Source organism: Eumetopias jubatus, unplaced genomic scaffold (assembly GCF_037043125.1).
Source record: "Eumetopias jubatus isolate StellerSeaLion01/CBP00866 unplaced genomic scaffold, mEumJub1_p1.0 scaffold_1, whole genome shotgun sequence".
NCBI lineage: Eukaryota > Metazoa > Chordata > Mammalia > Carnivora > Otariidae > Eumetopias > Eumetopias jubatus.
Window position 1 is genome coordinate 91,644,408 of NW_028274807.1, and position 144,179 is coordinate 91,788,586.

General features: G+C 37.8%; 2 protein-coding genes and 2 pseudogenes across 4 annotated transcripts; 2 read left to right on the top strand and 2 right to left on the bottom strand.

Moving 5' to 3' along the window:
- Positions 1 to 4,670: 4,670 nt before the first annotated feature.
- On the bottom strand, positions 4,671 to 60,747 carry ECT2 (epithelial cell transforming 2). Of its 2 annotated transcripts, XM_028100804.2 has the most exons (25): positions 60,654 to 60,747; positions 57,355 to 57,506; positions 55,953 to 56,032; positions 55,754 to 55,846; positions 53,801 to 53,983; positions 52,342 to 52,431; positions 51,505 to 51,612; positions 50,255 to 50,328; positions 49,370 to 49,500; positions 49,113 to 49,228; positions 48,801 to 48,863; positions 47,246 to 47,468; positions 42,889 to 43,025; positions 36,480 to 36,599; positions 32,556 to 32,624; positions 30,633 to 30,743; positions 29,897 to 29,993; positions 28,036 to 28,117; positions 25,636 to 25,714; positions 25,138 to 25,257; positions 22,029 to 22,167; positions 20,349 to 20,503; positions 10,037 to 10,144; positions 8,762 to 8,908; positions 4,671 to 5,838 (listed from the first exon to the last, which is right to left on the bottom strand). In XM_028100804.2, the coding sequence occupies exons 2-25, from the start codon at positions 57,482 to 57,484 to the stop codon at positions 5,749 to 5,751; spliced, it is 2,745 nt and encodes a 914-aa protein (XP_027956605.1). In that variant the 5' UTR covers positions 57,485 to 57,506; positions 60,654 to 60,747; the 3' UTR covers positions 4,671 to 5,748. The 2 variants fall into 2 exon arrangements, with proteins under 2 accessions (XP_027956605.1, XP_027956604.1); XM_028100803.2 differs by lacking the exon at positions 55,754 to 55,846.
- Positions 10,825 to 16,537, top strand: LOC114207069 (phosphatidylinositol N-acetylglucosaminyltransferase subunit P pseudogene; annotated as a pseudogene).
- A 21,383-nt stretch (positions 60,748 to 82,130) lies between the features above and the next one.
- Positions 82,131 to 127,807, top strand: NCEH1 (neutral cholesterol ester hydrolase 1). 2 transcript variants are annotated; one of them, XM_028101142.2, is made up of 5 exons: positions 82,131 to 82,415; positions 109,009 to 109,237; positions 111,253 to 111,322; positions 122,110 to 122,281; positions 124,412 to 127,807. In XM_028101142.2, exons 1-5 carry the CDS (start codon positions 82,278 to 82,280, stop codon positions 125,027 to 125,029), a joined length of 1,227 nt encoding a protein of 408 aa, XP_027956943.1. In that variant the 5' UTR covers positions 82,131 to 82,277; the 3' UTR covers positions 125,030 to 127,807. The 2 variants fall into 2 exon arrangements, with proteins under 2 accessions (XP_027956943.1, XP_087881540.1); XM_088025414.1 differs by lacking the exon at positions 109,009 to 109,237 and having other exon boundaries at positions 82,264 to 82,415.
- Positions 127,808 to 137,659: 9,852 nt separating this feature from the next.
- Positions 137,660 to 138,877, bottom strand: LOC114207113 (heterogeneous nuclear ribonucleoprotein A3-like; annotated as a pseudogene).
- Between the last annotated feature and the right edge of the window lie 5,302 nt (positions 138,878 to 144,179).

A 144,179-nucleotide genomic window follows, 5' to 3' on the forward strand; every position in this document is an offset into this window, starting at 1 on the left:
CTCATGGATTGGAAGAATTAATATTATGAAGATGTCCACACTAGGGGCGCCTAGGTGGCTCAGTCGTTAAGCGTCTGCCTTCAGCTCAGGTCATGATCCCAGGGTCCTGGGATCGAGCCCTGCATCGGGCTCCCTGCTCAGCGAGAAGCCTGCTTCTCCCTCTCCCCCTGCTTTTGTTCCCTCTCTCGCTGTGTCTCTCTCTGTCAAATCAATCAATCAATCAATCTTTAAAAAAAAAAAAAGATGTCCATACTATCCAAAGCAATCTTGATTCAATGCAGTTCCTATCAAAATTCCAATGGCATTTTTCACAAAAACAGAACAAACAATCCTAAAATTTGTATGAAACCACAGAAGACCCAAATAGCCAAAGCAATCCTGAAAAAGGGCAGAGCTGGAGGCATCACATTCCCTGATTCCACACTATATTACAAAGCTAGAGTAATCAAAACAGTATGGTATTGGCATAAAAACACATATTGATCAATGGAACAAATGAGGAGCCCACAAATAAACTCATGAATATATGGTCAATTAATTTACAACAAAGGAGCCAAGAATATAGTGTGGAAAAGACGTCTCTTTGATAAACAGTGTTGGGAAAACTAGTTAGCCATGAGCAAAAGAATCAAACTAGACCGTTATCTCCAACATGGACAAAAAATTAACTCAAAATGGATTAAAGACTTGAGTAAGACGTGAAACTGTAAAACTCTTAGAAGAAAAATAGGTGGTAAGTTCCCAGACATTGGTCTTGGCAATTATTTTTTGAATTTGACACCAAAAGCCAAGGCAACCCATAAAAGCAAAACTACACAAGCTTTGACAACATCAAACAAAAGGTTCTGCACAGCAAAGGAAACCATCAACAAAATGAAAAGGCAACCTACCGAATATAAGAAAATATCTGCAAATCATGTATTACAACTCAATAGCGAAAAAACAATCCAATTTAAAAATGAGTAGAAGACCTGAAGAGGCATTTTCCAAAGACATACAGATGACTATCAGGTACATGGGAATGTGCTCAACATCACTAATTATCAAGAAAATGCAAATTCGAATGCAATGAGTTATCCATTCATACCGGTTAGAATGGCTATTAGCAGAAAGGCAAAAGATAACAAGAGTTGGTAGAAATGTGGGGAAAAGCAAACCTTTGTGAATTATTGGTGGAAATAAATGTAAATTGGTACAGTCACTATGGAAAGGAGTATAGAAGTACCTCAAAAAATTAAAAATAGAACTACCATATGATCCAGCAATATTAACCATTTGGATTTTCTCAGTTGTGAAATGCTTGTTTTTCTACATGGAAGTCTAATTTTTTTGGCTTTTTAGTTCTTTATAATACAATTCTGGATGAGTCCATCAGTTATACATATTGTGAACATATACTCTGTGACTTTTGCTCTTAATGATATCTTTTCATGACCAGCGTTTTCTTTATTGTTATGTTAATCACCATATATTACATCATTAGTTTTTGATGTAGTGTTCCCATGACTAGAAGTTCTTAATTTTAATGCAGATTTATCAGTCTTTCTCACTACAATTATCTTAAACATAGTGACACATTTAAGCAGTATTTTCCAACCCTGGACAGATTAAGATACTTTCCTGTATTATCTAGTAAAATCTTTAGTTTTACCTTTCATATTTACATCTCTAATTCCCCTGGAATTCATTTTGTGTAGAGTGTGAAAAAGAGATTAGATTTTTCTTTTTAAAGAAAAAGATAACCTATTTTTCTCAGTATCATTTATTGAATAGACTGTCTTCACTGTTTTAAAGTGCTGCTTTTGTCTGTTTATCGGTTTTCAATTAAGATCCACTAATTTATTTGTGTTCAGTGCACCAAGACTTCCAATATCTCGCTGTCCTGATACTATATTTTTATAATAAACATTGTTTCTGATAAAGCAAGTTCTCTCACCTCTTCAACTGATTGGTCATATAACCCTTTGTATATCCATATACATTCTGGAAACAATTTGTCATGTTACACCCACACACACCCACACACACCCACACACACAAAACCTGTATTTTGATTGGCTTGGATTTCTATCAATTTCCCACACCTGGCAATTTCCATATTTTTAACCTCAGTTATACACTAAAATTATTTTTAAGTTGTATTTCACATACGTTTGATATTTGTTAGGAAACCCACTCTGGCTGTATTTAGTCATGTTGCCCAAAAGTCCTTAGTTGGAATTTTATGAAGAACAGTGCCTGAGTTTTATTAAATGACCTTATAGAATCTATTGATAAATCATGTTTTTTTCTCCTATAAATTGTCAATAAGTCATATTCGTAAAGTTCCAAATATTGAACCACACTTGTAATCTTGAAAGAACCGTATTTGATGCAGTAAAATCCCTAAAACAATTCAAAAGGCTCTTTAGCATTAATATTGGATCCATCTGGGAACCTGATTCCCATTTTGGCTCCCTAATGGTGCAGAGTTGAGAAATAAACTTGAATCAAACTATTTGAGTCTAAGAAGGCTGAAGTAATAGATGAGAATATATTCAGACTTCAGATTAATGTAATGCACCATTATCCTGTAATCATGCAGTATGTCACAGGACTGATTTTTCTTTCAGTCAAGGGAAGTGTGTTTCATTCACCATGATCATTTTGTCAGTTTAGATCTACTATGTTTATTAGTCATTCCAATGGTCATATATCGATTAGACTGTATTTTAATTGTACTTCTAGACTTAATTGTTCATTTAGAATGATTGCTTCTATATTCATAATTGAAATTAATCAGTACTTTTCTTTCTTAAATTCTTTTAAAATGTTGATATAAAGCTTATATTAACTTCATGAAATGAATTGGATAGCTGCTAATCTTTTTTAATTCTGCAAAGTAGGACTATTACTATACATTAAATAGCCTTTTAGTGCTGGAACTCAGCTTTGAAATTATTTGGAATTTGCATCTTTTTTTACAGTACATATTTACCTTTCTAACTTGTGCTATTTATTGGGCCATTAGAATTTTCTACTTCCTCTTGAGTCAACTTTGGCTTACTTTGCCTAGGTCCTCCACATTTTCAAATTTGCTATGGAGTTAAACATTTTCTTATGTCTCTTTCATACGTGTGATTCTTTATTGATATGGTTCTATATTCAATACAACATGTATGAATTATATGGTATAACCCACAAATACAAGAATGGGTTAACATTACAAAATATATTAATATAATGCAACAGATTAAAGATCAATGAATAAAACATTTTCTCAACAGAGAAGGTTAATTTTATATAATATCCATACATGATAAAGCATCTTAACAGGTAAAGAATATAAACAAACTGTTTTTAATTTTTTAATGGGGATATACCAAAAATACTAGATCTTAGAGTAGGTATCATTACTGAGAAAAACTAGAGGATTCCCTTTAAAGTTAAAATTAACTACCTGCTAATATTTTGCCAGTGTTCATCCAATACATTTCCAACTTCATGCCTTATCTCAGGTCATTTCCTCTCCCTAGACACACCATACTTTTGGAGGGAATCAAAGCTCCATCTCCAACAAAATGATAAAAGCTGTGTAATTTCTGCCAGAAAAATGCACACATGCACTAAACACAAAATTTTATATAAACTATCATAGGATTCACTATCTCCATCCTGCAAAAGATTCCAGATTAGAAGCTTCGGTCCTGGAGCGCCTGGGTGGCTCACTCCATTAAGCATCTGACTTCAGCTCAGGTCATGATCTCAGGGCCCTGGGATCAAGCCCCACATCAGGCTCCATGCTCAGCGGGGAGTCTGTTTCTCCCTCTCCCTCTGCCCCCTGTCCCCCCCAACCCCTGCTCATGCTCTCCCTTTCTCAAATAAATTTTTTTTAAAAAAATTGCTGTCCTACAGGGCGCCTGGGTGGCTCAGTTTGTTAAGCAACTGCCTTCGGCTCAGGTCATGATCCTGGAGTCCTGGGATCGAGTCCCACATTGGGCTCCCTGCTCAGCGGGGAGTCTGCTTCTCCCTCTGACCCTCTTCCCTCTCGTGCTCTCTATCTCTCATTCTCTCTCTCTCTCAAATAAATAAATAAAATCTTTGAAAAAAAAATTGCTGTCCTACATATAGCTCAGTATACATAATGCTTAAAAATATTAATGGAGAAAGGAACAAGCAGATATATAGGCAAGCAAATATATGAGAGAAGTTGATTCAGACATTCATACTGACCTATGAAAATCTGTGTAAAGGAATTATTTAAAACATGAAACATGGGTGCCCGGGTGGCTCAGGTGGTAGCATGTCCAACTCTTGATTTCAGCTCAGGTCATGATCTCAGGGTCATGGGATTGAGCCCTACATCGGGCTCCATGCTCAGCAGGGAGTCTGCTTGAGATTTTCATTCTCCCTCTCCCTTTGCCCCTCTCCCCACTATCTCTCTCTCTCTCTCTCTCTAAAAAAAAGAAATAAATCTTTAAAAAACAACAAAAAACATGAAACAAAATATACTTGAGTTTTAAGTATTTATTTACAAAGTTCTTACTAATACAACTGCTTTTAAAATATATCAATAAAGAGTGATTTACTATTTAAAAATGGCAAATATGTGGCATAGAAAAAATCTATATAGTCAAAGTATTAAAGCAGATGACTGAAAATTGTTAAATGACAGTTAAATGTTTGCAGTACTCCCTACACAGATAGGAAATAAAAATTCATTTGTTCATAGAAACTTGATTATTTTGAATCACTGACTATAAAAAAAAAATCTATTGTGAAAATTAACATCAGGGTTTGAAAGATATTTTACAATAGCAAATAAATGTATTTTGATTTTACATTTAATTATGGGACCAAAATAAAAGGTAGACCATACACATATCTATGTATTTTACAGATTAGTAAAACTGATGCCAATTTTAGAATTATTTCATAAAGAGTGTAACAGTCTATACCACAATTTCCCCATGGTCTTACCCTTCAAAATAAAATTCCTCAAACTATCAAACTAAATGAAGACTTGCTAGTGGCTAAAATCACCCAAAATATATGGCCCCTGAAAAAGTTACAAGTATACACCAATACCATGTTTGTCAAAATACACATTATTTTTTAATCTTTCTGTTCTTATCTCAATCTGCAAAAATATTTTGGAACCATCTCCTTTAACTATTATTCTTGTTAATAAGGGCAAATCTTTTAAAATCCACACTCTAGATCTTGACATTTGAGAATAAAATAAATTGCAACAGGAGCAGCTAAATAACTACTTCAAACAGCACATGTGAAACAAGTCCCCACTACTAACCAGAAATCTGTGCAGGGGTTTTATCTAGTACATTCTTTGATATCACTCAATTTCTTCACAAATTGAGATAACAAATAGGTATTTCCAAAAATTCATTCATGGACACTATACAGAGAGATTCACAGCAGTATTTGGCATCCACCAATAAAATTTATTTACTATTGTCAAGTTGCAAAGCTACTAATATCATGAATAACTTAAATTATTGGTCTTCGAATGAAGGATCTGAGCAAAGAGAAAAATTACATCAAAACCAATATAATTTTTACATGAATTAACTCAAAATATGTAAGAGGTTAACTTTACTCTTTCAAGAAGAAAATCAAATGACATAGATTTAGTGTTACCTATATTCTTTCCAGCTTTCACCAAGTGCTAATGACAAATACCATTTAAGTCAGTTTCTTATTTGAGTATGAAGTGTTTATAAGTTGCTATAAATTAAGATTTTTTAAGTTTCATATCAAATGAGTTGTAGATCTGCTTAAAGTATGACTTCTTCTTTCAAAGAAGGAAGGCAGGCTGACAAGGGAGGGGGATGGGATACCCTGTAAAGACAAGACAAATACTTTTATATTTAAATTTTTCTTTTAAAAAATTTTAAAATAGTTTAGCATCATGCATATTATTTTACAAATTAACACAATTAATTTTAAAACATCTGAAAATTCTAAACTCTTTAAATAAAAGAATTTAAATTAGGGTAAGGGGGATCGGAAGAAAACAATTAAAACTATTTTAGCATTCTGAAAACAAAAAAACAAATGGACAGACTAGTTAACTACATATTAACTCAATTGGTTTACTGCTACTAGGGTGTATCTGTGTGATATTAAAGACTGTTTCAGGTTCTTTAAAAAAAATTAATAAGTTTTTGAGGTAAAAAGACAAACCCTAGTGGTTTCTTAATCATAAAGCAAATTTAAGAGGAGTGAAATTACTTCATGAAAAATAATTCTCTAAAATTAAAGGTCATACATTCCTAGAGAGTTTCTGTGTTATGTGTGCAATCCATAGCAAAATAGCAGCAATTCTGATAAGAGATTATTAAGTTACTAAGCTATCTAAATTTATTGTTTCAGAGGCCAAAGTTAAATATCATCAGAATTTTCAGTAATAACAAAGGAACATGCACAAGAACACCAAAAACTGAAGAGCAGGTGTAAATCAAAATGAATTATAAAGAAAGTTACTGCTTTATTTTAACATACATGAATGTCTAACTGTAACTAAACTTAGAGCCAACAAGGTAGCTGGCTGTAAGTTCTCATCAACAAGGTAGTAAAATGTAGTATTTAAAGAGCTAGGTTGGTAAAGTATTACCATTCAGGTGATAACAAAGATGATTTAAGTAGATAGTATAAAAGCTTACATTTTCTTCAAGTGAAACGTTTATGATTTACCATATTAAAAAGCATGAATTTTATATAAATGCCATAAATCTAAGATTAAGAATCAGATTTGGAATAAAAATCTGCTTTACATCAAAATTATTACTATTCTTTAAAATGATCATTTTCATAAATAGGAACATTTCTAATGGGATTGAATTTTTCTGGACTTAAGAATAAATTACCTTGCAAAAAATATTTTTATGTATCAATACACAAGGAAACTCTATTAAGCCTAAATTGTTGTGAATTCAAAGCAGTTATAAAGTTGTGAATTTAAAAGTCCCCACCCGCCTAATAACGATTCAGTGAAGAAAGAATGCTTTCTTTTTTCACAAATACAAATTTCAAATAGCTAATAAGCTCACATTAAACTTTCACGAGGCTTGTTTCCATTACTGGTTGGCATATCTCCTAATTCTTCACAAATGTCAAAGATGACTTGGATAGGACTTTTTTTGAAATTTGAAAAATCAATAGTTCCTTCTAGTATCTCTGAAAAACTAGCTCGTGAGGCAGAATGACGGATAGATCGAAACCAGGAGTTTTGAGAGCGCCCACCAGTAGAGTTTGAGCGCTGTACATAAACATGCTTAGTAAATCCAATTATATTGCTTGTGGAAACAGAATGGACAATCTGTTAGAACAGAAATAAGCAATTGAGAAGAGGACATGAACGTCTTAAAGATATTTTAGGTACTTCGTATTTATATTATCTATATAAAAGTGACTAAACCATAAATAATTTTCTAAAAATTTTCTGTAAAATCAAATTACATTCATTTGAAAAGCAATGCTTATAATAGTTACACAGTTATATAGATGCAGGATATAAAGAAGGGACAGTACTTTGGCCTAACTGCATTTTGTCCATCTTAATTCATTTTCATTTTTCAAATTTCTTGGCATATATTTATATTATCAAGCACAACTTCCCTCCCATTGGAAGGTTAACCTTCCTCCAAAATTTGTATAAATATACTCATAGATTCAACTATAAGTCTCTGAGTTAAGACTTAGACTTAACTGGCTTTTTAAAAAAGTAAGAGTTATTGAGTATTAAGTACCTCATCTATAAATTTTATATAATAAAAGGTAACCAGGCCACTCACTATGTGCCAGGAACTGTTCAAAGCACTTTGCATATATTAACTTATTTAATCCTTACAACTACTACTTTAAATTCATCTTACTGATAGTGAAATTGAAACAGAGAGATCTTTAATAACTTCCCAAAAGTCATACAGCCAGCAAATAGCAGAGCCAGGATTTGAACATGTGAGTTCCAGAGTTTATGCTCTTAACCACTATTCAAACTGCCTCTCCTTAGATAATCACATTGTGTGTGTGTGTGTGTGTGTGTGTGTGTGTGTGTTTAGTCCTTATAGTCCTATATGGTTAAGTACTATTAACCTCTTTTTTCCTCAGCTGTAAAAATGAGGATAAGAAGAGAATAAGAAACTTGCTGAAGGACACACAACTAAGAAGTGACAGTCATTTGCTTTTCTTAACCTTAGTAGGTTAGATCAATAATAATTTTACAAAGAACAGACACATCACTCACATACTTAGAGACAGTAATAAATGTTAGAAATGTCCCTAATATTAATTATCTAATAATTCTGATATCACTAGGAATTTGAATTATTCAGGAAATATTTAAAAACATACACATATGAATTCAGAATCCATATCATCCTTCAGCTTCAGAGGTTATATTCTACTCATCACAGAAATAGTTAAAAAAAAAAAAAAAAAAAGCCAAACAAAAAAACCTCTATCTCAGCTATATTATTGGAGCCAATCTCCATAAACAGAACCATCATTATTTACATGTTTCTTTTCTTAGATTTTTGAATGTATCTCAATCCCAATAAAATTTCACATCAAACTATACACTAAGTACGTCTCTAGTTCATTAAGTGAAGTTTTTCTCAGTTACCTTTACCCAGTAAAGAGCCTAAAAGTTTAGAGATTAAAAAAGAGAGTTAAGACTTCCATCTTCAAAAAGTTAACAAATTCCATACCAATTCCATAAATGTGAGTAAGTCATTTAGCCCATTAGATCAAAGTCACTTACTGCTAATGATGATGTGCTAGAAAGACGACTCATTACATGCTTGTCATTGCTGGAAGGACTTCTTCCCTCCACTGAGCTTTGGGATGTCATAAGGGCCCTTCGCAGAGCTCTTTTTGGAGTTTTTGAGAAAGAGAATGCTCTTGTAACCTAGAGTTAAAAAGAGTCACAATTAATTAAGCATACATAAATCTAATACAACTGATAAGAACACAAACAATGCCAAATATACATGAAGTTTTTCTACAAATAGTATATGTCAGAATTAGAATTTCTTTGGACAAAACAATGAGAAGATGAAGTAGTACATTGTAGATAGACTATTCCATCCTGCAATCAGAAAGCACTATAGCCCGAAGGGAGAAAGAAAGCAGGAGGAAAAAACCTGGCCTGAGAGATTAGAAACCTGGGTTTATATTAGATTCTGCTAAAATTTAGTTGTGAAATCTTTAATCCAAGGCCACTTGAATCTCAATTTATTTATTAAAAAAGTGAAAGAGCTCATTTGAATCATTCAACGTGTTTATCCAGTATACATCATACACATTAAATGCTGGAAGATACAAAGATGGTTAAAATAGAAGGCCTCCCCCTCAAAAGCAAAGAAAACAACAAAAAATTGTAGATGATGGTTGCAAATTTTGCTCAAACTATTAAAACTCTAGTTCTACTTTTAAGAAGCCCCATTATACGGGCAAGTGGGTGGCTTAGTCGGTTAAGATCTGAATCTTGATTTTGCCTCAGGTCTTAATCTCAGGGTCGTGAGTTCAAGCCCCACGTTGGGCTCCATGCTGGGCATGGAGCCCACTTTAAATGAATAAATAAATAGCCCCATTACCAACATTTTTACATAGTCCTCAACTCTGATAAAGTAAGAAGGGAAGTGATCTTCATCATTAGGAGACTGAAACATATTTATGGTCAGGAATAGATCCCAGGTCTCCCAATTCTATCAGTGCCCTTTGCTGAAAAATATCTGAGGCAATATTTAAGATGAATGTACATATATCTACATCTAAACCACCACCCGTACATTTCTAGTGAAGCATGGGGCATAGAAGCATCACTATAACAAGAATGGGAGGGATAACAAGTTGTTAATAATTACTGTGTGAAAGGATTTGCTGAACTAAAACTATTATCCCTATGGGCCATTTCCTAGAACCAAGAAAATAGCTGTGTTAAACTATCCTTATACTGGTGTTTATAGCAATGTTATTTTAATATACTCTGAAAAATACATTTTGGAGATATGTTAAATAATAAGCTAAGACTCACCTTTTTTGAAGTCTTTTTTATTGCTCTAGATGCTCTACTCAATGTACTGTCCATATCTTTAGTATTTACTTCAAAGGATTCTGGATCAGCACTGTAAATAAGATTCTCCTGTTGAAAAAATAATACTTTTTTATAATTTTAAAATAAATAAGGGTGCCTGGGTGGTTCAGTTGGTTAAGCGACTGCCTTTGGCTTAGGTCATGATCCCAGGGTCCTGGGATCGAATCCCACATCGGGCTCCCAGCTCAGCGGGGAGCTTGCTTCTCCCTCTCCCCTCTCATGCTGTTTTTCTCTCTCTCAAAAAATAAATAAAATCTTTTTTAAAAATAAAAAAATAAAATAAATAGGTAAAACAAAATAAAAATATACAACTGTTTCTAAAATCAAAGCTCTAAGTACATGGGAGTATATACAAATAAAGCTACTCAGGTTTTTTATATGCTTGACATAATTTCAACTCTGAAATATACTAATTTAAGGACAGTAAAAAAAATCAGCATTCACTAAATGAAAAATTCATTGCAAGGACTATGGACACCAAAGCAACTGAAAAAAGAACTCAATATAAAATCTTTTTAACGACCCTAAAACCAACAAGTTAGAACCTTAGTGGACACAATGCTTACGTATAAAGTCTGCTATAAAACCAAAACCAAGAAACAATTTCCTTGAGATAATCTCAAATTAAACTTAGACTTTTTCCTTTTTTCTTTCTTCCTCAACCAACATCTAAATGGATTCTAAATTGGAGGTTCTGAACCTATGATCAAGAGCTCCTAGGAGTGGCAATGGATAGAAATAGGAGGTATGCAACCTCCCTGAAATCATGTGCAAAACTCTGTGTGTGCATAAATGCAAAGGACAGTTTTCTGAGGAGTAAGCTCATAGTTTGTTACATTCTAAAAGGAGTCAAAGATTTCAGATAGGCCAAGAACCACCGATCAAAATTAACCTTAAATGAGACAACTAATCTCCAAGTAATCCAAAATATCACTTACTCAAATTACATTTGGGCTTTTTGAGGAAAAAAGCACGTGAGACAAAATGTCTTTGCATACTCCTATAACCAATTTGCACTTTAAATTTATAGATCTAGGTCATGAATCAGTAAGTTTCCCCACTAGTCTAGCACTATTAAGACTATCCTCCACCACTGTCATTCTGTGGCTAGAGAGAATTTTATACAACCTTGTGAATACTGGTTTTTCTGAAAATGTTCTCACATGCAAAATGTAGAAAATATCTGTATACTTAACCCACAGGAGTCATGAAACAAGATAATGCACAGTAGTCCTTTGAAATAAAACGTTAAACCCCCTTGCAAACAAATAGTCTTAAATATTATATTCTACAATTATAAATGCTTGCTTTGGCTCTCTGCCATTGACATCCACATAGACAGGCTTGGTTTTGCCAAAGCTTCTTAAAACAAGCAAGTCCGCCCTGCCTGCTCCAGACCCTCTCTTTCCACTTCGTCCACCTGCTGAAAGACTCAGTCACTTACCGAATCTTAATCAGGTAACAGTACTTGTAATCATCAGTAACTTTTTAAAATGTTATAATTTTTTTCCTGAGTCAAAAAAACAAAAACAAAAACAAAAACACACACACACACTTCCATTATAGAAAATTTGAAAGAAAAATTACCCACAAGTGTCCTGGCCATTTGCTATTTACATTTAAACATATTTCTTACATATATTTTTATATGCATAAATGTTTTATTTTAATAAAATTAGAGTGGTTCTATTCAGTTTTATATCTTATATTTTTCAATTAGCTCTGTATTATGACTTTTTTCCATTATCATTAGATACTCAAAGTAATTACTATTAATGAACAGATGATAAAAGTCTCCTCTGATTATATGAGAATTAATTTTATTATTTCATTATTTTTTAACACAAAGAGCCTCTACTTTCTTCTCATTAAGAAACAAATATAACATCAAAAAATAAAATATTTAGGAATAAACTTAAAGAGATGAAAGACATACACTGTAAACTACAAAATGTTGTTGCTGAAAGGAATTAAAAAATACTTGAATAATTGGAAGATTTAATATTAACATGTCAATAGTACCCAAAGCAATCTACAGATTCAATGAAATCCCTATCAAAATCCGAGTGACTTTTTTTGCAAGAAAAAAAAAATTCATTCCAAAATTCATATGGAATCACAAGTGACTCCAAATAGCCAAGACAATCCTGGAAAAAATGTACAAAGTTGGAAGTCTCAAACTTCTTGGTTTAAAAACCTACTATTAAGGGGCGCCTGGGTGGCTCAGTTGGTTGAGCATCTGACTCTTGATTTCAGCTCAGGTCATGATCTTGGGGTCATAGGACTGAGCCCCACATCGGGCTCCTCCCTCAGTGGGGAGTCTGCTGGAGTCTCCCTCCCCCTCTCCCTCTGCCCCTCTTCCCACCCTCTCACACACTCTCTCTCTAAAATAAATGTATCTTTAAAAAAAAAGAAAAAACACCTACTACTATAATCAAAATGGTACTGTACTGGCATAAGATACAGAATAGAAATGGAATGAAACAGAATAGAGAGCGTAGAAATAAACCCTCAGTAATATGGTCAAATGATTTGACAAGGGCATCAAGACTATTCAGTAGGAAAAGGAGGACAGTCTTTTCAACAAATGGTGCTAAGAAAACTAGATATCCACAGGCAAAAGAATAAAGTTGGATCCTTACCTTACAGCACACACAAAAATTAACTCAAAATGGATCAAAGATCTAAATATAAGAGCTAAAAACTATAAAACTCTTTAAGACAAAGAAAACATAGGTCAAAAGCCTCAAGACACTAGATTTAACAGTGCTATCTTAGATATAACACCAGAGACAGAGGCAACAAAAGAAAAACAGAAAAATTAGATTTCATAAAAATTGGTAAATGTTGTGCAAAAGACACTATCAGTAAAATAGGTAGGAATCCACAGAATGGGAGAAAATATAAATCATTTATCTGATATATCTGAGAAGGGATTAATATCCAGAATATATAGAGAATGCCTAAAACTCAACATCAAAAAAAACAAAACAAAACAAAAAAACCAGATTCAACATTCACCACCTACACCTACATTTTCTTAAAGGTTTTTGAAATGGTTTCACTTTTAACTCGCAAATCTACCTATAAACTTATATGGATATAAGGTTAGGATATACATCTAATTTTTCCTATGTATTTAACCAACTATCGTAGCACCATATGTTAACAATCTTATTAAATTGTTAAAGTACTATATTTATCATACAATAAAGTCTTATTTCAAGAACATTTATTCTTTTCGTTGTGCAGTAGTGTTCTGATCATTGTAACTTTAAAAATACAATGTAATATCTCATAAAAGAAGTACTGTTCTTTACTTTTTTATTGTTGCTTTTTGTTTAAAAATTATCTTTGGAATCATTCTGTCAAAATCCAAAATTTCCTGTAGGATTTTATAAGAACTACAATGAATTGACATCTTTATGCTAGTCCGCATTCTCATTTAGGAACATCACAGATTTCTTTGTAAAGTATTATATAGTTTTCTTAAAATAGAAAACTTTCATTTATTTCTTACAAGGCTATTCCTAGATTTATACTAAAATTTCCTAAATTTATACCAAGTTTTATTGGAAAGAGGGGTCTTCCTTTCCTATACTTTCTAGTTAGTTACTGCCAGCATAGAGAAAAACTATTGAGGGGCACCTGGATGGTGCAGTCGGTTAAGTCTCCAACTCTTGGTTTTGGCTCAGGTTGTGATCTCAGGGTCATGAAATCGAGCCCCGTGTTGGGCTCCATGCTCAGCGGGGAATCTGCTTAGGACTCTCTCTCCTTTGCTCATGCCCTCCCCCCCACCACCACACTCTCTCATGCGCTCTCTAAAATAAATAAGTCTTTAAAAAAAAAGAAAAACTATTAATATGTATGTATTTTTTATTTGGCTGAACTAAGCTGTTACAAGTTCTAATACTTTTCAATTGGTTTTTGTTAGACAATCATTGGAAATAACTGAGTAGTTAACATCTCTTAACAATCTATGAAAAACCAAGTAGTCAGGACCGTGATTCAAGCTCTGCCTATCCCTGAGTCTCCCTTATCCCCATTCACATACACCTGGCAAGGTTCTGCATTAACATCTCCTACATCTTATAATAGAGGGATCACATTTCCTACATTGCTATACATATGACACCATAAACCAAGCACAGGTGTAACTTTAGTTTTATGAATTTGATTTTGTTCTCATTTCATTTACAATTTTAGTTTCATTTGATTTCATTTCAAATTTGCTTTCATTCAATCAACAAATACATATATTAAAAACCTATTTGATAGAACTTTTTTATGTTCCTAGATACAGAAGCAAATTCAGAAAAAGGATGTTTTGACACAAATATCTTTTCCTTCATGATGTTTTGTTTTCAAAGTACAAAGTAATTCATCAATGCTCACTCTAAAATGATCAACCCAAGATATTTTTAAAAAATGAAACACTGAAGGGGTGCCTCGTTGGTGCAGTCAATTAAGCATCGGACTCTTGGTTTTGGCTCAGGTTGTGATCTCATGGTTGTGAGATCGAGCCCCACATTGGGCTCTGCCCTCAGCATGGAGTCTGCTTGAGATTGTCTCTCCCTCTCCCTCTGCCCCTCCTGCTCATGCACACACTCTCTCTCTCTCTCAAATAAATAAATAAATCTTAAAATTAAACACTGGGTGCCTGGGTGGCTCAGTTGGTTAAGCGACTGCCTTCGGCTCAGGTCATGATCCTGGAATCCCAGGATCGAGTCCCGCATCGGGCTCCCTGCTCAGCAGGGAGTCTGCTTCTCCCTCTGACCTTCCTCCCTCTCATGCTCTCTCTCTACCATTCTCTCTCTCTCAATAAATAAATATCTTAAAAAAAAAAAAACAAGAAAAAAATTAAACACTGAAAGATCCAATAGAATTAGGTGGGACACAATTAGAAGCTGTAAGAGAATTAACAAAAGTGACTGGTTATAAAACTGACATACATATCAAAGATTAACCTACATACAAAACAATTAGAAAACAACTTAGCTAAAATATCTCATTTATAAATGGAATTATGGAGAGAAAATTACCTAGGAATACATCTAACCAGAAATCCATGTGTCTGCACTCTTTTTTCTGGAAAGATAGATGAAAGTATCAAAAGTTGCACTGCTATAAAAAAAGACTAGTGGGACAGGTGCATATAATTTACTGGAGTATACTTTTCTCTATTTGATTTTTTATGTGCAAATATTATTTTTCTATTTCAATTAGAGAGTAAAACTCATAATATGAATATAAAATTAAATCCCTAAGCAGTTGCTAATAAAAGAGATACTTTTCTATTGCTATCTTAACTGTTATTAAGCATATAACAACCTGAGCTGAAAAGAGAGCAGATGGCTTCCTGTTTTTTCAAGGAACAAATAAATTACTTCTAATTTGGTTACGGTCTTTTACATGAGGTCTTTTACATTTCTAGAAGCTCTGGGTGCAGAATGAATGAAAAAGTAAGCAACTAGGTGGTTCTAGTGGCTGAAAAGACAATATAGCTGTTTGCTAAGATGTAAAGATGAAGTACTTCCTTTAGTTCTCTCTACACAGAGGAAGGTAAATAGGGCAAATCACAGACAAAAATGTAAAGTAGGAGAAACTTCTCTTCATTATTCCAAGGTTTTTTCTACTAGTCTTCTTGTCTTATTAACAGCTCCCATTCTCTCTTCCAAATATTGAAAAACCTTACTCTGGGGTACTGGCGTGACCTGGTCTTTCCCCAAGGTTTTCCTCTCTCGCCCCCCCTGAGGCTTCCTAGACAGGCAGTTCCGCAGGGGACTGGACACTGAGACTGTCTAAAGCCGCAGGGAAATTGTGGGATATTCACCATCACCATTGCCAGAAAGAGTGATTTACGGCTTTGTTCTTTTCTTAAGCTCTCAATTACTGTCTCTCTCTTTTTTTTTAAAGATTTTATTTATTTTATTTGAGAAAGAGAATAAGAGAGAGAGAACACATGAGAGAGGGGAGGGTCAGAGGGAGAAGCAGACCCCCTGCTGAGCAGGGAGCCCAATGCGGGACTCGATCCCGAGACTCCAGGATCATGACCTGAGCCGAAGGCAGTCGCTCAACCAACTGAGCCACCCAGGCACCCTCATACTATCTCTTGTGTGGGCTTTTATTCCTGAATCTTGGCTAAACTCCTTAGGCTTAACCTATTGGCCTCAAAAATACCGGGCAGTTGCACTGCCTGTCTACCTCCTCATTACTATAGTAATCGGTTATGTACTCTTATTTGGGCTAAACCTGATGAGTACCTCTCCACTCAACTCCATTTATACAATCACAGACAACTATGCTAAAAATCAACAGCAGAAGAAATACCAAGAAGATGCCAGCTCAACCTTAAGAGATATTCCTACTAGTGAAGTAAACCAAATGTTCTTTTTTGTGGCCAAAGAACTTTATGTCAAAACTAAATTGTATGAAGACTAACACCAAGCATTTAAAGTTTTTGATGAAATAATTTTGACAATTATTTTTACTATCTTTTATAATACCCAATACTGAAATGTAAAAAAAAGGTGAACTTAGATTAAGTTCCATTAATATTATAAATGTTCTCAAACATTAGTTATTAATAGAATAAAATACTGCATTACCATATACCACTTTTTAAAAAATAAGTACCAGTAAAAGCAAGTCCCTCCAAAAAAACCTTACTCTATTCCTCTAAATTTCCAAAATAAAATAAAAATAAAATTTATAGGGCGCCTGGGTGGCTCAGTTGGTTAAGCGACTGCCTTCGGCTCAGGTCATGACCCTGGAGTCCCGGGATCGAGTCCCATATCAGGCTCCTGCTCAGCAGGGAGTCTGCTTCTCCCTCTGACCCTCCTCCCTCTCATGCTCTCTGTCTCTCATTCTCTCTCTCACAAACAAATAAGATCTTAAAAAAAAAATTTAAAAAATAAAATAAGAAATAAAATTTATACCAGAACTAAAACTCATTTTTAGTAACATACTAATATAATTCTAAAAACATTTCATGATTTAGTCAACATATCTCAAGGATTAAAGACTAGAAAGGGAAGGAGTTCTTCAATAAGCCCCAAATCCACATGTACCTAAGACTAGTTCTAAAGACAGAGCTGCAGAGTTTAAGATTAGAAAGTAGTAATCGATTTCTCCCACTGAGAGATAATAATATTAATTTCAGGAGAAACTGAATCTCAGCTACAGATTTATTCATGGGTGTTAATTCAAAAGAAATCTTCCAGCATTTCTGACATCTTAAGCTAATGAGCCTACCCACATGTGAGTTATCAGACCCTTTTTTCCCTAAGCTCTCCTCTCCCACTAGTCCTCAAATGCACATGCTAAAGTAAAAATAACTAGTATCATGGTGCCCCTCACCTTAGCTTATGCCTCAGTGATTTCCTCAAGCTCTATAATCATATTTATAGCTCAGAGCTTCGGCTTTGGCCAAATTAAAGGAGTACCAATAACAGATATTTATATTAACAACTTATTATGGATGACTAATAACCAGCAGAATTAAGTACAAATCATATTAACTCCATTACAAATATCTTCAGCTCAGAAGCACTAACTCTTCTCATATATGTTCTACTTTCAGTCTATTCTTCATGTAGTTAGTTCTTAAACTTGTAACTAGAATCTCTAAGAATGAATATTGCTACTTTAAGGTAGCCAGTAGTGACTAGACTAAGATGTAAAAACTTGATTTTTAAAAGAAATATGAAGAATTAGTAGTAAAAGACCTGAACTATAGCACTGGGCATTTAATTATCAAGTTACTTCCTCTAAACTATTCAAAGTAGGGGGAGTGAAAGAATAACATTGCTTAAATCCACTTGTTCATAGATTATACTTTTGATATTTGAGATTAGAAATCTGCAATGGCATCAGAAAGTTACTATCTGACCTTAGACAATATATGAACTTTAAGAGTATGGACCATACATTTAAAGGTTACATACTGGAAGAGACCAAAAATATAAACCTAAGTATTCTGAGAGATAAAGCTCTCAACAGATTAAAACTCTAATCTTTAAATTCGAAATTAAAATATGGGACACCATATCCATGGGGAGAAAAGATATTCAAAAGGGTTTAACCAAGAATGAGAATACCTGGATTCTAATGTAAGCTTTATGTTCTTGGCCTTAATTTCACATGTAAAATAATGAGATTAGATTAGGTTTTATTTCAGCTTAAAAATTCTTAAGTCATTTATAAATGGGCATGAAAAATGAAACAGTATAGAATAAAACAGTTGCAAGCTCCAGTTGTTTAGGGAACCCAAAATGTGTAATAGAAGGAAAAAAACTACTGATTGAAAGAATCAAGAAATTTTTATCTGTTACATTGTGTGTGTGTGTGTGTGTGTGTGTATTTAGAAATACTCTTCTTGTTATCAAGGCAAATGTTATCAAATGGTAAGACATCAACTCAGGGCTTTTTAAAATTTACTATGTATTTTATATATTTTTTAAAGATTTTATTTATTCATTTGCGAGAGACAGAGAGAGACAGAGAGAGAGAGAAAGAGAGAGAGCACGAAGGGGGGAGGATCAGAGGGAGAAGCAGACTCCCCGCTGAGCTGGGAGCCCAATGCGGGACTCCATCCAGGGACTCCAGGATCATGACCTGAGCCGAAGGCAGTCACTTAACCAACTGAGCCACCCAGGTGCCCTATGTGTAGTATTTTAAATGTGGGAAAGAGCTCAACTGAAGTCAGTGAGAATATCTCAATTTACAAAATATTTCTTAGTAACAAAATTTCACAACTTCAAAGAATTTTGTGGTTTAAGTATAAATCAGGACACAGTTAAATGTTTGCTGCCATCTTGTGGCTAACATATGAAATTTTTCCATTAGCTGTTTATATTTTAGTTCTAGAATGATTAGCCATCCTGTGGCTAGTAATTCAATAGACTATATTTTAAGGAAAATTTTCCATTAACAGCACTTCAGTATTATGGTTATAAATTTGGAAAGGTCTTCATAAGCCATGTAGTCTGACATAATAAATGTAGGAGTAATTTCTACAACAGGCAGTCACTATACTACAAGGATCCATTTTATATATGCATACTTAGACCTGTGGAAAACAAATTCCTCCTAACAATGAACACTTTTGTAAGCTTTATAACAAAAGCTGTCTTCATCATTTTTCTAGCCAGCACTGTTGTATGCACTAGCCTTCTGCGAACCTTTCTGTGGAACAATCCTTTATTTATAACAACATATTGTTGGCCCATAGAAATTAAGAAAACAAAAACATCATGCTGGATGAAGTGTTCTATAAATGACAATTAGGACAAATTAGTCAATCTCAGGATTTTATTCTTTGGTTTTCCCTGTCATGTCATTTACTGAAAAAGAAATTGAAATCTGCTTTTTAAAAAAAAGGGGGAGGGTCTGTTAATTGTTCTCAACATTTAGGCAGGAGGTTTTAATCAAATATTACCTACTCTATAAACCATTATAATTATACCTTAATAGCCTTCAAAGTCAGACTTAACTACGATAAACATTTTAGTCCAACAGGAATGTCCAAGGCAGTCTTCATTATAGTACTACTGTGCTGAAAAGGGTCGTTTATCAATGCATTCTCCTCTATGTCATTTGTATAAAGATGAAAGGGTCTATATCTGTCTATTACATGTCTCTGCCATTTATAATGAAGAAATCAAATTATTTCTTAAGGGATCTAGATTTCATCCAAGATCTACTACAGGCTATCTGATTTCTGTGAGTCATTTAACTTCAGTAATTTGATTTTCTCATGTATCTGCACTTTAAGCTGTATAAGATAATTATATATTCATAATGGTATTTGATTTTCAGAGGTTGGGCTCAGAAAACTGGACTGGCAACAGGCCTGACAGAACAACTTGCTACAACTCACCTATTGCTTTCAACAAGATAAAAGAACAATAGAAACAAGATTCCCTCTATTTTACAAATAGCCAGGTCAAAGAGCACCAATAAAAATCACAGAGTACTAGAACAAGTCCCAAAAGCCTCACTCAGTCAGAAAGGCACAGGAGCTATTAGGCTTTGAGGACCTATCTGTAAGCTAGGGACTCAAAATGTCTCGTGTGTCTATACTTTTAAAAAATCTTTCCCAAACCAATTTTTTAAACCAGTTTTCCTCAATTCACATAAAACAAACTCTCCTACATTCATAATTACCAAGTCATTAGAAATGTACAGGGTTAGTCTGAATGCATTGCAATGAAGTTAAAACTTTCATTATAATAGTTGTTTAAGAACTTACAGCGTCTGCTTTACAAATGGTATTGGCTACATGTCGACATAGCATCTTTAGCCAGTTTTCTTTTGGAAGTTCCTCTGATGTGATCTGGAAACTGAGCAGCACATTTGCCCGCTCTGTTGGTGGCCTCACAAGCAAGGCAAAAGCATTATGGCAATCTAGGGTTCCAGAATAAGTATAAACATTAAGTGTTACTCCTTGGAAAATGATAGATTTACTCAAGTTTGGTTTCCTCAGAGCAACAAAATTCCAATAAAATTATCTCTTCTCCATCCTTCCCATCCCTCTATTTTTAACTGGACAAAGAACATCACATGTTACATTGAAGCACTGGAAAGAATTCTAATAGTAAGTACCATGTGAGAAACCAACAATGATAATTTACTGACATTTAGTATTTTCTATGAAATCTACTATTTTCTGAGACAATTTTTTTGAATTAGATTATATCATTTCTTAGAATTCCAGAATTTAAGTTTTAAATTAAAATGTGATAAGATTAATTTGATAACTTAAATCAAGTGCAAAGAAATAAAATATCCAAATATCAAAATGTTACAAAATGTTTTTGGACCAAAATGCTAAAACAGAACCTATTTTAAACAATAATTATAATCTATAATTCCGATCCAAAAATATGGAGATGATTTAAATAAATGCACTATTGTAACCCTTAATAAATCCAGAATCTGACAACCAAATAAAGATAGCAATAAAAGCTGCTGTTCGAGTTTTCTTTGTTTCTCATTAACTCAAAGTCTTCCATCATTAGATGATGGGATCAGTAATGGAACCAGCTTACACCGTAAAAACATTATGTATAACATCTAAAATATGGCCATGCACACACATGCCAATTAACCGATGATACTGGTTTTGGTAGGTATAAACTTTTGGTAATTGCAGGCCTTCAGAGAACCCTCCCGAACACTATCAAGGTTGAGTAAACTCTCCTTAATACACATTTGTCCCATGTTAATTCTACCATAGTTACTTTAGGTACATTTATTCATGTACTTCTTTCCTGGTCATATCCTAAACATATTCCTAGCAATGCAGCCATTGCCAACAGGGAAGGAATAAGATGCAGAGCACAGGTAACAGACTGATTTCTTTTGGATTCTGAAGGAATAAAAGTAAGTTTTGTAAGGATAAGAGGCTAAGTTACTGCACTATCTTCACATATAACCATTTAAAAGCTCTTTGTCCCTTAAGGGATGAAGATATCCCACAAGTTGAGATAGTATTTTCATTTGAGAAAAATAAGTTATCAAGTAGGTTCCTAGAGAAGAGTTGGGATAGAAGTATAAGAAAAATTACTTTACCAAACTAACCAACTGTATTTAAAGATAATTTACCAGTTTAGGGGTACCTGGGTGGCTCAGTTGGTTAAGCATCCAACTCTTGATTTCAGCTAAGGTCATGATCTCAGAGTTGTGAGATCACGCCCCGTGTCAGGCTCCATGCTCAGTGGGGAGTCTGCTTGAGATTGTCTCTCTCCCTCTCCCTCTGCCCCTCCCCCTGCTCATGTGTGCACGCGCGCTCTCTCTAATAAATCTTTAAAAATAAATAAAAATAAAAAGGTAATTTACCAGTTTAAAAAAAAAAAACAAAAGGGAGTGAATCAAACTTACAATGAATGTTAACTATTTTCATTTAGCCAAGTTTATCCAGTGAGCATACCTTCTGTTTCTCTTATGTCCAGTACCTTCTTTATCTGAGAAAGAGGCATTAGATGAATATGCTTAAGAGAAGCTGGGGGCCGGGTATGGCCAGGAGGACTCCTAAAAGTGCCAATAACCTTGTGTCGTTTTCTTGCTATCTGATTACAGAAAAATATGAATGAAAACAATTAAAGACCAAATACTTAAAAATGATATTAATCACATAAATCTACAGATGATTCTTTTTGACTATTAGTCATTCCAGAATTACTATGTGATAAGAAGCAGAGTTACCATGTGACAAATTCATACATGAATGTAATTGTGTAGCAGAAATGCTGATGTATATATGAAAAGAGCCTAAAAGTCAGGAAAACAGACAAAGGGACAAGATCTATTGAAAAGGTCCCAAAGGTGTGAAAAAACTCAGAAGCACTTTGAGAAGGAATAGCATTGAAGGACAGAGGAATCTTCAACAAAAAACTTTGATCTTAGGAAGGGGAATAGTTGCTCTGGGATCTCAGTCTTGGGTTCAAAAGATAATTGATTTCAGTTTAAGAGCAGAATTCACAATGATCTCAGATCCTGTACAAGGCATTGAGGACAAAAGAGTAAATAACACAGAAATGGTTCTGGCTCTCGTGATATTTACATACCATTCAGAAAGAGGCAGGGTAAAGAACTAACTAACTAAACAATACATTATGTAAATGACACAAATTATAAACTCAAGCTACAGTGTTAAGATGGAACCCTACTTAAACCCCGAACTCCTGTAAGAGGAAAAGATAGGTAAAGTAACTCTGGGGAAGACAGGAGCAAAATCAGAAAGGACCTTGTGATTCATTATGTACTGAATTCTGTGAATTTTATAAGGTTTTTAAATTTATTATTTTCATTTCCATGAAAGCCTAGTGTACTATTTTGCCTTTTTAAAAGAATGTCTTTTTTGAGGTCATAATAATCAAATGAAAGATATTAACACAAAATGACTTAGGATAAGTTACTTAATGAGTTGAGATTAGTCATCATCATGAATGACACAGTATGGCTAAAAATGCACTACCCTGTGTTGGCTAATCAGAAAAGATCAAAAGGCAGTCAATATCATATTCACACTGAAGCAGAAATATGATACAGATCTATGTTACATATCAAATATTAAAAGTTAATTTACATTAATATAGTTAAAATAAGCAATGAAGAGTTTCTTTAAATAATTTCCACCATAAATATGAATATTCTTTTAAATCAATTTGGATAAGCAAATAATTTTAAAGTTCATTTTTAAAAAGGAAAAACAATAACAAGTACCAATACTGATGACACAAATGCTAGCACATCAAGGTAAAAACTCAAAACACAGATAAAATATAAAAGGGAATATATGTCTGTAAATCCTCAGTTAGTTTAGCTTCAGTAAAACATCAACTGTCAAATTTAAGAGAAGTCAATATAGATTTTATCCACTTTAAATGTTTCTAACTTTTACCATATTCTTCACTCCAAATTTGCTAAGGATTTTTTTTTTTTAACAAGCTAAAGAATAAAAGTTTAGGATTATAAATCTTGAAGTCCAAATTGAATGTTGGCGATAGAGCTGTTTCAGTTAATATGATTCTAAGATAGGGAGCTAAGATAAACTAGAACAAAAAGTCAGTGGATTTAAGAAAGTAAAGGAAATGCGGAATCGGAGTATCACATAATGGGACTCAGAAGCTACAGGAAATAACCAATGACAGGAATTAAAGAGGCAGGTAAGTCAATGAGGCAGTTATAGAAAACTTCATGGAATTTGAAGATGTATGATCAAAAATTTAAAGTAAGCCACAACTCTCTCAAGAGTATGAGGATAAAACCCAGAATAGATTAGCAAAGAGGTACAGACAATGAAGCCAGTTGACCTGGGCACTTCAAGAGGAAAAACCTAAAAAAGGCTTTTAAGAGAAGCAAATAAACAGAAGTACTGAGCAACTATGTACAGTAAAACCCCACTGGAAATTGACTTCACCTAGCCCCTGTTCTCCAAAGCAAAGCAGGCTGATATTCTCCTTATGGGGGTGACAAGTAGTTCAAAATTATCTGCCTCATGATTTTTTATGACTTTTTCAGTTCAGGGTACCTTCAATTATGGGTAGTATTTTCATTGTCTTTTGTGACATTACTGACCAATAAAAAGACGATTTTTTATTAACCTCACTAAACAAAACTCCGCATTTAACACAAATCAAGTTTTGGTGAGATTTTATTACACCTGTAACTGCACATGGTTGGTTCTCTAAAATTCCCTTGTATTTTACACTTTAAATAATAATGTATATAAGAGGGCAGCACTTTAAGAGAAGTAGAAAAGGATAAAAGAGGTACAGACTTTAAAGCAAAAGGAAACCCATCAAATCACTTCAATGAAAGCAAAAGCAAGTTACCTAATAACAGAAATGTCAGGAGTCTTCTGACTAATATTTGTTTTATCAAAATACACAGGTTTTTTTTTTCTGAGATAAAGGAAAATACACATTTTTATATCTCCCATTAGACTGTTTCATTGTTTAAAAATACACTATTAGAGTTGGAAAAGCACACAAAGATGATTCAATTTGCCCACAGAATATGGGGTAAATGCTTTAAGAGATGAGAATTTTAAATTATAATCATTGTACCCCATCTGATATACTAACCACTCACTCACCCTAAAACCTGCTGTTTTAAGCAAAAATCGGGGGATCATGATTCATGGTAGTAAATAATCAAGTTATCCTACTCTTCAACAAAATACTGGCTCCCTCTTTGCTTGAAAAATCTACTTAAATTTCAAATTATTTTGTGGATCTTGAACAAACATACATAGAAACAGAAAGTTCCTAAAATTCTTGACCTAAGCATTTATTAACATGAAAATAAACTAAATTTTCATTTTGACTTGGATTTTAAGTCATGAAAATTTACCATACTTCTTAGTATTAAACCTTCTCTTAAAAGCATTCTATTAATAGTATTACCAACAAGAAGTCTCAAAAGTGATTAAGTTTACTTTAACTTGTATATTCTACTTCAGTCAAGGCTTGGCTTTAAATATTCAGGCAAGTCACACAAATCAGCAGTGTTATATACATTAAGTACAAATTTACCTCCAGGCAGTCATTGAAGAGAAAGAGAGTTACTTGCTCTCCTCTGTCACAGGGGTGTTCACCTAGAGAAATTGTTTCAACTCGTTGGACTAAGCTTCGGTGAGAAGACAAAAGATTAGCCTGTATAGATTGAAAATATTAGTAAAAGAGATCACTCGGTAGTAATCTTTTTAAATTTATCATTTAAAAGAAAATGGTGCCGGGGTGCCTGGGTGGCCCAATTGTTTAAGTATCTGGTTTTGGCTTGATTTTGGCTCAGGTCATTATATCAGGGATCGAGCCCTATGTTGGGCTCTGTGCTCAGTGGGGAGTCTGTCTGAGATTCTTTCTCTCCCTCTCCCTCTCCCCACCCTCCAGAATAAATAAATCTTTAAAAATAAAAAAAGAAAAGAAAGAAAGAAAAAGAAGATGGTGCCAAGATTCTGTTTATATTAGAACTATAGAATCTAAATAATAAGAAAGAAAATAAATTGACAATCATCAAAAATGAATACTTACTGGGCATCCATCTACTTCATAAACAACATCAAAAATTTGCTTTTGGGCTTCTGTTTTTCTCTTATCTTCATTAATATGGCTGAAAAATTAATAAGTTTACTTTTAAAACTTCAACTTTTAAAACAATATGAAAACTGCATACAAAGATATCTCGTGTCACAAAAAATGATCTTCCATGTGTTTATCTTAATTTTGACAACTGAATCAGTTAAAATACTTCCTAAAAGTAGCCTATTATATTAAAAAAAATTCCATAGAATCCTTCAGAAAATTGTTTTACTATCTTCTTTCTGTATTATTTTTTTTTTTACTATACTCACTATATACTTCCTAAAATACAGTAAACCTATACAAACTTCACATTAACAATTCTAAATGTTAAGGTTTTATGTAGGTCATTCCCAAGTCATATCCTAATCATTTTATTGAAACAAAAACTAAGACTAATGCTTCCATACAAGATGAAGTAAGAAGGAAAGGATACACCTTCTTCCTGAAACAACTAAAAAACTGTCAAGATATAAAGAAACAGGGTTGGGGGGTGCCTAGAGGCCTGATGGCCCCCCATCAAAATAATACTGGTAAAGTACTCTACACACCAAACAAGTAAATTGGGCAAGTAATAACCTTTCAGCTTTCTCTTTTGTGAAGATTAAGTTAACGCTGTCTACTTCACAGTTTGTTGAAAGGATCAAGGTAAATTACGTGCAGTGTATGTTAAACCATTAAGTGTTGAAAAAAACTATTATCCTGGCCCTAAAATAACAAAGCAAAAGCATGAAGGCTGGCTGATCGACATATAAAATATACATAAACAAAAACAGAAACTGTTATTTGCTAATTTGAACATTATTCTGCTGCTGGACCCTCTCTCTAGAGCTAAGTATTTTAAGAAACTCTGTTTCATATAGAAGCACCTCAGGAAATCTCAGAAATCATTTAACTAGATCTATTAAACATGTTGATGACATAATATCCAAAGAGTTAAAGTGCCCTCACCCTCCATGAGGCAAAACAATAGCAAGTTTTCATTTCTGATTATAATAATCAAGAAAGATCATTTCTGGGGTGCCTGGGTGTCTCAGTTGGTTAAGCATCTGCCTTTGGCTCAGGTCATGATCCTGGGATGGAGCCCCACATCAGGCTCCCTGCTCGGTGGGGAGCCTGCTTCTTCCTCTCTCTTTGTTGTTTCCCCTGCTTGTGCTCTGACTCAGTCTATCTCAAATAAATAAATAAAATCTTAAAAAAAAAATTAAAATGTAAAAAATAAAAATAAATAAAAGAAAGATCATTTAAGTTTATTTACTTATTTATTTTTAAATAATCTCTATACCCAACGTGGGGCTTGAACTCACGACCCCTAAAAAAGATGTAGTACACACACACACACACACACACACACACACACACACACACACAATGAAATATTACTCAGCCATCAAAAAAATGAAATCTTGCCATTTGCAATGACGTGGATGGAATTAGAGGGTATTATGCTAAGTGAAATAAGTCAATCACAGAAAGACATTTATCATATGATTTCACTCATATGTGGAATTTAAGAAACAAAATAGAGCACAGGGGAGGGAAGGGAGAGAAAAAATAAAATGAGATGAAAATAGAGAGGGAAGCAAACCATAAGAGACTCTTAATCATAGGAAACAAACTAAGGGTTGCTGGAGGGGAGGGAGGTGGAGGGTAACTGGGCATTAAGGAGGGCACGTGCTGTAATGAGCACTGGGTGTTATATAAGACTGATGAATCACTGAACTCTACCTCCGAAACTAATACACTATATGTTAATTAATTGAATTTAAATTAAAAAAAGATCATTTCTGATTAGAGCTACATCTCCAAGTTAGACCTATAGTAAGTAGCCTAAGTTTAACAATCAATCACCCAAGTCAATTCTACAGAGTTTATACTTTAATACATTTCCAACCAACCCTATCAATTTATACTCCATTAAATTCAAGGTAAGAAACAAAAAATCAAAAGTAAAAGTGAAAGAAGTATTATAAATCTATCTTTTTATTTCACCACAGTCAACTTTCTGAGTTACATTTGGGTAGTTTAAATGAAGACAAGAACACACTATGCCTGGAGGTATATGAAGAACATGTCCAGAAGTATTTATAACATCACCAAATTTCTAAATCAATGTTACTTTCTATGCATAATAGTTTAATACCTTAAGAAATAAATGTTTTTGATTTATCAATGTATTCTTACAATACTTCTCTCATCATTTTAATGTGTAACTACACTATTAGAAAAATAATTTAGATAACACTTTATAAAAATTTGCCATTGATATTTTTTCTTCATTTATGATTCCTAATTGTTCTACAATTCCATTTTAATCTAGGAAACAATAAGAAATTGAAATAATGCACTTACGTCATTACTTCCTTTAATGATCCAATAGCTTTTTCTAGAGTGCTTTTGTCAGGATTTTCTTCGGCTGTATGCTTCTTAAGATCTGTTATGATAAAATGGTTTTTTTCCATGATTAGAAAAACAGTAGTAAAAAAAAAAATAGTTTTTTAATCTGACTTCAAAATACTGTCCATCTTGGAGCACCTGGGTGGCTCAGTTGGTTAAGTGTCTGACTTCGGTTCTGGTCATGATCTCAGGGTCCTGGAATAACGCCCCATGTTGGGAAGCTCAGCAGCAACCTGTCTGCTTATCCCTCTCCCGCTGCCTCTCCCAATGCTCTCTCTCTCTCTCAAATAAATCTTTTAAAAAAATAAAATAAAATGCTGTCCATTTTGATATAGGCTGCTTAATTTTTTAAAGATATTATCTAAGCTTTACTTCAAAAAAAGTTTTTCCACGTTCTCTTAGGAGCTCTCTTCTTACACATTTGTTAGGGTTTCCACAATTTTATTGACTAAATTCTCAGGATATGTACAGATTTTCTTACACTGCTATCTCAATTCCCTTTTAGTAAAGCCTGGGGACACTTAGGTTCCTCAAGCTCTCTCCAAAGTGCTGAATGAAAACACACAATCCTCAATTAGCTGAGAAGTCATTATATGTTGTATTTCATGTTGGGACCCATGGCTCTATAACAGAGAGCATTCGGTAACCCTGAAACCTGCAAATGGCAGGTTTTGTTTAACTTAGAGGTTCATGACATGCTGACACTTTGACTCCTATAGAGGTTAAGCTTCCTATGCCATGTTCCATCTGATGGTTCCCTAGTACCATGTCCACCCGATCTCATAAGAGAAAGGCTTAGAAACTATTTGATGGATTTCTAAATATACTTAATAAAAAATAATGAAGTAAATAATCCAAAAAAATGCTTTATAAAGTTAAATCACACTGCTTTGTTTGTGTAGTCTCCTTATAATCTAAAAAAACAGGACAGCTTTTAAAGATGGGGGAAATCATCTTATAAACTAGCTATTCTAACCTACATTAGATGATCTTAAAAACAACAAAAATGATCAATTTTTTAAATTACTACAACTCATACATTACCCAAAATATTTTAAAGAGAAAAATAGATTAAACAGTCACAAAATTAGCCTCTTTATCTGCTGCTATCCATAATACTGTGCTTAAGGTTTGGGGAACAAAATGCTTTATTACAGACTTATTCCTGTTTGTAATTTAGTTTTCATACTTAATTTTAAAAAATATAAAAACTGACCCTGTCCTAAAAATATTCACTAGTCAGCTAAATGTAAAGGCATATACATATGCTTTTCTTTTGATAGAGGCAAAATTTATTCATAAAAATTAAATGTAAAAAAATAAAATTAACTCTCTTTAAGCTCCAGAATAAATGGATTCAGGCTTCAAGCGTGTTCTGCACAATCTAAGAAAGAAAGTAAGCATTAGATCAAGTATACAGATTTTATAAAGATTCAAAAAAGGACTAAATAACTTGAGACATGAATCGTCTCTCATCTTGTGATTTTTGTGGGTTAATTTTATTTACATGGATATAAATTGATTTTGAATTAATGACACACCATGAAATAAACGTAAGGCTTTTGGTAGAGAAACAAAACTAAAAAAATAGTCAATGTAATTGATATGGTAACAAATAAAGCATTTTAGGAGACTTAATTATTATAGTATCTGTGATTTTAAGATTATCCATAAAGGTATTTTCTATGTAAGACATAAACTTTAATGCTGAAATCTAAGAAAACTATGAAAATGAAAAGAATTTCAAAATTTTTAGAGCAAAACAATTCCATAAAAAAACCATCCAAAGTAGTCTGAAAACAGATCAGACAAGTACCATTTAAAAGTAACGCAACACTGGGTAACCTCTGTACTGGTCGAATGAGAAGTTCAACAAGGCTCTGCCGTCCACATTCTGGTTTAGCTTGGTTTATCTGAAAAGAATTAACAACAAAAAAGGTTTTCTGCAAAGATTAAACGCCTTACATTTATTATACCTTATCACTAGTGCCCTGAAAAGAACTAATAGAAGAGATGGGGTGGCAGTTGTTCTCTGGAAGATTACTGTGGTTAAATAATCTTCCAGGACCTGAACTGACCTCCTGGCCACTCAAGGATTAGCATCTTAAACACAAAGTGAGTTTCTCTGCACACTCGTATAAATTCCATCTTAAGTTTCTCTTGAGTCTACACCATTCACAAGAAAAAACAGTTTTTGAGGTATTAAGTATGCTGATACCACTGAGTAAACAAAATAAAGCACTGGTAAAGAAAAAAAAAATCCCTAAAGGGAAAACCAAATCACACTGACAAATGTTTGAGAACTAAAACATGTATAACTTTAAAAAATATGAGTACCTACAGACAACATTTTCACTCACTCAGCTCCCTCATGGCCTCTGCTATCTAAATCTTCTGAAGCCTAATATCACTGCCACTCTCAGGTCTGGCTAAAGTTAACAGATTAAACATTAAGGTGTTCTTACAATGGATAGATTTTTACTAAAAGCGTAATTTAAATGAACTCCTTCAGAAATTATCCTGATTTTTTATTTGAAAGAAACACATGTTACCTTCAGAAAAGCATGAAATCTTGGTTTCTGTTTTTCACATTTAATAATTGTTTCCTTGCTCATTTCAAAGAAGTTTACAAAGGGAGGGTAGGTTTTTACCAAATCTTTTGACTAGGAAGAAGAAGAAAAAACACATTAATTGTTATACATGTTACCCTTAGATAATGAAATTTAAAGCCAAATAATAAATAGTCAAAATCTGATATACTGGATGCAAAAGAGAAATTTAAAACAAGTTTCTTAAGTTAAACACAGAAATTTTATGAATTTCTCATTAATGAGTTAATTGCTAACCAAAATGCATCAACTGGTACATATAGCCTAAAACTTGAAAAGCAAAGACTCAGAATCGAAAGTATACTAATGCTTATTGTATTGACATAAACATGACAAAGTTTAGGGCGCCTGGGTGGCTCAGTTGGTTAAGCGACTGCCTTCGGCTCAGGTCATGATCCTGGAGTCCCTGGATGGAGTCCCGCATCGGGCTCCCTGCTCAGCGGGGAATCTGCTTCTCCCTCGGACCCTCTTCCCTCTCGTGCTCTCTATCTCTCATTCTCTCTCTCTCAAATAAATAAATAAAATCTTTAAAAAAAAAAAACGACAAAGTTTAAAAACTTCTGTAAGTTCAGAATATAGTAATTAGTACCCAAGAACATGCTATTATTTATTGACGAATCCAAACCACCATTTAAAAGATCAATTATATTACCCAAAATCTCAACAACAAAAAAAGGGAAAACGTCTTGGCTAACTGAGGAGACTAACAGGTATCAAAAAGATATGTGACACAATAGCCAAAATATGGAAAGAGTCCAGATGTCCATTGAGGGATGAATGTATGAAGAACATGTGGTACACATACATACAATGAAATATTACTCAGCTATCAAAAAGAATGAAATCTTGCCATTTGCAATGACGTGGACGGAACCACAATATGGTATTATGCTAAGTGGAAGAGTCAATCAGGGAATGATACCACATGATTTCACTCACATGTGGAATTTAAGAAACAAAACAGATCAACATAGGGGAAGGGAGGAAAAAATAAAATGAGATGAAAACAGAGAGGGAGGCAAACCATAAGAGACTCTTAACTCCAGGAAACAAACTGAGGGTTGCTGGAGGGGAGTGGGTGGGAGGATAGGGTAACTGGGTGGTGGGCATTAAGGACACTTGAAGTAATGAGCACTGGATGTTGTACGCAACTGACGAATCACTAAATTCTACCTCTGAAACTAAAAAAAAAAGATGTGACCAAAAATAAGAAGAGAAAAAGATATGTGACAATAATCTGCATATTTGGAATTCTCAACCAACCAGAAAAAAAACATGTAAGACTATATGGTAAGGATGGAAGTTAGGAGAAGGTTTCAGAAAAGTATGTGCCAGAACTCAAGGAATTGAAATCTATAAATGATATTCAAAGAGACTGAAAGACACTTATAAACCCTATTCACAGCACCTCTTTCAAAATGAATTTACTTTATTTGATAAAATTAAGTTATGTGGTTCCTACCCTAGTTTAAAAAAAAAAAAGGCAGTTCATTAGAAGCTTTTATGCAGAGGAAACACAATGACAGCAAAAAAATGGCATCAACTATAAAGAAAAAAAAAAACCTCAATTACAGAAAATTTTTTAAAAAAATCAATCTGTGACAGGCAAATAACTTGACATATATAAAATGATTACAGCAGAGTATGACAATCAGTGTTCCTAACAATGACCTTGGGGTTTCAAGAAAGTATTAACTTATATATAGCAAATATGTTTCAGAAGAACACTTCCAATATATTTTACAAACACAACTGTATCAAAGTTTTGAAAGCTCTCACATTTAAACAAGTAACTGTCATTCCCTGCGAGTACTTAATGAGATGATGCTTTAACCTGAAATCCTAAAGAAGAAATAAAATACTTACATATTTAAGAAATATGTCACCAATGCTTTTGCTCTCATCCCAATTAACAATAAGGTCTTCAAGATCATCCTAAAAGAGCACAGATTGAAACATTTAAGCTTGAACTTGACAGTCCCTTAAACATCTTTCAATATTTTTGAAATATTTGAAAGAAGCACCTTACAAAGTATCTTAATTTGATGTGCAAAACAATTAATATAACACATTCTTTCTCCTTAACAAGGAATCAACTTTTTGACTAGAAGGAAAATATCCTTTGAAAAATAGTTAAGAAAATATAAAGAGTGTCAAGTCAGTAAGACTAAGCCTAACTTTCCAAACTGATATGACAGCTCAACATCTTTTCCTATTAACTATAAAGCTGATTGCCATTATTAATTACAGAAAACTACTTTCAATCTTGCTGCTAAAGCATCTTACTTAACATCAGCCATTTGAAACTGTAATCTCTAACAGGTCAGCAAATTTTACTTAAAGGACCAGATGGTAAATATTTTAAACCTTGCAGACCATATGGTTTCTGTTACAAGTACAAGTCCTTATACTGTGGAAGCAGCCAGACAATTCATAAGCAAGTGAATGTGGCTGTGTTTCAATAAAACTTTCTTTACCAAAACAAGCAAAACTACGAAAGTCCAAAACTGACTGGATTTGGTCCATCAACCGTAGTTTGCTAATTCCTGATCTATAAAACTTTTCTATCATCATCCTAAAATAAGAAATATTTATAAAAAATTAAGACATGTAAAAGCATTATAAAATAAAACACAAATCAGATGATAAAATGAGATGCCAAGAAATTACACATTCCCTAAATGAAATTCTAAAAGTGACTTGAAAGTAGAAATTAATCAATAAGCTCTTATAACCAAAAGTTCTCCAAGTGTCAGCGACAGGCCCCCCAGGACATCTTTTTAATGGGATTCATGAGATTAAAACTATTTTCATTACAATACTAAAGCTCTATTTGGTTTTCCACTCTAATTCTCTCAAATCATACAACAGAGTTTCCCACAGGCTACGTGATGTGTGATACTGCAAAAGACTGAATTCAGAAGCAGATATGAGAAAGTCTTCTCTTAAACCAGACAGAAAAAATGTAAAACAGTGTCACTCTTCTCACTATTTCTGCTTTGGAAATTAGTTACTCTCCATAAAGATTATGTTATTTATGCTACCCACATAATGAGTTATTATTGCTTTAAATGTATTAATATAATTTTTAAAATGGATTGGATATCCACATGCAAAAAGATGAACCCTCACTTTACCCAAAAATTCAAAATGGATTATAGACCTAACTATAGAGCTAAAACAATACAACTTTTAGAAGAAAACATAATCTTTAAAACCTTAAGTTAGGCAAAATTTCTTAGATATGAAAGCAAAATCACAGTACATAAAAGAAAAAATGGATAAACTGGACTTCATCAAAATTAAAAGCTGTGGCATTTCGGGCACCTGGGTGGCTCAGTTGGTTAAGCGACTGCCTTCGGCTCAGGTCATGATCCTGGAGTCCCGGGATCGAGTCCCGCATCGGGCTCCCTGCTCAGCAGGGAGTCTGCTTCTCCCTCTGACCCTCTTCCCTCTCGTGCTCTCTATCTCTCATTCTCTCTCTCTCAAATAAATAAAATCTTTAAAAAAAAAAAAAAAGCTTTGGCATTTCAAAAGACACCATTAAAAAAATGAAAAGACGACCAACAATAGACTGAGAGAGATATGTACAAAATACGTAGCTGATAAAGGACTTGTATCTAGCATTTATAGAGAATACTTGCAATTCAGTAAGACTGACAACCCAGTCAAAAAATGAGCGACAGAAGTAAACACACATTTTACCAAATATAAAAATGACTAATAAGCATGTGAAAAGATGCTCAACACCATTTATCATTAAGGAAATGTTTACCAAGGCCACAATGAGGGGCACCTGGCTGGCTCCGTCATTGGAGCGTGCAACTCTTGATCTTGGGGTTTTAAGTTCAAGCTCCACATTGGGTGTAGAGATTACTTAAAAATAAAATCTTAAAAAAGCCAAAAAACAAAAAACTGCTATGTATAAGAAAAATAAGAAAATACACAAATTTTTTAAATTTGGGTGATGAGATTATGGGTATTTTTTTTTAAGATTTTTTTATTTATTTATTTGTCAGAGAGGGCACAAGCAGGAGAAGCAGCAGAGGTGGAGGCAGAAGCAGGCTCCCGGCTGAGCAAGAAGCCTGATATGGGACTCATTCCCAGGACCCTGGGATCATGACCTGAGCCGAAGGCAGACACTTAACTGACTAAGCCACCCAGGCGTCCCAAATTATAGGTATTTTCTATTCCTCTTTTCTTTACTCCTGATTTTACAAATGTTTGACAACATGTATTGGTTTCGTGGAAAAGAACACAGGCTTTGAAAACCTTTTTTTTTTTAAGATTTTATTTATTTATTTTAGAGAGAGACGGAGATTGTGCAAGCAGTGGGAGGAAGGGAGGAGCAGAGGGAGAGCCAGAGAATCTCAACCAGACTCTGCTCTGAGCATGGAGCCTAATGTGGGACTCGATCTCATGACCCTGAGATCATTCATGACCTGAGCCAAAACTAAGAGTCAGATGTTTCACCAACTGAGCCACCCAGGAGCCCCACACACTCTGAAATTTTTAAATGTGTGACAAACCTGAAATCAGCTAAAAAAACAACTAGTAGTTACAATATTGTTAATCCAACTTTCTAGAAAAAGCTTAAAGAATTATGTTACACACGAGAAAACTAAAGAGTGACAATCACTTCCAAAGCTCCAGTGAATCAGAGAACATGATTTTTCTCAATTGAGATTATGATCCCGTACACATAACAAGTATAACATTTTATATTAGAAGAGCACTTGCACACCCAGACTGGCTAAATGACTGACACAAATTCAACCTGATTCACAAATTAGTGGTAGAACATCAAGCTGAAAACCTACTTGCCTTCCCACTCTACCTTTATGCCTCCCAGTGTTTCCTATGAAAGAAAAAATACACCAAGAATACTTTTCAAGTATTCAGAAACCTAACTAGAAACAAGGATAAACTAGGCTGAAACTTTGTTAGCTTTTTAAGAAAATAAAGATTCCTTCAGAGTTCCCTTTAGATCTAGAAATAACTGAAATATGATTGTGGATTTTGATAAAGTACAAAATATGTTTGATAAATTGCATTTTTATTAACTTATAGATCATTTATATTTGTTTATAATGTGCAGTAAAATCAAAAGTAACTTAATGTACTTGTTTGAAAACATTCTATAATTCAGATTGATCTTTTTATTGGAATATGGACTAAACATTAATATGAGGTGTTCTGAGGAGAAAATTGATCAGTTTACTCAAGCATCTCATAGGAAAAATAAGAGGAAATAAAGCTTAACTACTTTTAAGAGTTCAGGTAAACCTGCCCCAAAATTACTTAACTATGAGAGACTAATACCTGTAAATCACAAACCCTTCATCAAAGGAAAAATCATTAAAAAGATAGCATTGTCTTATGTGGTTTTTGTATTTATCTGACCAGAAGTAGAGAAATGAACAAAATGGTCTCTAAGTCTCTTTCAGCTTCAGTTTTTCAAACAATCCAAAGCAAAACAAAATATACAACCTGAGAGAAACAGTAAGAAAATAAGAAAATTAGCAAAAGCAACCACGTCTCTATAGAAAAGACATGAGAAGGCTTAATTCCTTATTTTCAGGATTCATAAAAAATAAATAAAATAAAAAACAGGCAAACAACAAATATTAATAAGGCATTGTAGCAAAGGGACATAAATGATTCAAAGAAATAAATAAGGGAATAAGTTTTAGGTACAAAACTCATTTAGCCAATCAATAGTACCTGAAAAAAGCATTATATAAACACAATCCAAAAAGAATTACTACCAACCTAACATATAAAATTTACCTTTATCTTTGTGTGCACATCAAAGATATCAGGGATACTACCAAAAATAGTCTTAATCTCTTCTGGTGCAAGGATAGGCCCACCACGTTGTCCTTCCTCTTCCAATGGTACTTGAAATAACTAAAATGTTTAAAAAAAAAAAAAAAGACTAATTTAGATAGATTGTGGGAAAAGGAAAAAAAGTAAACATATAGACAGTGATAAGAGAGGAGATGTTGAGGGGTGCCTGGGTAGTTCGGTCAGTAAAGTGTCTGCCTTCGGCTCAGGTCATGATCCCAGGGTACTGGGATCAAGCCCCTTATCAGGTTCCCTGCTCAGCAGGGAGTCTGCTTCTCCCTCTGCCTCTCCTCTCCCGCCGCCCCCCACCCCACTTGTGCGTGCGCGCCCTCTTGCTCTCTCTCTTGCAAATAAAATCTTAAAAAAAAAAAAGAGAGGAGATGTTGATGGAAAAGAAAAAAGTAATTAAAAAAATACTTCTCCCTAAATTTGAAACCTTTTTTCTTATAACATTTTCTATTTTATCCTATTTATTTATACATCTGTGTGTGTATACATACTCTTATAATAAAATGTTGTTAGAATCTAATAAAAGTTTATCACACAGTTCTACAAATCATTAAAATTGTTAGAATACAAGAGTAATTTCTACTTTCTATTCAGGTTACTAAGGAAGACAATAAGCAATCAGTTATTTCCAGACATACACTTAATATAAGTATTAAATGTCTTGACATAGTAGTGTATTAAACCAAGTTTAATAGAAAGAGACTGGATTTCAAACTAGAAGACATGTTTATGTCTATATTGCTGCTTGTATCAATCTAAAAAAATAAAAGGAAAAAACCTAGAATAAATGAGTTTAGCAAGGTCATAGGTCAGCATAGAGATGTGCACATTCTCTCTCTCTCTCAACACACACAATCACATTCCTATATACCAATAATGTACAAATGGAAACCAAAATTCAAAAAGCAGTACACTTACAATAAAAAATTAAAATTAGTATAAATATAATAAAATATGTACATGATGCTGAAAATTATAGAAAGCTAATGAAAGAAGTCAAAGACCTAAATAAATGAAGACATGGATCGAAAGATTCAACACAGTAAGAAATGTCCATTCTTCCCCAAATTGATTTATGGATTTAACCCAATGTCAATCAAAATCCCAGGACTTTTTGTAGATAAAGAAAACCTAATTCCACAAATTTATATGTAAAGGCAAAGAACACATTAGTATAAAGCTGCAGTATTCATGACTGTGATATTGGTGAATGGAAAAACATACAAGATTAATAGACGAGAAAAATGTCCACAAACCAACATACACAAAGATGACCAAGTAATTTTTGACAGATCCGATGGTGGAAGGCTAGTCATTCAACAAATGGTACTAAAACACCATTTGCCCTAGGCAAAAAAATAAACTAAAAATGGATCACAGACCTAAGCAAAAAGCTAAAACCATGAAAACATTTAAAAGAAAACATAAGAGAAAATCCTGTAATTTAAGCTTAGGTTAGAGCTTTTAAATATGAAATCAAAAGCATGAACTATAAAAGAAAAAAACTGATAAGACTTCATCAAAATTTAAGTTTTCAACCTAGAATAAAAAGACATGCTAAAATGTCCACAATAGCCAAACTATGGAAAGAGCCTAGATGCCCATCAACAGATGAATGGATAAAGAAGACACACACACACACACACACACACACACACACACACACACAATGGAATATTATGTAGCCATCAAAAAAATGAAATCTTGTCATTTGCAACGACGTGGATGGAACTAGAGGGTATTATGCTAAGAAATAAGTCAATCAGAGAAAGATAAGTATCATATGATCTCACTGATATGAGGAATTTGAGAAACAAGACAGAGGATCATGGGGAAGAGAGGGAAAAATGAAACAAGATGAAACCAGAGAGGGAGACAAACCATAAAAGACTCTTAATCTCAGGAAACAAACTGAGGGTTGCTGGAGTGGAGGGGGGGGTGGGAGGGATGAGGTGGCTGGTGATGGACACTGGGGAGGGTATGTGCTATGATGAGCACTGTGAATTGTGTAAGACTGATGAATTACAGACCTGTACCCCTGAAACAAATAGTACATTATATGTTAATTTAAAAAAAAAAAGACATGCTAAAGACTAGGACAAAAATATTTGCAAATCACATATCTGACAAAGGACTAGTATTCAAAATATATAAAGAATTCTCAAAACTCAGGAAGGAAACAACTCAATTAAAAATGGGCAAAATCTTGAGCAGTTATTTCAACAAAAAAAGATAGAATAGATATTCAACATCATTTATCATTACAGAAATGAAAATTAAGGCCATAACATACCATTACATCTGTATGGCTAAAATAAAAAGTACTGATAATATCGAAACTGGTTGGGATGTAATCAACCCGAACTCTTACACATTGCTGGTGGAAATCCAAAATTGTATAACCCCTCTGGAAAAGGGTTTTACAGTTTCTTAAAGTTAAATATTACTTACCATATGATTAAAGAACTTCTGGGTGTTTACTCAAGAGCAATGAAAACTTATGTTCACATAAAACCTATACAAAAATGTTGATAATAGCTCTTTTTATAATCACCCAAACTGGAAATAACCCAAATGTCCTTTAAGGATCATCAGATAAAATTGTGGTACATCCATACAGTGGTATACTATTCAGCAATATAAAGGATCAAACTATGCAGACAAGTTAGAAGAACCTCAAAGGCTAGCAAAATGCTAGCCCCAACAGGTTATATTAACTATAATCCCATTCATAGGACATTCTCAAAAAAGACAAATTTTTTTTTTTAAAAAGACAAAATTATAGCGATGAAGAAGAAATCAGTGGTTACCAGGAGTTGCAATCAGGAAAGGGTGTGACTTATAAAGGAATAGGAAGTACCAGGAGTTTTTTTGGGGTATGGAAATTACCTATATTCTGATTGTAACAGAGGCTATACAAATTTTTGCATGTGTTAAAGTTCATAGAACTGTACAAAGTCAATTTCACTGTATGATAATTTAAAAAGTAAAACTTTAAAAAGCCAATTGACTATTCAAACTAAAAATAATAATGTATTGTTGGGGTCTTAATATATGTGGCAGTAAAATGAATGCCAATAGCGCAAAGGGGAGGAGGAGATGAAGTAAAAAACAAAACAAAAAACAACAAAAAAGATAAAAGGAAAATACATTATAAAGAGTAAGGAACTAAATGAAGATTATGAATTGTTACTATTTTTAAGAACTACAATTCTGTAAGTTTATTTATCCAAAATATTTATATGTACATATAGATATATATTGTAAATAAATATATTTTTCAGGCCTTCCATTTCTGCAATTATGATGAACCCTACCTGCTAAAAACAACTAAAAATACCGAAGTAAGAAAGAAGAAAAGAAACATGGTTACATTTACATAGCTTGTGCACCTACACATATATGATAAAACTGTAAGGGTAATGATAAGCACAAAATTCCAAATGATAATTAACTTCTGAGGAAAGGGAAAGGATTAGGATTCGGGGGGAAAAAACAAAATAGAGGTTTCAAAGATATTTGTAATCATTTATAAACATTCCTTTATCAACATTTAATTAAAAATCTTTAACAAAAATATTCAGACAACCAAAATACATCAAGGTTCATTAAAAACTCCCAATAGTCTTAAGACATGTTAAACTATCCAAAAGCAGTTCTCCTGTGTTTGGCTATATAAAATTAGATAGCCAAAAACTTCTGATTCTACCTTTCCAACATTTCTCAAATTTATCCTGTTTTCATTTTCACTGACTTTATCCTAAGAAGTTCAGGTCCTCAAAATCTCTAACCAAGACTGCTGAAATAACCTTCAAATTGGTCTTGCCTCCACAATTTCCCTTCTCCAATACTTTCTTCAAAGTGAACCAAGTTATCTTTCTAAAATCCAAGTCAGATATCATCTTCCCCTTCCCATCAAAAATTCTTCTCTAGATTACAGATGACCTAACATACTATACAAAGGCCTACTCTGGTCTGGCATAGGCAGACTTACCTCAAATCTCACTATATCCAAACCCCACCCCCTACTCTAAGTCCCCTTAACCACCCTAAACTCTAACGCCCCTAGACTAGTCATAATACCTTGAATGATACACATCTTCAATTGTCTGTACTGTTTGCACAATCTCAAATACACTTCCCACCCATATTTTTTGCATGTACTAATCATACTCATACTTTAAAATTCACTTCAGGGGTGCCTGGGTAGCTCAATTTGTTAAGCATCCAACTCTTGGTTTCAGCTCACATCATGGTCTCAGGGTCGTGGGATGGAGCCCTATCGGGCTCAGCACAGAGTCTGACTGACATTCTCTCCCTCTCCCTCCGCCCCTCCCCTTGCACATGCACAATGCACGCTCTCTCTCTCTCTCCCTCTCTAAAATATATAAATCTTTATTTTTTTTTAAGATTTTATTTATTTATTTGACAGAGAGAGACAGTGAGAGCAGGAACACAAGCAGGGGGAGTGGGAGAGGAAGAAGCAGGCTTCCTTCTGAGTAGGGAGACCAATGTGGGACTCAATCCCAGGACCCTGGGATCATGACCTTAGCCGAAGGGCAGACACTTAACGACTGAGCCACCCAGGCGCCCTAAAATATATAAATCTTTAAAAATAAATAAAATTAACTTCAATTTTTCTATTCTTTATGATACTCTTTCCAATGTTCAATCCATTGAAACTTCCAGCCCAACACCTTCCCTAAGCTGGAAGAGTAAAACTCTCACTTCACATATTTCCAAATACCTTATCTAAACCTCCTTCGTGATGCTGATAACCTTCCATTTGGTATTATAATTAGGTATGCATGTTTTATCTCCTCTTCCAGTCTAAGCTCCTCTAAAACAGGAATCCTCTTTAACACTTGGCACAATAATTTATATTAACAGGCACCCACATATTACATGAAATAAAGAAGCTTCTGGATATTCATTTAATTTGGAGCCTAAATTAAGTTTTTCCAAATCCAATTTCAAAAAAGGGGAAGGGAAAACATCAGTCCTAAAATAAAGCTGAAGGGAACATCATTATGAATTTAGACCACAATCTTTTAAATAAAATCTTAGGTGAGTTTATAGTAAGCATAGTGGTATGAGACTATCTACAGTCTAATAATTCTAAGGGCGTTTTTTAAAAGGCATTTTAGTGAGTTTAACTGATATGCAAATTAGAATTCTGAAACTCCAGTGCATTTAACATGGCCTGAAAGGATTTACATTTCTGGGTAATAAATGCTACCAAAGTACATGAACAGTATATGCCAAGGGGATTTTCCGCTACTCGACTACATTTTTGGCTGACTATAAAAACTTCAACAAGAAACTCATCTAGAATGATTTCCCTTGAGGAAGAGCAAAGCTGAGTTAAAACAAGTAAAGTTTACTACAGCAGAGGGCCTCATAAACCCTTGACTACTGCTAAACAAATTAACTGTGAAGAATAACCTCTCCATGAATACCAGGAAAGAAGTCTTTCCATTTCTTATCCATGCATTTTATCAATGGCACAAGCAACTAAAGGCTATTATATTGAACACTAATGAGTTATATTAAGAATTCAAATAGAGATCAGTTAAAAATTAACCCCAATCAGAAACTCCCTATTATTTTTCTATTCAAAGATAAGCTTGATGGTATCAACTTTATTTTCCTGACAATCTCCTTCATTACCTAAAACAAATCTATTCCCTCTTTCTGCAGATGCCAAAATAGTGTCCTAAATATTGCCTTTTAGAACTCTGAATTTCAGTTTATTCTTAGTATCTTCTTCAATCTCATCCTATAAGGATCGATTAGAATTTTTTCTTCAGCAGTAACTTCACAGAACATTTTAATGATAAGCAATGAGTTAACATTTATGATTAACCACTGCATACTTTAAGAAACTTGACTCATGAAAGGATTACCAAAAAAATTACATCCATATTGTTATGCTTCATTGCTATTGCTTTTCACATATATACAGTACTAAATAAAGCAATGACTCCTAGAATGCACACTTTTAGAAAAAGTTACCTACCATATCCACGTATAAATATAAATGCAGTATCATGACAGAGAACCTGCAAAGTTCCATATCAAATAAAACTTGGTCCCCTCTAAGATCATCTACTGAGGATCCTTCTCTTTTTTAGTCACTATAAAGAAGGTGCTATTTCTATAAGAATAAAAGCTACTATTACAGTATGGCATTTCCCTAATAGCAGTTTTTTGTCATATATTTTCATTTTTAATACGTATGTTCAAATTCTATGCTTATATAACTTTCTTATAAGAAATAGTATCTCTTAGATTTTTTAGTTAAGAACACTGGAACAGGGATCATTTTGCAACAAACTTTTACCTGAATAATTGTGGCCAATATATTTACGTAATTACTTTCAGTTTGATAAAGTTCTTTTGCAACTTGCCACCTGGCTGACTGCTTCGAAGGAACTGGAGTAGAATTTTTAGAAGACTTAGTACAAGACTTCGGTGTTTCTAAAAGGTAAAAAGGAAGAAAGATTTAATGAAAAACCAGACATTGTACAGATTTAACAACAAAAAAAGGGGAAGGATATCCACTCTGAGAAATATACCCATTTAGATTTTCATTAAAGTAAAATTTCCTCATGGGATAAGGCCAGAAAAAAATAATGGTCAAAAGTATCAATGGCTCCAAACTGACAGACATTATACTAAATAACTGGCCTGTACTCTTCAAAAATGTCAACGTCACTAAAAACAAAGTTGAGGAACTATTCCAGATTAGAAGGCACAAAAGAGAGAGAACAACATATGATCCTGGATTGGACCTTAGACCAGAAAAAAAAAAACTCTTTTCTTTTCCTAAAAAGGGTATTAGCAGAACAACTGATTAAAATTAAGAGTCGGTCATACTATTAATGTCAATTTCCTAATTACAATACCTCTATTGTAGTGGTACAAGAAATTTCCCTCTATTTTGGGAAATACACATTTAAGTATTTAGAAGAAAAGGCACATCTTATCTGCAACTTAGTCTCCAACGGTGCAGAATACGTGTGCATATAGACAAAGAGAGAGAATGAATGAATGCTAAAGCAAACATGGCAGAATATTTCCATTTGGGAATTCTGAGAAGAGTACTGGAATCTCTGTACTATTTTTGCAGCTTTTTGCAATCTGAAATTATTTCAAAATAAAAAGCTCAAATAATAAAATGAAAAAACTATATAAAAATATTTAAGTTTAAGAATAAAAAGGTTATGATTATATAGTAACAGAAAACTTATCATATATATAGAGGAAGCCTTCCTCAACAAAACACAACATCAACTGCAAATTCTGTTAGTTTTTAACATAATATAAAACATCCAGTCCAACACAAAGTGGGAGGACACATTAGTATACTTCATATGTATTTCAAAAAAATGAAATCATAAGCTTTCATAAAAGCTTAAGATATACTTTCTTACTATAGATATGGTTAAAGTACTTTAACATATTGTACAGAATCTCCTAATGGCAAGTTTTTAAATAGGAAAACAAATGTATAATATACAATGACATGAAAAAACAACATATAGACCCAGCATATCAATTTTACTCAATGATAATTTTAAATATTAAAATAATGATGTATACAATAGAGTTTGAATGCTTTCTAAAGCTAACAGACCAAAGATTTTCCCACTTGTACATTATTTCAGACTATTCTCCAGACCCAAGAGCTTCTGCCATTACAAATGTCAAGAGGAAAAATTTGACATATATTGACTCAATTTAACTATTGTGTTTACACAGTGACCTACAAACTGAGGATTCTATATAGAGTACCTAATATATTAGAATAGTTGTCATGTCTATTTTCTTCTCCTGTCCCCTAAACTGCATATTCAAGCTTCAGTCCTTTATGATCAGCTCTTAACATCTCATGCCCAGTATGTCCATCACAATTATGGAACCAATAAATTCTCACACCTATGGATCTAATCATAATCTTTCCACCCAAGCACCAAGTTCAATTTTTCCAAATACCCACTGGGCATGTGTACCTCAATTTAACGTGAATAGTCTCTAAAACTATACTATCTTCCTCTAAAATAAGGACTCCCTATTTTCACCAAGGTAACATTCTTCTATTTTAATACTCTGCTGTCATCTCTTATTCCCTTCTTGTCACTCCATTCTATCAGTATCTCCACAGTGCTTCCTACTTTCCTTTCCAACCATTAGCAACCCTGGTTCAGGGCTTTATCACCTTGTGGCCCAAGCCACTGTAGATTACTTCATGGTCTGGCCATCTCTAAACTGTCTTCCTTTTAATCGTTCTTCAGAATAATCCACTACAAATTACCTACTCAACCAATTACTCTACTGCTCAATAGTTTCTAAAGTTCCTTGTTGATGACAATATGCAGTCCAGACATACCAGTCTGATTTCAAAGTCCTCTAATATTGGGCCCCAATTAACCTTTCCAATTTAATTATTACTCCTCCATTCTCATAAGCAAACTGACCAATTCACTATCCCTTAAAATATGAATTTGTATAGTATTATTTATATTCTTGTTCCCCTCATTTCTCAACTCCACCTCAGTTTTCTGGGCCTTCTATAAATAGACACTGAACTCTTTCCAAGAATATTTAGTAAGTACCTACTCTATACTAGGTATTGAGAACAAAGCAAAGGATTAGACAAGGTTCTTGTTCTCTTAAAGCTTACATTCTGGTGAAACAAACAAAAAAATATAATTTCTAACAATGATAACTACTACTGAAGACACAACCAGGTAATGGTTTAGTGAGAAGTGCTGGAACAGGGACTTAACTTTGCAGAAAGCCCAGTAAGATTTCTTTAAGGCAAAGAGGTCAAGTATAAAGTTCCAGAGGTATGAATGTAGTGGAAATATCCAAAGAATAACAGAGATAGTGTGACTAAAGCTTAGAGTATTACAGGAGAGCATGATATCGTCATATGAGGTTGGATGTAGGTGAGAAAGGATCACATAGAAACTTGAAAGCTATGGTAATACAAACCCACTGAATGACTTCAGGCACAGGACTGGCATGATTTAATTTATATGTATTTTGGAGACCTAAGTGCTGCATATAGAAAGGCAAAAATGGGGGCACCTGGCTGACTCAGTGGGAGGAGCATGTGACTCTTAATCTCAGGGTTGTGAGTTCAATTCCCACATTGGGTATAGAGATTTCTTAAATAAATAAACAAACTGGGGCGCCTGGGTGGCTCAGTAGGTTAAGTGTCTGCCTTCAGCTGAGGTCACGATCCCAGGGTCCTGGGATCGAGCCCTGCATCAGGCTCCCTGCTCGGCGGGGAGCCTGCTTCTTCTTCTCACTATGCCTGCTGCTCTGCCAGTTGTGCTCTCTATCTCTCTGTCAAATAAATAAATAAAATCTTTAAAAAAATAAATAAAAATAAACTTAACAAAAAAGGCAAAAATGAATATAGAGAAACCATTTAGGAGACCAACATAATCATCTAAGAGAGATCCATTTTATAGAAAAGGCTGATAAAGGAGTAGAGAGTGGTAGAGAGAATCAAAATCAAGGGTTCTAATTTGATTATGTTAGGTTTCAGATATATATTAGACATGGACAAGTAAGTATTAAGTAGGTAGTTGGACAGGGAAGAAGACACATTGGGGAGTCAACAGCATATGAATGTTTCTAAAGCCATGGAATTAAATGAGACCACTTTGGGAGAATACAGTGGAGAAGAAATGACTCAGGAATAACATTCAAGTTAGAGCTGGAGAAGTTAGGCAAAGGAGAATGAGAAATGAGGTACAAAAGCTAAGAGAAAAAAACTATCTCCAGCAAGAAATAGCCATTCATGTGTTAGATGCTGCTGACTGCATAAAAACTGTCAGTCGCGGGGCACCTGGGTGGCTCAGTTGGTTAAACGTCTAACTTCAGCTCAGGTCATGATCTCAGGGTCCTGAGAACGAGCCCCACATCAGGCTCCAGGCTCAGTGGGGAGTCGGCTTGTCCCTCTGCCCCCTCCCCCAGCTCATGCTCATGTTCTCTCTCTCACAAATAAATAAAATCTTTAAAAAAAAAAAAAAAAACTGTCAGTCTCCTCAGCAAGAGCAATTTCATGCAGTAGGGGCTTAAGTTCAATTGGAATGGTTGGAGAAGACAATGAAAAGCAAGGAAATGACACAACAGATCAAGGTAATTCTTTGAAGAGTACTCATGTAAAAGGAAAGAGAGAAATGAAATAGTTAAGTAGAGAGTCATGGGGTCAAGAGGTTTTGATTATTTCTTAACTCTAAAATACACAACATATTGTGTGCAAATTAAAAAACAAAAATAGAGCGAAAAATTGATGATCAAGAAAGAAGAGTTAATTGTAGAGCCTCCCTGTATCATTTGAGAACAAACTGAGCTCACCCTCCACTGATTTCATCGTACCTATTTTCTCCATAATTCATGTGACACCTTCTGTGATCTTGTTTTGCTAATGTTAAGAATTTGCCCTTTGAACAGCTCCACCATTTTCTAGAGTGATATACAAATAAAATATAGAAAGCACTTAGCATATAGTAAGCAATCATTAAATGGAAGCATTTTTATGTGTCTCTTCTCCTCAGCTAGAACAAAGGTGATAAAGTCAGAACCTTTCATATTCCCGCTGTGGTAGTGATTTATCTAAATTCTAATAATTATTCCATTCCACTAACTTTTAATGATCAATTTTTTTAAATGTGAATTACCTCCATAGTTAATGCTAGACTCTGGTGTGTTGGAGATATCTAGAAGTGACGCTATAGAAAGGGAATGTTCAGCTGATGGGCGCTTACGGGGAGGAAAAGGTGACATGTCTGTCTCTCTTGAAAGCTGAGCAAGTGTCTCTTTTAAACGACGTCTTTTGCGATTGCTGTTTGGGGTATTTAGAGAAAGCAGTGACACTGATTTCTTGAGCTCAGGAGTATTAGCCTGCAATCAAAAGCACAAAAGCTCAATTTTACTTCCTTGGTTCTATACTGAGACAGCAACAGAAGAAAAATATATTTACAAGTCTGACAAAATCTGGATTTTGAACAATAATTTTACAACTACACACTCTGCCAGGTAATTCAGAAGATTCATAAAACACAACAGTCAAGGGACCACTGTAATTGCCTAACCCCAAGCACCTCATTCTGTTTCTTCACAGCTCTATCATCATTACATATTCATTTGTAAGCTTGTTTACTGTCTAGTCCCCTGTTAAACTCTGGAGGGCAGGGACCATTCATAGTTTGTTCACGATATCCTTAGCATTTAGCACAGTGCCTGGACATATTGCTCTACAATATTTGCCAAATAACACTTGGCTTTAAAAGCTCTCTCCTGAAATTTTAAGCGGTTTTTAAACTTTATGGTTAAGAACCTTATACTAAGAACAAAAGCATTCAGAAGACAATATAGTACCTATCTAGATTTTATAGTAATACAATAAATCTGCACCTCATCTTCATTAGTCCATTCAAATTAAATCTCCAACTAAAGAAAATCCTCCCTTAAAGCCTGCTTCTATACCTTTATGCCATGTTTTGGTGAATGATACCACTCTTCACCAATCTAGCATGAAGGCTGTGTTTTCCTTGCCTATAATCTACTACTAGAGTCATTTTTCTAATGACATCTCTCCCCTTAATATTCTTCAATGGCTCCCAATACTTACCAAATTCTTTAACATTTTAAAAACCACTTGATTCTACCTAAATCATAAGCTTTATTTGTTGGCCTTCTTTCCCATACTCTTTTCTAAAGCCACACTGAACTACTTGCTATTTCAATGTACTTTCAAGCTTCACACCATCTCTCACCTGCTGTCTAACTTGAATGTCCTTACAAGGTTAACCTAGTAAGTTGGCTCTTTACTCTTTTTACTCTTTTCAGTCCTGCCTGAGTCTCTCAGAATGAGGCTAGTTAAAATAATTACTCAACTATAGCACATATTCTGCACCATAGTTGTATGTATATCTATCTTTCCCTTAAGATTCTAAGTTTCTGAAGATAGGAGTGTTATTGTTCATAACAGTATCACTATGAAGTAGCACAGAATGACATATATTAGATTAAAATAATTCTGCATTGAAGAGTTTTACTTAAATCTACACAAACTATCACTCAGTAACTAACTGTTCAATTATTTTCAAACTCTTAAACATGACTTAAAGATGACCAGTAGGCCAATTATACTACGCTCTTTTCGAACAGAAGTGTTATCTTTATACAATCAAATGCACAAAACAAATGACTAATGGACAAAAAAAGGCATACCTTTTCATATAAATACATAGTTTCTCCAGCTCGGGCATCCATTTGAATGCTTCCCCAGAACCACTAGGGTAAGAGGAAATAAAAAATGAATTAAGAATTTATCTTATCAGAGAAGCAATTAGTAATATTTTTAAAAAACCAATCTTGGGGCTTCTAGCTGACTCAGTCGGTACAGAAGGCAACTCTTAATTTGGGGGTCATTAGTTCAAGCCCTGCATTGGGTGTGAAGCCTACTTAAAATAAAAAAATAAAACAAAATAAAAATAAAATTCTATCTAAAAAAAAAGCCAATCTTATCCTAGAATTACTTGCCTCCTGTTTGACAACATAAAGTTTCTTCGAAGGTTCAAATGGAAGTTCTTTTACTACATTCTCTTCAACTACAAGGTGAGTGCATCTTTCATCTCCAACAGGTAAACAGTTACCTCCTAAAGAGAAATGCATGCAAGCATAAATAAGCCGAACTATTTATCTCCAAACCTGAATTTTTAAAGAGGCATATTCGCCAGGAGATGATAAAGCAAGAGTGGGGGGAAAAAATATAACTTTTAAATTGTAATAAATTCTACCTTGCATTTTAGTCATTTCTTCCATATTGGTTTTTTCTTCATCCGAAAATCCCAAGAAACTTAAAATGCAATCTTGAAATGGAGGAACTTTAAATTCATTTCTAAAGTCATCAACTGATGCACAGAAATCCCTAAAAACAAAATATACTCTTCTAAAACCAGCTAAAATTCAGTAAGTATATCAATTTATGAATCTATAATAATTCAAGGTTTTCAGCATAATCCATTTATTGAAAATATTTTACATGTAGTCCTGAAATGTTCACAAAAACACCAGTTAAAAAAAAAAAAATTGGTGTGTCCTCAGTCATCCCGGAAATAACTTCTAACAAAATTTGATCACAAGTAGTCTTTACAAGATTCAGATCCTTGCTCTGGACATGAAATTTTCTATGTATTCCAGGGGTTCTGTAGTTTCATGAAATGTTAAATAATGATGAAGTAGAATAGCAAGGAATTATGAGGTTGGAAAGCTTAACAGGTTATGAACTGCAATCACCACTTAGAATGTAACTAGACAAACAGTGAAAAAAGTGTAACAATCTAAATATCCAGATGCATTAAGTTTTTACATAATAGTTTTAGAATGTTAACGATAATCAAAATTATTTCACAAGGTAAAGTCTGAAGATATCACGGATGCTTTTCAATTTTCAATTTTTTATAATTTTTTTTTATAACTTTGCTCCTCCTAGACTTTATTCCTTAGGCTACCCAAAAACTATTCATTTTATCTACACTATCTATGAATTTAGGGTTTTGGGCACATGGGTTTATAGTCATAACATACTTAATTCAAATAATGAGCTACTGAATTTCTAGAAGTCCAAAGCGCTATCCATAGCGCTAGAGCCACCTTGAACTACTGAATTTCTAAACACTTACTGTTCATTCCGCCTTTCCCAAGCTTTATAAATCCATTCTGACTTCATAATTGGAGTGCCCAGGCTCACAGCAATCTAAAAATATAAACATTAATTACAATAAATTTTCACCCTAAATAACTGCATTCATGGAATTTCTAAGCAATTTTATGCATACTGTTTTTTGCAGTTTTAGATAATTATTCATCTGCTTTCCGACAAAGTATAAAGAAAAATTAACAGAAAAACTGTCTTTCAATCATACAAGTTAGGTTAAAATAATTTAGAACGAGTTCCATGATGTCCAAACCATTTCCTTATTTTATTTTTTTTAAAGATTTTATTTATTTATTTGACAGACAGAGACATAGCGAGAGAGGGACCACAAGCAGGAGGAGTGGGAGAGGGAGAAGCAGGCTTCCCGCCGAGCAGGGAACCCGATGCGGGGCTCGATCCCAGGACCCTGGGATCATGACCTGAGCTGAAGGCAGAAGCTTAACGACTGAGCCACCCAGGCGCCCCCATTTCTTTATTTTAAACAAATATAACTCTGAAGCTAAGTTCATCTTTATTTTACTATATTTCTATTTCTCCTTTCTCCATCTTTACTTCCTTGGAAGTACTGACTCCCAAGATAGGACTACAGAAGAAAATATCTGATTAAGTCACGAAAAACGGAGATATGAATTGGAAAGAATACCTCCCAGGAATTTAACACTACCCCAAAATTACCATGTTACATAAATACACTGATGGAGGGTGGGAACAAGGTGATAAATTCTTTGTAGATACTCAAGTGCAGTCTTAAACTAAGATTTTAATTCTAGTAAAAGTAGTTTCTCCTGTTCCTTTACAGTTTTCGCTAGTTAAATCTTATAACCATTTTATAAGAACATAACTTTGTTCTTATTAATACCATTTAGACAAGAATGAAATATCTGCTCAACACTTCCTAACCCCCTTATTCCCCAACACTTCTAGTAACCTTTGCTAATATTAATCATCTGCCTGAAATGTCACCCATCTACCAACCTCCACAATCCTACTCATTCACAAATCCTACTTATTTCAAGACCTAACTCAGGTTCCATTGCTTCCTCAAAAACTAAAGACCACACTCCTATAATTTAAAATTTTTACTAAATGTACATATAGCAAAAATGGAATTTCTGATCCTCAATAAACCGTGGGAGAAATAGATAGGATGAAAGTACTGTTATTAAATCCACCCCCACCAAAATGCTATACTGAAATACACTCAAGTTTACATACCCTGAATTTTTCTCCTTGTGTACAATTTGCCACCAAATGTGTAACTTTTGAATTAAAGTCTTTTCGAATAACTCCACCCATGTGATGAACCAATGTCACCAATCTGACCTCAAAAGAAAAATTAGGGAACATTAACTATGATTAATTTGAACAAAATTTTAAATTATGTTTAGAAGTCATTTAGAATCTACTGAAAAATTTTTACTTATAAGGTACATATAAGAATTTTTATAAAGATATGAATTTTATGTCAAAAAATTAAAGATTCATTGCCTAACAGGCACAGACAAAATTATATATAGAGATAAGATAGTAAAGATAATTACACAAAACTTAATTAAACAACTGGCTTTCATGCATCCTAAACAGAAGACTTCTTTTAAACACGAGGTTATATCACACCAAGATTCTGCCCACAAAGTTACAGTAATACCCTATTAGCTCCAACACAGAATTTTATGAATCAAAAAAGTTTCTACGAATTCTCTAGGGCAATGAATATACTTTAAGCCTGGACGTGTATAACAAAAAATTGCAATGTATTAACAAAAACTTGAAATAACGTGGCTGATGATCCTTAACAAAAAGACAATTTAAACAGATCAGATAGTAATGAAGGTTTTCTCTTAATTCATATGCCTGCCAGCCTAAACAAAATGTTTCTTTACAAGTCTCTTCATAATGTTTCTTCATAAAATTTAAAATAGTATATTCATAAATTCTCCTTCAATATGTTTAAAATAAAACTATGATATAATTAACCCCCCAAAAAATGTCAATTTAAATTTATTTGGCTGGAAAAAATATTCCTTGAATGGAATGTTTTAAAATACTTACTAGTTCTTCTTTTTTCCTGAATCCAGTAAAGCATAGTACTAGATTCATCATGCTTGTACAATAGAGTGGGCGACATGAAAAAGGCAAAGGCTAAAGGACACAACAATTTTAAATCTGTGAGTTTTCTTTATAGTAGAGAACAGAACACATCTTTCTCAAGCTAAAACATATTTCCCCCTCTTGCCAATCAACTTTGTCAATCCAAAGATTTCCTGCATTTTTCAATATGCAACAAAAAAATAGCAAAAAAAGATTACATGTTTTATAATACAAAAATCCCCCATAACTCCCAATTTATATTTGACACACACAATCTAAACACACTTTACTACTGGCAAATTAAACATATTTATATGTAAACTTTCAGTTCTAAAATATACTTTGACTCAAAGTTTTATCTGCTAGGAAAAATTTCAGACTCCATACACTATTGTAAATGTTTCCAATTAAAATTCCATTTTATAATGAACACTACATAAATAACACTATACTTGAACCAAATATGATTCCAATTTTTGAGCTAAAAAAATGGAAATAGTAAATAATTTAAGCAACAGAGATAGATAGATAGATGTATGTATGTATGTATATATATAAATAATAGGAAAAGAATGGTTAAAAAAATAAGTATAGATATATAGTTCCCACCATTATGCAAGATTATTTAACAATTTTGGCCTTTAAAAGGTTTACTTGGTTTTTTGAAAGGAACACTTCTGACTCAAAACAGAGAATTAAAGATTATCATGCACTTTACTAAGTATCTATAACAAAAGAAGCACAAAATTGACCTATACAATTTTAAGTTAATAAGGCAAGTTTAAGAATGGCAAAACATAGCAACAAAACCAAAGATTACAGACTAACTCTACTACAACTCTAACACTGAAATGTTATTTAAAAACAAAAAGCTGGGGCTCCTCACTGGCTCAGTTGGAAGAGCATGCAACTCCTGACCTACGGGTTGGGAGTTCAAGCCCCACACCGGGTGTAGAGATTACTTAAAATAAATAAATAAACTTAAATTTACAACCCAATATAAAAAAAAAGCTAAAATAATTTAATTTTAAGCCATGCAGTAACAAATAAAAATGGAAATGTGTATTTATTCTGTGGAAGAAAATAAGTTTATATATGTATATACATTTCTGGAACCCAAGTTTAAAAAATTATTTCTCCCAAGATATTGCAGGTATTAAGATATATATGTGTGTATATATACACACAAATATGTAATTGTCATTATTTAACTTTCAAAGTCTTAGATTTTCACTCTTAAAAGTTACAATAGAAAGATTTTAAAAACTATATTAGAGTAGCCAATACTATCCCTATTCTAAATCTTACATACTCCCAACAATTAACAGGATTTTCCTATCGTAAAATGCTTACGAATTTTCACAAAATTCATTAATAAAAATTTAACCTTGAAAGTCATAATAAATGTATATTTTCTTACCTCTCCTTTTTGGGCACAGTTTAAGATAACTGGTGGTCCAATAATTCTATAATCAGTCTTGTGTAACTCATTAAAAACAGAATCCTGGAAGTCCATGACTATGAATACATTTTCAAATTCTGGAGAATCCAAACTTTCAAATTCTTCCAGTGATTCCATCTTTACAAAGGGCACTTTAATTTCCTTGATTTTTTTTCAGGTGGTTATTAGAAATAAAAATTATTTATAGATTACAAAGTTAACTCATATAACTCTAAATAACACCTAAAAAAATCAATTCACTATCAACACTTTTTTATATTTGTAGTAAACTTTTAAATCACACAATGAGCATTATACTTAATAGTGAACAGGCTTATTTCTTTACTATTTGTTTTTTTATATATACATTTCTCCATCCATACTGATATTAAATTTTGAATATTAATATCATAAAGGCATAACTGTGGACATGACTTAGTCATTATAAATCATCTAATACACATATAAAATTAAAATGATTTTTTTAAGTATACACATTTCGATAGTAAGATGCATTAGAAAGATATCCACTATTACTTTTTATTTTCACCAAGAAAATGATGCCACACTTAACAGTTCTTCCTGCATAAATCATCTTCAGAATGATTTATAGAAATAGAAATAGAAAAAATACTATGGCATTTAGTATCTACAAAAAGGGTATAGATTAACTTAATCATTTCAGGATATATGAGGGAAATAAGAGAAAGATATAAACATGTAGGTAGCTGTTACACGGCAAATGTAGAATATAAAAAGGCTTTCCTGTTTAACACTTTATAATGTACATCTATGAAAAAGAATGAAGATATTTCAGTACCTGTATGACTCCTATGCAAAAAGAACAGAACCATTTAAAAGAAAATCCTAAATAGGTCAGTAAATTGCTTGGGCTTTATTTGCTAGGCTGATGTGATGAGCTGAATTGTGTATCCTCGAAATTCACACTGAAGCCCTAACCCCCATACCTCAAAATGAGACTGCATTTGAAGACAGGGCCTTTTAAGAGGTCATTAAGGTTAACTGAGGTCACGTAGGTAGACCCCAATCCAATCTAATTGGTGTACTTATGGGAGGAAATTTAGACACACAGAGCTATCAGGGATGTGCATGCCCAGAAGGGCCATGTGAAGACACAACAAAAAAGTGCTGGCCATCTGCAAGCCAAGGAGAGAGACCTGAAGAGAAACCAAACCTGCCAACACCTCGATCTTGGGACTTTTAGTCTCCAGAACCTAGAGAAAATACATTTCTGTTGTTTAAGTCACCCAATGTCGGTATTTTGTTATGGCAGCCCTCCAAACTAATACAGCTGGTATATAGAATTAGATATATTTCATATGCTGAGACAAATTCCCTGATGACTGTCAAATTATTGTAATTTATATTTTTTAAGATTTTATTTGAGAGAGAGACTGTGTGCAAGCAAGCAGGTGGGGGGGGGGAGTCTTAAGGAGATTCCATAACAATCGTGGACCCCAACCCAGGGCTGGATCCCACCACCCTGAGAACATGACCCGAGCCAAAACCAAGAGTTGGACACTTAACCAACTGTGCCACCCAGGTGCCCCTGTGATTTATAATTTTGGAAATAAAGGAAGAATTTGGAATAAACATAAAATTAATGGGAAAAAAAGAAGCTAAAGAGTTTAAAGAAAAACATCAGACCTTTGTGAATATATGTGTGCCATTTAAATTTAACAATGCCAAATTACAGTGTAAAAAGTTCATTACTTATAATATATACCATAGTTTGGGATTTCAGAAACACCTAAATTTTTAAAAATAAATATAAAAGATTCTATTCATCTAGCTTCAGAGTGCACAAAATATACCTTGTGCCTAATTTAGGTCCAATCACCATTAAGTGGAATTTAAGAATACAATCAAGAGTAGTGCAGCATGCCACATGCAATGAAATGCTTGACCTACCATATTAACAACACTTTTTATTAATTTTTCATCCGACTTTCCAGGACAACTTTCTCTTATCTTTATAACAGGGACTTCCATTATTTTAATAGTCTGTGGAAAAGAGACTTAAGTATAAGATTAAGAAAACTATAAAATTATTTAAACACTGATGGAAGAAAAATAGCCTTTCTTAAAAAAAAAAGCTAAAATTCCATACCTTTAAAGCTTTTATAAGTTCTTCTTGTTTTCCAGCTTCCTGAACCAATATCAGTCTCGTTTCAATTTGAGGCATTTCTTCTATTAAAATTAAAAATGTTTAAATATGTTTATCAGGTACTAATATCAAAATCAACAGTTCTTAATCCCTCTTTTCGCTATATCTGGCATGTTTTTCCATCTTTGAGGAGACTGCTTTCTCTAAAATTAAAATGACTTAATTCTCAGTTTATTTTTTAAAATTTGGCCATCTATCACTTTAGAGAAAGAAAAAACAAATTGCCACAAAGTCTACAAACATTAGCACTCCTCCTAACCAAAAAAAGCATTCACTATCTTGCACAGCCATCCTCTTCAACAGTGCATGCAACGTCGGGACAGACCCATTTATATAGGGGCTAAGGGAATAAGTGGCTTTTCACCTGACCAGTCATAACTGGGTAAACTCTAACAGTGTTGCAGCTAGATTGCCCTCACACACAGAAAAAGCAATATTCAACAATAAGATGCTTTCTCCTTCAAAGCTGAGAAGCATTAATCCAAACAATAATCAAAAATCTAAACAGTATAAATGGCTAAAATCAACAACAAAAGAAACAACAGGTGTTGGTGAGGATGTGGGGAAAAGGAACCCTCATGCACTATTGGTGGGAATGCAAACTGGTGCAGCCACTGAGGAAAACAGTATGGAGGTTCTTCAAAAAGTTAAAAATAGAGCTACCTTATGATCCAGCAATTGCACTACTGGTATTTACCCAAAGAATACAAGAACGCTAATTCAAAGGGATACACGTACACTATGTTTATAGCAGCATTATCTATAATAGCCAAATTATGGAAGCCAAGTATCCATCATCAATTGGCGAATGGATAAAGAAGATGTGGTGTATATATAATGAAATATTACTGAGCCATAAAAAGAACAAAATCTTGCCATTTGCAACAACATGGATGGTATTAGAGGGTATAATACTAAGAGAACTAAGTCAGAGAAAGACAAATACCATATAATTTCACTCATGTGAAATTTAAGAAACAAAACAAGCAAAGTGAAAAAAATGAGAGAAAGATAAAGCAAGAAACAGACAATAGAGAACAAACTGATGGTTACTGTGGCGGGGGAGTTAAATAGGTGATGAGCACAGGGTGATACATAGAAGTGTTGAATTACTATATTGTACAACTGAAACTAATATAACACTGTATGTTAACTAACTGGAATTGAAATAAAAACTTAAAAAAACTACAAAGAATAAAAGATTCTGTCAACAAATATTTACTGAATCACTTTACTCTAGCTTAACAGTATTACAGTTAAATTCTAAATTCCTAGTCAGTTTAGGATTAAAATAATGATTTGGTGTTTTAAAGCTGATTAACAGGTTTACCTTCAACAGGTTTACCTTCAACATATGAAGCAGATCCAATAAATACATTTTCCTTAGAAATTTCAGTAATTTTAGAATCAAAAATAGAGGAGTCTGCCAAGCTTGTCCTCCCAGTAGTAGATGTTAATACACTATTGTCAGCCATTGTTAGTACTCTTCTACGTTGGCTGAAAAAAATAAAGTTTGAATAAAAACACATGAGCATTGGGCAAAAACATGCATTAGAGGCTCTACTTTTATATCTAGAATTTATAAAAAGTATCATTACTCATTTTTCTTAATACTGAACCACAGAAATGTCATTCAACCTCTCTGAGCCTCCATTTCCTGTAAAATAAAGATACTACTACCTGACTCATAGGAATAGAGTAAAAATAACAAATAACACTCAGAACATGACCCGATATACAATGAAAATTCAGAAGGTAGTCATAAATATTCCATCTCCCTCCTCCTCTACCCCTTTGCCCTCAACCAACCCATTTTCCTATCTTCATTTACAATACTACCATCATCCCTCAAATAATCCCTGTCAAAAACTAGATCTATTCTTACCCTTTCCTCTACTTTATTTTGCCCTCCCCCAAATTCCTATCAATCCTATCTCAAGTACTCTGGGAACTCATAGGGTTGTCTCTGATTATTAATCTATTGCCAAAGCAGCTTCAAATTTTAGAAAAAAAGAGCTGAGACCTGGCCCCACTTCTCTATGTTCAATGCCACAATGGCCACTTGGTCAAATACAACAGCCCCAAACAACTTTATCATCAGTTTCTTCAGATCACTCTCCACATTGTTGCCTGGGTTGTGGTCCTAAAAACAAATGTGACCATATCACTTCCCTGCTTAAGAACTTCCACGAGCACTCTTCCCTATAGGGTCAAGTCCAAATTCACCATCAGGTTTACAGTTTGGTCCTAGATTAACTCTTCAACCTCATCTCCTGTTTAATTTCTGCAGTCCACATATACTGTACTGTATGCTCCAGCCACAATGTATTTCTCAGCATTTTTCAAACACAGATCACGATTTACTCCACACACCTACTTACATTTAATAGTACTCAATTCTCCACCCAGCAGATCTTTCAACTCCCAACCCACTGCTCTTGACTCATTCTCTGTGGATGTCTCTGTATATCTCATATGTGTAGATTGCTCTTATCTGTATTTTCATATTACTTTACTATCATCTCTCCTTTAAAAGATTTAACAAGACAATTACACATGGGTTAGTGTCACTATGGCTCTAGACATTAAAGGATTTTTTTTTTTAAGACTTCCAGGACTTAAGAGTTGAAAAGTTAGGCTAACAGGGAATAAAGAAAAAGTTAAATGAATTTTCAATTCAAATCAAGGTTATTATGTAAGTTTATTATCTTGAAGTTAGTTTCCAGAATATTCGGCAAATATAAAGAGGCGGCCCTATCTTTATCTGGTACATGTCTGACCTACTGTACCCTCTCCTACTTTTTTTAGGTTAATAAGATATACAAATATCTTCCACCAGCTTTTTATCAAAGTAATAGTTTAAATAAACTATATGCTGTGGAGAAACAGCATATAGTTCAGGTATCATTAGCATCATTTCTAGATGGTGATATTAAGTAGTGCGAAGATGAGCAAACTAATAATATCCAAAGACCTAAGCATAATTGTTAGGCGCACACTTCAAAGCCAGGCAACCCAGCCTCCTGTCTCAACTCTGCACTCAGTTTCCACATCCAAGAAAAAGATAATAGCACAACTCAAATCCAGTTGTGATGAAAACTGAATAGATGACATCTTAATATGAGTGACAATTATTAACTTTCATAATATTCATAATGTGGACATTTTTAATTGTCTTACCATACATCCATATCAATCATTATTCTAAGGATCTCCAAAGGAATGCCCCAACAGTTGTTAATAACAGTCTCCATTTACAATCAATGACAAATTCTATCGAGCCCTTATTGTTGCTAAGTCTCCTACACTTAACGGTTTCCAGTCAAAAAGAAAAGGCTCTACAAAGGCTATCATTCAAAGTTCCCTTAAAAGAACCTTTAAAAAAAGTCAAGAGATGAACTAACATACTTTAAGAACTGAAGGAGGGAGATTTTAATAATCAAAAACATGAATTTACATTCTTCTCCTATGCCTGTTTAAAGGCCAACAAAATAGGTAATTAAAAATTAAAATTGTCTCTGTTAAAACTGTATATGATCAATTTATTGCTGAAATAGCTTCAAATTTTAGGGAAAAAGAGTTGCGTGGAAAGTTGATGACAACACCCAACACTCTGATTACAAAAGGAAATACACTAATCACTTTTTCACATTCATGCATTCTGTAAGCTTGTAAGACAATAGGATCAGTGTTCATAAACCTATACAGCTTATTTCTCATCCAAGAATATAGTCAAGCAGCTTTTGACTAAATAACACATGCCTCTTTTCATCCCAAAGAGAAAATCTGTCACTTCAACAAATAATTCACTTTAGGTTTCCCTTTACTTATTTTTTTAGGCAATCATCTTTCAGAGGAGTTAAATGAAATACTGGATATGATGGTAGTGTTACTGACAATAATAACATTAGTGTTAACATTATAAACGTTATGGTTAATATTTATTTAACGCTTAATATGTGGCAGACATTGTTCTAAGTCTTTGAAACCATCCTAAGAGGCACGTACTATTCCTGTCTCCATCTCATAAAGAATCCTAGAAAAGAGAGGTCAAGTAACCAGCCAAGTCAATAAAACAGGGATCCAAACCCGGGCTGATTCCAGAGGCTTGCACTTTAAACCACTAAGCCAAACAAATCTGTACGGGGAAGGAAGGCGCACGCGGGGGGGTCGGGAGGGGAGGGTCAGGCGGAGGCCGGAATGGGCTGGCATTTTTAAAAACTAAAAAGTAAACCTCCTACAGAGAAAACACCAAAAAGAATCCTGGAGTGAAACCACTAGGCACTCTGAGATAAGCCCCCAAAGGCAGCAGCTGTGGGCCGCCAGAACCGCAAGGACAAGGCGGCTTGTTGAGACCACGCTTCCCAACTCCCTCCCTTCATCCAGACATTCTTCCGGAAAAAATATCTCACCAGGTGAGAGATGAAGATGCCCAACAACCGGGAGGACTTCGGGATCCCACTGCGCTCACTGCCCAGCTGTTAGTAGTGCGGTGGGGGAGTTCCCAGAGCCAGGAAGCCTGAGCAGGGGGTGCTCCGGAATTCGCGGTCATGGGGCGGGGTAGCCGGACAAGAGAAGGGGCCCACTGCTCCGGGGGCGCTGGCCCACTCCCACCTCCCCTACCCACATCCACAAAGTTCTCACCACTCTCAAAAAACGCCTCGGAAGTCCACCTCTTCAAGCACTGATTCCCCTTACTGGTACCGCCATTCCTCGCGGGTGTCAGCCACAACCAATTCAAAAAGTGAGCCTCTTTCTCTAAAAGCCATGCCGATTGGCGCGTGATGTCAACCTCCTTCCCATAGGCTGCGGTCTCCAGAGGGGCGGTGATTGGCCACTGCTCTCCGCCCACCTCCCCGCAGGCGCCGATTGATTGGTTCTGCGTGTGTTTCAAATAAACCTAACGGCTCGCACGTCGGAACGACCGGAGTTTGTAGAGAAGTGCCCGGATGTGACCGGGAGGTGGCAGTGGTAGCTCCTGGGTTTGTCTGGGAGTGGCAGGTGTGTCTGAGGCTACCGCTTGTTTACTCAATAAACTTCCCATTTCCTGAGTCAAGTTTTGAGTGGATTCCTGCCCCCCCCAGCCCCCGCGCCATTTACTTTTTTTAAGCGTCACTAAATCCTTTAAATTAAATCAGTGCCCCCACGGTTGAATTTTTTTCACTGCTTGCTGGGAGCTGAAAGATTTTCCTGCTTGTGTGCTTTCTGCTTTAGGAATGTTATTTCAAGTTGGCTTCAGAGGTTTTGACTTTGGTAGTTGTGTTGGCGTGGCACTGCCATGGACAGGGAGGGGCTCTCCAGGTGGACTTCAAATCAGCAGCCAATTATTTAAATGCTAATGTATGTAAGCACTGCCCTGGTCTGAGGAATTTCACCGGTGATTAGAATAAATTCTTAGTGTTTCTCGGACTTTTTATAGATATATATATAAGTTTACGCTTGAACAAATGTAAAAATATGTCAGAAGATTCTAGAATCTCCTGGAGCCAAAGTAAATTGCTTCTTGCTGCCTCCTCCGGCCACCGTGAGATCTTTTCTTTCCTGTAAAGTCTAGCCAAGAATTTATCGTTTGTCCTGTAATTACTATAGTTATTGTGAAAATTATTTTACTTTCTTCAGTTTCTAAATATGATACCCTGTAACATTATCTCTTAAGAAAAATACTGGGCGCCTGGGTGGCTCAGTTGGTTAAGCGACTGCCTTCGGCTCAGGTCATGATCCTGGAGTCCCGGGATCGAGTCCCGCATCGGGCTCCCTGCTCGGCGGGGAGTCTGCTTCTCCCTCTGACCCCCTTCCCCCTCGTGCTTTCTCTCTCTCATTCTCTCTCTCTCTCTCTGAAATAAATAAATAAAATCTTTAAATAAAAAAAAAAAAAAGAAAAATACTTCTCCCCCCAGGTAGGTTTTGCTTAGTTCCCACCTAATCACTGATTTAAGTAAAAGAAAGGGAAATCCGTTGCCCAAATCTTAAATCCCAATAAGAGAAGGAAAACTTGTACTCTGGAATGGAACACTTCCGACCATGTCAAACAGGTGAGAATTTACAAGTTTTCCTGATTTTGCCTGGCCACTTTAGAATCACTGAAAAGTGTAATGTAATCCAAAAAAATGTGTGACTCAGTCTGGTAATTATTGGTTTCCCTGTTTATAACTGAAGAATATTTGCAGTCTGCCCTTCAGTATAAGGCTGTGATAACCGTTAAGGCAAAAGAAAAGAAAAATAGTCATTGAAATTTCACTTTGGAATGTGCTTGCATACTTAAATCAGGGTGTGCCCAGCATTCCAAAAATTCTCACCAGTGAAACATATTAAGCTAGTGAAGAGAGCAGCCTATTTCCTCTGTGCACTGCTCTGTTAAAGTGGCTTTGCACCCAAATCTAATGACCATGAGGTATCACCACACAAAATGTATACTAGCCTAGCAAAAGCTATACTTGATTTCTTTTAAGGGATATATGGCATTTTACTAACAAACAGGCAATACAATCTTCTTCCATTTCATAACCATGTAACAACCTCCTTTTACATCTCCTATCCATGTAACCTCAAGCAAGTTACTTAACCTCTCTATGCCTCAGTTTGCCCTCTATAAAAGGGTCTAATAGTACTTCATAATTTTGTTGTGAGGATTTAATTTATGTAATTAAAGCAGGTGCCTGGCAGGCTCAGTCCGTAGATCTCAGGGTTGTGAGTTAGAGCCCCACATTGGGCATGGAGCCTACTTTAAATATATATATGTTTATATATATAATATATATATTACATAAATATTATATATAAAAAAACATATTCTAGCATATGGTAAACATGCAAGAGAATGTTAGCTGCTAATATTAGTACTACTTTTATTACTACTGTTATCTCAACTAAGGGGCCCTATAAATTGCCTGATGGGACTGATGGTTCTCTACATTGCCTTCTCATCCCTGACCCCAGGAGCGATGGCACATATGCCTCCCTTTGCCCCACCCTACCCCAGCCACAAACTACCACCCTCTCCAACCAAGCTCCAAGCTTGATACAGCCAAGACCTCCATTGCTTTCTTTCCCTGCCAGAGAGAGGACAATTTTCCTTCTATACCAAATCTATTCTTCCTTTTCTCCTTTAGGGAAATCCTGCTGTGCTGTGCTCAAGACATGGCTCTCTTGCTGCTGCCCTTGGCCCGACTTTTGTCCCCTTCCAAGGCAGGTCCTAGCTAAGATTCTTTACGTTAAATGTTAGCCTCATTCTCCAGGCCCCTTCACTGGAAATACACTTATTAAATTAATATGTCAACCTCTGTTTGTATAGGGTAGATAGATAAATTAAAATAAAGAGTAACTTGAAAGATAAACCATTAAACAATTCTTATGTGTCATCCACAACTCCTAGGATACCAAATGGACAGGTTTCAGATATAAAATACTAAAGAAATTTAACTGAATTTAAGTACTTAGTAGTGTATGACATATTTTCCCCCAAGCAATAAAACAACTTCTAAAGATGGGGGATAAAAATTTTAGATGTGGAGAAAATGAAATGTGAAAGATAGAACTACTGAGATTTTTCCTTTAGAGGATCAGCTTTCCCACCTCCATCTTCAAATTGGGTGACACTCTGGACTCTCTTTCTTTACCCCTACAGCCTTGTGCCTCTTCAAGTTTATTCCCTCTTACTCATATTTCCTCTTTTTCCTCCATGCCCACACCCTCCATCTCCATCTTCTTTCAGCTTCTTCAGAGCAGCAGAGAATGGGAAGTTAGGAAAGTTAATTTTGAGTTACGGGATATCTTTCCCCACCTCATACTTACCCTAATAAGAACTAGTATATCTGAAAAATTATTAAATCTGTTGCAATAAATGGGCAATATCTGTTGTAATGGACTTTGATTTTATTACCTAAAGCTGTAATGAAATATATTACAATTTCCAGATTTTATTTTAAAAATGTGAAATGTTGGGGCACCTGGGTGGCTCAGTCGGTTAAGCGTCTGCCTTGGATTCCAGTCATGATCTCAGGGTCCTGGGATCAGGCCCTGCATCGTTGGGCTTCTTGGGGGGGGGGGGCGGCGGCTGCTCAGCAGGGAGTCTGCTTCTCCCTCTCCCTTCCACCCCCCTCCCCACCCCCCGCCCCACTCATGCTCACTTGCTAGCTCACTCTCTCACATAAATAAATAAAATCTTTAAAAACTTTGTAAAAAGAAAGTACTTTCATATGGAGTGACAAAAAAAGTTTTAAAATGTGAAATGTTATCAACCACTAATTCTATTTTATAGTAAATTTAAATACTTCATCATAGGATTGAATGTTTTACTTTAACTAAATATTAACTTTGTGATGTCACAGATTTCATGAAATTGTTTTTCTCCTTCTAGCACCATCCTTACCTCCTCAAAACATTTTTGAAGTATGTACCTATATATAATGCCACACAAGATACCAAGATTCAGTCCCTCTAAGAACTGATCACTTATTTCAGAAATTTTAATGAATAGCCTCGGAATTCTGTCCTTTCTTGGAATTAATAACATTTTCCAATGGAAATGTCATATTTCCAAGTAGGTTATAATGCAGCATCTTTTAACCTGTCATCTCTGCCTGTAAACAAGCTTTAGAAATTACAATCACTGGGAGCCAGAAGAAGCCATTTTAGATACCTCGATAACCAGTAATTAGGATATGAATCGTAGCTTTATTTGTATGACTCATTAGGCTATAAATCACTTAACATAGATTTCCAAGACTGTACAAATTTAGCACTTAAAGTTTCACTTGAACAAAGAGAATTAGCTTTGCTTGATGGAGCAAGAGGTTTCCAAATATGATGAGACCATTATTTCAAATTATGTAATTTGATTAAAAAATATTTAGACGTGGAAAAAAAATCTCAGCTCGTTAGTCTCATTCTTTATCTTACAGAAGAATTTTACCAAGGCCAGCACCATAGAGGTTATATTCCTTTGCCAAGGTCAGATAACTAGTCAATGGCAAAATCAAGATCAAATGTTTTATTTTCATTAAACTATTCTGTCTTTACTAAAATATTAATATTTATATTTTACAACATACTTATAAAAGTACCAATATCTTTATTCATAATGCTTATATATATATATATATATATTTTTTTTTTTTTTACCTTTGAAAGCCTTAAGATACTTTCAATTACTTAAGAGCCTTGTTGGCGGGTGCCTGAGTGGCTCAGTCAGTTAAGCGGCTGCCTTTGGCTCAGGTCATGATCCAGGGTCCTGGGATCGAGCCACATCAGGCTCCCTGCTCGGTGGGGAGTCTGCTTCTCCCTCTCCCTCTGTCTGCTGCTCTGCCTACTTGTGCTCTCTCTCTATCTCTGTTAAATAAATAAATAAAAATCTTTAAAAAAAAAAGAGCCTTGTTGGTCTTGTTTACCTATGTACCTTCAGCACCTAGCAACAGTTCCTGGCATACAGTAGGTGTTTCATGAATACATTGTAATTGATCCCTAAGAATACACATTGCTTTCTAATCCATTCTCCACCTGGATTCAGAGTGACATTATGCAAATACAAACTCATCGTCTAGCACCACCTCTTTAAAACACTTCAATCCTACTAGGCCTTCAATCCTTCTACCTACATTTCCAGCTTCATCTTACACCATGTTCGCTTTCTTTGAATTCTATACCTGCTTTCCTTCTCAGGGTTTTTTGCACCCACTCCTCTACCAATCCCTCTGATCCCCATTCCTTTAACCTAGAGTAGGCAACTTCTATTCATCCTTTAACATTTGCTCACTTTGCCACTTCTCGGAAGGTCTTTCCTAACTACCGACGGTATCAGAACCGTTTTAACCACAGTACCTAGCACACAGAAGGCACTCAATTAAATATTTGTTGAAATAACAAGTAACTCAATGAATGAATGAACTTATTTTTATTATAGTATCAGTGATGTTTTTTCCAAAGATACTAAAGAAAGTGTCTCTTATTTTTACTTTTATCTAACCCATTATTTATGACAGTTTTTCAGGAAAAATTAACTGGCATGTTTCCAAAATTAATAAATTTACATCAAGGACAAAATAATTTGCATCTTTGATATTCAAGTACATTACCCAAGAATTGAATGATTTTTGTACCACAGCCAGTCCAGCTATGAGTGGAAGAGAGTTAATGCTAATGGTACTGAACTGATTCAGGTAAGACTTAATAGTTTATGAACATAGGCAATTATCCATATCAAAAATTCAGTTTTCCTACAACCTGCACCTTTATACATTATACACTGACACTCACAAATTACCTCTTCCACACTATCAACTAACTTGTAAATATCTGAGGTATTCTAAAGTAATACTATCTGCCAGTTTAGTCTTGACAGCTACTTCATCTCTGTAGAGTAGTATTTGCTATGGCAACAATTTGAATACTTTGATTGTACTTAGCAGTATTTTTGTTGCTGCTGTTCAAATGAATGGGAAAAAATGGAATTGTTAATGCAGGTGAAATAAAAATGGAAACCAGGTCATTCAAAAATGGTGAATATTTGACCTCAATTGCATGCCCATTTGCAATAAGCAGTTTAACTGTGGGTTTAATAATGAAGGAAAAACTACATGTAAGAGAGGCACCTGGGTGGCTCAGTCGGTTAAGCATCTGCCTTCAGCTCAGTTCATGATCCCGGAGTCCCTGAATTGAGTCCCCATGTCCAGTTCCCTGCTTATCAGGGAGTCTACTTCTCCCTCTGACCCTCCCCTCTCTCGTGCCCTCTCTCTCTCAAATAAATAAGTAAATAAAATCTTTTTTAAAAATTACATGTAAGAAATAACAAATTCATTGGGAAAATTAAAACATGAGATTTAAATGATATTTAAGTGCACAATGCAACTCTATATAAATCCTATGTGTAGAAAAAAATTATGAAGAAATAAAAAAAAATGTTCTTAGTGTTTCTATCTGGCCAATAGCATTTGAGATTATTTCTCCCTCTCCTTTCCTTTTTTTGGTAATTTTCAAATGTTTTATCATCATGTTTTAGTGGACAATTGTTGTTTTCGAGGCTGTTCAGCATTTATCCCTTCCTTCCTAATAATAGTCTGATTTCCATTTTGAGAAATCCCTCATGGAATGTGGTTTTAGTGAGAGGTAGTGCTTCTCTGTTACCACAGATATGAATGGGGCCACATTCTTCCCATGATTAAAGCTCTGCCAATCAGATGCTCTCTTCATAGGACTTTGAATGATTAGCATGTGCTAAAGATATGGAAAGGAGTAAGGATCATATGCATTCCAATAGTAACAGCAGTGTGCAGACAAGAGTCTTTGAGTCCAATAATCTTTGCTAGTATTTCCACTACCTACTACTCCTCTCTGATCTTGCCCATTTCCCAAGGTTGATCCTTACACAGATTCTGCAAAAAAAAATAATAATAATAATAAATCTTTTTTTCCCTTCAAGACAGAATTTATTTCTATTGCTTGTAACCAAAAATGCCAAGATATATTGCTTTTACAAATCCAAATCTTGTCGGCTCTACCTTCAGAATACATCCAGAAGCTGACCAGTTCTTAGCCCCTCCATTACCCTTTTGTAGGCTACCATCTTCCCTGACCTGAGTTATTGCAGTAGCTACTAACTCATCTCCTCAGTTTCACCTTTAAACCTCCACTGTCTATTCTCAGTAAAGCTGCTGAAGCATTCCTGTTAAAACGTAAGTCAGATCTTGTCACTATGCTCAAAAACCTTTAATGGCTTCCCATTTCTTCCATTCTAAAACCAGTGTTCTCACAATAGACTTTATGGCCCCAACACAATCCTCACTGACATCATCCCTACTCCTCTCCCCTTCAGTTTTACTTACCTCTAGCCACCTCTTTGCTGCTAGCCAGCCTTTTTGCCTCCTCCTGTCAGGAACACATGGGAGGCATGCTCCTAAGTCAGGCTGTTTCCTCTGCTTTTATGTTCTTCCCTCATAAATGCATGACTTTTTCCCCCTTTTCCTTCAATTCTTCATCAAATGCACTGTTTCAATCAGCCTAGGTGGCTACCCCAGCCAAAACTGCAGCCCCTCCCCAAACACCTCTGGTCCCCTTTGCCTTGCTCTTTTTTTATTTCATAGCCATTATTATCAGCAGTTATGTCATTGATTGTCTGTCTCTGCATACTAGAATGTGAGCTCCATGACAGCAGAGAGTTTTCTCTGTTTTGTTCCCCGGTATATTTCCAGTAACCAGGTCAGTACCTGCCACATATTAGGTACTCAAATTTTTTTGAAATAAAGAATAAGCAAAGAAAGAAATGAAAAATGAAAAGGAGGAAGGGAGGAAAGATTTTAAAATTTCTAAATATTATCTACATGTTATAATGACAAGCTGTTTTCAAGCTTTTTTTTAAGTTTTCATTTAAATTCCAGTTGGTTAACATATAGTGTAATATTAGTTTCAGGTGTACAACTTAGCAATTCAACACTTCCATATATCACCTTGTGCTCATCACGATGAATGCACTCTGTAATTGCCATCATCTATTTCCCCCATGTCCCCAACCACCTCCCCTGTGGTAACCATCAATTTGTTCTCTATAGTTAAGTTTTCAAGCTTTTTGAATATTTCTTCAAATGAAACATCACAATGAACTCCCATATATAAAACATATAAAAGCCAAGCTGAATTGAAATAGGGGAAGGGGGGTGCCTGGGTGACTCAGTCGGTTAAGTGGCTGACTCTTGGTTTATGCTCAGTTGGTGATCTCATGGGTGGTAAGATCAGCTCCATGTCTGGCTCCCGCTTTGGGCTCTGGATTCAGTGGGGAGTCTGCTTGGTTTCTTTCTCTCTCTCTCTCTCTCTCTCTCCCTCTGCCCCTCCCCCTGCTCACACTCTCTCTCTCAAATAAATAAATCTTTAAAAAAAAAGTTAAACATATGATTGCGTAAGACCCAGCAATCCATTCCTACATGTAAGAATCTTTGAGGAAATTTTATTCATGATTGCTAAAAACTGGAAAAAATTTAAATGTATAGCATTAGCGAATGCATAAACAGATAGTGGTACATCCCAAACATGGACTACTACTAAGCAATTTCCATGCAACAAAAAGGATGACTCTCAGAAGCATTATGTTAAGTGAAATAAACCAGAAACAAAAAGTAAGTGTTGTATGATTCAATTTATATGGCATTATGAAAAAGACAAAGATAGGGACAAAAATGCAGATCAGTGATTGACAGAGGCTGAGGGTGAGGAGACAAGTTTACTGCAGAATGGCACAGGAAGACTATTGGGGATAGTGGAAGTCCTCATGTCTTGATTGTGGTAATAGCTACACCAATGTATACCTTTGTCAAAACTCATGAATTTTACCATATGTAAGTAATATCTCAATAAACATACTTTTAAAAAGAACAAAATGGAATCTGTTTTCCATTTTCAAAATTTTCTAACAGTTAAAATCCAAAATTAACGGGATGGGCTAACAGTAGAATGTAGGTGTCAGAGGAAAGAATTCATTAACTTGAAAATAAATTAATAGAAATTATTCAATATTGACAAGATAGAAAAATGTTGGAAAAAATGAGAGCTTCAGGAACTTGTGGGAAAACATCATATATAATTGGAGTCCCATTGTTAAGAAACAATAACCAAAAATTTCTCAAATTTGACAAAAGACATAGATAGCTTTTGCCAGAAGAAAAAGTTTCTACTTCCAAAAGATCAGCAAACCCAACTTAGGATAAATACAAAGAAAGTCTTGCATATCAAAGTCAAATTGCTGAAAGCCAAAGAGAAGTTTTAAACCCATGATGACTGAGCTATTGAAGTTGTAGCAAGCATAAGGGACCAAGTAAACTGTGTGAGATGCTAAGGACCAAAGAGCACAGACAGGAAAAGAAATTCCATATTTTAGACAATGGTAAGTGAGAAGAAACCTATAATTCAGGCAATTGTATGATTCCAAAAGTTCTTAACCTTTGCCCTATAGTGAATTAACTATAAACTTCTTTTAGGTCCCAGTGCCTTTGAACTCATATCCCGTAAGTTGTAAATTCCTGCACTAATAGATACGCTATGAAGTAGTTTGTGAGTTTTTGTGAGGACTGTATAATATTAGTGTTTAGAATAGTGCACTGAAAGCACTCAATAAATGCTAGCTATTACTATTATTATTTATCTCACAAATATTTATGAGGTACTTATTATACACCAGGCACTGTACTAGGCACTGGGGATACAACTGAGAAACAAGCTGATGCAGACTTTGCCCTCATAGAGCTCAGAGTTTAGTGAGCCTTATCTAAACAATCGCTATTTCATCCTACCACCTTTCTTTTTGTACAACTGGAGTTCACAAGGCTATAGAGCATGCTAACCATCTATAGTAGAGAGGTAATTTCATGGTAATTTGTATAAAATTGAAAAATGTTTCCCTAATGCACACTAATATGAAAGTTGTGATGCTTGATATAGTCACAGATGTGAAAAAAAAAAACCTAATGCTTTACCTCTCATTATTTTTACCTTCTCTTTCACACACAATTAAACTTATTTTATAGAGGCAATTAAAATATTAGGCTATTTTCTCCTTCATTAAGCATAATTTCCTTTAATTTTTCATTAACATTTTGCCTGCTTCTCTTTTTGAAGATTAAATGGAGCTGTTATGTATGGTATCATATGGACTTGAGATGTTTATCAAGATTTTAAAATTACACTGTTTCATTTTCCTAATTAAAATATTTTTTGTTTGTTTTCTTTTCCTTTTTGCATGAATGTGACTGACCAAAGAATTTATATGTATTAAATTACTGCTCTTGGGAACACCAACATGAAATTAAAAGCCAATATGTTATCATACAGTAGATACCTCTAGACAGCACTTGTACATTGATTGATTTTTAAAATTGTAAACGTAGATTACTTTTATAATTTATAAGTTAGGGGAAAAAAGTACCCCAATTGTGCCATTTTCCTTATCAAATGCTTGACTCCCTGTTAGTTATCGGTAGCATACATCCAAGCACTGTCCCATGAACATTCAAGGTCTTTTACCAACTCTCCCCCAAAGCAGACAGAACAAATATGTTTCCATGCTATGAAACTAAGAAACATAAGTTAAAAGACCCATTTCCTGGAAATTCTTGGAATACCTTGAGGTAGAAACCACAATTCATATATTTATCTGAAATTTTAAAAATTAGAAATTAAATCATCTATCCATAAACTATACAAGTAATAGTGCAAATCTCAAAAACAAAAACAAAAGAAAAAGCTTGAGTTTCTAGTCTTAGTCTATTCGATTGTCTTGTTAGAATTGTAATGATTATATTTACCATCTTATTATCTCAGATCCCTAAAGAAAAATCAACTGTGTTTGATTATCACAAGATTATCAAAAGGAAGGAATTTTTTAGTAAAACCAACATTGTATTGTCTTGAGGAAGCTCTGGCTTGATTTCTTGACTTGACTTTAAAATTCTTCAAGACAGGGAGCCTGGGTGGCTCAGTTGGTTAAGTGACTGCCTTCAGCTCAGGCCATGCTCCTGGAGTCCCAGGATCGAGTCCCACATCGGGCTCCCTGCCCAGCAGGGAGTCTGCTTCTCCCTCTGACACTCTTCCTTCTCGTGCTCTGTATCTCTCATTCTCTCTCTCAAATAAATAAATAAAATCTTTAAAAAATAAATAAATAAATAAATAAATAAAATTCTTCAAGACAGAAAAAAATTGATTATTACAGTACAGTTCCTCTTCTTAAACCAAGAGAAGGGGATTTAAGCATAGGCTTTGTTTCCTAAGCCATACAAACGAAGAGCTAAGTTCTAGTTCATTGTCCTTGGCTTATAGCACATTACTGGGCTATACCTCCACCTGCTTCAGTTGGTTCACCTTTTTATATCTCCTCTCAAATGTGGACACATTCTGTGGAACCAGGGATCTCACAGTAGTACCTTTTCCATGGGTCTTGAATAGCTTAGGCTGAGTCAAAATATACTGGCCCCATTACTTTTTTTTTAAGTTTATTATCTTTTTTTCTTGATAATCTCTGCAACCAACATGGGCCTGGAACTCACAACCCTGAGATCAAGAGTCACATGCTCTTCCAGCTGAGCCAGCCAAGAACTTCTGGTTCCACTACTTTTATAAAGGATATGAATCTGCTCTACAGTACTGGGTGCAAAAAAACATCATTTTCTTTAGTGTTCTAAATTAGATATATCTACCCTAAGCTTGCTATTCATCAGGATTGATGGGAAATTTAATCCACCTTATTTAACTGATTTTATGGGAGAAATAAGATAGAACAGATGAGCTTCACCCCTCTCCAGGTCGCAAATAATCTGGGTCATCATATACAATCTAGGGGAAAAAGGCGGAAAGGGTTCTAGTCTTCAGTCCTTTTTGATCACCTTTGAAATGTTAATTATTGATCCCTGCATAAATCATTTGTAGGCAGATAATTCTACTCCTTTTATGCCATGCTTGAACAAGAATATCTTTCATTTCCCCAAATCATGACATGTGGTTGGTGTTCAGTCCTCACGCATCCCCAAACTACGCCTACTCAGCAGCTTCTTCTCCAGGAGTGGTGCATGAGAGTGCGTCTGAGATCTTCCTCCCTCTTAGAACTGCCTCCACCATGTTCAGGAAAAATGCACTGGAAGTCGGAATCCATCTTCACCTCAAAGAACTGGTCTGTTTTCTCCCTCTCCTTCCCTCAAGTGCTTCCAAAACAAAATGGCTTACTTCCTTGAGGTTAAATGGGAGAGTGTTCAGAGGACCTTCAATTCCTGGAGCTTTTCTTGAAAGGAAAGCTTGCTCCTACATGTACTTTGTTTCATGCTAATTTACTATACCATTTATTTATTTATTTAAGATTTATTTATTATTTGAGAGAAAGAGGGGTGGAGGGGTAGGGGCAAAGGGAGAGAGAGAGAGAGAGAATCTCAAGCAGACTCCCTGCTGAGCGTGGAGTCTGACACAGGGCTGGGTCCCACCCCCCAGAGACCACGACTGGAGACCGCGACCTGAGCGGAAACCAAGAGACAGCAGCCCAACTGAGCCCCCAGGTGTCCCACTACACTAATTATTTAAACATGAGTTAGGAGATACTAAATCAAAATGAATTAAATTTAAACATTGATTATTTACTTAATGAAACATTGAAACGTATAACTGAAATTTCACAACTATTAAAAATCACAAGTCTGATATATCAGATTTTCTTAAATATTATATACTCATTTATCAAACTACACACAAATTATATTGATTATAAAACATTACTACTTTTATACTTCAAGTAGTTAAAAAAGTATTAATACTATGGATTTAAATTTATGCTTTTCATTATTTCTATACTATTCTTATTATTTCTCATTCCTCTTAGGGCTTGCCTTCCTAGGGTTACAAAATATTAATTACCTTGCGGGGTATAGTACCAAATAAAACAACCAAAAAACGTCAGTGCAAGGTAGTCAAGGTCACAGAATCAGGATTGTCAGTGTATTGGGCCTGGCTTCAAATCCTAGCTACTGATCTCCAGGTTATACTTCTGTGGCAAAGAGTCTAACGTGAAATTCAGGATAAGGTATTTCGAGCAGAGAAGAGTCAGAATCAGTAAGGGCAGCCGAGAATAAATCATGGAATATTAGAGCTAAAGAACCCCTTAAAATCAGTCTCTGCTCACTCCACTCTCTCAATGTGGAAAAGAAAAAGAAAAGGAATCAGATACTAGTGGCAAGCAGACTATTAAGATACCCTTTTTAATAATCTAGGAATCATAATTTTATAGTCATGACCAAGGATGCTGACAGTTAAAAAGACTAATGTGAGAGACAAGAGAAACAAAACTGATAGCCATAATTGTGGTTTTCAGTTACAAACAAACCAAGGCACACTAGCTAGTTTTAACAACAACAAAAAAAAACCCAATCATTCTCAGAGGCTAAAGGTGCTTGGAGCAATACCCAAAGCCACCACCAGATTGTCAATGGTGCTCTGGGAAGAAGGAGCACAGACACTACCAGCAACCCTTACCTCTGTTGCCACTAAGAACTCAGTGCCTCTCAGCTAGACTCTACACAACACCTCCTTCTTCATGATGCTCTTTTAGTCAAAGGCATTCCATGACCGCTGCTAATGACAGAATCTAGGGGACATGCTGGGTGTCTGAGATATGAGAGAGACTAGGAAAGTGACATATATAGCCTCCAGCTTGCAGACCTAGGACTCACAATATGGGAAATTACCAACATTTATCAAGAGCGTTCAAAAGATTCTGGGAGGCCACAGATATAGCAAATGCTCACTATGACACTCATGCAAGTTTTCTTTGGAATGATGTCCCATTCATTTGACCCCAAACATATTCACTATAAGACATATGAAAAGTCAGATAATTCTTTTTATTTATTTATTTATTTATTTATTTATTTAAAGTAAGCTCTACATGGAGTTAGAACTAACGATCCCAAGATCAAGAGTTGTATGCTGGACCGACTGAGCCCAAAAGATAATTTAAAAAAAAACTAGTCAGGTGCAGCTATTATGAAGTAGATTATCAAATAATTTCTAAAATTAATGGGACTTTCATTTAATATAAATAGGCTGTTATATACAATTAACAGTATATGTGTATATATATTGGGGTGTGTGTATATATATATATATACACATTTATAAAGTAATTTATAATGAGTTAATCATGAATATTGCAAAAACTGAATGATTTATTTTACCAAAGGAAAAGAAAAATAACTTTAGGCCAGTGAATCTAGAAGACTTTAATCATGTTCTATGTTTTTTCCCAATGATAGAATTTCTTGCCAGTATACATTTCTATGATTTGATCATGATCACTTATTGAGTTAATACTATATCTTAACCATTCCTTGTTTTTTTCACACATAAATTACTTTTTCATGGTAGCTTTTGCATTTTTCTTATAAAAGTATGGCTTTAGAGCCTTATGTAAAGTGCCTTTTGTAATATGTTTACCTTGTATTTGCATTCTCATATAACTGGTAACTCTTGAAGATAGAAAGAATCTTAGAGATCCTGGGTCCAAACCATTATTTTACAGATTAAGAAACTAAGAGTCAAGAAAGTTGGGTAACATTCCCAAGGTATTATAGACAGCCAATGATAGAGCTTGGTCAAGAATTTCCAGCCATCTTTCTTTCTGTTAGGACAGGCCGTTTGAGACAAATATAAAGGATTGTTTTATAAATACAATTTTTGAATTAGATAAATAAATGTAATAGATATAACTTTCAATAAAAGTTCAGGTTTATCTGGTATGAGATGGTTCTGATACCAATTGTCTTAGGTATTTTTGTTAACTTCTGTTTCTACATTATTTTTAAAACATTATTATATAGTAATGAATGAAGAAAATTGAAAAACTCAAAGTAATAAAAAGAAATTAAAATTATTCATAGTTCTACTACATAAACATAAATGCATCTGAGGCTTGGGTATATTTACCTCCAGTTGTATTTAAACTTTTTTTCATTTCTTTAAACTTAATTGTTGTCATAATACATATTTACTTATTCTAACCTAAGCAATTGTTTGTGGTAGTATCCTGCTTTTTCAATTATTTTAAGGGCTAAGTGTTCCATTTACATTTAGATACAATGTTTACTTATTTTAATATGTAGAAGAAACTTATTTTTATATATTTTAAATATATATAATTTTAAAAATAATCTTTATTAAATAATTTTTTTTCTACATAAAGACTCATATCATGGCACCATTTATAAGATGAAACTGGATACTATGTATTTACCTACCTTTCCTAACATCTATTTTCATCTATGATCTATTCTCTCATCATAATTTTTTGGAGGGAAAAGCAGGACCCTGAAAATTGTTTTGCATTCCTAGACTCTTGGTAAGGTTAAGCATTTTCCTGTGTATCTCTTTACTGACTGTATTTTCTGCCACATGAATATAAAGATTGTTAAAATGTACTTACATTATCAATGGATTTGTATATTGATATGAACTTTAATATAAGAGAAATTTAAAATATTTAAAGAAATGCATCAAAAGTCTGCCATATCATTTTTTACTATGTATATCAAATTATCACAACTGACTAACAAACTTCAGGGGAAAAAAATCCTAAAACAGTGCTGACACAATATCCATACCTAATGATAAAGGGATCAATTCATTCAGAAGATGTAATAATCCTATATATATATGGTCGCAATATTAGAGCACCTAAATATATTAGGTGTATACCGACAGATTTGAAGGGAGAAATAGACACTACAATAAAAGCAGGGGACTTCAACAATGAATAGATCATCTAGACAGAAAAGCAATAAAAAAACACTGGACTTGAACCATGCTTTAGACCAATGGCCCTAACAGACATATACAGAACATTCCATCCAACAGCAGCAGAATACACATTCTTCCCGAGTACACACAGAACATTCTCCAGAATAGATCATATGATAGGTCACAAAACAAGTCAGCAAATTTAAGAAGACTGAAATCATACCAAATATCTTTTCCAAGCACAATAATATGAAACTAGAAATGAATAGTAGGAGGAAAGCTGGAAAATTCACAAATATGTGGAAATTATACAACACACTCCTGAACAACCAATGGGCCAAAGAAATCAAAATGGAAATAAAAAATATCTTGAAACAAATGACAATGAAAACACAACATATTCAAACTGTGGGATAGTGCAAAAGCTGTTTTAAGAGGGAAGTTTATAGTAATAAACACATTAAGAAAAAGAAAGATTCCAAATAAACAACCTAACTTTACACGTGAAGAAACTAGAAAAAGAACAAACTAAGTCCAAAGTTAGTAGGAGGAAGGAAATAACAAAGATCAGAGCAGAAACGAATGAAACAGAGACCAAAATGACAATAGAAAAAAATGAAACTAAGAACTGGTTTTTTTTTAAAGAAAAACAAAATTGAATTTTTAGCTAAACTAAGAAAAAAAGAAGATCCAAATAAATAGACTCAGAAATGGAGGAAGAGACATTACAACTGATACCACAAAAATACAGAGCTTCATAGAGACGACGGTGAACAATCATGCCAACAAATTGGACAACCTAGGAGAAATGGAGAAATTCTTAGTAACATACAAACTACCAAAACTGACTCATTAAGAATAGAAAATCTGAACAGATCAGTAACATGTAAGGAGATTGACAACTGTAATAAAACCTCTCAACAAGAAAGGCCCAGCACCAGTTGGTTTTTCTGGAGAATTCTACCAAACATTTAAAAAATTAATGCCAATCCTTCTCAAACTCTTCCAAAAAATTGAGGAGGAGGGAACACTCCCAAACTCTCTTTACAGGTCAGCATTACCTTAATACCAAAGCCAGATAAGGACACTACAAGAAAAGAAAGCCAGAGATCAATAGCTCTGATGAAATGAAAACAGAATATCAGAGAGATATCTGCACTTCCCATGTTCACTGCAGCACTATTCACAATAGCCAAGATATGTAAAAAAACATAAATATCTATGTCTATCAACAGATGTATGAATAAAGAAGCTCTGTTATAAGCATGAGCTTGTGCACACATGCAGTGGACTAATTCAACCATGAGAAAGAAAGAAATCTGCCGCAACTTGCAGCAACATGGATGGAACCTGGGGGCATATTATGCTAACTGAAATCAGCCAGACAGAGAAAGACAAATACTGCATGATATCACTTAGTATGTGGAATCTAAAAAAATAAAATAAAATAAAATGTCAAACTCAGAAACACAGTAGAAAAATGATTGCCTGGGGCTGGGAGGTAGGGGAAATAGAGAAAGGTTGGTAAAAGGGTACAAACTTCCAGTTTTAAGTCGGATACAGAAAGAAAAATGCTGAATGACAGCACTTCTTTGTGAAATCAAAAAAAGCCAAACTCAGAGAGTGAGAGTAAAATGGTGGTTGCCTGGGGAGGAGGTAGGGAAAATAGGGAGATGTTGCTTAAAGAGTACAAACTTCCAGTTACAAGATGACTAAGTTCTGGGGATCTTATGTACAGCATGGTGATTATACTTAATAATACTGAATTATATACTTGAAAGTTGCAGGAAGAGTAGATCTTAAATGTTCTCACCACAAGAAATGATAATATCTGACACCATGGATGTGTTAGCTAATGCTTTGGGGGTAGGCATTTTGCAATATTTAAGTGTATCAAATCAACAGGTTGTATACCTTAAACTTATAAGTGTAACATATCAATTATATTTCAATAAATCTGGAAAAAATAAAACACAAACATAAAAATTTTACTTAAAAAAAAAGGATTTGGGGGCACCTGGGTGGCTCAGTCATTAAGCGTCTGCCTTCGGCTCAGGTCATGATCCCAGGGTCCTGGGATCGAGTCCCACATCGGGCTCCCTGCTCAGCGGGAAGCCTGCTTCTCCCTCTCCCACTCCCCCTGCTTGTGTTCCTGCTCTCGCTGTCTCTCTCTGTCAAATAAATAAATAAAATCTTTAAAAAAAAAAAGGATTTGGTTATTTCCAAGTGCTCTCTCTCTCTCAGAGGAGATATTCAAAGTTTTGAATTACTTTCCAAAATTATACATGCATAAAAAACAGATTCGAATTTAGTAAACGTATTGTTTTTAGTTACTATGTCATATTCAATTTGTTACCTGATGATATTTAGCTGTGGAAGCGAGGTAATGATTTCTTTTTCACATTGTCGGTCCTTCAGATCTCAATATTAGACTTTTTTTTTTAATATTTTATTTATTTTATTTGAGAGAGAGAATGAGAGAGAGAGAGAGAGAGCACATGAGGGGGGGAGGGTCCGAGGGAGAAGCAGACTCCCCGCCGAGCAGGAAGCCCGATGAGGGACTTGATCCAGGGACTCCAAGATCACAACCCGAGCCGAAGGCAGCGGCCCAACCAACTGAGCCACCCAGGTGCCCAGACTTTATCAGCTATCCATATTTACTGAACTTTGGCTATGTGGCTAGGACTGAGTTGGGACCTGGATATAGAGCTTAGGGCAGACATTGGAATAGGTAAGAGATTAAATTCTGGGTTCAAATTTTTGAAAAGAATAACTTCTGGGAATACTCTAGGGACCTAACAAAAGTAAATGCCCAAACGAACTAACCAATGGTTTATTTTTCTGAGATAAGTACATATTTAAAAACCAAGAAACAGTGGAGAAACCTAACTGAAATATATAACCCACTTGATTTATTTTTTAGCATGTCTAATTGCTAAAATTTAAATGTCATCCTGACTACCTGGCCCAAGAACTTAGGCCAGTGGATATTTTAAATAGTTATTACAGAGTATATTTTATCAATAGAAGTCATTTATTCCTGAGAAGCATACACAGATTATCCTATCTTTGATTTATATAAATTCAATTAAATCAGTGAAATAAATTCTGATTGTATATCACTATCTCTTTTTCCACTGGTAGTTCAATTAAGAACAGACCTGAGGGGTGCCTGGCTGTCTCAACTGGTAGAGCATGTGACTCTTGATCTCTGGGTTGTGAGTTTGAGTTCCACATTGTGTGTGGAGCCTACTTAAAAACAACAACAAAAACAGACCTTAAACTTCTGCTGATAAATTTTATTATTTTGTATTGTTCATAAAATCTATAGAAGCTGCTCCCTGAAGCTATCATGCTCTCGCCACAAACCTTAGATTACACAGTATGCTTGCATATGCCTTTCTCCCCTTGTCTGTCTGGTGTGCTTCTACTTACCTTTGAAGACTATTTTTTCTACACCTCTATTATAACACTTAGCAAGTTTTCTTTTATTTTCCTGTTTACTATTTTTTTTTTCTACTAGACTGAGCACTCCTCCCATGCAGGGATATTGTCCTATCCCCAAGCATGATACAGTGTTCAATACTTAATAGGTCATTGGTAAATGTCCAATAATAAATGACATCTATGTCCAAAGATAATAAGGTAATTATAACATATTGTGATGTTATGTAAGCTTGAATATGACCAATTCCTTGATACATAATTTCATACATATGCCATGAAAAGATATCTGGTTCTTAAACGTACACATAAAATGGAAGGAGCCATTTTATATCAAAAAATTACAAAGTCACTTTCTCAGGAATCATAGGAAGATAAGCCTTAAATATGTTACCCAGAGTTGTTTGCATCAGTCTGAGAATCTGAAAAAAAAATGGAAAATGGAGAAAAGATACTTAACCAGAATACTCCTAAAAGACTGTCTTTTAAGCAGGCAAATATTCAGTAGTCTTTCTGAAACAAGATTCTGAAATAAAATCATTTTAGTATTTTCAGAAATATTGAAAATTACTTTAAAACAGGTGCCTTCAGGATATAAATACCCAACAACATAACTCTCTTTCCATCTAACTCATTTCCATCTTTCCTCAGGGGTGGGTCATTTAAATTAGCTTCATAAGAAAGATAAGACTCTTACTGCGAGGCGGTCACTTAGCAGTTATAGAAGGTACCTACAGGCTTCGGGGCCCAATTACATGCTGAACTTTACAAAATATTGTCACTCTGAGGAAGTGACATCTAAGCAGATATCTCAGTAATAAGAATGAGCCAACTAGGATGGAAAGTAGGGGACAGAGTGCCAGGCAGAGGAGACAGCACAGAATAACATACATAAAGACCCGGAGGCAGAAAAGCCCTAGGATATCTGATTGGAAGGGAGCCAGTGCGGTTGCAGCATAGGAGACAGGTAGGGAGGGCAAGAGGTAAGTTACAGAGGTAGGCAGGGGCAACCAGCCCAACCCCGACTGAGGTCTGGAAAGGAACTTGGAATTTATTTGAAAAGGATATTCAAATTCACAGGTGACTGCCTGGAACTGTAATTACTACCAGTTCCCTACTTTCCATTAGATACAACCCAGGACCAACAGCTATGCCCAGTCATCTTCAGAGGCCACACCTTTTCTCATAGGTAGATCCACCAAGGACACCAAAATAACATTCAGTTCCCTGGAGAGCACAGCAGTTCTTAGAAAATAGGAAGTGCCTGATTTTAAGCAATAAATATCATCATCAACGACAACAGCTACAAATGATGATCTCAACCTTGAATTCTTGAAATACCATTGAAGTGTGCCCTTTATATGTTTTCTTCCAACTCTGAACAAGAAACATATTTTCTCCTAATAATCTCATTTTCAGTCCCAAACTTATGACTATTTCACTCCTTTGGATCAGATTAAATTTAAATGACTATATTAAGGTACAAAATTATGTGTACCAGGTGTTTTAAGTCCTTGTTCAATAAGTTTGGAGCTGTTCTCGTACCACCTCCTTAAAACAGTTCTTCCAAATGTTTTCCTCCGGGATCTCTGGTTTTAATTCACCTGGTAGAGTTCTTTGTCTCATTCTATAACCTACCCTCTCCCCCATGGGAAATCTGGATTCAAATTATTTTGCTGCTCTCATTGACCCACTGAAAGAATTTTTTTTTTCAGGTGGCTTTTCCCTATTTATTTATTCATGTATATTAGTATAGATTCCCGGTTTTTATGTTATTTATAATCCATTAATTATTTATTTTGATGCTAAAATTACCCCAGCTTTAGCTATTGGGAGATCCTTCAGTCTGTCACCTGTGTCCTTTTGACCAGTCCCCTCATTTTTGAGCACTTCCTTATCTTCTAGCACAACAGACTCGTCTTGTACTTTACTTGCCCCAGCCTTGGAATCACCTTTTTCTCCAAAGAGCCAGCAGAGTCCTGGTTCTTTTTATTGGCAAATGAAATTTGGAAACCAAGACTTGGATGCTAGATATACTATTGGCTTGTCCCTGATTGAGCTATAGGAATTTATTATCTTTTTTTTCACCACGTATCAGCTAGAATTTACATTCCATTGCAAGTCTGGCTCTAGAAGACAGTGGATTTTTATTATCTTTCTCAGTATCTCCACTGTGAGTCAGAGTGGGCCAAGGACTTTGCACACACACACACACACACACACACACACACAGACTCATCACATTGAAACTATCCTGGGTTTTAATTTGGGATCCTGCAGGAGGGAGCCCTTAGTCACAGGCGTGCAATACAGACCTGTGTCCTCCAGAGTCCGCTGTGCTGCTCCTAGCGCAGCCCCGGAGCTGTCTCTAACCTCGAGTGTCTGCAACACTTTGCAAGGACACCGAAGAGGAGGCACGTCAGCGCTCCGACTTCCTCCCGACGCCGCCTCTGATTGGCTCCTGGGCGTGTAAGAAACCGGTGAATGAGCCGCTGACCCTTACAGAAACTTGCTGGAGGTCTTTGCGTGGCCCAGACCTTTCCTCCGCGTCCACCCGCCGGTAAGCCGAGCCGCGGGAGGATGAGGTCGTCCTGTGTCCTGCTCACCGCCCTGGTGGCGCTGGCCGCCTATTACATCTACATCCCCCTGCCCAGCTCTGTGTCCGATCCCTGGAAGCTGATGCTGCTGGACGCGACTTTCCGGAGCGCACAGCAAGTGGTGAGACGCAGCCCAGAGCTGATTCTCTCTCCCTCCTCTTAAGTAATATTTGGGAAGGGGGAAGCAAGATTCCCAGACCGCGTCCCACGAGAACGCATATTTTTCTAACGCAATTAGACGATCAATTTTTAAGGTGGTTCAGTCTGGCGTTTTCAGGGTGTCTCGTTTGCCTCCTTGCTAGCAGCGGGCTAGATCTGTATCTTCTCCTCTGCGTTGATGACCGTGAAGGTGAAGTTCTTGAACAGAATTTGACAACTGTTTAACCCTTCGTCTGTCTTAAATATCCCTCCTCTTTCTTGGTTCGCAGTGTCAAAAAACAAAAAACCCACCTTTCAGCCTTTTATAAACCACCCTTCCCCATTTTCCTTCTTCTGCAGGGGCCAGCAGAGAGTGAGTTAAATGTTTTAGGAAGGCTGTGGGGAAAAACAGGCTCTAATTCCGGGTAGTGTGCAGCCACCTTAAAAGCGGAAGCGGGCACCGGCGATCTTCCGAGGTCCCCCGACTGTGGAGCTCTCCATTCCTGGGGGCAGCAGGCAGGGATCCTGTAAGCACTTGAGTAACCGCGGAGGTCTCCCGTTTTCTGCGTGGTGCTTATCAGCTCAGCGCAGGAAGGAGGCCAGGAGGCCTGGCTGCCTGGCTGAAGACAAGGCAGTGGAGGGGGCGGCAGCGGCGTTTTGCATGATGCACTTGTTTTCCGCCTGCCCTGCAGCATTTATTTTCTCTCCTTGATTGTCAAGGAGATGATCTTGACCTGAGCCAAGATACTCCTCCTTACCCTTGCAGGGTAACATTTCTGTCTACTGTATCATGGGTATGGATTTCTTTTCCCCGTAGGCCATACAATGTAACTGTCTGCATTTTATTATATAGTAAGAGACATTAATTTTAGTGCCAGAGAATCTAAAATCTAAACTACAATCTGCAGCCAAGGCTGGGCCCTATTTTCTAACCCTTCTTAATCTCAGGTTATTTTTGTAAGCTCCTTTTTTTTCAGGAGTGACTAGAGAAAGAGGGGGAAAAAATCATGAGTTTTCCTAGAGGGTTGATGTTTCTTTTCCCTTTTCCATTCTAATTGTGTGTAAAATCACAGAGTCTCTGAGGCTTTGTCCTATCACAAAGCCCCTGAAGTAGGGTATTGTAGCACATTCCTGCTAAGGGTTTGTTTTTCTTTCTTTTTTTTAAATTAATTTTTAAAAAGATTTCATTTTTAAGTAATCTCTACACCCAATGTGGGGCTCAAACTCAAACTCCAAGATCAAGAGCTACATGCTCCACCTACCAAGCCAGTCAGGCACCCCAGAGATTTGTTTTTCTTAAATCCAGCCATGTTTTCCATTCCCTGTTGTCTCTTAGGAATGGTCTATGAAGTTATACAGCCCGTTCCTTCCCTCCTGTTGACTGCAATGCTGACATGGTGGAAGAATGACCATCCCCTTCTCTAGCATTTGTCCCAAGAAAGGTGGTCTTCTTGTAGGAAGCCCTGAAGACCCTCTCTTCCTTCAGAAATTATGTAATTTAGGAGTGATATCCTTTAAAGTTCTGGGGTACAATGGTCTTTATCGAGGTGGGTTATAATGGCCTTCAACAAGAAGAAGAATCATAACTAGTTAGAAGAGTAAGAAAAATGTGAAAAAAGAATCAAACCGCTCTGTTGGCTGCAGAGATTATTCTTAGTTTTCAGGTCACCAAAGAAGTCTTCCCCATCATGTGTCATTGGGGAAACGCCAGGTTTGGTGAAAAGCCATTCTTCCCCAACTATAGGGTATCAACCCATCAAAGGCAAGGCCGTTGTACCCTATGATCCTCTATATAGAATGTGCCCTCAGTTGATGTTTGGGACTGATAATGTGTGTAAAGCCAGGTCATGGAGATAAATGAGGTAACCAATTATCCTCACCTGACACTGTGGCTTGAGAGTGGGTTTGCCCAGAAGTGGCTCTCATCACTTTTCTTCTAAATTGTGAAAGATCAGAAAGATCATTCAGGGCACATGGTAGCATATTCTACCCAGTAAAACAATTTACTAATGTCACTTCAAATTGTGCCGGGGAAAAGGCGATGTGATTTGACACATTGTAAGTGAATACGAACGTGACTGCTAGAGTATGCCTCCCTGAGTCCCATCCCAACCAGGCTACTTACTGGCATCGAGGCCAGGAAATTTACTAACCTTCTCTGGTCCTCCATTTTCCCTGTAAAACAGACTTAACATCTACCTTACAAGGTTGCCATGAGGTTTAATAATGTATTTAAATGCCTGGAACTTGTAGTTATTCCTCTAAGAGTTGTTCCAAAGGTCCACTACGGATTGTAGAGAAAATGTGGGATTGCCCAACTTTGTTGAAACAATAAAACAAATGTCAACTGGAAAGGATTTATCTCTTTGAAACCTGGGGAGCTACCACTAAATTGCATGGCATAAAGTTTGTTACCCAAGCAATTTTCGTTAGAATTGATTTGCTCAATTACAAAAGCTGCCTAAGCTACTTCAGAGGTGAAGCTTGGCCTACTTCTTAGCACAGTAGGCACGTGCCCAGCATCAAGAAATATGAATGCTGCTTTTATTCTTGTGCAGATGAGTCAGATTATTGAGATTTTATTGATTGTACTTTTTTTTCCCTTGGGATCCTCCAATATTACCTAAGAAGAAGCTACTTGAGATCCTTCTCTAAAGTCATCTCCAACACAGATGCTGCATTAAAATCGTCTAGGGAGCTTTAAAAATCCTGATGCCCGAGTTCAGTCCTATACCAGATTTATTCAGAATCTCTGGGAGGTGAGACCCGGGCTTCAGTTTTAAAAGCTCCCCGGGTGATTTCAATGTGCAGTAAAATTTGAGAACCACTGTTCTTTAAGGTAAATCAAATGCATTGCAGATCAGATAATATATATTCCTTAAATTGCACTAGTTATCTTGCACACATGTGGCTGGAAATGAGCCCTTTTACATTACATGGATTAGTTTATCAGATTAGTTGGTTGACACTCAACTGACTGAGCCACCCAGGCGCTCCAGCACTGCTGTTTCATGAGAAATATGGGGGACCATTCAGCAACCTTATTTTGTTTTGTTTTATTTTGTTTTGTTTTGCAGTATCATTTAAAAAAAAGGAAGCAAAAAATTAAGAGATTATATAAATTATGGAACATGCATTTTTTGAATACTATACAGTCAAAACATTTAGGTTGTAAATAATGTTTAAAGACCTACAAAAGATACGTACTTTATGTTAAGTGGGAAAATGCAACAAAACAGCATATATGCCATTATCCCATTTAAAATACTTATATATACCAAAACATATAGTTCTGTATATCTATATGCCAAAACATATAATTATGTATATCTATATATCAATTTATCTATACTTAGAGAAAAAGCAGAAGGGTATGATTTAAAATGTAGTGCTTTTTTTTTCTGGGCCATCTTCAATTTTCACTTCTATATATTCTAGCTTTTCTACAATGAATGTGTAGTAATAAGAAATTATTAAAAAAATTTTTGTAGGTTTCCTACTTCTAAAGAGGAATTGATGTGCACACACATACCAATATGATTACTATTTTAGTAATTGTTCTCTAAAAAAATCAGATTTCTTTAAAAAAAAAAAAGTATCCTGGATCCCCTGATACAGCTCTCATAGTGGCATACTCCCTGCTTAGTCATTTAGATGTGACACAGATGGAAAGTGGTTTTAGGGAGATGCCAAAATGACCTAAAAGAACCTATAGCCTGGTAGAATGGAGAAGACATGTTAATATATAACTATTAAAAAGGTACTTGCTGACAGGCATTACTGAAGAGGCCAGTTCCAGAAGCTCATAGGAGGGAGAGGCTTTGTACGGTTTAAAGGAAGGTAAAGATGGCGGCTAAAGGCAATAGGTTATCTGAAGGGAGTTCAGAGCAAGGGCTGGGCTTGGCTTACCTTGATCATTTCCCAATTTACTAATTCCTCTACTATGTATCTTTTTTTAAAAAATTGTATTTACTTATTTTAGAGAGAGAAAGAGAGAGCGGGTGCAGGTGGGGGAGGAGCAGAGGGACAAGCAGACTCCGAGAGGAGTACAGAGCCTGACGTGGGGCTTGATCCCATGACCCCGAGATTGTGACCTGAGCCAAAATCCAGCGTGGGACGCTTAACCCACTGAGCCACCCAGGCCCTCCTCTACTATGTATCTTTTTGATGACATAATGTAAAACAGGTGTTTTTGCTGAATGTTTCCCCCTGTTTCTTATGGGTGACAGTGCCTTTGAACCAGTTGAACAAGGTTTTTCATCTTGTAAAATGTCTCCAAACATCAAAATGCAATGTGACTTCACCTGGAAGTTCCGTGCAGGAATGTACTCTCGGGCTGTGTAAGTGTGGTTTAAATCCGGCTCAGCTGGATGCCACGCAGAACTCCAATTTGCTAACCTTTTTCATAACCATTCATGAACTGGAACGTTTACTATTGTCAGGTAAATTTAACTCAAAAACATTAGTAAATACTAAGTTTTGTCCACCGCCTTCTAGACTTGCTGTGATACATATTTCTTCATTTAATTAGAGATTTCACCAATCACAATAATTTTTAGCTAACTTGGTGGAATTTTCATAAACACCTCGCAGCAGAAATGCTTTAAGAATACTTTAGGGGCAGGGCACCTGGGTGGCTCAGTCCATTAAGTGACCAACTCTTGATTTTGGCTCGTCTTGATCTCCGGATCATGGCATCGAGCCCTGCATGAGGCCCTGCACTCTGTGGGGCATCTGCTGGAGATTCTCTCTCTCCCCCTCTCCCTCTGCCCCTCCCCCCACTCTCTCTGTCTCTCAAATAAATAAATAAATCTTTTAAAAAATTAAGGTCGGTTTGATTCAGCTACCAGGTGTGTTAGACAATGCCTAATTTATAGCTTTCCTTGTTATTTTTCCTAGACCTCTATAAATATAGCCCTCAGCACAAGAATGCTATATTACTTTATTTTAGTGGGACATTCTATTTCTAACATGTGACTTGGGCTTGATCTGAAGACATTTCTGGAAGGCATGGAAGTGCAGTGATCGTTCTTAAACAGTCTGTTAATGCACAGTTGCTTCTTTTAAAATACAGAGTATATATTTTCACTGCTAAATGAAATGATATGGGAGATCAATACTTATTTTCTCCATTTTATGTTTATAACGAATTAAGAAATGTAATTGAATGTCCAAGTGGCAAACCTAGTTATATTCTATACCCAATTTGTGTCCAATTATGAAATTTTAACAATCTATCTTTCAGTGTTTCCAAAATAAAATTAAAGTCCTACCCTTTGGAAGTCATCACTCGTTCAGTAAATACTAACTGAACACCAGTTACTGTGTGAACTGGCAAAACAAAAATGAAAAAGACACATGCCTAATCTCAAGGAGTTTACAGTGGAGTGAAAGGAGGGTAAGCCTATTGGCAGTTACAGAGTGTGTTCTTGAATGACAGAGTTATTGACAGAGACTTTAAGGGTTGCTCCAAGAGCCTTAAAAAGGACCTCTAATGTAGACCCAGGCCACAGGCATTGAGGACTATTTCCCTCTCACACTGGCATCTAATCTGAGTTATCGAGGTTGATTGTTTACAGTAAAAAAACTAACATTTCTTAAGCATATAGTGAGCATTTACTCTGTGCCAGATACTGTGCTATGTGCTTTGCATGCAATTCATTGAGGCCATGCTATAATTCTATGAGGTGGATGTCCTTATTCTCCTTCCTTTACAAAGGAGGAAACTGAATTGCAAAGAAAACTAACTTGCTCAAGATGACACAGTTTATGAGAGGTAGACTCACAATTCAACTCCTGCCTGTCTCACTCTGAGCTCAAGACTTTAACCATTGTACTCGCTTGCCTTTCCATAGGAGCTGAGTGAAGGAGGTGGAGGAGGAGAAGGTAGGGGTAGAAAGGAGGGTGGAAGGGCATTCCGGCCAGAAGGGACATTCCAATGGGAGAGGATGTTAGAGCTAAGGAACTACAAGTGGATTAGACCTCAGAGAGGTAAGGCTGGAAGGAAGCATAAGCAAGATAAAGAAGGGCTCTGTGGGCTGAGAAAGGGGCCACTGAAAGATTTTTCACAGGGAAATTACACAGTCAAATGTGTGTTCTAGAACAGTTTCTCTGTGACAGTGTAGAGACTGGAGTTGAAGAAAGTAAATGAAGGTGAGCATCCACTGAGGAGACAATCCAGATGAGAGGTGAGAGCATGAACTTACAGTGAAGCTGACAGACTTGCTGACGGAGAGAGAGTATGGAGTGAAGGAGAGAAAGGAGTTCATGGTGGCTCCTGAGACAGACCCTGGAGTACCTGGCTGAATAGTGACAATGGCCCCGATTCAGGAAGAGCAGATCTGAAAGTGAAGATCATAGAGTTTTGGATCTTGTTTTGAAATGTCTGTGGGACTAGTCTGAGGACAGCTTTTCATAAATAGTTTGCATGTGCAAGACCAGAGCCCAGGAGAGAGGGAGTTGGACCAGAGACATGGATTTGGGAATGGTCGGTGAATGGGTGGTGGTGGAAGCAGGGGGAATGGAGTCAGAGTGAGATTGAGAGATCCTACCAGGAGTACCTCAGGGAGATGCCAGTGGCCACACAGGGAGAGGAGAAATGAGACCCTGACGAACATGATTTTTTATTATATTTTACATTTATATAGCGCTCTAGATTTTACAAAAGTTTTCACTTAATCTCTCTTTTTTTTTTTTCCAAAAAAAATCTGTGTTTGGGTGGTGGCTGGGTGGTGCCCTTGGTTAAGCATCCGACTCTTGGTTTTGGCTCAGGTCATGATCTCAGGGTCATGAGATCAAGCCCCAAGTCCAGCTCTGTGTTCAGGGTAGAATCTGCTTAAGTCCCTCTCTGCCCCTCCCCCACCTCTCTCTCTCTCAAATAAAATAAATAAATCTTTTTTAGAAAAGTGTTTTAAGGGTGCCTGGGTGGCCCAGTCATTAAGCGTCTGCCTTCGGCTCAGGTCATGACCCCAGGGTCCTGGGATCGAGCCCCACATCGGGCTCCCTGCTCAGCGGGAAGCCTGCTTCTCCCTCTCCCACTTCCCCTGCTTGTGTTCCCTCTCTCGCTATCTCTCTCTCTGTCAAATAAATAAATGAAATCTTAAAAAAAGAAGAAAATGTGTTTTAAGCTTTTTTTTTTTTTTTTAAGTAAGCTCTATGCCCAATATGGGTCTTGAACTCACGATCCCAAGAAAAGAGTCACATGCTCCACCAATTGAGACAGCCAGGTGCCCCACCCTTCATTTTATTTTTGTGATGAATAATTGGCTGGCATGAATTACTTCCATTTATCAAGTGAGGAAACAGGTTCAGAGAGAGTCAGTGACATCCCCAAGATCACATGATTCGTGAGACTAGAATCGAATGTCCTGGATTCCTATTTTCCTGCTCTCACTTGCTGAGCCAGGCTGACCTGAAAACAAAGTCCTCCACAATGGATTTCCCCTTTTTGTCTCTGGTGCTGTCTCTGACCCACCCCTCGTAGCTGCGGCCACGCACGTGGGAGTGCTCATGATCACTTTGACACTAGTTCACCTGGCACCTGGGTGGCTCAGTCAGTTAAGCACCTGCCTTCAGCTCAGGTCATGATCCCAGGATCCTGGGATCCAGCCCTGCATTGGGCTCCCTGCTTAGTGGGGAATTTGCTTCTGCCTCTCCCTCTGCCCTCCGCCCGCCCCACCCCCTGACCCTGCTCATGCTCTCTCTCTCTCTCACTCTTTCTCAAATAAATAAAATCTTCTGAAGAAATAGACTTGGAACAGTACCTGACATAAGAAATATATATATATATATAGTCCAGATCTGAGTTTTGACAACTGTCTGCAATATACTCCAATAGTAATATGCTGTTTTGTATTCTTTTATTTTCACAGTTATTCTTGTCAGTCTACTACTGCTCTTACTGGCAGACCGGAATCTATACAGATATAGATCTTCTTAAACTTCTGTTGGCTGTGGCTACTGGGTTTAACTCCTGGCTTCAGCACTAACTAGCTGTGAAACTAGTTAGGCAAGTTACTTGAACTCTAACCTTAGTTTTCTCACCTATAAAAGTGAGATAATGATAGTGCATCCCTTGAGGCTTGTTATATGGACTATATGTGATTGCATATATAAAATTCTTGCACAATCCTTGCTGTAAAGCAAGAACTAAAAACTGCTTCCTACGGTTAAAGTTTTAGAGTCTATGGGCTGAGTTTGCTGATGTTCTAACTGAAGAGATCTATGAATCAGCACCCTCATAGCTAACTCATATTCTTCTGTTTTATGTATATACTCAACCTTTATAAGAATCCTGTAAGGTAAGTACTATTACTATTACTATATTGTAAGTGAAGAAACTGAGGCACAGAGGGGTTAAGTATCTTGCCAAAATCAAACACCCAGAGCCAAAACTCTAATTCAGGCACTCTGCCTTTGTAGATAGTGCTCTAAAAGTCAAAGAAATTGAATGTCTCTTAGGCTTTCACTGTCTCATATCAAAGATCTCCACTGGAGTTTGCCAAGGTATCAATTCGTTTTAGAATATGATGTCACCTGAAAAGAGTTCCTTAGGTTTTAGGTATCTCAGGTACAGTTGGTGACATGACATTTTGTTATATAAATTAAAGTCCTTTATTTGAATTCTGTCTCAATGGTGGGCCATCTTGCCGCATTGTGAAAGTGGTGAAGAAGTACTTGCAAGCAGGGTTGATCTTTTTCTCAACGAAGGGCTTCGGATTTGCTCAAATGCTTGCCATCTTTGGGGCCTGGAGATCTTTCCTGTACCTATGGAAAAGATGACTTTGACTTCTAAAGTTATTAAAGGCAGGTGTCTTCAGTCGAACACCAGAACAAGAAATTCACGATGGCCTCTATCATTTGTTAACCACCATATACCGGGCACTGGGGTGATAGCAGTTCACAAAACACACAGCACTTGGCCTCCCGAGAGCTACAATCCAATGCCAAATATATGTGGCAAGAAAATAGAGTGAGTATGGAGAAATTTGTTGGCAGGCTGATGGTAATCGAAATCCTATAAAGACATGAAATCCCCTATGGAAACAATGTTGAATGAGAAGAGGTGGTACCAACAAAAGCGACAGAACAGGGAACAATGAGGAAAACTGGGGAAATAAAGTGTTAAAGAAACCAGCAAAGAGTAGTAGCAGGAAAGGGTGGTCAACTGTGTTGAATTCTCCTGAGAGACTGAGGGACGTGAGGATGGCACGGGGCCCATCAGCTCTACATCCTGGTGTTCTCCTCAAGGTCTCAGCCACAGATGTACTCCCAAGCAACTGTGGATTTTACAGTTCAGGGTCTCAATCTACAGCCTGTTTGTTAGAATGATTTCAAGGATGTCTGCCAAAACTAATATTTTGACTGGTAATGCTCATCATATTGAGCTATCATTTCTCACAGGAAATAGCCAAAATAAACTTTATAGCTTGTGATTAAAACCTGAGATGGAAGTTACTGATGGATATTACTGAGGTAATAAATAGCTATATATAAAAATTATATACATATAACTATTTAGTAGATTAAAAAATATTTGTTTAAAAAAATTTAGGGGCACCTGGCTGGCTCAGTCAGTGAGCAGATGACTGTTGATCTCGGGGTCATGAGTTCGAGCCCTATGCTGGGTATGGAGAGTGCTTAAAAATAAAAATGATGTTGAATGAGAAGAGGTGGTGCCAACAAAGGCAGAAAGAAAAAGTAAAATAGCTAATTTCCCCAAAGAGCTAATTTTAAATTTGTGTTGTTTGGTTCATCTATGTGGAAACCTATCTTAAAATGTGGAGTCTTACAAGCTAAGTAGCTTTTTCTGTCTGCTTCAAAATGAGGTTCCCATCAGATGAATATTAAACTTTCTCCCCTGTAGGTTGATGCCTATTAATTCTGTAGTTAATAGTATACCATTAAAATGCACATATTATACTTTTGTCAAGAACAGTGGGCCAGTATTTTTTAGGACACACCATGTGCTAGATTCGAGCCTTAGTTAGCAACCACAGAAGCTCTTACTGACTAAACCAGTAACTTGTCAGTCTTATTTCCTCACATAGCAAATTTAAATTGGCATAATTCTGCAACTTAAATGAAGATATTTTGGATAAAAACAAGAACATTGTTATTGGTTATGTCTACAGAAGGAATCTGTTTGCCAGTGATTTTCAATTCCTCTAAAAACATGATTTCCCGAATTCATAAGAGCCTATTTTTGGGTAAATCATAGAACTTTAACTGCTTAAAAAGTTGGGACTTTCATTTGGGTGTTGTCAGTGTTTAAATGTCTTTATGCCATTCCCCCCACCATCCATTTTTTGAGTCTGAAAGGATGTAAAAAAAACACCAGACAGATGCAGAGATAAGGGTATTCCAGGAAAACAGCATGTGTACAATTCTGAGGTGGGACAGCATGGTGCCTACCAGAAGCTACTTCGGTTGAGATTCTGAAAGGTGTAAGAAATTTGAAGGAGATCTTTATGTAGCTGAACCATGGGAAGAACTAGTCCCAGTCTTGTGTTAGGATCTATTTCACTGTTTTAATTATGCTAACTCTAGTTAAGCTAACAGTAAAATTATGAAAACACAAGAAAAGTATGATTTTTCAAGAATAAGTACCACTTGGTGAGATCAGCTTTAAACTACTTATTAAAAACATTGTTACAAACCTGTAGAATAGCATTTAAATTTTGGTGACCAAATATATAATTTGACTGAAAACGATTTTGCTACTGTTATTTGGTTTTAGTAGTCTTTTGTCTTAAACAAAAATTTCTTTAAGTCAGTCTTTCCTGTTGTATCCCCCAGTGCCCTGCTTCAAAAAACTCCTTCTTTGTTCCAAGTCTAAAACAAACGCTGCAGTTATTCAGAGTTGTGGTGCCTTACTTGAGACAAGAGCTTCTTGCATGCTCATCTAAGGGGTTGGGTCTACAGTTAGAGACCTCTTGTTTTAAACACTCAGTGTAGTTTCTGTCTCATCCCTATTTCCCTCTCTCACCCCACCCGGTTCTTTCCCTCCATAGAACATATGCTATTGGGAATTGTCTGTTTAATTACTCCTAAGTAATTTGTCTCCCTAAGTAATTCTTTCTTGCCAGGCTGGAAGCTCTCTGAGGGGAGAGAGCATGTCTGTGGGTTTCACCACCGTGTACCCAGCTCCTGAAAGTACCTGGCATGAAGTAAATACATATCCGCTGAGTGAATAAATGGTGACTGACCCAAAGTCCCTGGACAGCTTTTACTGTAAAGAGGCTGGTGAAAATGTCCTGACAGGAAGTTTTCCCTCTACATCCCACTTTTCAAATAAGGCATCATCAATAGGACCAGCAGCAAAATGTGCTTGCTACTGTTTTTATTTTTTGGTTTTTCTTCAAATTTTTATTTAAATTCTAGTTAGTTAACATACAGTACAATATTGGTTTCAGGAGTAGAATTCAGCGATTCATCACTTACATACAACACCCAGTAAATGTGCTTGCTTTTGCCCTGGATTCCTGTTCCTCTTCATGAAAAGCCCAAGTAGAAGAATGATAAGGGGTAAGCTGCCTGCTTTTTTTCAGAAAGCAAGAACTTAAAAGCAACAATGAAAGGAAACATAATCTCCACTATATTAATCCATTCACAATTACACTGAGCACTAGTTGCCTACCCAGCAGTCTGCCCCTCCTAGGGGAAAGAAGGTGAAGGAGGTAGATGTTACATTATCACTCTGTTTCTACAAGTATCAAAAGTAGAAGCTTGAACCATGAACCAAGAGAGGGTGGGGGCAGGAGTGACTGTCTGGGGAGTGAGTAGGGCAGGGTGCCACAGAGGAGGGGGCATTTGCAATGGATCCTAAAGGATGAACATGAGTTTGGTTGTGAGAGGAAGAAGGAGGCATTGCAATAACAGATGGAACCCTACAATTTAGCCTTCTGTATCTTTGAGGAAGGGATGTACTGCATGGGCAAGACAGACTGTGCAGGCAGAGGTGTGTACAAGGAAGTAGTGTGTAGGAATAGGAGTAGGTAAAATGTGTGTTGGTGCAGTAGGTTGTTATCAGCAGGTGGAGAACATTGCTGTAAGTTGTATAATCTCTGGTTGTCACAGACGCTTTAAAATTTTTCCCATAGAAGCATAATTCCTTGAGTAAATTAGAGGACTGAATTATTTTTTATATACCAGAAGTATATGATTATGCTATAGAAAATGTAGAAAATAGAAAAACTTGACTACAGTCTCACCTTAACACAGCCATCATTTGCTTTTTGTTATATTTTCTTCCAGTCTCTTTTTGTGTATGTGTCGGCTTTTGTTAGACATTATCACACTATACATAGAGTTTTACACAGAACTTCTCTTACTTATCATTTACCAGAAGGATTTACCCTATCATTACTGCATAGTATTCTCTCCCCTTTGGAATGGATGTATCAAAGAGCATGTGCCATTTTTAAGCTATTTCCCTATTACCAGATACTTGGACTAGTTACTTGCTATTATAAATAATGTTACAGTGAACATATTTGAGTATATGATCTTTTTGTTTTTAGGGTTTTTCCTCAAGTGATTGCCCCAAATTAGAACTATCATACCAAAGGGTATAAATATTTTTACAAGTCTTGTTTCTTATTTCTAAGTTATTTTCCTATATATGGTTAACAGCAGTGTAAGAGAATGCCAGTTGTTTTATACTCTTTCCAGCATGAACTATTAGACAGTGGACCATTGAACAACACAGGTTTGAACTGTGCAGGTCTTCTTACACATGGATTTTTTTTTCAGTGCATATTTCAGTTTTTATAGCAGTTTTTCATAGTTTATATAGAAATTTGATTCCAAGCCATTTCCTGAGGTACACATGAACATCAATCTCATTGCTCTATAGTCTCACCTTGTTTATGAACAGAGTGCAATCCTCAGCTTCATTACACATATTGTTATTTAGGGGGACTTTGACTTTTCTGGAAAGTAAATTCAACCTCAGGGAAGGAAGATTTGTCTTAAGAGTATACAAAGGAATGAACCAAAGTCTCTGAAAGCAGTTTTTAAAAAAATACTGTAGACAGTGGTAGCCATGTTGGATCAAACATATGAACTCCCTACTTCTTTGCAAGGGTTAAGTCATTTTCATGCTCTAGAAGTTGCTTTGGTTTTCAGTTTATGTGAGGATTGTTAGCTTCCACCCCTGATTATATCGTAGGGCCCTGTATGTCAAGAGCACCTCCAAGTGTTTAACACATCTGTCAACCTCAAGGAGAAGGACCAGTGACCCTTAGCATAGTACTGGGCACCTACCATTATAACACCCAGTTATAAATAGTCCACTTCCTGGCATCCTTGGTGGGGGGGGGGGTGAAGGAGACAGTATTTAGGCAGCTTGGACTTTCTTTCATACTTATACTACATCATATTATATTCTCTTTAACGTATTTCCCTTTTGAAAAAAAAAAAAAGATGGGGCACCTGAGTGGCTCAGTTGGTTAAGCATTGGATTCTTGGTTTCGGCTCAGGCCATGATCTCATGGGTTGTGGAATCAAGCCCCCAGGTTGGCTCTGAGTTCAGCCGGGAGTCTGAGATTCTCTCCCTCTGCCCCTCCCCCTGCTTGTGTACACTCTCTCTCTCAAATAAATAAGTAAATCTTAAAAAAAAAAAAAATTTTCCCTTTTGTCTTCTAACTCTAACCCAATTTATTATCTCAGTAAAATTAATCTTTATCCCCCATTTCTTTTGTAATCCCCTAAGAATGACTATAATTACCTCTGACAAGAAGACTATACTCAAATCAGGGATAAGGAAATCTATGTGCTTTGAAGGGAAAAGAAATTTTATTTTGTTTTATTTTTGCTTTGAAAGGAAAAGAAATTTTAAAAAGAAAGTGCATCAGCCTCTGCAGTCCTTGAGAGAACCCCTAAGTCCCACTCAGATTATCCATAATTCCCATGTCCATTGTCATTACTCTCTAAACTGCCTCTATGCATCATCGCAACCTAAAATGCCAAATAAACAAAACCCACAATCAAATATTTCTAATTTTATGTCTTGGTTTTATTTATTATTATCCAGGTTTGGAGTTAGAAGACTGTCAATTAGGCATATTGTTTGTATGAAAAAATACGTTCTGACTTTCAGATCACCAACTTGAGAGCCACAGGCTGTCCTGCAGATATGTTATTTTTGGTCCACATGGTATATTAAACGTTTTTATTTTTTATTTTTTTATGTTTATTTATTGAAGTCATCTCTACACCCAACGTGGGGCTTGAACTCACGACCCCAAGCTGAAGAGTCGCATGCTCTTCCAACTGAGCCAGCCAGATGCCCCTGTATAGTAAACATTTTTAAATTCATTGCCAACACTTAAAATTCAGAATATTTCACACAACAGTCTGGGCTTCCTGCTTCTCTTGAAAAATCAGATCGCCTGGCAATAGTAGGCCAGAATTTCCATATCACACAATCACCTAGGGAAAGCAGCAGCTTCATCCTTATTCTGGGCCTTGTTTCTCCAGTTTGCCACAAGCCTCCCATTCCCTGATGTCTAATCACCTATTTTACTCATTTGCATTAGCTGCTGTGGCCCCTGAAGACATGAGTTTAAGGCTTCTACAGAGTTTAGTGTTGCATAGAAGTTGGCCAACTGAGGAAACCCAGCACAGTCCTATGTTCTAATTAGATATAGGATCAAGCTGAAATAAAATCAAACATCCACCTTTCTCACCTTCCCCCATGGGAACACGATGTGAACATTTGTAGTCTACCCCCAGCAAAGGGTTGGACGCTAGACATGCGGAAGACCAGAAAGAATTGGATCCAGCAGAGGAGAAATAACACTTAGAATAACAGAGAGTAGGCCCTGCCTGGGACTCAGAGCTGGATTGGGGCCCTGGTTCTGGCCCCCAAATAGAGGGAAATCATTCAATCCATTCAAATTCAGTTTAAATTTTGACGTGTAAAACAGCAGGGCTGTTACAGGTGTGAGGAGGTTAAAGAATAAGTTTACCTCTTCTCCAGCACCTTTGGATACACTGTGTTCCAAATGAAAATCAAATTTGAAACTAAAGGGCTGGCCAAGATCTGATTGCTTCCAGTTAATATAATTTAGCAATGTCAGAATAGGTTCACATTGTTGTTTTACTGTTATATTCATTGTTTATATCACATTATTATATTGTTTATTGTTATTTTAAAGTCCAACAATATTTTTAAATATTTTAGTGGTGGTTTTTTCTTTTTTCTTTTTTTTCCACTTTCTTTCTTCTTTTCGATTTCCGCTCCCTCTTATTTCTCTGAGTCTTGAGGCCCTGCAGAGCGGAGATCTTCCTCATGAGGCTGGACCTCGTCTTCTTCCTCTTCGGCTTCGTCTTCTCGCTCCCACCCTGTCAGGCCTTCAGCCTGTAAGGTCCATCCTTGGCCCTCCATCCTCGGGGAGCTCATGGATTTTAACAAGTACCATCTTAAGAGATGTCATCGTACTTCTTTACCAGAGTCTGAAATTCTTACTACATTTGGCCTCTACCTGATCACGCCGCTCGTGCAGCTCTGAGGGCAAGGACTGGGCCTTTCACGGGGCGAGGCGGGCTCTCACCAAAGGCTTTTCTAGGCTTTGGTGCCCTCTCGGCCCGGGGCCTGGGCTCCTCGGCCAAGTGCCCAGCGCGCCGTCAGTCTCCACTCCTCGCGCCGCCGGCCCGCCTAACCTCCGGGGCCGCCTGGCAGCGCTCCGGAGCTCCCAGCTCCCTGGCTCGGCCATGTTGGAGGACGAGAGTTAAAGGTGAAAGGCCGAGCGGGAGGGGTGAGGGCCCCCGGCGGGGAGGGGCCGGCGGAGCCGGAGCGAGGCTCTGGGAGCGGCGGGCCTTTGTGACTCCGCGGCTGCGCCAAACCTCCGCTGCGAGAGAGGCCAGGAAGGAGACGCCTCCCCTGTCCCCTGTCCCCTGTCCCCGTCGGCTTTCAGGAGACCTAACGCCCTCTCCGCAGCCGTTCATCCCCCGCCCCGGCTGCTCGCCCGCCTCGGGGCTGGTGCGCGCGGATGGCCGCAACTGGGGTTCCGCTCTCAGAGTTCGCGGGGCAGACAGACATAGACCAAACCTCGCACGGAGAACCGAGAGGTGCAGCAATGGAGACGCGTTCGAGCCACGTCGTCACACACGGAGCCTGCAGAGCCGAACTGTTCTCTGCGGAGCAGGGGCGGCTGGGGGGTGGGGGACTTCAAAGAGGAGGTGTCTGGAAGGATAAATAGGAACTTAGGGAACGGACCGTTCAGTCCTGAGGGAGGCCAGCAGTGCTCCTTCAAACCCTCTACGGTGCCTTGCGTTGCACGCCCTGCTCTTAGCAACATTGTCCCAAACCCGTTCAGCCATTACGGTTGCAAAGAAAATCGGTAACCACCAGAGCTGTCTCGGACACCTGGCTAAAGGGGCACCTGGCTGGCTCGGTAAAGCATGTGACTCTTGATTTCAGGGTTATGGGTTCAAGCCCCTCTTCGGGTGTAGAGTTAATATTAAAAAGAGCAAAGAAACACAACTTGTTTAATGAAATATTGAACTAGACCAATATTTCTCAACTTTAACGTGGAAAAGAACCACCTGGAGAGATTCCAAAGTCCCACTCCCAGAGATACTAATTAAACAGGTAGAGCTGGGTAGCAAGAATTTGCATTCAGGTGCTGCTAATCTTTGAACCACCCTTTGAGTAGCCTTGGATTAGACAATTTGTATGATTGCTTAACAGTGATAATAGAGATGAGGTAAAACTGGTTCTTAATAACCTATTTAAAAACAGGTGGATTTTTAAAATTACTAATTTGCTAATCTATTGGTGAGCGAACTCCTTTTGTCTCTTCAGTTAGGAACTCTTTTAGTGGAGCCGTACTTCGGCTTCCCTGGGTTTTGTCCTGGGGATAGGATGGGGGTGGGGGAACAGATGTTCTTAAAAAGTATCATAAAGACCAGATGCAAAATCATCAAATTAAAGCTATTTCAATACATTAAAATACAGTGCCAACCCTATTCTTCTTAGGGCTACAGAACAGTAGTCCATCCCAACTTTCCAGTAAGCCTTACTCTTCTGTACCTTTGTGTGTTACCATATTATTCCACTGGCTGGAATGTCCTTCTCCCCCTTTTCTCCTGGAAAATTATTTGTTCTTAGAGACACAGCTCAAATGTCACCAATGCTGTGGACACACTGCAAGCTCTTCTGGGTAGAAATTGTTACTTCTTTCTCCGTGTATGTATCCCTGGTACTTATCACAGTATTGCATTGTATATATCCGCCTTATACAGTGTCAGCTTCTTAAGGATGGAGCCTATGTTTGTATTTCCCCTATCTCCCTACTAGTCTTGGTGTCTGGTATACAATAAACATTCAAATGTTTGCTGAACAAGTGGATGACAAATAGATCCATACCCTTTTCCTTGTAGTGGGATATCTCACGTGTAAATTCACCTCAGGAGGGCAATACAGTTATCTGGTGTATAGATACTTTTATTTAAACTTAATATTTTAGGGGCGCCTGGGTGGCTCAGTCCATTAAGCATCTGCCTTCAGCTCAGGTCATGATCCCAGAGTGCTGGGATCGAGTCCCACATCGGGCTCCCTGCTCATCAGGGAGTCGGCTTCTCCCTCTGCCCCGCCCTCCTCCCCCACTTGTTCTCTCTCTCTCTCTCTCTCTCTCTCTCTCTCTCAAAAATAAATAAATAAAATCTTTTCAAAAATAAACTTAATATTTTAGATATTAAACACATTAGATTGTTTGTTGCCATTGTAGATCTTGACTAAATGTTTGTAAGGAGTAAATTTTTTCTGTTTCCTGAGTCTGTTAAAATGAGAAGCCTCTCCTGGGGCAGAGGTAAAAACCTCCATTTTTAGGGACTCCAGATTCTATCACAATGGGACTGATGGGCCAAGGAATGACTGAGCTACATTAACTTGAGTCTGCTGGCTATAGAAATTCCAAGTGCTGTAAAGCTCTTGTACTATTAGTTTTCTTAGGCACTGTTAAAGTTGGCAAACAGGTCCTGCTAACCAGCCTAGCAGATCTGCTGGCAAATATGCCTCTAGCAGAATAGAGTTTGAGATACATTTCATGACCTACTTCCCTTCCCCACCCTGATTTTAAACCTTTCATTCTCAGGTGTTCAAAACCTGTGCGATGGGAGAGGCTCGGCTTTAAATAATGATTTGGTTAGTGATTTTTCGTCTGAGCTCTGAGTATTAACATTGAGCATGATGGGTCAGTCAGTTGGGCTTTTGGGTTCCAGTACTTGCTTTGTCACTTTGGGCTTTATGACCCTGGGCAAGGCATTTAACTTCTTTAAGCCTCAGATGAGCATAAAATGTGTGTAATACCTGCTCTTCCTATTTCACAGGTCCTTGTGACATGCAAACTGGTGAAAATTCAAGCGGTCAGAAACCGCAAAGCTCTGTACAAAAGAGTATTATGATTTTTATAATTTATTACATGTTTTATATAGTATGCAGTGATTTATTATAATCATGTTCTGAATGTACACAAAGGAGTCTTAATTTATTATAATCATCATCTGAATCTGGCCCTTCAGACATCTGTAGATATCTATAAAAATCATTTGTTTTATATCTTTTGGATTTATATGACATTTAAGAAACAATTTTCAAAGCTCACATCTAATCTGCTGCTTCCTGCACTTTACCTAAAGCAGATGATTACCCCAACTTCTGGATTATCCTGTGTAACACACTTGTGAAGTCAGGCGGGAGGTGGGAGTGAGCCAGCTCTGAATTGTTGTATAGCAGAAGGGAGTTTGGGAGGTTTTGTTGTGAAGGTTCGTTCTTTTGTGCTGTCTTTAGTCAGCTGCTCTTTGGAACACTCAAATGAAAACAAATGCTTCTTGTCCTGGCAGTCAAGGGAGGCTTTTAGCAGCTCGAGTAGCCTCATGAAGGACATTTGTTTATGACCAGCTGTACATGGGGCACTGGAAAAAAATTTTGATCCCCAAGACTCTGACCATGTCTGTCCCAAGGAGCTCACAATTAGTTATTGCTGTTAAAGATAACAGAAATGTGAATAAAAATGCAAAAGTGGAGCCTGGGTGGCTCAGTCCTTAAGCGTCTGCCTTCGGCTTAGGTCATGATAACAGAGTCCTGGGATCAAGACCCGCATCAGGCTCCCTGCTGGGCGGGAAGCCTGCTTCTCCCTCTCCCACTCCCCCTGCTTGTGTTCTGTCTCTTGCTATGTCTCTCTCTGTAAAATAAATAAATAAAGCTTGTGTTCCCTGTCTCTCTGTCAAATAAGTAAATAAAATCTTTAGTAAAAAAAGGAACACAAAGTAATTTTTTCAAGTCTCATTTCAGTTGTCATGGGTGTGTGTATGGAGAAGAGTGAGAAAGGAAACAGGACCCCAGAGAGAGAAATGTGCTGGTGAGGAAGAGCTGGAGGAAATGGGAAGATGGAGAGTGCCTCTTCAGCCGGAGTGGTCAGGGCTAGGCTGTGCTAGAGCAGGTGACCCTGGGCGAGTCATGTATCCTATCCTTTCCAGGCCTGAGTTTCCCTTTGTGTAATACGGGAGGCTAAATGTTCATTCCAGATGTAAAATCTTCCAGTTTTCTGATATATGTTTGAAACTACATTGACTCTTGAGTGTCAGTTGAGGGTGATGGTTAAAGGTTCTGGAACCAGAATGTTTGGTTCAAATCCAGCCCACCACTTCTTGCCTGTGTGACTTGGTCTGAGACTCCCCCAACACTGGGAACAGTGACTGGCAGAGAGCAGATATCAGTACGTTGTGAGTCATTATGCACCTTGATGTACCCTGATAGGAGGCTTTTGGAGCTAAGCAAGCACCTTGGCAATGTAGAATTATTTGTGTTCTGGGTCATAGTAAAAAATAAACAAAAAGTTTTAGCAACTGGAAAGAGGGGAGCCTGTCCTTTTTGTGCTCCCCCAGATTGAATTGCAACCCTGGGAGTGAGAGAACAAAGTGAAAGTTTTAGGGTAAAAGGGTTAAGGTGTCAGATCCTGCAGTTCTACTTTACCTTGCTAATTGAATGGCGGTGAGATGCTCCTCAGGTTTGCTTTGTAGCTTGTAATGAAATCCTTGAATAGGAGGCTAAACCAATTTGAAATTTTGTAATAGAGCAATCTCGTCAGAGAATCCTGTTACATAATTATATTTGTGTTTCACAGGTTGGTTTAATAATTCTCTCCAGTGCTTTGCTGTATGGAGAGAGTGCAACTGTGGCCCAACCTGAACGCTTTTGGTCCATGCCTACTCTCAGAGTGTGAGACAAAAGTTGGTTTTTTGTTTGTTTTTTACAAAAATAATACTGGGTAAAAGAAATAAGAGAGGAAGGACAGGTGTAGGAGGGGTCCCTAACCAGATGGGGATTTGCCCAAGACCTGAGCAAGGCTTCTGCCAATTCAGGACCTCAGGAGAGAGGGAACAGACAATAAGTAGTGTGGATTTCCTCCTCACGTGCAGTTTTTTTCCTCTTTTATCTCATAACTGGGGCCCAGAGAACTTAGGAAGCTTGCCCAGGCCATGTAGTTAATAAATGGGGGAGCCAGGACCTGTCTCTCTGCAAAGTCTGTGCCCTTTCTTCTCAATTATTTTTCTTTAACCCTTTCTGCCCTGTTCAAAGAATTTCAAGTCAGGGATAATGAAAACTAATTCTTCACAGCTTTTTCTTCTGAGGAAGCCTTGAAGATGGGGTTTATATCAGTTAAAGAGCTTTGCTACTTTGAAGTCCTTGTGTATCACTCAGTCTAGGAACATGCAGCTGGTGATTTAGCCTGGCTCTTCCAAGCTAATGTAGCAAGACTACATTATATGACAGGCTAAGATGCTATGAAGACCTGACATAAGCAAATAAAAAGAGGTAACAAACGGGGCACTTGGGTGGCTCAGGCGTTAAGCGTCTGCCTTCTGCTCAGGTCATGATCCCGGGGTCCTGGGATCAAGCCCCACTTGGGCTCCCTGCTCAGCAGGAGGCCTGCTTCCCCCTCTCCTGCTCCCACTGCCTGTGTTCCTGCTCTCCCTATGTGTGTGTCTCTCTCTCTGTCAATTAAATAAATAAAAAATTAAAAAAATTAAAAAATAAAATAAGATTTATTAAAAAAATAAAATATAAAAATAAAAAGAGGTAACATTATGAGCACTTATATTCTAAGTTTTATGTCAGGTATCCTTTAAGAAGCTCTATAAAGTAGATATTATGATCTCTCCGATTTTATAGGTAAAGAAACTGAGGCAGACAGAGGTTTGGTGAATTGCTCAGAATCACCCAGCTAGAAAATGTCAGAACCAGGACTGATCCTTGGACAACTGACCTCATAGTGCACACCATAAAGAACTATGCTATGCTCCGAATGAGTAGGGAAGGGGGAGGGGTGAAGTAGAGGGAGTGGAGTGCTCTCCATGCAAATTAAAAGTGGTTAAACCTTTGAATATGGGAAATGAAGTGGGTAGTGAGTTACAATAGATGTTCTAAGTATTTAATGCTGTTGGTTCGTGTTGAAATTTGACCACAGGCTAAGTTAGTATTATTATTTCTGTTTTATAGACGAGAAATCAAGACACAGAGAGGTTTAGTAACTTGCCCAAGATCCCACCCCTGGTAAAGTGGGGCAGCTGGGCTTTTCACTCAGGTACTTTAGGGCTGGAGTCTGTGCTGTTGCCTTTGGCGCTATCCGTGCCTCTTAGATTGAGCCTTTTATTTCTATACCCCCCCACCCCCGCCTTCACTTCCCGAAGGTACCTGATCTTCCTGTAGGTGTCTGAATGATAGCACGTGCGCAACACTTTTACATCTTGCTTTCCAACCCTTTTCTTTGCTACCTGTGCTTCATCTTCCATTAAGCCACGATGTAGGCTAGAAACCTTACTGAATTCCATCCCAGGAAGAACAGACAGAAGTAATTCCTTCCTTCTCTGAGCTCATGCAACCTTTTATCTAGATCTCCCTTACTGCTTGTATTGCTTAGCTAACTAACAATAGCTATTCCTTTACAGCTCTTGGTTCTCCTCTATTTCCCTAAGCTCCTAAGGATTGTCTCTTTCTTCCCCCTTAAGCTTTCCTGCCCATAGAATCGAATTCATAATTTACATGTTGAATGAGTTAACAGAAAACAACCCCATTCACAAACATAACAACTAACTTGGATGTTGATAAACGGAGTACAGCCTCTGCTTCGCTTCCTTTGATTCTTGCTTGTCCTTTGATCTCCGGCCCTAATACCTGGGTAGGGACCCAGTGGCCCACCTATTTCGCTGTGTCTGGTTCCACTGTGGTATAATGAGCACCCTTATCCCTTCCATGTCCTCAGGCAGAATTTCTCCCCCAGATCCTGTAATGATTATTGGGGCAAGTTTAAGACCCATAGCACTGCCCTAGAGTCCTTCAACTGGCCAAGAATTGGTCAATTCTCAACCTGTGGGGCTCTAAAAACTTGGCCTGCTTCTTTGTGCTACTGGAATTTTCCAGCTACTTCTAAGGAGATTTCAGGAAACTTTGTTAACTTAGAAATGTTTTTTGGGGTGGATCTGAATCCCACTTAAACAAACTCAAGGATGCAAGAAATAAAACTTCATCTGTATTTTGAGTCTACATTTTTAAGGTAGAACTTCATTCCCATAAATTCCCCCTAATTGCTCTTTACTTTTAGGTTTTGGAGGGTCTTAATACAATGTTGAGGCATAACGTGTCGGGGAGGCCATCTGGGTACTCATCCTTGGCTTATATCTTTGTTCCATGTGGTCTTTGGTGTTTGAGTCCCATACATTGCCCTGGAATATCCTTTGTTCTAATTTATAAGAGCAATTTAGGTTCACTAGTGCTCTCCCTCTATTCCCATTGGACCCTTGAGAGCCTATAATGGGCCATGGCTAATGCAAAGGTGGTCTCAGGTCCATCTGCAAGACACTCATGCAGCCCTTGCCACTTTTATGCCTTTATTGGACTATGGAATCATTTAGCTGCTCCTGCACTAGTGGAAGCCGGAGGAACTCTCTGAGGTCATTTGAGGCACCATCTTCTTAAGACTTACCTTGCAGCCACTCTTCCCTAGGGTCTTGCCTCCTTCCAAGGTTCTGTCTGGGCATGGGGCAGATATCTACTGCTTTCAGATTCCACAGACATATCTGGGAGTTGCTGTGTCTCAGGGGTCTCTTTTGATTGGATTTCAGATATCAATCCATACATTCCTCACTTCATCTCCAATGCTTTCTCCTCCCCTCTCCCACTACTTAGTTTGGAGAATCATTTTCTATTCTAGGAGACTTCTTATTCATCATGTGATCTTCTAAATCAATGTCTATTTTTTAATTCTCCCAAGGATATAGGCTTTGAAAATCCAAAGTATGAAGTCACTCCTGCTTCTTTGCTATTTGTTCTCACACCCCTTCCCTGAAGTAACAACAACAGAAAGACTGGGATAGTGAGAAGAGCTAAGGGAGGGGCGCCTGGGTGGCTCAGTCATTAAGAGGCTGCCTTCGGCTCAGGTCATGATCCCAGGATTCTGGGATCGAGCCCTGCATCAGGTTCCCTGCTCAGCCAGGAACCTGCCTCTCCCTCTCCCACTCCCCCTGCGTGTGTTCTCTCCCTTGCTGTCTCTCTCTCTCTGTCAAATAAATAAATAAAATCTTAAAAAAAAAAAGAGCTAAGGGAAACAGTAGATATTGGAGGAAAAAGTTAGATAATATTTACAATTTTATCATGCCACATGATATCATACAGACATGCGAATGTCATCCCATACTGAATAGGACTACCCTACCCAAGCACTGTAGGCGCTTAGGCAGTGATCACTATTATTAACAATAGCAAGAGTGTTTGGTGACAGATTACTGTTTGAGTATCTCTGTTTTCAAATTTTGAAATAATCTTGGTATTTTCTGGAGGATAACTATTTTTCATACTCTCATTTATCAATGCAATTCCAAACATTAGCACGACTTTTAGCACCTGTTTGACCCTATCTGACCCCTACCTGCTTATCTGTTTTTCCCATATAAACTGTCCCTTCTTGAATCAACACTTCTTTTTTTTTTAAATATTTTATTTACTTATTTGACAGAGAGAGACACAGCGAGAGAGAGATCAGAAGCAGGGGGAGTGGGAGAGGGAGAAGCAGGCTTCCCGTGGAGCAGGGAGCCCGATGTGGGGCTCGATCCCAGGACTCTGGGATCATGACCTGAGCTGAAGGCAGACGCATAACGACTGAGCCACCCAGGCGCCCCTTGAATCAACACTTCTGCCCCCACCCCACCCTGGCAGCATTGTGAACAATGCAGATATTTGTTCAGAAATTCTGTTAGTGCAAATGATCATAAGCTGACATGGCAAAAGTATTTTGGGAAAGGTATGGACAAATTGAGTCAAGTCTGCATGCACTCAGAGCATGCAGTGCATAAAGGAAACCCAAGGTGGACTCTGTAAAATGAACAATCTTCTCTAATCTGTCTTGTAAAGACAATTCACCTGTTTTACAGCTTTCCTATAGTTGAAGAAACTCATATATACTTTGTCATAAGTATTCAGTAGTCTTCATTTAACTTAAAAAAAAAAAAAAACAGTCCAGAAAGTAACACAGCCAAGCCTGTGATTGTTTTCTTCATATTCATTATTTCATGCTTATCGAGCTACTTGTTCTGTGAGAAATGGGATGGATCCTGTGTGTTCTCTGTTAATTGATAATGATATTGACAAGGGTTTATGTGTGAACTCTAGAAATCTTAGTGAATGCAGTGATTTTTAGCTATGTCCTGGCAGAAATCAATGTTCCCCAGTAAGGCTGACATTTTACCACAAAACTCAAAGGATGATTGCCTTTTCCCACTTTGACAAAACATTAAATTAATGGTTCGAATTCTGTGTGTGTGTGAATTTATATCATATCACACACATTTATTTCATAGCAAGCACATTATCAGTTGTTTAACTTTTTCAATAAATGTGGGCAATTGATAAAGAAATTGAATTATTTTATTAATATTTATTTGCTCTGCTGCTTATATTACAAACAAATATTAATGAAATTACTGGAATAGCTCTTCATGGTTAGATTAATTGCCTGTTGTTCTCATTTTTCATAAACCCTGGCCAAAGGTTTGTGGGTTTTTTCTTTTTTTTTTTTAAGATTTTATTTATTTGACAGAGCACAAGCAGAGGGAGAGAGAGGAAGAAGCAGGCTCCCTGCTGAGCAAGGAGCCCAATGTGGGACTCGATCCCAGGACGCTGGGATCATGACCTGGGCGGAAGGCAGCTGCTTAACCAACTGAGCCACCCAGGCATCCCACTGGCCACTGGTTTTATAATGCAGTGATTTCCAACTCTTTTCATGGCTGGGCATATGTATACAACAATATTTTACATGGGACACTGGGGTAAGGGGCTCTCAGGAGCTTGGCTCCCCAGGGGTAAGGGGATCAGTATTATGGCACACCACTGTGCCTCAGGCACATGCCGGGAAGCTGTATTATGCTGTATCACAGACTTTTTATGGTCCTGATTTCTGCTACTAGTGACATTGTTTCCTTGACCTTATGATGGCATTAAATATTTCACTAATAATCAGTGTTCTGTTTCATATTTTCCGGAAGGGCACTGCTAATCTCTAGCTGTCCCTCTACCCTAGGTTTGAGAGCCACTAGGAGATACAGTATCTAAATTCATGCACCTGTGCCAGGAAAGTTTCCAGTCACTCTTTGACACTTGTGAGCCTCTCCATTGGACTAGTCACTGGCTGCCTGATGGCTTCCAGTTCTCTGGCTTTGAAACATGTCCATTTAAGTCTTACAGGGAGGTCAGTTTTATAAGTGTACTCAACAGGAACACCTTGTGTAAGATGTGGAAAGAGGGGAATACACTTTATAGGATCTTTGCTGGGTGGATGACTTGGGTCTCTTCTCTCTTTGTTCCTTCTCCAACCAGATAACTTCCTACAAAGACTTAATGCGGAGCTCAGTGCCCTCAGGTTCCAAGGGGACGGGATGGCAGACTGTTTATTCTTTGCACATTTCTGAAAAGCTCCTGGTAATGTCTGAGGTGTTCTGCTTCTCAGTGCTAGGACCAGAGTTACCTCTGCTCCTGGCCTCTCACAAATTCATTTCTTGCTTCACTCTCAAAATAACAGACATGCTTAAGTAGATAAGCTGTAAAACACTTTAAAAATAATTACGGTAAATATGAAACTTCTATATCTTTTATTTGCATTTAAATAAAGTATTCTTCCTCTAGTCTTAGTATCTATTGGAACTGTGATGTGCTGATTGAGGGGAGAATAAAGGACTAAATCCTAAAATTCACAAGTCCCAGAATTACCACTTATCCAGCTAAATGTTTATGTTTGCTTAATTTCTAAGCCTTCTTGATAAAATGGGACTGATGATACCTGTCCAATGCCCCTCTCAGAGCTGATCCAAAAACTACGATCTCATGTATGAAAATACTTTGCAAATGCTAAAGGCAAAAAGTAAATATAATTTGTTATTGGATTAAAAGTGGCCAGTAAGTCCTGAAGAGTATTGGCAATTGCTTGTAATAATTCAAACACCAGGAGTTGGTGAGTGTGGCTCTGATGAGACAAAGTTGACTCGTGTTCTCCCTCTGTGCTCCCTCCCTTGCCCTGCAGAGCAACCTGATACACAGTCTGGGCCTGAGCCATCACCTGCTCGCACTGAATTTTATCATCGTTATTTTTGGCAAGAAAAGCGCGTGGTCATCCGCTCAGGTGAAGGTGACCGACACTGACTTTGACGGTGTGGAAGTCAGAGTGTTTGAGGGCTCCCCAAAGCCAGAAGAGCCTTTGAGACGCAGCATTGTTTACATCCACGGAGGAGGCTGGGCTTTGGCCAGTGCAAGTATGTCCTAGTCACCTTTGGGTCTTTTGGGGCTGTGGTTTGCCCTGGGCAAGATGTGTGATTGAGTTTGACTTCCTTACTGGGTAAGGAGAGGAGGACCATTTGACTTGGTTCCCTTGAACAGTCTCAGTTACTCCTATTATCCCAGCAGAATTATTAATAGTGTCCCCTTTTCACACTCGAAAGGGTCCTGTCTTGGATGATTAATTATATGATTACCCTACATAAAGGTTTTGCCTATCTGTTTATTGCTTGTTAATGCAGGCAGACTCTTTTGAAAATATTTCCTGTGACCTATATCATAGGCTAACTTATGCGAAGTGCTGACAATAGCTTTCAGCACCAAAACAAGCCAAAGTTTCACTGGGCCAGAATATGAGGAAATTATCTTTTGCCGTTGTGTTTTGAAAACATTTTTCTGTGAAGTAGGACCAGTATTTATGAACATACATGATAACTCATCCACATTTCATCTGCTTATGAAACCAAAGATGAAAATATAAAAGGTATACCACCATTAAAAGGAAACAATGTTGCAAAATTCAAGAATATTCTCTTTGGTGTTTGGTAACTTTCATGAGTTATGAAAGGCAGGCAGCCAAGTGGAACAGCCTAGCAGAAAGCATACCAAGGAGAAAGTAAGGGCCTTATCTCTGCCTGTAATTATCAGAGAGCTACTTTCTCATGTTCAGCCCAAAGCTACTGGCATCCCCTGTGGCTTTTTTTTTTTCTTTTTTATTTATTTAAGTAATCTGTCTGCTCCGCGGGGGCTCAAACTCATGACCCCAAGATCAAGAGTCACATGCTCTTCCAACTGAGCCAACCAGGTGCCCTGGCATCCCCTAGGTTTAAAGGTAATGACAACTTGTTCTAGTTTGTTTGTGGGTTTTGTTTGTTTGTTTTAATATAGGCTCCACACCCAACGTGGAGCCTGATACAGGGCTTGAACTCACGACCCTGAAATCAAGACCTAAGCTGAAATCGAGTCCGATGCTCAACTGACTGAGCCACCCGGGCACCCCTTGTTTGTGTTTTTAAATAGCATTTTTTTAAATGTGGCAAAGGCCAAAAAAGTATAACTTTTTCTAGTAATCACGTTTCATATTCATTATTTATTATTTTATTCGTGGATTTGTTCATGTTTTCAACAGATGTTTATGGAGTACGTAGGTTTGGCCAGGACTGAGGGATTTCCTGGGGTGCAGGACTTCAGTATTCGAACAGTTATGTACAAACCTATACCTGTGACTCTCCTAATATGTGCTAGGGGATGAGGATACAGAAGTGAGTAACAGAAGTGATTGCATCTATAGTATTGGACACTTGCCAAGTGAGACATTCCCGTGGAGGCCAGGAAGTGTCAGTACCAGGAATGGCATGGATTACAAATCCAGCTGGCCTTGTCCACATGATTTTGATCACTCCTGCCAGAGGAAGAGCTCAGGGTGGAGACACTATGCAGATGGTTATGTAGTTATTAAAATTGTTTCTGTCACTGCAAACCTTTGGATTCTCTTTCTAAGAAATGCTAAGATTTCCTAAAATTCTAGTTTTTATGTGTTGGCTTTAACAGAATTTGCTGTTCTTCAAATTGGAAGAATGCAATTGAATTGCAGCAAATTAAGACAAAAATTTCCTCCAAGGAGGAAACTGTTTATTTGCTGTGATTTTTGGAAAGGCATACGTTTGAGGAGCTACGAAATCAGAATTAATTTGGTGCATTTCATATAGTCTATTATGAAATACATGTCCAGTTAGTTAAAAACACGTTCAAGGGTAATCTAATGTGGATTTCTTGTTATTTTATACTAATTACATTTTATAGAAACCAGATTTAATTTTTACATTGGTATATGTAACCCTATAAATGAGACATATGTTCACATTTGCTTTTTATTAGTTTTATTATTAATATCTTAAGTCCAAGTCTAAAAGCAATCCACAATGAGCAGAATTTAAGAATGGACAGTATTGAGTAATTTGTTTAATACTGATTGTTCCTTTGTCTCTTTTAGAAATCCGGTATTATGATGAACTGTGTACAGCAATGGCTGAAGAACTGAATGCTGTCATTATCTCCATTGAGTAAGTAATTAATCCTAGTCATAGAGGGCACCTGAGTGGCTTTGAGTGGCTTAGTAGGTTAAGTGTGCTGGGCATGGAGCCTGCTTAAGATCTCTCTCTCTCTCCATCTGCCTACCGCCGCACCCCTCCCACCGCCTCCCTGTGCATACGCTCTCTCGAAAAGAAAAATACGGGACACCTGGGTGGCTAAGTTGGTTAAGTGTCTGCCTTCAGCTCAGGTCCTGATGGGATCAAGTCCTGAGTCAGGCTCCCTGCTCAGTGGGGAGTCTGCTTCTCGCTCTGCCCGTCCCCCTGCTCATGAGCTCTCACTCTCTCTCTCAAATAAATAAATAAAATCTTAAAAAAAAAAAGAAAAATACTAGTCATAGAAAAAATAGTTTTTAGGAAGGGATCTTAGATAACCATCTACTTACTTTATTTTACAAGCAGGAAAATACAGTGCAAAATACACAAAATACACAAAAGATGAAGGGGTTTGCCCAAGGTCACACAAAATGATTTCTGATACAATTAGCAATTTCTTGAACTAGCTTTATAGCACCTTGAATTCTCTTTTTATTTTAGTTTTGCAAACTTCTGGAAAAGGAATTAACTGAAACTAAGAAAAATATGCAATCAGTTATCTACAGCAAATAATTTTGTTTACTGCCTTTTAAAATTTAAAAAACAATCCAGAGTTGGAAAAGTCATCCCCTGCAGTTCCATTCTGTAACTCAGACCTTGTAAATAGAATGTGTTCAACAAGTCTCGGTCAATGCAGTTATTGTCGTCATCATTACTAATCATATTAAGAAGAATATGAGTAAGAATTAAAACAATTGTGGTGATGGCAATAATACAAAATCCTGCTGCCTCTTCTGCAGCAGGTGTTGTATGGGTGCTATTACATACATTGTCTCTCCTCCTTCAGATCCTTGTTCAAATATCATCCTTCTGGCAAGACCTTCCTTGATACTGCTATTTAAAATTGCAACCCACTTTTCCTCTGTTTCATTTTTCTCCAAAACTGTCATCAACCTCTGAGAGATCATCTATTCGACTTATTAGGTATTTATTGTACTGGGTTGAAATAGACGAAGTAAGTTCTGCAGAAACAGAAAATTTTGGGATTTTGGCCTGTTTTGTTCATTGTTAATCACTGGTGCCTGGAAACATCCCTGGCAGATAGTGAGCATTCAACCAATGTTTATGGAATGAATGAATAGGACTCTTTCTTTTTGTTTTGTTTTTTTTTAAGATTTTATTTATTTATTTGACAGAGAGAGACACAGCCAGAGAGGGAACATAAGCAGGGGGAGTGGGAGAGGGAGAAGCAGGCTTCCTGTGGAGCAAGGAGCCCGATGCAGGGCTTGATCCCAAGACCCTAGGATCATGACCTGAGCCAAAGGCAGACACTTAATGACTGAGCCACCCAGGCACCCCGAATAGGAGTCTTTCTTAATTCTCATATAAATCATTCAAGATAAATATTTTTATATTTTTCTCTTAGATGAGGAAATGAGGTCACAGAGCTAACCAATTATATAGAGTGAGGCATTAAGCCCACATCCTGAGGCCCCTATACTCTTTGACCCAGTATCCAGCCAGTACTGAAGGACGCTGATAATGCCAAGGGACAGGGCTATGATCACATTGACCACCTTCCACACTCCGACCTTATCCAGAGCTCCTCTTCCCTCTGCCTCTCTCTGCCCGCTGTTCTCCTGTTCATGGCTCATCCCCTCTGTGCGCCTGCCTCAGATCTGAGACCTAAGAGAATCCTTTCATCTGCAGTCTCTCAGAAGGGCTGGTTTCCCAAGTCATTTGGGCAGCGATGACCCTTGAACATAAGACTTAGAGTCACACAGAGCAGTGTGGCGCCTGCCTCTTGAGCAGATTTGCCTCCTAGAGAGCTCTGGACAGCTCCTGGCTGGCTATGGCCTCTCCACAGGCCCCCCAGATCACCGAAGGGCCCGTGGTGCAGTTTTGTAATGCAGGAGCCTTCGAGTGAAGGCTTGCATCTAGCCAGGGCAGCTGGCCGGAGGAAAGCAGAGTCTGCTGAAGTAGCTGGGCCCCCATATGGAGCAAGGCCATATAGCTCAGAGCTGCGGAACCAGCCTTCCAGTGGTTTCCTGTGTAGCTCTGGCTCCTCACAGGCCTGAGGACAGTAGGGAAACTGCACCTGCTTTACTTGGCACCATGAGGATTCTCCACACAGGACCTTACCATCCCGGGCTTCAATGGAAACAATGGGCAACATGTCTAAAGTCTTCCTAGATGCCCGTCTCCACCTGTGAGCATCTGTCTCCAGTAAAATAGGTGTTCTCTTAAGTCTAGGCTTATTATACAACATATAAGGATGGATGGAATGTTTTTAAGAAGATCTCTTTTAAATATGGAAGGGACTGCTTTCATCTTAACTTTCCATTCTGCCCCATCTCGGTGGTACGGTATCCACAAGTTTATCACTGGGAGGGCACCACAGTGGTAGGCAAGGACCATTACCCATGACCGCCTGACTTCAGGCAAATCATTTAATGTCATGTGCAAACTGGGCTGAGGAATCCTTCCTGTGTGTCTAGACTGTGAGCTACTGGGAAGAGAAATCCTGTCTTCCTTCCTCTGGTTCCCATCACCCAGCTGAAGACTTAGAACATATATGCTAAGTAAATATACTTTGAGTTAGGTTAATGACTGCAGAGAACTGTCATGAGAATTGGTTTGGACAACTGAGCTAAAAGGGCTTTAGATACTCTAAAGCACTAGACAAGTCTGGAGGATTAGTGCTGTAGTCCATAGAACGGGAATGGTTCAACTTACAGATTTATTTATCAGCACCTGTTTGGAGCTCACAGCTCTCTTTGCAGAAATCAAGAGTGAAAGTGGTTAGAATCTAGGCTAGCCAGCCCACAAAGAGCCACATAACCATGCATAGCCAACATCACATGATCATGGTTCTCTTGGAAAGTTATATTCAGAGGTCTACCTTGGGAACATTATTTCTTCTCACTGCTCATCTCATTCCCCTTTCTTTTATTCCAGAAATATTTATTGAAGTTGTTATGCGCCAGTTACTATGTTACACTCTGCTAACATCCCAGTGTAAGACAGACATAATTCCTGCCCTCATGGAGTTTACAGTCTAGGTGAGAAAATAAACAGTGAACAAGTAATGTTATATTGTGATAAGTGACGTGAAGTAGAAGGCTAAGTAGTACGGAGGCATCAAATAGGTAAGATCTTACCTCGTTTGAAGGGTCAGGAAATTCATCCCTTAAAGAAAGCAATGTTTGCACTGAGCTCCTAAGAATGAGCAAAATCTAGTTCAACAAAATGAGTTGGTCATGAGAGTCCAAAGTGGTGTAATGAGAGGGCTTGGAGGAAGGGAAGGAAGCAGAGAGCCCTAAGGGAACAAAACAAGAGAGAAGACAGATGGAGAGGTTCCTGGTGATGACTAAGGAAAATAAGAAAGAAAAGCAGATGATCTTGAGAGCCTTAGGAGGATGATAGACCCTTGGTTCTCCTGAAACTCTACCTTATAGCAGGGAGCTGTCTGGGGGCAACTGCTCCTTATCCGTGAGGCGCACAGGAGTTAGATGGTGGTGGCATGGCTTAGTTCCTGTGTGGTGTGGCCCTGGGGAGGGTTATAACCCGAGGAAGCTGGTAGGCAAGGGCTGGGGTCAGCCCCAGTAATGGAATCGCTCCCACAAAGCCAGTACTGGGAGCTGGCACGTCTCCATTCGTGTTGCTGGTGCTGGCTCACGCACAGTTCTGGGGACCCAGCAACTAAGGTAGATAAAGGTCTCAAGTTATAAAACTAGGCCGTGCCTCTGCTCAGTTGCTTCTATAACACCATGGTGCTTTTACATATTAATTGCACAAGTTTTCTGCACACAGCAGAAAACACATGTACCCATACACATTGTTAAATAAATGCAAAAGTTCATCTTATACTACCCAAGATACATGGATGTTTCCTCATTTATATAATCTAAGAAGGTCCTATTTTTATATTCATAAACCTATTTTCATAAATTTTAGTGCAGGTTAGCTAAACATTGCAACTTTTTACCCATAGCTTATATAATAAGACACAGTACTGGAACCATAAGACATAAGAGAAAAGAAAGATTTAAATTTTTTTTAAGATAAAATGCAAGATAATAGCAAAGTAGGCATGTTGGATATTATTAAATTCTACTTAATAAATCTATTTAATTCTATAATTAAATTCTACAAGGCATTTACGTTGCTTTTTTGGGTATGGAAAACTGTTTTAAGTTGTGTTTTGCTTTTAATTAAATCTTTACTACAGTCCAACCCTCTGTGTAGATGGAGACCTAGTCCCATTCCACCAAATGTCAGGTGGCCTTGTGCACAGAGCCCTTAATACTTTACAGAGCTATAAAGAATGTTGCTAAAGTAGACAGAAAAGAAGCTGGAGCACCTCTCTAAGTTTGCTGCTAACAGAGTTATAAGCAATGGGATTTTTATGCTTCTGTTGTTTTTAATCCGTAAAATTAGATGAGTGAAAGCTGACAAAATCACAGTGCTTTTAGGAGGCCCAATACAACACTCATCGCACGCAGTAAATAGTTGTACGAATAAGGTACTCAGAAAAGCACAGAGTGAATGGTGACCTAGCTGTGACTTTCTCTCTGTGCCTTTTCCTGCTCTTCTGAGTCATGAGCCTAGAAATCTTCATGCATCACTCCTACCAGGGCAGCCCTAGAAGGTGGGCAGACCAAATTCCTAAGCGTTCTCCTCCAAGAAAGGAAAGATTTGCTAAAAACTTTCCTTTCACTCAGCCTAGGCCAACTTCAGCAAATCTAAAGGCCAGCATCACAAAAAATTTAAAACTAGAGAAAGCTAATATTGTGCTTCTTTTAAGAAGTGGCTTGTTTTGTTTTCTTCCCTGCCATTGACTAAAATGAATCTCTCCTCTTCAGACATATGCATCTAATGTCTTCCTGGCTCTGTTTTCTAGTAACATGAAAAATCCACTGGCTTCTCTCTTGTGGTTTTAGGTCTTCGAGAATTTCAGGGGAGCAGCGGGTGAGAGGGGCTAGGGGGTTAATGGGAGCTTCTACAACAAGTCTGAATTACAGCTGCAGAACACCGTGACTACAAAGAACACCATAGGTGTGTAGCCCAGTTCCACCCACACCTGAACTAGAGAAAATGTTTAGCTCCGGAAGTCAGACAAAGAGAGGAGGCCAGGAGGAGGAGGCACCAAGCCTACTTGGGCTTCTGTAGCCACCTGGGAGTGCTCTGGCTCTTTATCTACCTTTGAGGGTATAGGCAAGATTTGCATCTGAATGGGAGGAGGTAGTTTAGATCTATATTTAGAGCCTGGGGAGATCCCCACGGTGTACTTAGATAAGTCTTCAATTGTGAACTGTGCATCAGAGAATCACATTGTTTAAACAGATCCCAGTGGATCCCAGTTCTAGGCTCCATCACTCCTAGGATTTTGGCAAAGCATCCTGACCTCTGTCAGTTCTTTTGAATGCCATTCTTACCCAATGGGTCAAGGCTTCCCTAATCTCAGCTCTACCTTGCTGAATGACTATGGTCAAACTATCACAGGGGCCAACATCAAAGTCTTTAGTATGCAATTATGACTTTCCATCTACTACTAGAGGAAACAGAGGTGTCCTCGATGTGACCTATTGTCAGAGAGACTTTGAGGGCTCCAAGGAAGGAGAGTGACTTTTGGCTGGGCTCTCCCAAAGGTTTCACAGCGAAGCGGCATTTGAGATGAGACTTAACAGGACCGGCACATTGGATGAAGACTTGCTGGGGAAGGGCAGAGGATGGAGAGGACAAAGCACCGGGAATGGGAACAGGGAAACTGCTCAGATAACAGTGACAGTATGACTGGACTCAGTGATATTTCTGAGCCTTGGCTGTGCATCAGAATTATTGGGCAGAATTTCCCTTCAAATACAGATATGCAAGACTCCACACCAGATCAAATACGTTGGAATGTTTTGTAGAGGGGCTTAAGCCTCAGTGTTTTTGTAAAGCTCCCAAGATTATCTTACGCCCGTAAGGTACACACAGAGTTGAGAAACTCTGAGCTATGCATTAGAATACAAGAAGTAGAGTTCTTGGAGGTGCATCCGGGGAGTAGGTGGGTTAGGAACAATTTCTTTTTTTATGTTTTTAAAGCCATATGGCTTATTACTTGTCTCACCACAGAAAGTGCTATATGACATATTTTATATATAAAAGGTACAAAATAAATCTTTAAAATTTTGTGTGGAAGGAAGAAAAGTATGTTATTAAAGATGTACCATGTGCCAGGCACTGTGGGAGGTGGTTCGTTTGAGAATATTGCAAAACGACTGAAATCAGGAGACATGTTCTGGGATGTCAGAAATCCGTAGTTCTGAGAATTTACTGCTCTGGTGAGGTAATGAGAAAACACATGTACCCATACACATTTATAAGGCTGTAGGTTTCTGAAGGAGAATATTTTCTTTCTTTTTTTTTTAAAGATTTTATTTATTTATTTGACAGAGAGAGACACACCAAGAGAGGGAACACAAGCAGGGGGAGAGGGAGAGGGAGAAGCAGTCTTCCCCTAGAGCAGGGAGCCTGATGCAGGCTCGATCCCAGGACGCTGGGATCATGACATGAGCCGAAGGCCGACGCTTAATGACTAAGCCACCCAGGCGCCCCAAGGAGAATATTTTCTAAGGCGGGGGTTACACGTTTGTTTTGAAGTCAGGGGTGAATTCACCACACAGCTTTGCCCCATACGAGCTGTTGTAAACAAGTTACCCCTCCTTGAGCCTCACGTTCTCATTCTTACACCCACAAGTTTGCCCTGCAATTTGAGTGAAACACATCTACAGAGTACTTGGCAGGGGGCTGGGGGGGGGGGTGCCTCACCTAGCAGGAATAAGATAATATTTATAGAGTGTATGTATTTATTAAATTGATTAAGCTTCATTCCTGAGTTCACAACCAAATTTTGCTAGAAGGAGGTGTGTGCAATAACAGATAGGCAGAAGCCAGCTCTGCAGAGTTATCTATCCCTGCAGTGAGCTGGGCAAATTAAGACCATATTTGCCACAAATTCAGCAGGTGCTTTAACTCAAGAGCTATAATTTTGAATTTTTAAAAAAGTCAGAATCCTCTTTTCATACTTTGCAGGAACATATCTTTAAACAAAAGCATCAGATAAATATATTTATTTATATATATAAGTAAATATATATATTTATATGTTTATAAATAAATATATATATGTAAAATTTATTTATCTTTGGCTCTAGCACTCATAAATTTTCTCCTGACTCTTGAGTTTTCTGTGTCTACAAAAATATTACAGAACTTTTGCTGTACTTCTCAGGTCAATTTCAAGTTACTTTGAAGGCTTATCTTACACTAGGTGACCTCAGAAGTACATAGTTTCACTCTATTTTCCAATGTATGAAAATAGTGTCCCTTATTGAATAAAACTAGAGAAAGTTTCCAGCTTAAACAAAGATAGGAGGGATTAGGAGGCAGATCTTTAAGGGTACCAGGAAGACTCTATTATGACCTGTTTGTTGTTTACTTTGTTATCTGAGCCAATTATTAATCGACTGATAAGATTGAGGCAGTAGCAAGGTTTTGTTTTTTTTTAGATTACCAGTTTCTCTTGATTCAAAGTCACGAAGACCTTTTGGGAAACAACATCCGAAGATTCAATTCATGTGTGTGTACTGGTAGAATGTGTTCTGACATCCTGGGCTACCTGGAAAACAGTTTATCATGATATATGGAATCTTGCTAAGATAAAATAGCCTTTATTGTCACAACTTGAGTCATGAAGTGCATTTGTTTTTATTTCATTGAAAGAATTAAGAGTTCAGCTTGGGGGTGCCTGGGTGGCTCAGGGGGTTAAGCGCCTGCCTTCAGCTCAGGTCATGATCCCAGGGTCCTGGGTCAGGCTCCCTACAGGGGAGCTTCTCTCTCTCCTCCCCGATCTCCTGCTTTCTGTCTCACTGTCTCTGTCCCTATCTCTGTCTCTCTCTCAAATAAATAAATAAAATCTTTAAAAAAAAAATCAGCTTGGTAAGGGGCACCTAGACGGCTCAGTTAGTTGAGCTACTGATTTCTGCTCATGTGATGTGCGCGTTGTGAGATTGAGGAGCCTCATGTAGGGCTCCACCCTAGGCGTGGAGCATGCTTAAGATTCTGTCTCTCTCTCTCTCTCTCTCCCTCTGCCCCTCCCTCCTCTCTCTCCCTCTCTCTTAAAAAAAAAAAAAAAATTCAGCTTGGTGAAATTGAAGTTGAAAATTGAGATCTTGTCCTACAACTGGGGGTAAATGGAATCCTATGAGATGGCGCCATCTAGTGGACAAAATGGTGTACTCCTACTCCTTTCACTCTAACCAATAGTATAGCAGGCGCTGTAGGACATAATGAAATTCAACGGGAGAAAAAAATATTTTGGATGATTAATTGATCCACAGATGGAAAAAAAAAGAAGTTAGAAAAATCATTTAGTCCGTTATAAAGCAACCACTAAGGGAATTTTTTTTTATTGTATTTAGAATTTTCCAAATGCAGTCATTCTTGAGTAACCAGGTCAATGTTCACTACTTCTTGGAGTATTTCACAAATATTTGTCCATTTGATTGTATCTGTACTGAATGTCAAGATACTTAATTAACTAGCTAGATTTTAGATGGGGGAACAATTAGTTTCCGAGAATAAGTATGTTAATTATAAAATGGAAATTAAAAGACCTGAGTTCTTTTTTTTTAAATTTTTATTGTTATGTTAATCACCATACATTACATCATTAGTTCTTGATGTAGTGTTCCATGATTCATTGTTTGTGCATAACACCCAGTGCTCCATGCAGAACGTGCCCTCTTTAATACCCATCACCAGGCTAACCCATCCCCCAACCCCCCTCCCCTAGACCTGAGTTCTTAATATTAGAGTTTAAGTAATTAGTTTCTATCCCACCTTGTTTTTATCTGTGCTTGACTTATTTCACAAATAAAGTAACTTGTCGGTGCCTCAGTTTCTTTTGTCGGCAAAAGGAAGGTGTTAATTCTCAAAAAGGGTTTACTGGATGGATGATATGTGCCTAGCACATGGATGGATACTGGGAACACAGTGATGAATAAAACACAGTCTTGATATCAGAGCACACACTTTTTAGAGGAAATACATAAAGCAATCGTTTTAAGATGAGGCAGAAAGAACAGTAATCTACCCCAGCACATAGAATTATCAAGGAGTGGTACCCAGCTCCGCCCCGAAAGTGAGTGGAGTTTTAATCAAGGAACTCTACCTAGAGGTGGCCAAACCCTTGAGTGAGGCTTAAAGGATGAGTGAGGATTAAGGACGAAAGGAGGAGGAGATTGAGAGGGTCCTCCAGGCCCAGTCTACCAGCAGATACAGATTTGTAAGATGATATTATGGGTGGGGCGTTTGACAAAACTAGGTTCTTTGGAACTCTTAACGGCATAGGACTCCTACAAAGTGTACAGAGTAGGGTCCCAAAGGGACTCTGATATTACAAAGTGGGGTGAAAGGAGAAGCCTCAGAACTGTCCTGGCCGTCTGGCGGACTTGGCTTCCTTTTTGCTGGTTGGCAGCTAGCCTTTCAGTTCCATCCTCCCAGGGAGTGAATTCATTGCCTGGGTTTAATGTCAGGCTGGCATGACCTCTTCATTGGAGTACAGTTTTACTATATTTCTCAGGTAAATCATGAAGGGTACCATATGGAGCCATGAGACACTGACTTCCAGAAATAAAATGTCAAAATCTATTGTGGTTCTACCCATATCTTTTTTTTTTAATTTTTTTATTGTTATGTTAATCACCATACATTACATCATTAGTTTTTGATGTAGTGCTCCATGATTCATCGTTTGTTCATAACACCCAGTGCTCCATGCAGAACGTGCCCTCCTCAATACCCATCACCAGGCTAACCCATCCCCCTACCCCCCTCCCCTCTAGAACCCTCAGTTTGTTTTTCAGAGTCCATCATCTCTCATGGTTCGTCTCCCCCTCTGACATACTCCCCTTTTCTTCCTCTCCTGTTATCTTCTTCTTTTTCTTTTTTCTTAAAATATGTTGCGTTATTTGTTTCAGAAGTACAGAACTGTGATTCAACAGTCTTGCACAATTCACAGCGCTCACCGTAGCACTACCCATATCTTAATAATCAACACCCACCTTTAACTTTGAAATTTTGTTGTTTTTCCATTGTGGTGGTCTAGGTGTTTGTTTTGTGTGGTGGCTGATCATAAAAAAAAGTGGGGGAGGACTATTGCTAATACAAAAGCATTACATTCTTAAACTAAGTATTTGATTTGCAAGAAAATGAATGGTTCAGGATGCCTCCGTGGCTCAGTCAGGTAAGCGGCTGCCTTTAGCTCAGGTCATGATCCCAGGGTCCTGGGACCGAGCCCCCGCATCGGGTTCCTTGCTCAGGGGGGGCCTGCTTCTCCCTCTGCCTGCCGCTCCCCCTGCTTGTGCTCTCTCTCTCTCTCTGGCAAATAAATAAATAAAATCTTTTTTTAAAAAAGAAAATGAATGGTTCATTTTTATATTTATTATTATTATTTTTTAAAGTAAGCTTTGTGCCCAATGTGGGGCTCGAACTCAAAACCCTGAGATCAAGAGTCGCGTGCTCTACTGACTGAGCCAGCCAGGCACCCCTTTATATTTATTTTAATTCTTCACTTGCTTATTTCTGTGTCAAAAGAGCCAGTTTCCCCTTAAATCTTAAATGGTCTATAAAGACTTGGTGAAGTCCTTAAATGAATACAACTTTTGTCTTCACAGATACAGGCTAGTTCCAAAAGTTTATTTTCCTGCACAAATTCACGATGTTGTGCGTGCCACGAAGTATTTCCTGCAGCCGGAAGTCTTACACAAGTATTCGGTTGACCCAGACAGAATTGGCATCTCTGGTGACAGTGCTGGTGGGAATTTGGCCGCTGCTCTGGGCCAGCAGGTAATAGATACTGCCCTTCGGTGCTGGAGGTAGGAGGGCGCCGGCTAACCTCCTGCAGACAGACGGACAAATATTCTCCACCATGTATGGCAAAGGCCTAGCAGGTGGGCTGGTCAGTAGGGGGCCAAGTTATTCAGAAGCCTGCACTTGGAGAGTTCTCAGATCTTTTTGAAGTAGGAAGAGGGGTGAATGAAAGAAGTGTCATCTCTCAGTCCTTGGAAAGGCCCTGATTACGATTAATATGAGAAAAAGGGCTAATGTTTTATAGGGCTCTCTTGCTGCTCAGGGATATGCATGGAAATCAAGTATCCCTGGCTTCTTGTCTATGTTGGACCTGAAAAATGGGGGTCTTTGTGCTTAAAATTCCAATTGCTAAGATTGCTTCCTTAGGACTTTGAGGTAAATGGAGAAGTTAAAAAGCGTTTCCCAGAGTTTTTTTTTTTTTTTTTAAATACAAACAAAAAAAATTAAAATGGGTCAGCCACTTTGAAAGTTATCCCACAAGTTCATTTGGGCTTACCTGGTTAAATTCTTTGGAAACTATCTAGGTCTAAGAGCACCCAGAATTTTGGGCAGCTGCATAAATTCAAAGATAAGTACATTTTCTTCCTCTGATGGATTAAATAAGTTTAGAACACGAGCTCTGTCTTCTCGCCTCCAAATTTCTTTTGGTATTCTCAAATAGCATCCACCTTTTTATCTGTGGTGCACCTTGGTTTCTTCTCCTTTGCTGTATGTAAAGACCTTTGTTCTCTGGTATTGTCAGAGTTGCTGTACCTGTGTCCAAATGCGGTAAGAAGGAAGTGCCGATGTAGCAGGGTGAGAGCATCATGGGCTTTACAATGAGAACTGGGATGGAATCCAGTCCCCCTGCTTTGAGAGCTATAGGGCTTTGGGCAAGCACCTTAACATCTCTAAGCTTCAGGAAAATGAGGATAATGCCATCTGATTGCAGGGCTGTTGCCAGAACTTAGTGAAATGATGTATATACAATTCCTGGCACATATTAATAGTACCATTAACCGATCATTTCCTTTTGCTTTGACAGAGCAGTTACATCTTCCCTGGGGATGGGGTTCTAAATTCTGACGTGAAACAAAATTGCATGTGGCTAAAGTGACGTTGAAGATTGTTTAGTTGCCTATAAAACACAGTGACCTAGTTAGCTGCCTTTCAGAGGTTACATGAAAATATATATCATTTTAGGCGCCTGGGTGGCTCAGTCGTTAAGCGTCTGCCTTCAGCTCAGGTCATGATCCCAGGGTCCTGGGATCGAGCCCCGCATCGGGCTCCCTGCTCCGCGGGAAGCCTGCTTGTCCCTCTCCCACTCCCCCTGCTTGTGTTCCCTCTCTCACTGTATCTCTATCAAATAAATAAAATCTTTAAAAAGAAAATATATATCTTTTTAGACACAGTTCTCGTGTCTAAAATGAGGCAGTATGTTCGCATTTTGCAGGGGCTTGGGGGAATTGAGATCTGCTGAGGTAGGGGATGCATTCACGTTCCCATTTCATCCTCAACTCTTGGGTGCATGCTCATTGAGGAGAATGGAGGGCATGTTGCCAGCACCATTTAAATTCTCTCTCACCCAGTGTGAATACTAACTGCTCATCAGAGGAGATATCCCGAGGTCCTTCTCAGACACTTTGGAGTCCCATTGTCTGTTCCTTTAGCTTTTCCTACCCCTCTCCTCTGGAAGGGTAAGACTAGTTTGTTTCTCTCCAGGAAGCCATTGCCTTTTGGGGCCTTGCAGAGAATACCGAACTAAATAAGGTTCACACGTTATCCAACCGTCTTACCCCGGCAAGGTGTGCTAGTGCCAAAGAATAGAGACAAGTAAAGTGTGCATGGGGGTTTAAAGACCTAAGAGATCGCATACATCTGCAGTGTCCACTCATACATCATACCCTTCTTAGTAAATATCCAGCAGCTTGATCGGGGTGGTGGTATGGTTGGTGGTAGGGAAGTTTTATTTTTTAAACTACATTACTTAATCCCATGGCTGGTAGAAATTTCACACTTATACCCTTTGCTTGATGCAAAGTAAGGCATAAAGCTACTTTATAAGGTGTGGTTTCTGTAAAAGGAGCCATGCAAAAAGAAATAATGTGTTTGCTTCCTCTTCTCCAGTTTACTCAAGATGCCAACCTCAAAAACAAGCTCAAGGTGCAAGCTTTAATTTACCCGGTTCTTCAAGCTTTAGATTTTAACACACCCTCTTATCAGCAAAATGTGAACACACCAATCCTGCCCCGTTATGTCATGGTGAAGTACTGGGTGGACTACTTCCAAGGCAACTATGACTTTGTCCAGGCAATGATAGTTAACAACCACACTTCACTTGACGTGGAAGAGGCGGTTGCCCTCAGGGCCCGTCTAAACTGGACGTCCCTCTTGCCTGCCTCCATCACAAAGGACTACAAGCCTGTCATGCAGACCACTGGCGATGCCAGGATTGTGCAGGAGATCCCTCAGCTGCTGGATGCCCGGGCAGCCCCACTCATTGCAGAGCAGGAAGTCCTGCGGCACCTCCCAAAGACCTATATTCTGACGTGTGAGCATGACGTCCTAAGAGATGATGGGATCATGTATGCCAAGCGTCTGGAGAGCGCAGGTGTGCAGGTGACCCTAGATCACTTTGAGGATGGTTTCCACGGCTGCATGATTTTCACCAGCTGGCCCACCAACTTCTCAGTCGGAATCCGGACTAGGGATAGTTACATCAAGTGGCTGGATCAAAACCTGTAAACAAGTAACATTTCTAGAATGCTTGAGCCCCTCTTGACCTCCTGCACTTGCTTTGGAAAGAGATGCACTTTTTAATTGACTGATTTCCCCTTGTGACTTCTGAGTGATGGAATCTCTATTCCTTGCATACCTTATGTTAATTTAATTTTGGGAAATGCATTTGACTAACCTCCATACAAAATGTCTGAAGCTGGTTCTCAAGATGGGCCAGTGTCTGTTCTTTTTGTTTTAGCCCAACTGCTACCATTACTCACGGCTGCAGAGAGCAGGATGAGGAGCCGAAATAGCTTTGGGTTCTGTCTTCATCAAGAAATTCTTTCTAGAAGAAATTCTTCCAGCTGTGGATGACATAGTGACCCTTAATGAGTAAAGAAAATGTGGGCTCTTCTTCAACTTGCTAGGGTTTGCTTTAAATTCAGAGCAGTGTTAACTTGTGTGCACGTAAAGGCCAGTGCTGGGGTTCCAGCAAGGACAAGTTTCTCAAATGACTTTCTTCCTTTAGAGCGTGAGAGTTATCTGTAAGTCCAGTTGGATTAGAATGAGACTTGAAAGTTGCTTTTTACCACTATTATTAGAAAATAGAGAGTCACATGGACTGGATATCTTTACATTGTTAAGTGTTTTGGTTAGCTGTCTCCGTGGGGGTGATCTTCTGGGAGCAAATTCATTTAGATGTAGGATAAATTTTTCATTACAGAACAAGTAAAACAGACAAATGAACCAACCTATTTATTTTCGTAATGAATATTTCTGACATAAATTACCAAGAGCAGTGTGTAATATATTCGGCATAGTCAGAAAAGAAGATACGTTTAATACTGAAATTATGAAAAATACCTTTAGAGGGTCTAGTTTATTCTTAAAAACTCAATTTTTTCACTTACATGGCTTTAAAATGAGGCTATTTTGGTATATATAATGTATTGTTTATTTTTTAAGTTATTTAATGTTAATATATGCAGCTAGACTTAAGATTTTTCAGAATAACGTCTATAATGAATATTAAAAATCATATTTTTTAAAAAACTACCTTAGAATTATATCCACGTGTAATTTTATGGAAAGAGGTAAAGTAGCTATTAATATTTCTGCACATTAGGCTTAAATATTTTGATGTTTATAAGCAATCACAAATTAAAATAATTAGAAACTATGACTACACCTGGTGTAGTCGTCTAAGTTTATAGTTCAGTAACTTAGGTAAGACACACACTGCTCATTTCTGCCCTCTATGGTCAGAGGAACGCTAACTCATATTCTCCTGGGTGACGCATACATCTGCACCTGGTGCCTTCACCTCTTTTTATCTCCTTCCAGCCTGGTCTCGAATTTACGATAGCCCAACCTTGACTTCATGTAAAGCCTTCACCGCTAGTGGGAACATCTTCGGAATTGCAAGGGACTCCAGTTCTGGGTTGAGTACCTCTGCCCTCCTTCCTGCCATTCTGACCATGCTCCCCCTGCCCCCCGACCCCCTGCCCTTTGCAGGGGTTGCAGAAGGGAGCAGGACAGCAGGTCATGATATGGCCCATCCATCAATGGACAGGATGGAGAGGAAGTGAAACCTTTTTGCTTGTTTGAAAGGGGGGCACTTCCCACTTCTGCAATGAAATCAGTGAAAATGTGCACCCTTATTTTTCATTTATTATACAAGCCAGTAGCATTTTATGTAAAAATATGTGTGTATGCATGTGTGCCTGTGTATGTCTAAAAAATAATCATGCAGATTAACATGCTAATGGACGGAGACAAGTCATTGACCATTTCTGGGCCTTTTCCCCCTTCCCTCTAAAATCAGTGATTTGAATTAATCTATGAGGTCTCTTCCAACTGTAAATTCCAACCATTTTGTCAGACTGGAAAATTGTATTGGCTTCTTCTCCAGTGGTTTTTTTGTTTGTTTGTTTGTTTTCTATGGGTTTTTTTGCAGGTCATTTTTTCATATACATAGACACAAATCTCATCAAAGATTTTGTTTTTCTAAAAAACCAGGATTTTGGTTCTTACTCTTTGACAGCTACTCTCCTCTTTTAGTACTATTGGGTTTTTTTAATACCGTTTGAAGGGACCAATGTCTGGGCCTTAGTTTGAGGTTATCTACCTCTAGAAAGCAAGGAAAATATACATGCAAAGAGTTTCTTAAAATGGCATATTTTCGCCCAGAATTATGAGCCAAATGTTATAGTAATTACAGACAACAAATGATTCTAGATCTTTAAAGGGTTCTCTTGGATGAGAAGGGAGTGAAAGAAAAAGGGCCAACTACTGTTCCGAACGAAACACTTGAGTTTCATTAAAGCTTTTTTTGTGTGTGAATAATTTGTCTAATGACTTAAACTGGATCCCACCTCAAACCTTGCTTGAAGTTCTTTCTTTTTTTTTTATTTATTTATTTGAGAGAGAGAGAGAATGAGAGAGAGAGAGCACGAGAGGGAAGAGGGTCTGAGGGAGAAGCAGACTCCCCGCCGAACAGGGAGCCTGATGCGGGACTCGATCCCGGGACTCCAGGATCATGACCTGAGCCGAAGGCAGTCACTTAACCAACTGAGCCACCCAGGCGCCCTTGAAGTTCTTTCTTGAAATTCTCCCTGGAATAATAACAGTTGGGATCAGGATACACAAAAACCAGTAGGTACAAGAGAGGTTAAACCAACCAAAAATCTGAGTGCTAAGAACTCCTTCGGGACGCCTACGGAGTTTATGGTGAAGATATCTTAGTTTGGGTGAATTCTCTGTCTTTTAATTTTTGTTCTTATATTAAAAAGTTTATGCTCCACAGATTGATTTTATAGTATGATGGCTTTGTTTTGTTTTCTTATTTTATGGAAAAGTTGATAGTCTTTTTGTAGTATTGTTGTTTGTGAAATATGAACATAAATATATGAAGAAAAAAACCTTGAAGTGCTGCGAATATCGTGGAGTGTAAATTAGTCTTAATGTTTTATCATTAATTTGTGAAGAATTTGAGACTATTGTATAATTATCTTGTTGGCTATGATATTTTATGCATGACCTCTTAACCTTTGACTTTTTGCTTATTTCCCACTGCCAAGAGGAAGGCAGATTTTTATGAAGGATTTTGGGTAGCAAATCTATTTTATAAGATGAAAATCCACAGTGGAGGCAGGAAAGTCTGTATCTGTTTCGACTCAAGTTTAGAAATAAAATGGCTCCATCTGGGAATGTGCCTCTTTTACTTCTTGTCTCCTTTTCTGGTTCCTATCTCTCTCTCTGTATCTCGGATCCCTAGCCACAGCTCTGCCCAAATCTGCCCACCGAAGTCTCCCAGCTACCTTTTGATCCCTGAGAGGTTGGTCGGTGGCCTCCTTGATGACATTCATTTTGTGTCTGGATCCAGTATGTGTTGCTCATGTTGGGGAATCCTTTCTTGGACTGACTAGAATCTTTGCCAAAGTGAGGCAGGCCCTGAGACTATTTGGGGACTTTCAGTACACATATTAGAAAGGGATGACCCTGGTACAAATGAATTTAGATATGAAGTAGTTTAGCCACAGAAGTATCAACTTTCACTGGAGGAAATGTTTCAAATTGACCCTGACATTACAAGCAAATCTAATAATTTCACACTTGAGTTTATTATGCTGAGTTTATATCAATGTTATAGGAATGTTTAAAATTCAAAGTGAATTGTTCATATTGGTTCTAAACGGTCACATACCTGTGTGTAAATTATGTTTTTCTACTCAATTTTAGTTTTTTCATCTTCTCCAACAAAACCTCTGGGGTAGGGCTATATTTTGTTGGAGAGACCCACTAACAGTTGCAGCAATTCTTTGGAGCATTGAAGATGTACTCTGTGTGTTTTAATATTGTTTCTCTTGTGATTGGCATTTTTTATCCCCCATTTTTTTTTTTATACCCTCTCCTATTTTCCAATAGATCCTGTATTTAAACATCTAGAAGATGTTGGTGTCAGTACCAGCATCCCCAGATCTCAGAGACTGGCGACATAAATATGATTTCTACTGCGTAGCCATGTCACATTAGAACCAGCATCTTGTGTCATTAGAGAGGCTGGTGACATCTTGTGTCTTGTGTGGAAGGCTCCTCCCCCAGATTTTCTCACAGCTAGCCCACTGTTGACAGGAGGTTGAGAGCCCCACCTTCTGGAGAGACTGTCTGCCCAAACGAGACCCCCCCTTCCAGGGACCAGGCTTTCTTTAGCCCCTTCTGATTGCTGTCGATTGCTGCCCGTTTGCCATCTCACTTCTCCATCTGCAATTCTCGGTATTTGATTGTTTTCTGTTTTCCTCATATTTAAATGTAAGCTCCATGAAGGCAGGGACTTTATTTTGTTCATTCCTGTTTCCTCAGCACTTAGAACAGAGCACACAGTGGACTATGAAAATGTGTTGCTTTTGTTTTTTTTAAAGAGGGGGAGAGAGAGAGGTGGGGGCAGAGGGCGAGGGAGAGAGAATCCCAGGCAGACTCCATTCCATTCCTAGTGCAGAGCCTGATGCGAGGCTCAATCTCACAACTCTGAGATCATGACCTGAGCCGAAATCAAGAATTGGACGCTCAACCGACTGAGCCACCCAGGTGCCCCTCAAAAAGCATTTTTGAACAAATAAATCCTCACTGAGAAAAACTGAGCTTATAAGAATTAGGTTTTATTTTTCATGTGTTTCTTTTAGAAGTAAATTAAGTTTATGTCAAATATAAAAAACTACTTACTTTAGACTAAAATTACTTAGCTTAAAAACTAAACATTCCCAAGAAAAATTAAATAATTCAAAGTAATCTCATATCTGTTTTTAACTAAATTTTATTTATTCTTTTTTAAGATTTTATTTATTTATTCATCAGAAAGGGGGGGAGAGAGAGAGAGAACACACAAGCAGGGGGAGCGGCAGGCAGAGGGAGAAGTAGGCTCCCCACTGAGCAGGGAGCCCGACGCGGACTCGATCCCAGGACCACAGGATCCTGACCTGAGCCGAAGGCAGACACTTAACCGACTGAGCCACCCAGGCGTCCCTAACTACTAAATTTTAAAGCAAAAAAAAAAAATTTTTGAGAGCATGGATAATGATGTGGAGAACAAAGGCAAAAGAAATGAAGAAAAAAATTAAACTTCCTTTGCAGCCCACTGACAAGTACTTAAGGCAGGCAGGGTGACCTTCCTGCAGGAACTCAACTGTCTCAATATTAATACATTGCTAGAGGCAAAGGGCAACCTTAGCTTGACATTAGCCTGACCTCCAGGATCCTGTAAGTCTTCTTTAACATAGAAAAATCCTTTTGTAAGCTTGCTTTATCTACCCTCCTCCCCCAAGATATATGTTAGCAATCATCTTCCTAACATATGGAGCACTGAGATACATCTGAAGGCTCTGAAGACTAAGGTTTTACTAGACAGTAGCAAATGACCTTATCTTAAACAGGAGCTAGCCCCTCAAGTTCCTGAAAACCTTGCTTCCAAATTCCTTAGAGATATACACTATCCTTAACCCCCTCCCAACTTAAAAGTATATATAATCAGTCACCTGTCACAACCCTAGTGCAGCTCTTCTTGCCCACAGGTCTTGCCCCCGTGCCTTACTAAAACCATGTTTTTTGCACTGAAGCCGTCCCAAGAATTCTTTCGTGACCGTTCGCTCCTGGACACCAAACATTTTATCACATCAGTTAAGGTGAAGTCTTTTTATTTTTCTTCCCTCCATAGCTCAAGTCCTTCCTGTATTTTTCTTAACAGATATTCACCGAGGTTTTTACCCTGTTAAATAAAACTGTTGCAAACTGCCCTAAAGAATGATCTATGTAACACATTTTACTAAGTGTTCCATGGAAGTCAACTTAAGAACTTAAGAAACTTTTAACCACTTAAAGCAATTCTACCACTTTCAGGAGATTGTCTTCTTTCTGGTCTCATTTTTTAATAGGGAATCAAATTCTATGTTCTTTATTCCAGTTAAATTCATGCAATAGGGGCACCTCGCTGATTCAGCTGGAAAGAGCATGTGACTCTTGATCTCGGAGTTGTGAGTTTGAGCCCCACATTAGGTGTAGAGATTACTAAAAAAAAAATTTAAATACTTAAAAAAATCATGCAATAAATAATATTTATTTGCTGACCACAGACTAAACTTATTTTAAGTTTTTTGAGGCGCTCAGGTCATGATCCCAGGGTCCTGGGATGGAGCCCCACATCGGGCTCCCAGCTCCGTGGGAAGCCTGCTTCTCCCTCTCCCACTCCCCATGCTTGTGCTCCCTCTCTCGCTGTGTCTCTGTCAAATAAATAAATAAAATCTTTAAAAAAAAAAAAAACCTATTTTAAATAGAATGAAGTTCCCTGTCTTCTATCAAAGCCAGAATCTCAATTTGCCTCCTTGATCAATTCATTATTGTCTCATTCAAGGACGTGTTAAAGTACCTCCCCTTTCTTCTGGACCTTTTACTCTTCACTGAACTACTCACTCCTTCATCTTAGCTCTATAAAGATAGTCAAATCTGTCCTGTCCAGAAGAAACTCTCTTTTGGTCCTTTATCTCCATTTTATCTTCCTTCCATTCCAAACACTGCAATACTCTTTTGGTTATTTATTGCTGAGTAATTTAAAACACTAGCCATTTGTTACTGCATGATTCTGGGTTGACTAAGCTTAGCCCCGTGGATCATCCGCTGGGTCTGTAGTCAGAGTGCGCTCTGCTAAGCTGGAACGTCATGATGGCTCCCTACGTGCCTGGCAGTTGTTGCTGGCCATTAGCTGGGTGACTTGGTTCTCCTGCACAAGCCCTTTCCTCCTGGATTAGAATTCTAGAAGCATGGCATATGGATTTCATGATGGAACATTCTGAGTGTGCAAAAGTGGGAAGCTTTTGATCTTAGGAAAACCTCCTAATATCCAGGTTTGGAAGCTGCCCAGCATCGTTCTACCATATCCCATTGGTCAAAGCAAATCATAGGATTAGCCCAGACTCAAGGGGAGAAGAAGCAGACACCACTGCTTACTGGAAGGAGTGACAAAGAATTAAAGTCATCTTTAATGCTCCACAATTCCTGCCTGGAGAGAATTTTCATTTTGGGAAGTCATTGACAAGAACAAAATCCTCTGCTTACATTTATAGTACATCGGATGATGGGGAGAATTTTCCAGAGATTACTTCTGGCCCTGTACATTCTTTTTTTTTAACCTTGTTTTTCCTCCACTACCCCTTGAACTTCTGGTGCTGGTGCAATAGTTCATATTTTAATACATCTGGCCCCATACTTCAGCAGAGGGAGGGGCAGGGGTATTCCTGGAAGTTATTCCCCTACTGCGTGAGTCAGCAATAGCTGAAGAAGCTGAGAATCACATAAATATATCCCACTAAACCCAAGCTAAATGCACCGCCAGCTCAATTTTCCCCTTGACTGGATTGCCCAAAATGTCTGCAGGCACTCTAAGCATCTAACACCTAGGGAATTTGTGATGGAGAAACTGGGGTGGAGTCACTGACACTAACCAACTGCAGTTTAAAGGTATTTTAACTTGTGTATTTAAAAAAGGCAATAATCTTGTGCACCTATGAGTGGGGTCCCTCTAGTTCCCTGAATGGGACCCATGCATGTGAGGGGCCCTGAGCTCAAGTTTTATGGTAAATCTGCCCCCACACAAGATTCAGATTCAGGCTTTCACCCTCATTCTAAATGCCTCTCCTGGGCCATCTGATAGCCCCGGTACACAAGCCCCAGACTAAATACCTACATTGCCTTCTCCCTCTGCATTGGCCGGCCTTATCTAGGCCTATCTTTCACTGGTCATACTGCCCTCTCTCTGGTCACCCAAGCTAGGACTGTGAGGGTTGCCTTTATCTCCTTAGTCCTTCAAATTTTTTAAGATTTTTTTTTTAATTTTTATTTTATTATGTTACGTTAGTCACCATACAATACATCATTAGTTTTTGATGTGGTGATCCACGATCCATTGTTTTCATATAACATCCAGTCCAGTGCTTTATAGAGAGAGAGAGAGAGAGAGAGAGAGAGAGCGCATGTGCACGAGCAGCAGGAGGGGGGACCCTAGGGAGAAGCAGACTTCCCGTTGAGCAGGGAGCCCAACGTGGGGCTCTATCCCAGGACCCTGGGATCATGACCTGAGCCGAAGGCGGACGCTTAACGACTGAGCCACCCAGGCGCCCCTTAGTCCTTCAACTTTGTCAGTCACCAAGTACAATCAATTCTACTTCCCAAATATTTTTTTTTAATTTTTTTTAAGATTTTATTTATTTATTTGGGAGAGAGAGAGAATGAGAATTAGAGAGCACGAGAGGGAAGAGGGTCAGAGGGAGAAGCAGACTCCCCGCCGAGCAGGAAGCCCGATGCGGGACCCAATCCCAGGACTCCAGGGTCATGACCTGAGCTGAAGGCAGCCGCTCAACCAACTGAGCCACCCAGGTGCCCCATACTTCCCAAATATTTTATAGGTAAAATATGTGTATTTAATATTTATAGGATATTTGTATAAAAATATACTTATATATCAGATATGTATATCTCAATCATGCAAAATCCATTGCCTTCTTTCCATACCTGGACACTCTGCTCTAGTTCCAAGCTTAAAGTCCTTCAGGCCATTGGTTAGGTTCAGGGCATCAAATGTGACATGCACAGCGCCCCCTCATGGCCGCTCCCCCTCATGGCCCCGTCCCTGCAGACTTGTGCTGCCAGGGTTCTCCAAGTGTGGTCCAGGCACGCTTGGGGGCCCACAGAATCAATTCTCATAATGATACTGTGATGTTACTTGCCTTCACCACTGTTCTCCTTTCATGAGTGGAGTTTCCCAGCTGCTACTAGACATGTAGTGTTTCAACAGGTGGAATGTTGCGGCAGATATGAATATCCAGCTTGCTCCTGTTAAACCAGACATGAAAAGGGTTTTTGCAAAGATGTAAAACAATGCCACACTCCTCACTCATTTGTGTTGGGAAAATTTAGCGTTTCGTCTTCCATAAAATATAGTTTAAGCTTAACATGTAATTAAATACATGAATAACTATGTTTAAAATTTGTTTCGATTCCTAATATGGTAAATAAACATCAATAAATAAAGCCCATAGGAACAAAAGCTCCCTGGGTCCTCAGTAATTTTTAAGAATGTAAGGTCCTGAGACCAAAACGTTGGAGTTCCGCTGTTGTACAACCTCATCTCCTGGCAAGCCCTGTATGTTGCGCTAAGCTATAGCCCGCCAATGCTGAACTTATTATCATGGTTCGAAATACCCGCCATGTGTTCTCTTCCCTCTGCCTGTCTTTGTCCTTTCCTCATCTTCCTTTCCCTACCTCCTCCAGAGTACCTCTCCTAACTCCTCCCTCCTCGGGATGATTCAGGCATCCCTCCTCCTTGGTTTTGTTGCAGGATTTTTTTCTCCCTCAGTGGGTGCTCACGGTTCTGGGTCACACTGCTTCGAAGAATAAAGTGGTAGACCATACAGAGTGGTGGGCAGCAAAGCAAAGTTTATTGCGTGATAGCAAAGTGACAGTATCAAGCTCTGGAGGAGGGAGGGGACCCGAAGGGGTTACCACCATAGTTTGTAAGTCTAGGGGGTTTTATGGGCTTGTTGACAGGCTGTTATAATCTGATTAACCCTCCCTGAACCTCTCATCCAATTAGGTTTTTGTCATTTATCTATCACGTGGGAAAGGGTGGAGGGCTCCTTCCCGGGTGGGGCAAAATCCTTTCAAAGGTTGTTTCCTTTGTTTCCTCTTGGGGAGCGGGGGCAGGCGGCCTTCCAATTATCCTTCATCAGTCTCACATTGCACTCAACCCTCGGCGCGTGGTAATTGTTAGCAGTCCTGACAACCCTCACAGGACTGTGGGATCCTTGATGTGGGGTCAAGCCAGTGTTACCTTTGTTATCCCAATGGCTGACACAGTCCCTCTCACAGAATACCACTCAAGAAATCTTTGCTGAACAAATGTTCGTAGGCTCTACAAAGTAAAACAGTGTTCTCTTCCTAACATAAAATTATGCCTGATACTGTTATATTTAATATATTTGCTTATTTATATCCTTCAGATAAAATCTGTTTTGTTTTGTTTTTGTTTTCCTGCAGATTATTTTTTTTCTTTTTACTAACGCATTAAAAACTTACTTGGTCGTGGCGCCTGGGTGGTTCAGTCAGTTAAGCATCTGCCTTCCGCCCGAGTTCCTAGGATCAAGTTCCCAGAGGGCTCCTTGCTCAGTGGAGCGTCTGCTTCTCCCTATCCCTCTGATGCTCCCCCTGGTTGTGTGCTCTCTCTTTGTCAAACAAACAAAATAAAATAAAGATGTACAGGCCTAATTGTTAAACAAACAAACAAACAAAACTTACTTGGTCAACAAATGAAATCCTGAAGCCTACTAATATTTTTAAATTCAAGGCAACTGCCAGCAGAGGACACTCATGAAAGTAGATGGCATTAACCATCCTCCACATTGTTGTGTTTCACCTGGAATTAAAAAAAAAAGATTTCCCAGTAGCTTTCTTTAACATTTTATATTTATCAAAGGTAAATAAAAAGCCCTGCTATGTTTCATAACAGAATAAATTAAGTTGGGTAGTTTTTTAAAGTAGAGAGATTTTAAAATCCTCATTAAGTAACTGATAGAGACTGACTGAATTCTCAAAACAAAGCGAAACAAAACAGAAAAAGGACTTATATTGATCCTTTGTTAAAGCATGATTCACCTCCCGGCCCACCAAAGTGTTTGTCTTTTCTTCTTACAAGTTTTTATTCAAGGTAGGTATTTGCCATCCATTTGGAAAGAAGCTGACGGAAAAATGGTGTTCTGCATTTTTGAAGGACCATTTAGTTCAGCAGAAAATATAGGGCCGTTATCTTTTGTTGTGCCTGCTGGCACAACCCAGGCACCCAGCATTGGGTGGGTCCTTAGATGTGAAGAAACTGCCTTTGAAAACAATACCTAAGGCAAGCTAGGTGGGCTTCAAAAGCTAAAGCACATTTTCAATTCAAAGAACATTCAGCTGTGATATTTGCAGGACTGCCATACTTTTAAAAACATAATATGTTATGATTAAGGGGGAAAAGCTTGCCACTCACTCAGCTCACATGAACAGAGGAAATTGCATGAACTAGCAGTTAGTAAACCACAATTCCATCTCCAGCTCTGCCAGCAAATACCTCAGCAAATACAGGTAAGTCTTCGTTTGTGCCTTGGTTCTACCATTTAAAAAGTTATATTTATCTAAACTTCTTATTCTGATAAGGAAAATCTGTGTCCTAAAATGGCCCACAGAGCCCGGGGAGAGATCCCAGTCCTTGCCCCGGGGTCCTTCCGGGTTCTTCTCCCTGCTCTGACTCCTGCGTGCACCAATCCGGGTCTTTCTCCCTGTCCCGCTTCGCCCAGGCGCCAAAAGTGCTAAGTATGCGGAAGTAGAAGTGTATAAACTTCCCCCTTTGTGCTGGGGGCTCAGACCTTTGGAGACCTCTGTCCTCTGAGCCCGCCAGCGTTAAATAAACCTCCTATCCTCCAAGATCTCTGGGTGCCCTTCGGTTCTTCCCTCAGGCGACCCAGTCCAGGTTCCGTAACAATTTCACAAAAATACTTGGAGCAACTTATAATTAAACAAAATATACAATGATATAGTGACATAGAAATAGGAGCTTATTGCCAAGGAAAAAAAGAAAAATCTGCAGTTAGAAAAATCAGTTGCTTTGGGGCGCTTGGCAGGCTCAGTCGGTAGAGCATTTGATTCTAATCTCTTGAGTTCAAGCCCCACATTGGACATGGGGCACACTTTAAAAAAAAGAAAAAGAAAAATCAGTTGCTTTGGTTAATTTCTGATTTGATTCCGAGTACCCTGGTAGTTGAGGCAAAAAGTGAAAACCATGGTCAGTGATTCAGCCTGCTACAAAATGAAGTGTTCCAATTTCTCAGGGATGGCGGTCTTACCCTAGCACTAAATTCTAAAAGAAAATTCCTACGTGTGCTTATGGATAATGTCTTCAAATATTTTAAAGCAAATCCAATAGGAGCTTTCACGTAACTATTTAATGAGCCTCACTGAAAACTGAGAACATAATTTTAAACCTGAGTATATCCATACTTCAAATCCACAAGTTACAGCGTTTGCCCTACTGCAGGCCTCCAAAGACTATTTTATAAATAATAATCTATAGAAGGGCATTTTTAAAAGTTGTAAGTTAAACAAATGTTAGATATTTTTAAATGTATCTCTCCAGGCATACTGATAATAAGATGATCAGCTGGCTCGCTCTTTCTTTCTTTTCTTTCAGAAAAGTTAAAAATTCCTTAATTTTTAATTTCTGGTACCACCACCACAATTTACAGGGCAATATACCAGATGTGATGAAAAGAAAAAGACACAGCTACAGCTACAGCATGTAAAAGACCTCAGGAATGTACATGTAATTGACACTACATTGCTTTAATCAATAGCTGCACTGTTTGCAAAGTGCGGCCCTGAACTCTGACCAAGAAAGGGTTCCTGTTCAAGCTGCAGTAATTTTTCTGACTATGGATCATTGTTCCTTCTGTGGCAGATTTTTAGAGTTCCTTTAATGCATTTGGGATGACTGTCTCAAAGTAACCTGCAGCTGTCCTAACAACTCCTCACTCTCTCTGCTCCTAAGAACCGTAGCCCTTTTCTTCTGAGTTTTTTTTTTTTTTAGAACCTTCTGCTGCCGTATCCACCACTTCACCACCAGATCCATAACCAGCACCATAGGGACTGCCTGAGCTTCTTCCACTAAAACTGCCCCCCTTTGTGGGTCCACAATTTGATTGCTGTTGTCCACTATAATTTCCAAAATCCTTATGATTCCCACCACCACTATAGTTAGCTCCAAAATGTCCTCCTTCGTTGTAACCATTGTATCCTCTACCACCGCCACCGCATCTGCCTCCTTGGTGTCTGTAGCCTGGTCCGCCCCCGCCACCATCGCCTCCTCTACTGCTATGACCAGGACCACCCCCATGGTTGCCACCATCACCTCCAAATCCTTTATATCGACCCTCACCTCCTGCATATCCACCTCTGCTGCCACCACCTCCACCAGAGCCCCCCTTGCACTGCCACCACCTCCACCAGACCCATCAAGTTGCCAGATGCACGACGTCTTTGTGATCCAGCAGACGGCATTTCTTGTTTAGAAAGGGCCTTTTCCACTTCACAGTTATGCCCATTGATAGTGTGGTGTTCCTGAACAACAATTTTATCAACTGTATGATGATCATCAAAAGTTACAAAAACAGGGCACCCGGGTGGCTCAGTCCGTTAAACATCTGTCTTCCACTCAGGTCATGATCCCAGGGTCCCGGAATCAAGTCCCACATCAGGCTCCCTGCTCAGCCGGGAGACTGCTTCCCCCTCTCCCTCTGCCCCTCCCCCTCCTCGTGCTCTCTCTCTGTCAAATAAATAAATAAAATCTTTTTTTAAAAAGTTACAAAAGTAAATCCTCTCTTTTTTCCACTCTGCCTGACTTCCGTAACTTCTATGGTTTCAATTGTGCCATACTTTTCAAAGTAGTCTCTCAAGTTATATTCTTCTGTATCTTCTTTAATACCACCGACAAAAATGTTCTTCACTGTGAGATGGGCACCAGGCTTTACAGAATCCTCTCTAGAAACAGCTCTCTTTGGTTCCATGCCTACCAACCCTGTGTGGTCCGACACACATTGCTGCATCTACCTCTTCAACACAAGAGTAAATCACAAAACCAAAACCCCTGGAACGTTTTTTGGTGGAGGGGTCTCTCATCACTGCACCATCTGTAAGTGTGCGTCATTTTCCAAAATGTTTTCTTGAACTATCATCTGTAGTTTCAAAGCTCAAACCACCCATAAACAGCTATCTCAACTGCTCTGGTTCCTTTGGATCCTGGTCCTTCACTTTGGGATTGGACTCGCCTCTTCCAACTCAAGTTCAATATGGGACCGAGAGCCAGCTTTCTTTTCTTTAATCAGTGCCAAGGGTAAAAACAGGGGTGGTTATAGGTACCTCAAAAAAATTATTAAAGGTTATACGAGACACTGTTAACTGTTTACCTCTAGGGAATAGGAAGAAGGCTCTTAGGGGAAGAAAGATCTTTTTTCTATTTTGCTTCTCTCTGAAACTTTGGAATTTTTATAATGATCATTATTTAAAAATTTTTTTAAAGGTAATTTACTCGTAAATTATACCCTATACAATATACCCTATAAATGACTCCAAATATCTGTTTTAATTTTTTTTAGTTGCGATTTTGTTTATCTCTTTGCAAGTTATCTGTTGCCAGAAACAGACACTCATTCAAGCTAGATAAAGTAAAAAGAGAAGTTTATTGTCAATGATACAACCAGAAATCTCCTGGACACCCAAGATCAAAAAATGAAAGAAAGCCTGCTGTCAGGGAGCCTAATACAGAAAATTCAAGAACTCAGCTACTTTCTCTGTTTCTCCATGTGTCTAATATCTACTTCTTTCTTCTTATTTTCCCAAATAGCCACCTGCTTTCAGCAGACAGGCTTTCTTAATTACTTTAAGAATCCATCATAATTTTGTCTGATCAAAACTGACCACCGGGGCGCCTGGGTGGCTCAGTCATTAAGTGTCTGCCTTCCCTCAGGTCATGATCCCGGGGTCCTGGGATGGAGCCCTGCATCTGGTTCCCTGCTCAGCGGGAAGTCTGCTTCTCCCTCTGCTCCCCCCTTCTCCCCCCACTCGTGCTCTCTCTCACGCTCTCACTTTTAAATAATGACCACCAATTCTGGATAGGGTTGAAGTATCCACTCCTGAGTCTCTAAAATGTTTATGTCTCTTTAACCAGAGCTTCCAAATATCAGTCTGCATGTGAATCACCTGGGGATCTTGTTAGGATGCAGATTCTAACTCAGTAGGTCTAGGTGGGTCCAGAGAAAACCAGGTGATAGCTTGATGCTGCTGGTTCGCAGACCACTCTTTGAGTAGCAAGGCCTTAGTACCCATTTTTGAGAGAAGGAGTCTGGTTAGTGGCTAGCCAGCCAGTGATTTTGATTGGATGCAATCATCTGTGGCCTGGGATAACGGTATGGTATGCCCATTTGGCAGGAGCTGTGGATGGGAGTAGAGTCTATGAGAAAGAGGAGAATGGGAGGGCAGCCACCTTCAAAACACAGGTCAGACATTTGACTCTTGTCTGCATCCAAAGTTGCCATGAACATGATCCAGCTGTATACAATAGGAAACCTTCTCCTCCTGTTGCCAGTACACAACAAGCTAAAGTCAGGTCCAAAGGTGATTCTGGTTCCTTAGAGCTCACCACATCCAGATGACATACATTCTTCCTTCCGGTTTGTTCTGTCTATTCCAGATGTGGTTTTTGCCATTTCGAGCTGATGGAGGGATCAGGGGTTCTCAAACTTGAAATTCTGACTCACCGAATCCAGTGTGGGATCTAGGCATCGGGATCTTGAACAAGCTTCCTGCACCGGTCATTCTGGTGCATTAGCATACTCCAGTCTGAGAAGATCACTGAACTGGAAAAATGAAAGTCCTTTCCCGTGGCGTGGAGGGTGGGGTAGAACAGGACCGGGTTCTTTACATTAAAGTACATATGTAACCATATGTTACATTGGTGGTTTTCAAACTTCAGCATGTATTAGAATCCTCTGGAAGGCTTGTTAGAACACAAATAGCTGCACAGATTGCTGGCCTTACTCCCCAAATTTCTGATTCAGTAGGTCTGGGATTGGGCCCAATAATTTACATTTTTATAAGGTCCCAGGTGACACCGCTTCTGTTGATGCTGAATACAGCAAGAGCCCTTGTGTCACGTGTTAATGCTACTGATGCTCACCCACCTCACAAACAGGACCAGCGGAAAGAAGGCATGTAAATATTTATGAAATTACTTAGAGCCATAAAAATGAGAGTAGTGAATTGCTCAGAGAAATGAATAGAAGATGATGCCCAGCCAGGCTTTTTTTTTTTTTTTTTTTTTTTTATTCTCTTGAGAGAAGGAGACAGAACAAGAGAGAGCATGAGCTGGGGGGTGGGCAGATGGAGAAGGAGAGGCAGACTCCCCGCTGAGCATGGGGCTTGATCCCAGGACACTGAGATCATGACCTGAGTCAAAGGCAGATAGATGCTCAACTGACTGAGCCACCCAGCTGCCCCCTCATCCAGGCTTTTGCTAATATTTAAGGATCTAAGACACAAAGGCCAACTAACAGATGCATTATAGTCTCTCTGCACAGGAGGTATATCCGTTAGGGTCCTGGCAGGAAAGGGGCATGCTTCAAATGGTTCATTTGAGAAGCATTTAACAAAGGCACTCTATACAAAGATGTGGGTAGGGATTACAGAAACCACCAGCAGACAGTGCACCCTCAGGGGCCAGTAGCAACAAGGAGCTGTTATCTCATCTGGACCTGCTAACAAAAAGGAGGATGTAATCCCCATTCTAAGAAAGGGGAGCTCTGTGAAGAAAGCCTAGCATCTACTGTGTCCTTTGCTGAGTCATTAGAGAAGAAACCAGGGAAATAAATACCCCAAACTTTATTTTCCTTCTGTCCTCCATTCTGCTGAACTGGAAGTGAGGGACCCTGTGTGTGCAGCCCATATTGGCCTGACTCTGTGGGCCCACAGCAGGTTAGAGAAAGGTGGAAGGTGGATCTGGAAACAGAAGATACTCAGCACACAGAGTACATAGATAGGGCCCCACCCCCAGTGCTTTTGTAGCCTGAGATTTAACAGGGAGGTAGGGGTTTTTCATGTTTATTTCACACAGGCTAATTTTAGCCCTTTAGGTTCTCTGAAATAATTACACTTAAAAAAAAAAATAGGAGTGACATTTAATGTAGGATGGCACTTAGCAGAAATAATAGGTGCACTCTGTTTCAATATCCAGGCCTAGTGGTTATCCTGGCTCAAAATTCATAGGCACAATAACTAACTAAAAATATACTACTAGCCTTTCCTTTTAAGTATGAGTTTTAGGATTGAATGATTTTTTTCTGCCTACTTCTGAGCACTTTCTTTTGACTTATGGTGGGCAGAAAAAGGACCTCATAAACTACAACTCCCACATGTATAGGGGTGAATACTTCACATAAATTGTCAGTTTATTGGTCAGTCAAAAAAGAGGACCCTGCTTCCCATCTGTGGCCAATGAGGACTGTCCAGGCAGAAAAGGGATGCAGGGAGGATGCATTCAGCTCAATACTGGATCTCAAAATACCCACTTCCCCCATGGGCTGTCATTCGTACACACATTCAGTCATTCATTTAATGAGTGTTGTTGCATCCCTCCTCAATGCCCGGCACAGAGTCAGTCCTTGGGGATCAGTGGTGAACAAGACACCCTCCAGGGCCCTCTAGAATCCTGTGAGGGCAATGGAAAAGTTAGTGGTATTGATCTAATTATAAAAATAACTAACAGCGTTGGGCACCTGGGTGACTCAGTTGGTTAAGCGCCAGACTCTTGGTTTCAGCTCAGGTCATGATCTCAGGGTCGTGGGCTTCATGCTTATTGCAGAGTCCGCTTGAGATTCTCTGTCTCCCTCTACCCCTCCTTCCACTTGTGCACACACACACTCTCTAAATAAATAAATAAATAAATAAATAAATAAAATCCTTAAAAAAAATAACTAACAACGTTTATAACAATCCAAGCTTTACCAAAGCATTTTTTTTACAGATTTTATCTTATTAAGTCCTCACTCAACTTGGGAAGTCATTTTTATTGTCCTGTAATGAGTGGTGGAGAAGGGCATTGAACCCCAAGCTGTAGGACATACACCTCTCAGCCAGGCACTGCATTTAATGAAAGTTGGCCTGGAGTTGAGGAAAATAGTGTGAAAACAGAAAATGAGGGTCACCAACAGACAACACTCACTGCTTCACAGCTCCACTCAGGTCAGCCCCGTTCTACCACTGCTATCTTCTAGATTCAAGATGCGTCTCCAGGGTCAAGTCTATAGCCAGGTCAATTATAATTAAGCCTGGATTCTTTTTTCCAGCTTTGCTGTGAGGGAGTGGGATCCCAAGTCAATGGGATGGACAGTGTTCATCTGCCCTCACGGTCAGTATTTGTTCTTTTCACTGGGCCACAATGAGTTTGTGCCCCAAACAGCACAGGAAGCTCTACACAGCCAAATTAAAATGCACTGTTAGTGGTCACAACACCATGTTTTTCTCAGTCTCCAAATGGGCATGACCTAATGGGGAGAGTGCAGTAAACAAGAGGGAACACTCTGCTGACTCCGGACGCTGACCGAGATACTCCCTCGGCTTGCCTTGCCAAATTTGGCACATTGGAGATTCAGGATGTCTCAAAATCAAAGCACATTATAGAGGAATGTGGCATATATAAAGAATTAATATCATGGTCTGGTTTGATTTTCAAGTTTAAAGTTGCAGACACATTTTGGTGATTTAAAAAAGAAAAGCACTGAACATACCTTCAAAAATAGTACATTCAAGTACTCTGATTTATCTTCCATCTACACACTATTTTCTATGTTACCTGAAGTACTAAGTGCAGAATAGTTATTTTTCGGAACACTGATATATAAATCCTGAGGGAAGCACTAATGATGATAGGTATGATGTACTAAATGCTTATGTATGTGACAGTCCCATCACAAATATTTCCCCTAATAATCTGCAATATTTTGTGCTTTGTGGGTGAGGAAATTGAGAGGTTAATCAGCTTGTCCAAGAGCACATAGCTAAATAGTGGCTGAGATGTGGGGATTTCAATCCAGACCAATTTAACTCCAAAGCCTGAGCTCTGTCATCATGTCACTCTACCCCAGAGGAGGTGAGTCTTCTGACCCTAAGCTCCAACTTTGAGAGCCGCCTTGATTGTTTTGGGCAATGGGGAAAATCCTGTGAAAACAACTTGTGATGGTAATTTTATGTGTCAGCTTGACTGGGTCACGAAGTGCCCGCATATTTATTTGGTCAAACGTTATTCCTGTCAAACGTTATTCCTGTCAAACGTTATTCCGAGCCAGGCGGTGAGGGTGTTTTAGAATGAAATTAACATTTGAATTAGCAACCTGAGTAAAGCAGATTACCTTCTCCAATGTGGGTGGGATTCACTCGATCAATTGAAGACCAAAATAGAACAGAAATTCAGCCCCTTCTGTTGTTAATAAGAAGGAACTCCCCTCATCTTGAACTGTCTTCAAGCTGGGACATCTTGTCTTCTCTGCCTTTGAAC

Coding starts and splice junctions, on each gene's coding strand:
- ECT2 (XM_028100804.2), bottom strand. CDS start 57,484: ATGGCTGACAATAGTGTATTAACATCTACTACTGGGAGGACAAGCTTG. Junction 49,229..49,369: donor AGAAATGACTAAAATGCAAG/GTAGAATTTATT, acceptor ATTTCTCTTTAG/GAGGTAACTGTTTACCTGTT. Junction 30,744..32,555: donor GTGACATATTTCTTAAATAT/GTAAGTATTTTA, acceptor TCTTCTTCCTAG/TCAAAAGATTTGGTAAAAAC.
- NCEH1 (XM_028101142.2), top strand. CDS start 82,278: ATGAGGTCGTCCTGTGTCCTGCTCACCGCCCTGGTGGCGCTGGCCGCC. Junction 109,238..111,252: donor CTGGGCTTTGGCCAGTGCAA/GTATGTCCTAGT, acceptor TGTCTCTTTTAG/AAATCCGGTATTATGATGAA. Junction 122,282..124,411: donor CCGCTGCTCTGGGCCAGCAG/GTAATAGATACT, acceptor CCTCTTCTCCAG/TTTACTCAAGATGCCAACCT.